Below are 143,993 nucleotides of genomic sequence, written 5' to 3' on the forward strand. Positions count from 1 at the left end.
CAGGCTTTGCACCAGAGCTGATTGTCTTGAGAGGTACAAACAAGGGACACAGAAATGAAACACCTCATTGACCAACATCAGAGAGCAGTTAAGTGGTGAACCTGGAACCAGAACAGAGAGATGCTAGATCACATTGATTCATGCAGTCCCTCAGGTCAGTTTTGCACTGTCAAGGTTGAAGTCAGGAAGAGTTTGAAGAATGTGAAGATCCTCTCCTTGAAGTCCTGCTCTTAACACCACCCCAGTTTGATACCTGGATGCAGGACCCTCAAAAAATTGACAGTGGTATATGTTTAAGTTAAAGTGTTGCTTTAAAATACTAGGAAGAGAGACTTAATACCCTAGAGACTAGCAGAGTTTATGAGATGGGGGAGCAATGACAATTTTTTCAATTAAAAAGATAAAAAAAGGAGAGAGACCAACCTCTGGAATTTCAACATATGAGAAAAGATCATTTGGAAAAGCGTGACACAATCTCTGTGCCTAGCTGAAAGGAATTTGTGGTTTCATTTCAGGCCCTTTTGGACTGTTTTTCATGTCAAAATTACATGTTTGCTATACTTCGTCGTTCTTCCAAGACTTACTGAAACAAAGGAAACATTTGAATGAGATTTGAGGCAACTTCTTTCTCACCTGTCAGGAAGGTAATCCCCAACCTTCAGATAAATGTGGGCATGTGGTTTCCAGTATTCTCACTCCATATGTCTTCACAAACACCAAATAGATCTAAAGTAAAAGGACAGGTTTTTCCCTCCGCAGATCAAAAGGTTAAAGTGATGGACCTCGCCCAGGATGATCCAGACTTTCTTCCAAATAATGCCTTCATTTTCACTCCCTATAGAAACACAGACTCCCTGGCACAGAAATTAGGAGAAAGATTGTAGACACCAACCCATCCCAGCGCTACTGACCTCAGCCGTATCAGCAATTACTGGAACCAAAGCATTATGCCCAATTTAGGAATTGGTCGTTACACTGCAACATTTTGACCACTGCAGCTCTGAAATGAGGTAGACGCTAAATTGTTGTTGTTTTGTCCTGACTCTCATCCCTAAAGAAAAATGATGCCTAATGTTTTGTGTCAGCTCTCTTCCTCCAGCATTTTGGAGTAAGCACTATACACTAAACACTATAGCTCAAATATTTCCTGCTCACATGAAACCTGGTGGATTTGAAATCTGCCTTCATGTGCTCATGTTCCCACTGGACTTGGGGAAATATCCATGAAAGCGGAGGGATGGGCTCCAGCAAAAAAGCGAAAAGAAAAGGTGGACATAGAAAGCCATGCTTGCACCACACCACACCTCCATCCCCAGTTAAAGGAAAGCTTAGTCTTCACTCCTGGAATTTTTGCTTGTAGAGCTGTTACAGTCACAAATCACATCTCTTGGCACTCTGGCCACTGTTTATACAGTAGGTCCAGCCCTTGCCTTACCCCAGAGGCAAAAATTTCCTGTGCTATAAAATATAACACAGGGTTAAAACTTAAAGCAGCAAGCTCAGGCAGCCTGGCAACCAAAGCCTCCTTGTTTCCAGTGTGAGCTGTTGGGTCTGGCCCTGGCATGGGCAGGCCAGGCAGGGAAGCAGCAGCTGGATTGACAGCTGCCCAGCTGGCTCCACCCCTCACTGGCTGGGAGGGCATCTCTCAATACCTTTGCTTTTATTGCTACACGGCTGGACAGGCTTCCAGAACAAGGAAATAGTGAGAGGAAAAATAAAGGGGGGGGAAAAAGTGCTTTACATGGGATTTTTTTCTTTGGAGAAAGATGTGGATATGCAAATAGTTCTTTCTAAGTAGGCAAACACTGAGCTAGGCAAGACTTTATTCGAAACCCCATTAGAACACCAATACAACATTGAGCATGCAGTATAGGAAAGGCTGTATGACACACTGTGGTGTTTCTTTCTGACATGAATGGACAGAAGTTATACATAATGCAAATCCCTAAATGCTGACAGACATTTGCAAGAATGTTTACATTTATTTTTCACAGGCCAAAGAAATCAATCTCTAAGGATATCCCATGAGAGACTGCATTTGGCCCTGAAATACTGTCCTGGGAGAGTGTGTTTCTGTCTTCCATCTGACACATTTTACAGAGGGTTGTGTTTCTGTCTTCCATCTGACACATTTTACAGAGGGTATCAGCCTAGGGATTTGCACCTCAGCTGTGTCATGAGCAAAGAACTGCAATTGTTTCAATATGCTACGCTGGGACATTTAAACATTGATATTGTGAGGCACTACTTTACAATTCCCATTAGATTTGGTGTAAAGCACACATTTATGAAACAAAATATTTCTGTACTCACCCATAAAACTCTATGTTATAACAGTATTGAGCATCTGGTTTGAATCAGAAGTCAGGAAATTCACTGTTCTAGCTGGAACTCCGTCCTTTCTTAAACTCATTGTGTTTAACTTCTGCAATTCAGATGTGAACAGGTTCTTTAAGAGTCTCACTGCCCCTACTGAAACATAAGCACTGCAGGCATAAGGGTTTGGAATTAAATGACATTATCAGGGACAATCCTGCTTTCTGGGTCTTTCTGAAGGAGCAGCTTGAACAGTGCTAGTAAAGCAGAACAAAAAGACCACACAGATCATTGCTAATAGCCTACACAACGTGTTAACGTTGTGAAGCAGGCACATTTGAAGTCAACTTTCAAATCTAAACTCTATCTGAAAATGATTTATTACTTTTAAAGATTCTGCTTAAATTAATTTAATGCTTCCTTTCTCTGAAATCTCATTAGGGAGTTTGCTAATAAAACACAATCAGGATTGAGACCCAAAATAATCTTTTTTAAATGCTAATCTATTCTAAATCATTTTGTTCATGAGTGAATCAAAAATCCATAGATAGAAAGGAAATAAATTGGTCCAATGCCCATAGAAATAATGTTGGACAAAGAGTTTTGACTGCACCATTTAATAGTTTTCAATTGATCAGCTTTTCTAGTGAATAAATGAATTTTCGTTTATGGGGTTTTTGAAAGTGTTGTGCAATATATTTGGTATTCTCTCATTCATTTCAGTCCTTGTTCTTGAGGTTTTCTCTTCTCCTACAGCTAAGTCATGCTGTCAGCTACAAGTTTGATTAAAACTTGGGCCCCAAAACCATTCCCAAGAAAATAAATGGAGCATCTAAGTACAGTGGAACCTTCAAAGGTTCCTTTCAGCTGTGATGCTACACATTCACATAACTCTTCTCTGAAGCTTAGCCAAACTCTTGTGATCTGCAAAGTTCTGCAAAAAAAACTTTTCAGAGAAGCCTGAAGGGGCCAAAAAAAAAAAAAAAACCCTGCAAAACCCCCCTGAACATCTCAGATGCTGCAGGACTGGAGCTGTGACTGGAAATCTAGCAGAAAATTAACCAACCTCTCCACTTTTTTGGTTACAGCTATTTATCAGGAGGGAGATGCTACCTCAAGTTCACTCTCACTTCTCAATCCAGTAGCCAAGAAGGCAAATTGTACACTCACAATTATATTTACTTCTTAGAATTTTAAAGAAATATGTATCATGCCGCTCAGAGCACTGGTAGTTGGATGCTGCTTTCATCTAGCATCTGAAGCACTGAAGCAATTCACTGCTGTGCCCCTTTCACCTGATAGGACAGAAAATAGTAAGGTGCACATTTAAACTAACTCACAGTGTGGTAATGTAAAGATAGGAACACACAAACATACAGAAGAGCCTCAAAACATTGTACTAGAAATGGTAGTTTCACAAATGGAGATAACAGGAAGGACCTGTAAAGAAAAGTTTACACGAATTTATGTCACATGAGATATGATCTAGGTTTGCCTCAGGAAAGGCTGTTCTGATTAACCACTGCCTTTAACTACAATTTCTTCATCCTCTCTGTCTCTTTGAGAGCATTTACAGAATAAAAAAATGCCTATTTAATTTTTATGATGAGGAGAATCAAAACCTGCCAGCCATTGTCATTTGTTTCCAGTCCTTGTGGGCATTTGTTTGGGTTTCATGTTTTTGGAGAAGCAGACCACGGACTCCTGCTATCTGTGCACAGTATGCAGGATAAATGCAAACACTTAGTGTACCAAATATGACCCTTTGATTTTGCAGATGGGAAGCAGAGGAATAGTACCCAAGTTACTAAGCCATCTAAACGTAAGGCTGAATGACCTGTAACAGAACAATAGGCGGCGAAAAAAAAAGTAACAAAAACCAAACCAGAAGAAAAAATACACATTAAACTGGAAAAAGGTGAAATGTGAAATCTATCCCTTTTCTATAAACACATGTGGAAAGAATAACACCTAACCTTTTTTATTCTCGGCTTCCCCCCGCCACCTCCTTTACATTCCAAGGGAAGATCTGCCAACTTTTGGCCGTATCCCTTTCTCTGCTGTTGTTTGCCAGTATTAGTGCACTCTAGCACACATTCTTTCCTAAGACTTCAAACAGGAGCCATTTGTTAGGTCCAACTGTTTGAAGGACCCAGCCGCCCTTCCCTGCCGTGCCTGGAGCGAGCTGGGTGGTTCCCAGGCACGCACATCCCCCCAAGGCTGACATGCCTGGGTTGGCTGGGACCCTGACTGAAAGGGCTCCTGGACCAGACTCCAGAGTGTGCCTTGTGTCACTGGAGAACAGAAGAGCTCTCCCCAATACATCCAAATGCTTCTAATGCTCCCTTTGTCCCAAAGAACACACTGAGGCAAGCATACCTGTGCTCTGCTTATTGAAGCTGCTCGTGCAGGCCTCCAGGACTTCTGCTCTGTAAAGCATTTAGAAAATCTTAGATCTGGGTCTGCTTAGTATTACATACATAAACAGAGGGTGAATTCACCTCTGCACTACGGTTTAGCACGGTTTTAAGATTTGAGTTGGACTCTAAGGCTCTAAACAAAGGGCTGAGTTTTTACCGAGAGATTAATTAACATAATTTAAAAATAAAATATTGAGTAGGTTAGGCTGTACAGTGCTCTCTCTTTGCACATAATAATGAGAGAAGGGGGTAAGATTCAAATCTTATGTAAAACGTGCCAACACAACATTTCCAAAGCTGCATCCACTTCAAACAGGTTTCAGTGCGTCCCTGGAAAAGAAGGAAATATAAATCTCAATCAGCTTGATTCCAAGGACACTGATTTGAATGTTAGCTTTGTTTATAAGAGTAGCCCTTTTGTTAGAATTTCTTCCAAAGATAAAAAAACCAAACAACTATCATACCAAGAGCTATTACAATATAGGCAGGAATTCTTGTGTCTGCTCTCTCTCCCTCCCTCCCCTTATCCTTCCCCTCTCTTTCTCTCCCTCTCCTCCCATTATTGTTTTCTTCTAGTGGAGAGGAAGCTTGCAAGGACCTGCTGATGTTTGCCTGGTGTCATCCCTTGAGCAGTGGAGTGAGGAACAGAGCCAAGAGCTCCCTGGTGCCCACAACCACTCTCTAAGGTAGCAGTATCCTCAGCCACACAGTCCTGGATCTGCATTTTGAGGGAACACTGTACGGGATGCAGAGGAAGAGTAGTGAGCCACTGGCTGGACTAAGACTTTAGGCTTGATTTATTTTTACATTCAGCCACAAGGCCAGATCCAGATCCAGCTGCCTCAGCATTTGGTAGTGTTCATCTCTGGGGTCAAGGCTGCCTCTCTATTATGAGAGGGGGCTCAGAGTGTGTTTTGATGTACTTCCCACAATTCGTAGAGATTATTAGGTATGAGAAAAGAGAAAAGAACTGTTATGATTACAACATACAATAAGCAGTAGGGGGTGTTTTGTTATATATTTCTGTCTGCTGAAGATGGTGTTTAGCACATTTCTGTGTTTAGGCCAACAAAACTCTCTTAGAGGTAAAAAAACATAGTACAGTGTTTAAAGACATTGATAATTCCCAAAAAAATGGACGGTTAATACCATGTTTAGGCTCTCATTTAAGAGATTTTGCAAAGAGTGTTACTTAAAACTAACTGCTGTTGACCATAGGAGAAATGAGGAAAGATACTATAATCTTATGCAATCCCAGTTTTGGTCTGTTCCCTTGACCTGGATTAACCTTTTTCCTTTTATCTGTATTTTAATTCCAAACACCTCACTTAAATGCAACTGTATCCAGGTCTCAGCTAAAAGCTTTAATGAGCAACACTAAGGTCAGCGGAAATGTTTGAACTTTATTATTATTTCATACAAATGCTGTAGGGATCCCTGAATCTCCCACAGTTATTAGTTCTTTTGGTCTCCAGTGAGATGTTCAGCATCTGGCTGTATTAGTTTATTGATTTCTTTTTTTAAATGGTTGTCTTTCAAGAGCCATTTAAAATACATGTTTCTTCTTCTTAACAAACTTACAGGCACTGAACAAAGGCTGCATGGAACTGGGTCCAACTTTCTTTTGCAAAGAAGTAAACAGCAAAATGCTCTTTATAATCTTAGCGTAAATATTTCTATTTCTTTCTTTAGTGGAGAAATTATAAATTTATACATAGCACACTTCTACTGTTTTTACTACATTATGGTTAACTGCTGTTAATAGACTCATGAAATATCAACTGTGCATTCTTTCCATTTGTTACATCACAATCAAATGTATTATTTTGTGCAATTAACATTAACGAAGATCATGTCCATTTAAGTGTGCACACTGTTTTGTAGACTGAATGCAGCACATAAAACTTGTTGTCTTTAATCAATAGAGATCCCAGAGCAGCTAATTGTTCGATAAATTATTAAGAATTCTTTTTATTTTCTGCATCCTACTAATACCTAAGGAACTTACTACTGGACCAGGACTCCAGCTGTTCTGCTTCCAGTATCTGCTCGCATAAAAGTGAGTAATTCCCTGACATGGTGTCTTTTGACTTTCTTTTATAACCAGTCCAAATTGGTTTGGATAAAGACTACATGGGTGAGGTCAATATTGCAACGTGGATTGAAAACTGGCTGTCAGACAGGATCCCAAAACCCACAGTGAGCATACAGGGAGGGTCAGGCTGGTAGGGACTGATTGGGGGTAACACCTACAAGACAATCTGTGAACTGAAGCTCCAGCAATGTGTGTGGTATAAAACTGGGTACTTGGAAAGGTAACAGTGTCATGCAGCAGTGAGTGGGAGCAGAAACAGTTCTAGGACTCAGATGTTCTTTAAATTAATCTTGGAGATGATATCCCAGCTTCTTACCTGGAAAACAGACAGCTGCCAGACGACAGGGTCTTGATTGGTGAAGTCTAGATATTCCTTTTAGGCTTTGGGCTAGCTTCAGCTTGCACCTAAAAGAATTCAAGAGCCCCAACCATCCTCTCCAAAGAGAAAGTGGGCAAGGAGAAAGTATTTTGGTTGTAACACCTACAAGTGTTAACCTTGAGGAGGAAGAGGTGACAGTGGCCAAAGACCAACTATGAAAGGACTTCTGCATTTTTATACATGATTACTGCAGCAGTTGCTTCAAAAGTCAAGTCCCAAAGTCTTGGAGTTACAGGGTATAAGGGATGCCTAGGTCTGTTAGAAGGGACCAAGGCTTTCCACGGGTCTGAACCTAGTCCACCTTGGTACTGAGGAGTGTCTGAAAGTTAATCCCATAATGAATGGTCTTCACAAAGTTAGCTGGTTCTGGTCCACATCAAAACTGGCATTAAACAGCAGTCTCAATAAAAGATCAGAGAAACATAAGCCAAATTAGGCTATCATCCTTGCAGATTGTGTTTGGGGCGCATTCCTGGGCTCTGGGGGAGGCTTCTAATGCCACTAACTTCTTTCCTTTTCACATGCACAGAGATAAAGATGGCCAGTTATCAGAGGGTGAAGCAATAACACCAAGTGTGTCCTGAAGACTAATGGAACTCTGTAGGCATCACCCTGAAGTAACATGAGATAAAATTACTCTCAATATGACAAAAACATGATATGTATTGAGAAGGCATAGGCTTCCCCTAATTAATCCCATTCTGAATAACTTTCCACTTTTTCCATCGTTTTTTTTTTCGGGGGGGGGGGGGGGGGGGGAAGGACACGGACACGTTTTCATTCTGGAAGAGATCAGCAAGATGAAAAATTTTTGCCTGAACAGGTAAACCTCTGCAAAGCTGCAAGTGACTGAAAAAGGGATGCAAAAGTAGAGGAGTCATGCAGTTCTATGACTAGGAACCATTTCATCCCCTGTGTCCCTTATGAATGAGCATGAATCATTCCTCACTTGCTTACAGTGAAAAAATAGCTTTAGAGGATTGAAATGCTAATTTCAATAAAGTCAAGGTTTACTGAACTAAACAGAGTTACTTTACTCTAAAATGGCTTATGGTTTTCTCACTTTGGACTTGTCAAGCTTTCCACCCAATGTGTTTCTAAATTCCTCTTTTACAGCTTAATATAACACCGGATAATTTCATTTGAAAAAGTCAGAGTACACCAGTAGGATTTAAGATCAATACTAAGTTTGTTACATTGACAGAAATTCTAATAATTTAAAAAGCATTTTTGACTAAGAAAATTTAACCAAAAAAACTGAGCAACCTCCAGGATTCAACAATTTTACTTCAACTGACCTGCGTGTAAAGCCTGAACAGAACATCTTTGCAACCAATTTGAAAACATATTCTGAAGCCATGGATAATATTTCCAGATGAATAAGTAGCAGCATTCCTAAGAGTCATTTAGATGTGAACAAAAAGGATTATATGGATTTTATTGGCTTATGGGAAGATATAAATAAAATAGAAATGAAAACTTACCATATTCAAGGTGGGATCAAGGTGTGAGGTGGGATCTGGGCAGAGAACAAGAAACCCACGATACCTGCACGTGCTGCACCAACACATTACAGACAGTGGCTGTATGAAAGCAGTGGAGCTTTCAGCTTACCTGGCAGGAGTCAGCTGAAACCAGAATCGTGCATTCTCATCTCTTAAAACAAGAGGGACACCAGGGATTTTTGTCTGGTATTTTTTTAAATTTTATTTTATAAATCAATAAATTTATAAACATACAAATAAACCAAATATATTATATTTGTATTGAAATATCATTTCAAGTTTTTGCACTAAAGATTATTTTGAGTTTAGAGCTGAGTTTAGGAAACATTTAAAACTCCAAACACTCTAATTACAAAAACATATCAGCTTGGTTTCCCAATCCTATTCTGTAAAGAATACTATTAAATTTGAAGTTAGATCCTTGAAAGGAAAGCAAAGTAAACTAAAAATACCCAGGATAGAATAGCAAACTAATTTTTAAGGAGTCTGAAACATCTTTATTCAGGCAAGATTCAAAGTTACAAATCTTTATTTCTTTTGATTGGGGAAGCTTCCAATGAAATGTTGACTGTCATTCGACACAACACTCGGATTTTAAGCACACCAACATACTTCCCCAGAGAAAGTCAAAGTGCAGGGATCAAAGTCTTTTCACTGGAAAGCTCTCATGAGAGCAAAATGTTTTTTTGGACTGGGGCCTTTAGACCTGGACTCTCTTCACATTAAAATACAGAAGATCAGTAGCTGAAAGACCAGGGAATCCAAACTAGATGTTTTGAACAATGTTAGTGAAATTAAACAATACCAAACTTAAAGTCAAATCTATCAAATCCTAATGATTCAACACAGTTGTTGCCTGCTCCTGAACACGGTTTATTATGCCAACACCTCTCAACTATTTCTCTTTCTGTGGAAGTACCCTTGATACCATTCACACAAGAGAATGGGTCTTCACTGCTAGTAGTTCCAAAAAAGCTTTGGAAATGAGCATTTTACAAGTTTGTTCTGAATCCAGAATTGATGTGGTTAGGAAACAGACTCAACAATTCAAAATCACTTTAGAAGTTAAATAAGTGACAGCCCTCTACAAAACCAGGACTCAGTGTCACTACTGTTTCAACAACATAAAACAAAACTGACTTCACAAAGTTACTCCAGTGTGTAACTATTTTGGATAACAGGTAAGAGCATTTCATTACTCTTTCCCTTATTGGCCTACAGAGCTGGTTAAAAAAAAAATAAATTACAACATTCCATACCTTTCTGACAGGATTCAAAAAGTACCCAGAATAACAGAATAGTAAACACAGAAATTAGTAATATTTGCCACTATTATCCATCTTATGAATTACAAGGAACATTAGTGGTGGGCACCATGACAGAGTTTAAAGGTTACAACAGCAGGCTTCAAAAACGGAGGACTGAGAGATCCCCCACAAATAATAAAATCATTATTAGTAATTCAGCTGATGCTCAGGTATCTTCCATAACGTTCTGAAAACAGCCATAGGAAGTCAAGACAACTTGGTGAAAATCCCTTGATATCACAGAATGCTCTGAGTGGGGAGGGACCCACGAGGATCATCAAGTTCAACTCTGAAGTGAAAGGCCCATACAGGGATTGAAGCCACAACCTTGGTGTTACCAGCACCAGGCTCTCACCTACTGACCTCATCTCTGCATACCACAGAGCTTTGCAGAGAGTAAATAACCTGACAGGTGTTAGAAATCCAGTTAAAAAAAAATGGTTCCATTTTCCAATTGTCCCCTCAGGTTCAACAGCAGCGCAAATCAGTCGAGTGGAAGTCAGTCCAAACTGAGGTGGCTTTTCTGTGGTTTTGTCCCACTCCTCCTGGTCTTTTGGAACAGCAACTGGCTGGACTTCTGTCCTCACACTGCATCCTATATAGTGGATCAGGTTTTGGTGCCGGGCACACCTCTGTAAGACAAGGACAGCTCCAGCACATGCCTCTCCACAGGGCTGAAGGCAGACACAAACCCACTTCCTCAGCCCAGAAATAATCTTGTTATGCTCTGAAGGACCAGTGTAGGCTGGGAAAAAATGGAGGAATCACCTTTCCTCTCAAATGCTGTCCACGATTAATAACATGTGCCTGCAAACCATCCTCCAGGGCACAAAACCTGAGAAATTCAAAATCCTATTTGGTGCTTGCTAGACACAAGAACATCTCAGGTGGAATCCAAGAAGTTGCACTGGTCTTTCAGCAGCACTGAGGAGAGGCATATAGTGCCCATAAAAATCTTTTAATAGTAAGATAATTTTGAACTAATTTTTCTGCATTATCCTCCATTCTTGTTTCTCTGCAGCTGTCCCTGTGTTCCATTTTCTAGGCAGTTTCTAAACTCTCTGTGTGGGCACTACTTGCAACAAGCTCCCTTAGAAAATACTTATCACTGATAAATCACCCACTTGACTCTCTTCCTCCCAGTGACCTTTTAGCAGGCAGTTAATGAAGTTAGCAGCAGTGATACTTATAGAGTACTCACTGTCAACACGTTCCTCACAGTAATTCCTCCAAGCAGAGATGACAGGGAAGGAGTGGCAAAAACTCCGTTTTGTTCTGAATAATGGTGGGTTTTTTCTAAAGCAGATTTTAATTAAAAAAAAAAAAAAAAAAAGAGTGTTTCTTCAGTGTTTGTGAGTTCCCATCCTTTGCTGGCTTCCTCCTTTTCCCATTCAAACACAGACTGCTCCTAGTCTGGCTGCATCAGCAAGCTGGCTGGGGCAAGATTGCAAGTCTCCCTTTCTGGCAGGGGATTGGGATGGATGCTCCAGGGAGCCTGGGGAGAGCCCCTTGCCGCTGCTGGGGACTGGCGCGGTTTCTCACCAGCAGGACCCTCTTCTCGGTGGCCTTGCTCTTTCTCCTCTTCTGCCAAAGTCTCTGCTGCTTTGTCACATGTTACAGGCTGCTCTTCCTCTGGAGAAAACACATATGTATTACTGAAAGCCATTTGAAAAGATTCACTGCAGCTAAGCTGAAGGAAATGTAGTGGCAGCTTTGAGAGAAGAAAGCTGTGAAACAATGCACAGAATAAGGTTCAATACCTGACAGAAGAACAAAAAAACAAACCAAGTCAAGAACCTGCATCACATTTTAAAAAACGACTTGTCTTAGTCTAGATTCATGGTTTTCTCTTATAATACATAACAGAGAAAGGCGTGCCAAGACTACCTGCCTGGCAAAATTAAAATCTCTGGTTTAAAGTCAAAAGATCTTAGAATTATTTACTGGCATGGCATAAGAACTTCCTCTAACATGTTAAAAAAATTACCAGATTATTTACTCATCTTGTTGTCCAAGAGTGTGGAATCACTTCTGCTAAAATTTTAATGAAAAAAACAGACACCTGTCATGGGAAATTTTTGTTCCATACCTGCATCTGATAAAGCTGTAAATGAAAACAGAGTCTCCTAATGGGAAACATCAGTCTTCCTTTGCTGGACAGTAAGGTTCTACACATGTTCCCAATATTAGGGCATCTAAGTAAATGTGAGGCACATGTTCTACTGATGAATAAAGTGACTACTCAGTGTATGTCTAAGGACAAGACTGGCAATTCTGAAAATCATGCAAGATGCCTGGATGTGTTTGTATCCTCAAACATTTGCATTTGCATATTTCTAAGTGACTGAGGCAAACTGGCTTCTCTAGTAACTTCTGCAATTAGGAAGTATATATGGTAAATAAATGAAATGTCTTAGGGTATTAGTCTTTCTCCATTTGTTCTCACCATCTGAGCAATTATCAGATCCAGTTGCCACCTAGAAGGCAGTTGTTCCTAAAATTCAGAGTGGTGCAGCTGGTAATTTGAGGGCCATGGAAGCCCATTCTGTGCTTCTGTGCCACCTGCTGCCTTTGGACCAGTGACGAGAGGTGCATCTCCTCCATTCATCTTGTCATTGTTTAAGCACCAAACACTGCCCCAGCAGTCAAGCACCTTGTTTAACACAAAAAGCAGAGCTGCAGTTGCTGCCACGGGGTGAAACTTGGACTCCTCACACCACTCCAGTTACCCTGCCTGAACAAACAAGGACTGTCAAAGTGGACTGTTCCATGGACATCCATTCCCCAGCAGCAGGATGAGCATAACTTCACCTGCAAAGCTCTGAAGGTCCATGTTAATGCAAACATCTGATATTACTCTATCACAAGAATCCTCTGGCTTGTCCTGTGTGAAAGCACTGATGTAGTTTCTCATGATTAATCTGCAAAATATAGGAGTGAATGGTCTCTTCCCATCAATACAAACATGGGCTCTGCCAGAAATAAAATCTGGATTTCTCTGTCTCCTCTAGCAGCCACTGCTCCTGCTGGCACAAGGTGAGGAGAGATCTAATAAGGAAGGACATCCTACTCACCAGATTCTGAAGGACAGGCAAGATGAGGATCTGCTGTCTCACACTCAATTAGATCAACTGCTTTAGTCTCCAGAGAACTGTTACCCTCCTTAAAAACCGCAAACTGCAAATACATACAATATGCACAAAATATGCAGGGCCCAAATTAATAAAAAACAAATTGGTTTTCTGAAACCCAAGAGGAAAACTAAAGGGCCACACACACCAACCACAGAACAGGGAAAAAGTTCATCCTGGCTTCTGGGATGACCCCTCCCCCTGCAGGTAATTAAACATTTGAGTTGATGACAGCCCCAGTCTTTGGAAAGTACACAGTCTCAGTCTAGCTAAGAACTACTTTCTTGCTTTGCAAATCAACATTTCCAATGGCAAGGACAAAAGTTCATGAAAATCAACCCTCTCCATAGTACTGAGGGCCATTTTTAAAGTATTAAAGATATCTGCAGGAATCTAGACATCAGAAAACTCTGTCAAACACAGGGAAGGAAGCAAGTGTCCCTTCCTGGCTCTCAGCATCTCCTGCAGGGTGTGGTTCCATCACGCCACAGTGACAGTGAAAGGCAGAAGATGAGACCCCCTGGGGGGACATGCTGAAAGGACCAGGGGTAAAACAGAAAAAAATGGGGTAGAGGAAAGCAATGTGAAGCACTATGATGAAATTGTACAGAGGGAAAGATGAAAAACCCTTAAAGGGGGGAGGTTTAAAGAGCAGAGACAGGGAAGAAAACATCTGTAAATAACATGTTCCAAGCAAAGGACTGACAGATTCAGGGGTCCAGGTGGAAATCTGGTGGATTTATGTGGATAGAATACACATCTAGCAGGTGCATCTGTTTAGGCATCAGTTAATTTCTGTAAAATCTGTACTCTTACATCTGCTAACCCATATGTGACCGACCCCTGGCAGAGACACACACAGTTCTGCAAAATATATTTGACTGTGCAAAGCAAAACAGTTGGTGGATGAAAAGTCTCGGAACAGCATCAAAATCCAGGCACATGAAGAAGTCACCAAGGCTTACATTTCAGTAGGATTAACCCAGCCTGGCTTATGGAACTCTAATATGAATGGAAAAAAATATGCAGGCATACCTCAGCTATTTGCACCCTCACCTGGCAGAAAAGATGTAAAGGGAAAAGTGAATGACGCTTGGTCAATTTGTAGATACAGTTTCAGTATCATGATACCTAACTTCTGATGTGTGTGATAGCACAAAATCTTGTTATCCTCTGCATCAAGCCAGACAGGCAAGAACAAGCAAGTCTTTGCACTTTCTCTCAGCAGCCTCACAAATGAGCAGTGGCAGTGAGGACCACCAAAGGAGTGAAATTCATGGGCTCCTTACAATTCTGCTTACACAAGATACAGTCCCAATAGGAAGTCCTTTGTTAAGATCATTAACATTGTGTAGCTCAACAGTACCCAAAAACCTTAAAAGCTGAGCAGCTGTAGTTTTCTGCCCTTGATGTAGTATAACCTTTTTTTTTTCTTTTTTTTTTTTTTTTTTTTACATAAAGCTCTGCAATAACCTCCTTGAAGTGAATAGCACAAATGAACAACTTCCCACAGCTTTTTGGCAGCTCTAGATGTTCTGACCTGAGTGCATGCATGCATGAAGCCCTGGTGAACCCAACGATCAATGGCTACATCAGCACACAGAAAATCACATGCATGAAACCACAGCAATCGTTACTGAGTAAGCACCAGTAATTAGCAAAGGGTCAGTGATTTCCTCTTCCAGTGTGCAACAAGCCATTGCAATAAATTACTTTATTAATGTATTCAATGTCTCCTGGTGCACAGTGAAATGTAACACAGATGTATAGTAGATGTAAAAAGCTTGATTTGTTTTTGTTGATTCAGTCCATTGCTTAGCTGTTTAGTTATTTTATATACAAGCAAAAATGTCACTGGTGACCAGCATTAACTGCAGGGTCAGCAGAAGGTGGGGACAGAGCTGATGGGCTGCAGGCCTCATAGAGCACTGCTCCCAGGCAGTGAACTGTTCTCAGTCCAACAAATGTTTCTGCTTTTCTCAACTTCAGGTATTTTGCAAACTGCGGATTTTACTTCTGCTCGGGACAAATTATGGCATTGTCATTACCCAGCTCATTTGCTGTCCAATACCTGAAGGAAAGGCGCTGATAATAAAATGTGCATAAGAGTATGCAGCAGACCAGCTAAGGAACAATATGCCACAACCAGGGTCAGGTACTACCAACATATGTTTGACAGTGTGCTTCAGTGGCTACCCACTCACAAGTCCTGCCAGACACTCCCACTAAATCATTTGCAAGGCCATTCTAAGAGTCTCAGACTGAGCACAGAAGCAGCCACAGATGCAATTATGTCACTTGACAACTTTAAGTTCCAACTGCATTACACCCAGCAGTGTAATGTTATTCTAATGCCAGTCAGAACTAGATCCTTAAACCAGATTTTATAGGGCTAAAAACAGCCTCAAAAATGGCAACAGCCACAGGCCTGTACAACCAGACCATGTCGGCATTCTTACCTACACCAGTGCCAGATTGGAACTTTATATATCCTACCAAGCTGCCTGATAAAATCCTGGTTGTTTTTCTTTACAAGGCAGCAGCTTCTAATACAAGACATTTAATTTCATCAAACCTCAAAATAGAGTTCAACATCTCATGTAGCACACACAATACTTGGCTTCCAAGGAGGCTTTTTTACAGAGGGCATACTTTCCTGTGAAAATAACTGTGTGATATGCCATGTCATCACATTGCCATTTCCTTAATTTAGAACACAGTTCCCCAACTGTTGTGTTCAAAGCTAACAATAACACTGGCTAATGGTTGCAATACATCCAGGCAGCTGTGAACTTGGAGGGATAACAATGAGGTAAGATGAACTAGGGTTCACAGCAAAGCGCTTGATGACTCGAGCAGTTATTTAATGTATTTAAGATGTGAATCATTTGATGGATAATCTCAAGTGGATCCCTAACACTCTTTGATCCTTCCTGATTCCCTCTCCACTCCACATTAATATGGTTACCAGAGAGTTGTTGCCAGTAGGTGTTACGCTCTCGTTGTCAGCACGGCTGCTGGCAGCTCTTATCGCTTCTGCGCAGAGATTCTTCTTATACAAATTCTGACTTCTGCAACAGAACAAAAGCTGAAGCCAATTATTTTGCTTTGAGAGGAACAGATGCTTTTTTCACACTTTATCCTATCAGTATTCACAGAAGTACATCTATTTTGTTTTCTCTCACTGGTTTGTGTATTGCTATCCATTACGAGACAGTGGTTAAAACAAATAGCTTGTCAGAAAAAGAAGTCAGTAAGAAGTGCACAAATGCTTGTTCCAATGTGCCATCTGTAAAGGGTCATTCATTGGAATGAACAATAGCCCTCATAATTTTAACTAGACCCTTCCATTTTCTTACATCATTCTATTCATAATACATTTATCTTACAAAGATTTGTTTCAGCCAATGCAATGAAGAGTGTTTGTGGGTGAAGCTCAGAAATAAAAAGCTGACTGTATTTTTGTACACTGATGGTAGCTACAATTATGAAAGTCACTTTTGTATTCATCTGCATCATTTATGCAAAGCAACAGTTTCAGAAGTTACTGTGAAATAAACAAACTGAAAGTCTCAAAAAGCTTGGAAATAAGCTCTTCCACCAAAAAATTCATGACCCACAGAATCGGCTTTAGGGAAAAAGCTATGAGTACAATCTGGAGCTAGAAAAGGTATGAATAATCAGCTCTAAGAGGCTTCTTCCATAAATTCAAAGACTGTACTTTTTGCAGTCAAACAGTAATCACTTATAAGGCAGTATTAAAAGCCCATATAGGCCCAAAGAAAAAAAAATGGTTTACTTCTCTTGAGATCCAAATCAGCATATCTTTATTCACTTTACAAACACATTTTTGCCCTTCTAAGCATCACCTAAAAAAATTAATGTTAGAGTCTTCAAATTCTGGAAGTCTGAGTTTATAACATCTTTTCACTTGATCTATTTTAACTAAAATTTAGTAGATATTTACCAACAAAAAAAAGGAATGTTATTTTTAGTTAGGAACTTTCCTTTTATTTCTACATAGCTTTTATATACTAAGTGAGAAAGTTCACATGGCATAATTATCATATATTGCTGCCTTCATGAAAATACAATGTAAATAACTGTTGCTTTGTGTGGCCTTGGCCAGCTGAGGTGGAAGAATTGTCGGTATTGAATCTATGATGCAGGTTTGGCGCTTTTTTTTGTGGAAAAGAGTTGTTTCTTTCCTTTCCAAGAAAGATAAGAAACTTGGCATGCTATACAGTCAGACTTCATCAACCTAACATTAAGAATCACACAGTGCTCTTCAGCAGACAACAGTGATTGAGCAAACCAACACAACTCTGCAGCACACTCGGCCTTCAGTTCCCACATTTTCAAATTGGCAGGTGTAGACTTCCATCTTCATTTCCTTCAATTAAAAGGAGATTGGCATCTCCTTTTTGCAGGGGAAGGAACAGGACTATCAAAGACTTAATCGGTGCATTTTGAAATACAGTAGATTATCTGAAAAAGTGGTATAGCAATTTTAACCCAAATACTGCTTCCCAGATTCCAGTTAAATAGGGATTTTAGATCAGCAGTTTAATTTTGATCTGGTTATACTAGTAATTGCTGCAGTTCAAACTCAGTCAAGTGTGTAATTGAAAACCTGTTGTTGTGGTAAATAGTTATATTGATCAAAAGCATTCGACAAGAAAGAAACATAAATCTGGGAGAAATTACAAAAGAGAGAGGAAGGGAAGAAATTTAATATTTCATACCTTTAAACAAATCATATTCTGTCTATTTTTCATAAGACAAGATATGAAATATATGAGAAATATAAGAATCTCACAATTTTTCTGTTCTTTATATATCCACTGATTGAAATCTGAACCCCAGGTTATGAGAAAAAAACAGGGTGCACTTAGCTTTAATTCTGGACTCCTATCACTAATTAATAGAAAATGAGAAATCTTGCTGCTCCCCTACTCTTGTGGACCAAATATGCCAAGAACCAATAAATAAAAATAAAATATACTAGCTTCCATAGTTAAATTCTTTTGTAGCTTAACTTTTTATGTCTAGGAGACTCTAATTTTAAAATTGACCTAAACCACTAACAAAAATCCTGCATTTGAATCAGCCTCTGAGAACAGCTGTCTGCCAAGGTCATGACCAAAAGACTCTAGCTTAAATGCTTAATACTTTCCAGTCAAAGGGACACCGATGACATTTCATTTCACATCAGACTGGGTTCTTAAATAGTGACCGTTGGAATTCTTTCTGCCACAGGAAGAATCCCAAATCTGTGCAATTCATTGCAGCCATGGAAAATGCCAGGGAGTACTTTTACAGCAGATGTGCTTAGACTCACTCCCCTGATTTTACTCTCTCTACTGCCAGGAAAACTGTTTCCATGTTCCCTGCTGGAAGCATCACTCTGTAAGTTTACCTTGGGAAGGTTAGTAGGCAAAGAAATTTTCAGGTGGAATTCTATGCTGGGGAAACAAAAGCCAACTCATGGAATAGCTGGCAGAGAAGAGCCAGCCCCCACCATGAGAATTTCAGCCATCTAGAGGTGTGAAGGGAAACCCAGGAAGAAGTTTGGCATGTTCCTGAGCTCCAGCAAGGTCTGCTCTCCTTCCCTCCAGACACGTTCGCTCACTAACTCCAACGTGAGTTCTGCGGGCAAGGGACATGCCAGAACTTTCTCTGTCATTCCCAGAGCCGTTACTGAAAAGGAAAAGAGCAGGGGCAGCTCGTGTCCTGAGCCCCCGGCAGCATACCTGCGGCAGTAGGCGGCCAGCGCGGCCAGCAGCAGCAGCAGCAGGGCCAGCGCGGCGGCCCCCGCGCTGATGGCGATGCTCCGCGCCTTGGCCCGGCCGGCGCCCTGCTGCTCCCACCACTCCAGGTCGCTGAACTGGCAGCGCTCGCCCACGTAGCCCGTCACACAGCTGCCAAGGAAAGAGGGACACGCTGAGCGGCGGCAGGGCGCAGCCCCAGACCCCTCCACCCATCACCTCGCGTTGATGCGCCCCTGATTGCCGCTACAAGAAACATCTGGCTCACTTTAGCGTGGGGAAGACAAAATCATTTTAAAGGTATGCGGCTGAAACCTGTAGAATCCAGTATTAAAAGTCTTTTTATTTCTCTTTTTTTTCCTCTTTTTTTTTTTTTCCTGTACTGTTTTTTTTCACTGGTATTGAATTGCCTACAGAATTATACAGAGAGGTTGTCATTACCAGATCCCTATGGGTTAAAAAGTAGGAAAAAAGTTTCTTAGATCCTGTAAATCCTGCTGTGTGATTAGTGTTTCCCTAGGATTTTCCATTAAACTTCTTTCAGCAGCAAGCTTCCCTTTCTTTAAAGTAGGCAGGACAGGAATGACTTATATTTTCAGAGTGACTTGATTAAGAGAATCAAATTTTAATCTGAATCTTTACTGTAAAATTAAAGATGAATGTGTTTAAAAAGCCCATGCATGAGAAATATCTTCATTTAGAAATATCTTCAAAACTTACTTTGAATATAAGCTTCTTCTGAAGATACTTTTTGTTTATTTGATTGGTTTTACCATTGCAAAACTCAACACAGAAATACCCTATCGATGCATGAAACCCTCAAATCAAAATTACCAGAAAGTGAGAAATACATCAAAAAATAATCTCAGCCTGGTTTTACTACACAAGGCAAGACATAAATAATAAATGGAAAAAATGAAAAGTCTATTCAGTTCATAACAATCCCCCAGCAATGTAGGCTCAACTCATCTCAATTCTAATTGGTCTCGTTTTACTCAAGTCCAAGAGCTAGTCCAAAGAAGAAAAAGAAGCAGGATTTGACCTGCAGCAGCTTTTACCCAATGTCATGAAAACGTTATATCAGCATTCATTATTAAGTCAGGCACAAGCACTCTCATTCTGTTAAAATTTAGAATGCATGTGCGCTGGAAGGCAGAAAAAATGCTAATTTTTTAATGTTAAATTACAGCGAATTCCAAACATGCTGTCAGATTTGCTTTCTAGGTATGATCTTTTATTAATTAAAATACAAATCGCATTTGGTATGTGGTTTTTGCTGGATAACATTTTTCCATTCCTTCCCGTCGGGAGTTAATCCATCAGAGCCTACATGAATGAATGCTGCCATCTAGCGAGGGTTCAGCGCGGACAGGCTCCAGCAGCGCCCGCACACAAATCCCAGCACCGTGGGTAAGCAAGGTTGCTCTCACATTTTTTGACTGATTCCGCTTCCAAAACTGAAAAATATGTACATTTCAATTCTCGTTATGCACTAACACCTAACAAATAAAAGAAAAAAAAAAAAGTGATCCAATTTGAAAGTTCTACAGGCCTAGACTCTTCGAGAGAAGAAATTTCTGAGGTGAAAAAAAATAGCTTACTCTGACTCTTAAAGTTCCACTAAAAATTCAAAGCCAGAGATAGGTACTTCAGAAAGTACCAGAGATGACCATGAGTCTGTCTCCTGTAATGTCTTTGCCCAAGGGCTGTGCTGAGCTCAAGAGATCCACAACACAAAGCATTGATTTCATGAGACACTTTCCTTTCATATTCTTACAGGTACAGAGGTCTGTAGGCAGGGGAGACCACTCATGCTTCAAAATAGGAAAGCCTGAGACACAGAGAGAGATTTTCCTGCCCTAGAACAGCATCCAGTCCTCTCTTACCACCTGTGACCCTGCGGGAGGAGGCAGGCTTTGGATTTGTCCCATTGTAAAGATTTTATGCTTGATTTTGAAGAAAGATTTTGAGTACAGCTTCAGCTATAATCAGGTTACAGATTTAAATGCCAGCACTAATTGTTTTGAAGAAATGATTACCCCATGGGACTAGGCTGTCACACTGACCAAGCCAAGGCTGACTTCTGGAGAGATGAGATTCTCCTTGCTTTTATCAGTACCTGCATTTGGGGAACCCAGAATTTGGCTTCACAAAAATATTGACAGGGTTAAAAACATCGACACCGGAAGCAGGTCTCAATTTTGAGGTCACATTGTAACTCTCCCTGGTTTTAAGAGGGCAATTATGTCCTACTCCTTTCTGCCTTCCTGTAATAGAAGATGCTGACACCAGAAGGTTGCTCCCTGGCCCCAGTCAGAGAAGACAGGACAGAGGTGTCCTCTTCCATCCCAGTGAATGCTACACATGAACAGCAAGGCCAACAGGGAGGTGCAAGTCAGCAGGACATGTACAGGAGACAGAGAAGGCACTTCTTTCGAGTAATTTAACAACTTACCTCCCATTTCCAAAGTAAAGAATCAAGTGCTTAGGGAACAAATCCAATCCTTGCAATATTAATTGCAATGGGCATGAATGGAGTGGCCATGCACCAAAAATTACACTGATCACTTACAGGAAAGAGGAGATTTGAATGCTAATGAGGGACACGAGGGATGAACAGATCATTCATGGACAAACCCTTCACTGCCTGCAGTAAACTGAGGGTAGCATTCCAAGGGTGCCATTCTTCAGCAGAGAAAATACACATTTCTGCACTTACTTGCAGGCATAGTCTTGCAGGTCAGAAACATAATTGCACACTCCACCATGGAGGCAGTATGACTCGTAGGAAGGAGGACACCCTACAACATCACCTTGCACAGCCTTTGTAGGGTGCTCACTGCTGACAGCAGCGGGGGCAACAGTAGATTCTGAAACAGAGGGTTTCACAAGGACATCTCAAACCTTTGGCCTCATTGGCAACATAATCTTACTAAAGAGTTCCAGAACTTCAAGGTACTAAACTAAGTAAAAATATCCAATTTCTATTAATTACTTGGTTTTACCTATTTTCTTATGTTGTTATCAAACTTAGGCAAGTAGAAATATGGATAAAATTACTAAATATTATATAGTGATATGGAAATATTATTTATAAATAGATATTATTTATTATACTTCATTATTTATAAATATATAAATATTAATTTATCATATTATTAGTATGATACAATAATATCTTAACATCTTTATATAATAATATAATATACAAATATCTAAATATTTTAGATTTACTGTGACAAACCTACAGTGATTGAGTTCTGTGTGTTTAGATGTATGAGCCCAGCCCTGAAGAAAAACTGCACCAACTGTCTAGGTGCTTACTCTGAAATGATTTTTCCAACTTATGCAGCTTTGACATATGGTAAATCTCTACCATGCATAAATCACCAGAGTGAGAGGCAGAGGTGAAGGGTGACTGTATTTCATGCACTTGGATCTCAGACTCAGAAGCTTTCACAAGAAACTTGTCATTCTTATGCAGATGGTTTCTACTCCGCTGCCATTCAGTTAATTGCACCTATGTGTGATGGCAGCTCACATTTTTTACTCTTTCAGGATAGCTCAGGTACAGATAAGAGCATCACTGGGGAGCAGGGAGCCCTATGGTTCTGCCAAAGTGTTCTGCAGCCTGCTCTGAATCACATTTGCTGCCACCTACACACCTATCCAAACTTGCCAGTTTTAAAGGTAGCACGAATATCTCTGCACAGCATGACCACAGTGCAGACGTGCCCTTACAGAAAAGGAGTGCTTTCAGGCCTACTTTGATGCTACAAAAAACCTGTAGGTCAGAACAAAACAGCTACATGGCAAAGAAATTCTGGCAGTATGGATTAGCAGAGACACACCTAATCATTCTCATACAATTATGGGGTCAGTTCTATGACTCACACCGGTTTTATTGCAACATGACCTTCAATGACATTTGGGTTTTAAAGTTTCATTTGCAGTAGAGCTGCCATGGCAAAGAGCCTGAATGGAAAGGGATGAATGATTATAGTGAACCCCAGGTGTGCATGCATTCAGCAAAGAAAATTTCATCTTGCTAAAAGAGCTTATTAGGCAAAGAGATAAAACAGCGTGTTAACATCTATAAAGACATGGGATCAGACTGACACACGAGGGACCTCGGAAACATTACTTCCAAGTCATGCATCATTTAAAATCATCATTTCCTGAGTGACACCTGAAACTACTGAAAGATTAAGTGACTGAAATGGGAGTGGGAGTCCTGATAGGTATTCTATTTAAGAAAACCATAATTTCCTTGTTTTTCTGAAGAAACAGTTCTTTGACAATGTCCCTCCATAGTCAGAAAGTCACTCAATCTTGGGTAAAATTCGCCCTGACCAAGAAGGTTGACACAGAGTAAAAGAATGAGGCACTCTCATTTTCAGAGAATGCTGCTACCTCATTGAGGCACCAAAATGAAGGTCAGATAGTCACTAGTGCTGAACTTATAGGAGTTCCCTTCAGTAAATTGATAATCAGATTTTCTAAGGAGTTTCAGAGCCCTTTTGAACAATTAGTGACTGGAACTGAAAGAGAAGCTTATACAGAAGAATCAAATGGCACTTAAATCATGTGCATTTCCTCTGCTAGCCTTCTGCAAAGTAACAGAAGGCACGGGGAGCTTGAAAAATGGCACAGACTGAAATTACCCTCAAAAAATGTTACTTCCAAGGAGCATTTACTTCTGCTATTGATTGTAAATGACATTTGGCAGATTTGTTGGTACATTTACATAGCAAAAAATTTACATTGAACCTTAATGTACATATTTCCTTACTAAACTTGGTCTGTTCTCTTTAGTTCACCACAAAACAGCCTCCTAAAGGCAATGCTAAATGGATCCACAGTCTGGTCAGGATGTTACTCTACATGGATGAGTTAGTCTCCAGGTGTAACAATTTATCCAAGGACACAGATCTTAATTTAGGGCCACTTTGCTTTATTTGCTGACTCCGTTTACTCACGGCAACCGTCGCCAGTTCCAGAAGCATGATCAGCACACGAGCAAGTGAAGTTTCCTTCTGTATTTGTGCAGGTCATGTTCTCTCCACAGGTGTGGGACCCCGTCTCGCACTCATCAATATCTGTCACCCAAAGAGTCTGCAGTTAGAAGAATGAAATGCCTCAGAGCATCGGCTAAAAGGACAGCAGCAGCAGCACTGCTCTCCCCAGGCAGTGGGGAAAAGTACCAGAGAGCTCTCCCTCTGCAAGTATGCCTTCATGGAAAGCCCAATGGAAAAGCAACCAGCATACTTCCTATAGCAAGAGCATGCTGTGCTGCTGCAGAAACTCTCCGCAGGGAGAAGGAGGGAAAGGCTCCCCCATGAAATGTAACAAGTGCAGCAGAGTTGAAGAGGAGACTTGCTTGTACCAGATGTATTCTCCTGGCATTGCTAGTCCTAGCTTGCAGCCTGGATCCATATGTTGGCATTCTTGCAGAAGGGTTTGGGAGGGGAGAGCTGCCCACTCCTGTACCACCCACCTAGTTCAGCCTAACAAGAGTTTAGGCAGAAAAAAAGTGTCTAGAAACCTACATGTTTATTCAGTTTGTGTAAACACTTGTGAGGTTTTGAGTGACTGTGAAGAGGCTCCCTGACTACAAGGGTTTCCAGGCTCAGAGACCATGTTAGATTCACACACATCTCTCACCCCTATTCTGCTGCACACCCTCCTCCTGCCCCCACACCTTCTCTCCCAAGCCCATGGCAGCAGCTCCTGCCAGGCTGGCCACCTGCACCTTGCTAAGTGCCAAAGCACCCCCTCAAAGGTGAAACCTTTGGTTCACACCACAGAGTTTGGGAGCTTCTAATTCATTTTATGAACCATCAGCAGAATAAATGTGCCAGGTCTACTTTGGGGAATCCCAGATCTGCTACCCCAGTTTTTGTGAAATGATTGCTTAAACTGCTTAGAATTTTTCAGCAAAATTAACACGATCTAGCTCAAAACAGTATAGAAAATTCAGAGCACTTAAAAAAAAGGGGGGGATGAAAGGGGAACAAAACTGCTGCAGCATATCTCAAGAAATGTGATTTCCCTAACACCACATGAACTCCTCGTGTGCTATCACTGAACATACCATCACATTCCTGGACACTGCGCATGCATGCAGGTGCTTACGACTGAAGCACAAGGTCACTTACCAATTTCTGGCTTTCATAGTACATTTAAAGTCATCAAACACAAAATTAGTTTCATTTATGCTTACATCTTAGTAATACTACATCTTTTATCAGCTGAGAATCTATTTTCTGGACTTAAGGACTTCAGGAAAATAATAGACTGTTTTTCAATGACAGTGGAAGGTACTACATCCTGAACAACTATTCCACAGTATAGTGGTAAATAAGACAGTAAGAGCCCAGGGCTGCTTGAGGACTTGCCTTCTATGTTGTACTGGGTCAACAAGAGGACCTTGTCACCTCTGAGTGCACTTCCATCTGCACTTCCAAACACCCTCAAAGACATGAGCTCTGACTCTGCCGCCTGCAGGCAAAAGGCCTTAATTCTTCTGCCTGTGATACTTTCCACATTCTACCCATAATAATGATATTGTTTTTAATTTTTCAGTCATCCTAATCAGTGTTGAAGAACCCAGTCCAGTAAAGATTATGTAAGAATTAGTTCAAACTTATTTGGCTTTGAATTAGGCTATAAAGGAAAAAAGTAAAAGAAAAGAACAAAAGAGAAGGCAAGACTCTCATAAAGCTCTGCACAAATTGTGTGCTAGTCAAATACTGGAGAGAAAAAGCTTCCTGTTCATATTTACCACTAAAATGGATTAAGAATTTAAGAGACGTAGGGAATGAACTAAAGACCTGGCATTAGAGCTGGATGGGAAAATCAGTGGGTCTGATTATTAACAAGACTCTAAATGTACTCAAGTTGTCAGTGTCACACCTTGAACCTCATGCCTATTAAACAGACCTGGAATTATTTGATGAGTATTATGACACACTCAATACCTGCTTTCGTTTATATTCATGGCAACGATTTCCAATAAAGCTCTACTGCTTCACCTCCACTTCCCCCCTCCTCCTCTCTCTCCCTCTACAGCCACTAAAAAGAGTGCAAACACTGAGAGGAGATATTCACTGACAATTACAAGCTTTGCATATTGATCAATTGCTGATGTTACCTCCCTTCAGACAGGGAGGATGGAACCAGAGGCAGAAATACCTCAGCCTTGCAGACAGGGCAGAGCCCTCACCCGTGCCCCTACCATGGCAGTGGACTCCATCTCCAGTGTAGCCTTCCAGGCACCTACAGACGTAGCCCCCGTCCGTGTTGATGCAGTCGGACACGCTCCGGTTGCAGCGGTCGGCGCGCGCCGCGCACTCGTCCACGTCTGTGGGACACAGCAAGGGACAGCACGGTGGGTCAGGAGCCAGCACATCAGTCAGTACACTGGGACATCTGCACCATGCATCTCCCTCACGCTCTGCTGTCACTTGGCACTTGTGCACGTGAAGCAAATGGGAAGAGAAGGACTTTGTGGTGTTTTTTGGTATGAAGTTTGGTGGGGGGGGGGTTCTAAAATCCAAGAGAGTCAACAAAACGATATCACAAATACCATTTGCTTAAAAAAACCAGGAAATTATCTGATTCAAAAATAGCCTTATGTTATAGAATCATATAATCTAATAAGTTGGAAAAGACTTCTAAGAGCATTTAGCGACTTTGTTTTATAAAAGAACACATAGGCTTAAAAAAAGAAAAAGTACTACAGTGGAAAAAATGTGTGCCCATTTCAGCTTACAATTTTTTCCCTTTCCATACTAACACAGATTCTTCTGAGTCTCTTCATGCTTAGCCACCAAATGGTATTTTTTTTTTCTAACATCTTCCTCTCTTGACCTTTGTGAGAGCAAAACAGTTATTCCATTTATGTTGCAATCAGGACCAGAAACTTAAAACCACCCCAAGCAATGTTTTACGTGGCTGTTGGAGTCTTTCTAGTGCTTGAAAGAAAGTAGAGCAGTACTTTTATATAAATATTACATCAGGAATACTAATTTTGAAGAGATTCCTTATGTCTAAATCATACATTAATTATCATGTCTATGGACTGAGCGTTTATAATTAGTCAATTTCTACAAATAAATACATTATACTTTCTATTATCCATGCTATTGCTTGTTAATATTAATAGGATTAACACTCCTGGCTCAAAGGGAAAAAAAGCCATGTGATAATTAGCCATTTCATCTCACATGCTTTCTGCTCATCATTCCTGTCATACTATTGACCTTTCTCGGCCTCACACAGCGGAGCTGCCAATGTGAAAGGAGATGGATTTTCTTCCTCCCCCCCAGTCTACAATTTTTAAAAAGTTATAATAATGTTTTTTATTACCATAGCATGATTTCCCCTTCCTGGTAAATCCTTTCAAACACTGGCACATAGCACCATCTTCCAGCAAAACACACTCTGCATTGACATAACATTCTAGCGCCGTGCAATCATCTTCATCTAGAGCATCAGCAAAACAAAACAAAAACAAACAAAAACATTAGATGTATTTGGAAATATCAAAGGAGGTAGTGTATATCTCTGTTACAGAAAAACAAACAAAGAAAACCAGAACATACAGTCAAAGTTTGAAAATTAGCTCTCCAGGATTAATAATGACAAGCCAATACAATCACTGCAGCTGTTCTCTTTGTCTAGATGGAGTTGACATGTCAGTATCAGGATTTCTGAATATTTTATTCAAAACCTATTGCAAAAGTTAATGATTTAGTGTCATCAAAGATATGTAGAATTTAATGGGGCTTTTTTACCTTTCTTAGAGGAAAGCAGTATACTTCAAAAACCTAAGGGAGGGACTTTCTCAAGTGTTCCAAATCAGAAATGTTTGTTCTCTAGACCAGGATAATATTATCAAAAATTTTTTTATATAGCCAAGGAATAGAGACACAAACAAAAAAAAGCAGTCCTACCTGGAATAATTGCACAGATCCAAGTTCTTGTTAGAAGCTTAAGAGCGTGAATACCACCAGTCTCAACAACAAACATTTCTTTCTTTAAGGTCTATTACTTCTTTCTGCTCTATAAACCTGTTCAGAGCCTCAGAGTAAGCATAAGGAAGACAACCATCAGACTATACCTGATACCATGATTTCAGCTGTAAAAGAAATTATTTTCTGCTTTTCCCCATTGTCTGCATCCTTAAAAATCCCAGCACCCCGTGTGCTCTGGAGCACAGTCTCTGGTGGTGGCATTGGCATTATCTCCTTGTGCACAGAGACACTTCCTGAAAAAGACAAGAAAAAAATGACATGGACTATTTAAATCTACTGAAATAGCCATCTGATTTTCAAATACTTGTGTATTTTCCAATAATCATGGTGGTTTCCTTTTAAAATAAGCATCAGCATCCTCTCAGGCTAACCTGTTTCTGGCGTCAAATTATTCCTAAAAGCACTGACTGGTGAGTTTTCTCAAATACAAAAGAGAAGAAATGTGACTCATTGCTCACAATAATTGTCTGCATGGCACACACTTTCTTCACTGCTAAAATGCCAGGGAAAAATTAGAGTGTTCAGACAACATGTCTGTTGCCTTGTTGTCCCAAGGACAAAATCCCAGCATTTTCATTCTTCAGAGAAATCATCATTCCTTATGTTAGAGCAGGTGGATTTTTCCAGGATCTTCAAGGGTTTGAGGAGGGGGGACCTTTTTGGGAACTGGAGGACTGTACCTGCTGTTGAGTTGGAAGAATCCAGAGCATGACAGGATTTTCCACCTTGAGTTTTCACAAATCCTGGATAGCACTTGCAGTGGACAATTCCAAAACTGTTTTCACAGATCTGATCACAGCCTCCATTCTCATAAAGGCAAGGATTTGCCCCTAGTGAAGAAAAACAGGAAAATTAACAAGCTGCTTCTTCAGTAAACACCTCTGTTTAGATATGCAAAGTTGAAGCAGTTGGGAAAAGAAAAAGGGCTGACAAAAACTAGAATATAATTTTTTTTAATATAATGACAAATGCATATAGTAAAGCATAGATATTATCACTTAGCCCCTGTCAGGAAAAGAGATTCATGTACTCTGTATCTAATGCATGTACTACATTTTTAATTTCATTTCCTTTATTGTTTCTCCTTTGATATTTAGAGACCTAATATTTCAAGGACATAAGGAACCCATGATTACCTTCTCTCAATACTGGTCTGTTGAATTACTCATTTCTGCTTACAGGGAGACTGTTCCCGACAGAAAATCAAATTATTTGATCAAAAACTAATAAATCTCACAAAATCTTTCCCTGTGTCATTTGTTATTAAGGGGGAGGGGGGGGGCGGGGGGTGTGGTGCTAATAGACTAGGATAGACTAGGATAAATAGGAATTAGAAGACTGTGGTAGCCCCATGGCAATTGATCAGCATCTATTCTTGGGCATGAGCATAAATCTGTCAGCATTCCTGGATTCCTGGGACACATGCCCAGATGATGCTTTCAATAAATGCCAGTCTGACTATGCAAGGCTTTTTAAAGAGCCTATTTCTGAGAAGATAATCCTCTACCCAGGGACATCTATTCTACTGGTATCAAGGAGGCTGGAAGGGAATGACTGCTTGATTTTTGCAGTGTACCTGGTTTCGCCAAAGGATGAGCTACAACCACTGATGAGGGTCTCAGCATGCTGCCTCGCAGACGTACCCTGTTTTGGCCGGTCTTCTTGTCCACCCTCACCAGGGATGGCCTAGCCCAGTCAGAAAACCACAGGTGGTCCTCAAACACTGCTACAGCAAAAGGGTGCCCTACAAAGACATTAGGTTTGTCATTTCCACATCTGCAGAACGCACGCAAAAACTCTGCAAAGGAAAGCATTATCTGCAAATAGATCAACTTCTAACAGGGGCTTGGCCACAGCCAGTGCTCCCGTTCACTTCCCATGGGGAGGGGTAAGATTTCATGAGCTGTCACTGTCATATTTTCTGAAAAATCCCTTCACCAGGATTTCTTCTCCTGGGAAGCTGAGAAGCCTCAGAGAAAAAGAAAAACAATATTATTTCCTTTGCTTGTCCTGTGTTCTGCTGCTTTGGAATGTGGTTGGAGATTGTTTATCCAACATGTGAATTGTTTTTACTTAATGACCAATCCCCATCCAGCTGTGTCAGGACTCTGAGGAGTCAGTCAGGAGTTTTTCATTAGTATCTTGTTAAGCCTTCAGTAACTATCCTTTCTCTATTCTTTAGTATAGTTTTAATATGGCATTCTTTAATAAAATAAAGTACATAAAATAATAAATCAGCCTTCTAAGAGTCAGATTCTCAATTCCTCTTTTGTCCTGGGGACCCAGAAAATACCACAATGAGCAATGGACCACAGGCAGAGGTTGCTTGTGCTCTTAGCAAGGGAGGTTGGGACACTTGCCTGGCTCAGTACACGCTCTATGCTTCTGGTGACTTCCAACCAGATCTACTTCACGAGATGTTTCTACCTCACACATCATCATTTCTTGAGGCAGCCTTGGGACTCTAGTTTCAGAACTGGAGTGCCTCCCTCCTCTGCCCCGACGTGGCCTGGCAGAGAGCTGCTGGAGCACAGCCCCTTTTGCAGTCTGCGCAGTACAAGCAGGAGAGGAGCTCATGGCACGTGTCATCCTGCGAAGCATCCTGGCACGGGGCAGCCACTGACTCCTGCTAGGGCCCCAAAGCCAGTGTGTGGCCTCTGCAAGGGCCAAAAGTACACACAAGTGCAATGCACAGGGGCATACAGCCAGCTAACATAAACCACAGGAGGCCAAAGGTCATCCAGGTAACTTCCTCTCTTTTCACTGATGACAACAGGATCCTAGACACCAGCTTCAACCAGGCTCCTAGCAATAACAGGACTAATTGTAGCTGCAAGAAATTCCACCCCAAGTTCAGACCACAGGAACTTTCCTTGGTAGCACAATATAGGAAAACTCAGATCCCTAGTTACACTTCCAGAGATAAGCTCAGCAATTCAGAATCCAAAGGGCAATTTCGTATAAATAATGGCAGACATAAAGATCTTTACAAAATGATTCTGACTCTTTTGAATCTCTCATGATAGAAAATTGTCATGAGTCCACATGGGACTATGCATTTTTGTATACACTTAGAAATCTCCTGCTTTCAAAGTAGCCTTTGGGCAAGCTTTTTGCAATGGAAGGTAAGAACACATGCTATTCTTCCATGGATGTACACCTGGCTTCAGAGTGGATGCTTCCTGGCTGAAGCAGGTTTGCTTTGTTGTGGTCCCTAGAGCCCCAGTGGCACTGCACTCTACCACTGCAGTCTGAGCCCCTCTGAAAGGTATGTGTTTTAAGCACATGCTTTTTGTGGTCTGTGCTTTTACTTCTTGATGTAGACCTCAACTAGGTAGTGTTTAATTTCAGTAATGAAACTGGGATCCCAACTTGTATTAAATTAAAAAAAAAAATTAAAAATCAAAGGCAAGCAAACAAGAAAACAAAACAACAGCTAACCAGTACAGATAACAATTAATTAAAACCCTGGGGAAGGAGTATGTGTTGGTATTTCTTAAATTAACCTCACAAATAAACTGAAAAAAAATAGTCCTTTAAAAAATTTCTAAGACACTGTGTAAGTGTTCTTTAATGTTATTTGAAGAGTGTATTATTGGCACCTAACTACCTCCACTGACCCATACTTAATTACTGATCTGGGTTCTTACCCTTTCTTCCCATTAAATTTGAACAACTAGACCAAGATCTAGTTACTGTCCCCAAACACCAAATATTTCCTCACAGTTTTAGGATCTGTAGTTTGCCCTATTCACAAACAGCACCACGCTTTGACCAGCACTTTATTAGCCTCTTATTTTGTGAATACATTAAGGTTTAAACTCAGAAGCCTAGTGTCAGTCAGTGGAGAGAGCAGGAACAGCGCAAATGTGGCTCACTGCATAAACAAAAGGGATGGTTGTGTTCTTCATTGCCTTGGGCAGGCTGTTATAGGCTGTTGTACTTACAGCTGAAAATGGGCTTAAGGTGGAAGAGCAGAAATAATTTACCTGTTTTGCAGGCAGCTCTACTGGACGAGCTCTCAGTACAGGGGCACTAGAGGGAGCTGCTGTAATAAAAATTCATGTTACAGCAGAACACCTATGAAGAGGTGCCACCTTCCCGTCCTACAGTGTACAGCTGTTCAACAACAAAAACTGAATTCTAGTCTTTACTAACAGCATTAGCAAATGATCAGGACATGCTTCTGTAAATTCATACAGACCCTCATCTCTTTCACTTCCTTGCATACAGATGTTCATGTCCTTTTCTCTCACCTCCAAACAGCTGTATCACTCACTGCTCCTTTCACATAATCCATGTTTCTATAGTGCTTCTAGCTCTCTTTCTCTTTTTGCTCCCTCTAAGACACTGTCTTACTCCTTGTGGAGAAACAAAATGAAACTTGGATCAGATTTCAAGGTCCTCCTTTGCAGATCCGCCCCATTCCTGGAGGAGGCAGTCGCCCGTGGGAGCAAAGGGAAGAGAGAAGAAGGCTGGAAATTACTAAGAAACTACTCTTTGGGCCTTCCGATGTCTTACAAACTGAAGGACACTAATTCCTCCAGGACCTCACTTTGCTCACCTCCAAAGACTGGAAGGATATCTGGCTTAGGTGATGAACACAAGCCTTCCCAGAGCGCAGACTAGAACAGAGGCTGCTTGACAGAGGAACCATAAGGTTACCCGTGGCAGCCATGGTATTGAGCTACGAGTCCTCACTCTGCCCATGTTTTGTATGCACACCTACAAAATGATCCCCAGAGAGATCCCATGATCAAAAGAAATTGTCCTCTCCAGAAACTAATTTGCCATGTACAAGATTCTTAAACACATGGTGTACTTTAGACGTGGTACAGCATCAGTTCCTTGTTGCTAACACCTCCGTTCTTTTGCTTCAGAACAACACAGTTGTGTGCCAAGCAGTAGAAATCTTAGCCATAAAAACTACCAGCACACTGTAAAATCGTTTTTTGTTTGGTATCTATTGTGTGTTTAGAATCCTTCCAGTGCTCAACACTGCAGATACAGGTTTGCTGCTCAAGGACCTTAACAAAACAAATTAATTCCCTTTCTTCCTATGTCAATATAACTCACTGATGCAATAAACTCAGCAAAACCTGAATTAAACTAAGCAGCCATGTGTGGGAAAAGCAAACCACATTTTAAATTTTTTGATTCTTTGCATTTTTCTGTGAAGGCTGAAAAAAGGCATCGCACAAAGTTCTCTGTGCGATGAAAAGTGACTCGGTAATAAAAGCAGAGGGTGTAAGAAAGACATGCTTTGGCTAAAATTAATAAAAGTCAGTTGGGTAAGAGAATGAAGAACTCAAATGCTGTCATTAACCTCAACATAGCATGGGATATATAGCACAGCAGCTGGCCAGTAGTTTTCATGCACATACGCAGACACACACACACGGACCACCAGCAGTAGGTAATTATCAACCCCAAAGCCTCACCTACATCATTCTGTGCAAGAATTCGACGATCAGAACCATCCAGGTTTGCGCTCTCAACCACAGCCTGTTTAGCATCACACCAGTACACCTTGTCAGCCAAGTAGTCCAGAGCTATTCCACTGGGCCACAGCAGGCCAGTGCTGGCTATGACCCGGCGATCGAAGCCTTCTAATGAAGAGCTGTCAATCCGCGGGCTGACCCCCATGTCAGTCCAGAATAATCTCCTTCAGAAAACAAAATGAATACGGGAAGTCAGTAAGTAAATGTTTGTCCTCCTCTCCATGGAGTTCTTTCAAAGCAGAAAGGTCAGATCAGAGCAATCCAGCCCTGACTCACAGGAGAAAAAGTGCACGCGTCAAGCAAACATATTGGCTGCTGATCTTTCCATGCTTGCCATAAGACTCCAGGTGATTGCACTGGGACTTATGCAGAATCCTCACTCTGCTCACTGGCATGAAGCCTTTGGAAACAGCTCCTATGTTATCTGCCACAGCTCTTCATATCTGCTTTTTGTTTTTCCATGTGACAGCTGATGGTGTTTTAGCAAACCCAGACAACAGAAACATTGCACTAGCCGGACCCTTGTCTAAAGAGGGGTACAACAACAAACGAATGAAACTAAAATTACCCATTATCCCTGGAAAACAAGCAAAAGCAGGCAGGTTGTTTAAAAAAAATATACCAATATCAGGTCCAGAATCCTGCTTCCTTTAATAAAATCATGGTTCTCAGGGTCTCCCTCTAGAGTCCTGTGTGTTATTCACTGAGTGTTTAGCAGTTTTCAATGAACAGGCAATGCTAGAAGGCTACTCAAAATGGGGATAGCTATAATTGCAAATGTCTGAAGTTTGGGCTCATCTTCCCAGGCACCAGTTGCCTCTGTGAGGTTTACTGAAATAACCCAGGGATTCACTTAGTTTTAGTTACACAAGCAGTTTTGCTCTAACTAATGCAGGGATCAATATTTTCAAGAATTCTAATTGAGTTTCACATCCCTCTTTAATATTTACAACTATGAACACTGCCATAATGTCTGTCCATCCTTTCACCATTAACTTTCTAAAAAGTTAGGTTTTAATGATGTTTCCTCCTCCCTTTCCCCTTGCATGCTTTGCCTCTACCAATAATTCTAGTAAACAATCTGTCAGAACCTACATTTTTCCAAAGTTTTCCTGCAAAATGTTTCTATAGCATTCAACCTCTACTGAAAGGTTCTTATTGGTCTTTTATGGGCAGAGGCAAGCTAGCAAAACAGCAAAACACCCTCTCCAAACCTGCTTCTTTCTGATTCATCAGTACTTGGTTATAGTAGGATATGAGCATCAAAACAAAATTTAAAGGACCAGATTTGAAATGCTCCTACTACAAGCATATTGACTAAAAATCCATGGGACTTTGCCATTGGTTGAAACAGCCAGAATTTCATCAGGAGTGTAAACACATGGGATCATTTCAACACTAGTTAAGAAGATACAAGTCATATTTAAAACAACAAATTTCCAGAACAGTAAATTAGGTTTAGTTGCCTCTGAAACTGAAACACAGGCCAAAAAAAAGGCAGTATTGTAAGCACTGCTGGTTTAAAGTGATAACCTTCTTCACACTAGTAGATATGGAGCCATGAAAGTTTGCAGTGTGGCACCTACAGCTGTCAGTGACCTCAGGTGCTCATGCTTATCTTTAGCTGAAACTGCATGTAGTATCATTAATGCTCCAATTACTTTCTTCTGAAATCTATATGAGAAATGAACATGTCCCAACTCATGAAAGAAACCCTGCAAAAAAACATTACAATTCACACAGCTCTGAGAGGCAATGATAATCCAGCACGAGACTAATGCATATTTTGACTGCCAAAGCTTGCACACTCATTTTTAAAAACCATCCACAAGCATTACATGATTTACTGTGTTTATCACTCCTTACTTAGCAAATGGGTGAATGGCAATCCCTCGGGGCTGGGAGAGATCCTCCCAGATGATCATTTTTCTTTGCATTCCATTCAGATTGCTCCTCTCAATGCACACCTTCCTGCAACACACAGAGCACTGTCAGGTCCTCCCTGCTATCTTTTAATTGCCTTCTTGGGCTGAATGCACTAAGATTTTGCATTGCTTTAGTTTAGCTGTAATAAATAATTTCACAGTGACAGGAAGTAATCTTGCTGATGTGGGACGTCTAGTTGTTTTATCAGCAAGTAATTCATGTTACAGCTTCATTATCTGGTCTAGGGCATGATGACAAAATACCTGCTGGTCTGCAGAAGACATGAAGTTCTCCTTCTTTGGGTGAATAATGAATTGCAAGTATGATCACTAATAGATAAATGCTAGCTTTAAAAGGAGCCAGGAGAAAAACCAGCTCCTAACTGAATACCATTACCAAATGTATAAAGAATTTTTTAAAATAGTACTTTTACATAGCATTTTTCATCCAGAAATCAGTGGTCATTTTACATATCACATCTATTTTGCAGGAAAGAATGAGGCTAAGATTACTCATAAAACCTGTGGCCAGGACAAGTATAGAATCTACATTGCCAATCTTTCAATTCACCTTTTTTTCCAGAAAACTGATTTTATTGCTGCACTAATCATCTTGCCAAACAAATATCAGCATCCACCTGCAAGCAAACCTACAGCCTTCCATGCCTCTTTGAACCTTCAAAGAAAGGCCCTACAGAGATGGAAGGAGAAATATATTCCTGCAAATGTGAAATACAAACAGGTAAACGCAGTGGGTGAGAAGGAATTTGCAGATTCAAAAAGTCATATTCCCCCTGAATATGTCCTGTCTTATGGAGAGAAGCACCATAATGTCCCATTTCACAAGAAACACTGGCATATTTCTACAGCAGCTCAATCATGTGACAGTATTGTAGCTAAAAGCAAGGAAGTGGACTAGCAGAATATTTAAAATGGAGAAGGAGGGTGGTCTAAACACTCAAAATTACTTTTTATTGACTAATGAATAATGGATCATGTTGAAAGCTCATGACCTCTCTTCAAGGAGTCTTCATGATCTGTTGTGATCTGAAACTGCCTTTTCTTCAAAGGTCAGTTTTGTTTCCCTCTGCATGTAAGGTTAGGTATCAGCTGAAAGGTGGTTGCATTGTCTGGCAGCAGTCATTCCTCTTTTATCAGAGATAATTGACAAAGACTCTCCAATAACATGATTCTAGCTGCCAACAACACTGACTTCTGCCCAGGATGTACTCAATACCACAATATTCTTTTTTATCTGTATGTATGTCTGTATATACAAAGATATACCTATACACACACACTCACATACAGCCTGTGTATATAAAAAACAGTGTAAGGAAATACATTCACAGGCACATGTGCTCATGCATGTATGCATGTATGCAGTGCATGCTTTAGATTCCTTGCAACTGAGTCCAAATCCTTGCTCCTTGGAAAGACAAAGATAAAAACCCAACACAGACTGCAAGTGAACTTGCAGCATTTTAGTTTTACAGAGCCTTCCAACTGTATATACTTGGGACTTGAACTACCCAATCAGAATGCGAAGCACTACTGAACTAGTGATATCTCAGCTATTTCTGCACCACCAGTCATTTATTCCAAACATTTTACGGCATGCTTCAGCATAAATGCCCTGTGGAGCATGTACCCTCTGTCTGTCCAGTACAATTTACGGTTAATCCAGTCCACAGCAAGGCCTTCGGGTGTGTCCACAGCTCCATGAACAATCTTTTCGCGACCTGAGCCATCCAGATTGGCTCGTTCTATCCATTTCAAGGCAGTGTGAGCAAAGTAAATCTGTGAATAAATAATAGAAAAGGTGTCATTAGTTCTCATCTCACTTTCTACTCTACCTCCTCTGTCTAGTAACTCCCTTCTAAAGCACCTTTTTTTCATCTGGAAAGCTCCCTAAACTGCTTATGCGCAAAAGGCTGCACAGGTAACCCGTGATCCCTGATCAAATAAAAAGACACTTATCCTTCAACCAGGATGACTTCTACAGGCAGCTTGTGCTTAGCTGTAAATCCTGGTTGCCCTATATACAGCCCTCTGAATATCCTGTAGTTTTGTTTCAGCCAGCAGCTACTTCCCATGAAGCACAGCTGAGGAAGCAAAAGTAGGAACAGGCAGAAAGAAGCATGTTGTCATTTCACTGGCTGCTCACGCTGAAAAGGGAGAAGTGTGAAGAAGATAGAAGCACTGTATGTGTATCAAGGAGCTGGGAAGAGGAAAAGGAGTTATAAAATTTACTTGTATTTTTTTCCACTCTTTTATCCTGCAGATATCTTAATTTTTTACTAGATGTCTATTCTATAAGGCTCCAGCATTTTCAGAAGAGGTTTCTTAGTCTGGGGTCAAAAGAAAAGTTCTTTGCTGGTAGGGAAACCAGGTTTGCATTTTTCAAGGATGTGTAAATTTTATCTTGTATCCAAATACCAGAGGGAGGCAAACATTGCATGGCACAACCATATCAAAAGTAGCGCTGAGGCTTTCTTTGGAGATGGTAACAGCAAAACAAATAACTTTGCTTTGATGCTGGCCATGAGGTCAAACAGGAGGGTGCCTCCAGCCTTATCCCAGCTAATTCAACACCCTGGGAGCACAAAGGGGCGCTGCCTTGTCGCTCGGCTGACACAACCAGGCTCCTTCAACCTGGCTGGCCCCCTGCATGTCCCCCCACCTCTGTTCTGCCACCCAACACCGCAGGAGGGGATCCCTGGTGCACACAGGGACACTGGCACAGCTGATCCACGCTTGGCACAGCACAGGGCTGCTGCTGCCTCTCCAGCAGGGCCCTATTTTGGGAGCAAGTGGAGATGTTCCAGAAGTGCCTGAAGTGCTCCTCCTGTAAATGCAGATCTGGTAACATTCACATTTGTTTAGCTGCATCCATCTGGGCCTTGAGGTGCTTCCAACAACTTAACTGAGCTCCTCATCAGCTTTCACTGTACCATCCAGTATTTCTTTGCCACACTTTTACAGTGGAAATAAGTCTCTCCATGGGAAAATATAACTGTCTGCCACAGAAGGCTTAGCAAAGCACAGCTAAATCCTGTTCTTCCCCACTCTGCAGGCTGGGAGTAGGACATTAGGATGTGGCCACACAGACAAACAGGTCTTTATACAGAGAAGATTCCTGTTTCCAACAGCACTATCTGGTATGTGAGGAGTGCATTTTGGAAGAGCAATAGACTCTGTGAGCATTCAGCAGTTTTGCTCAATAATATCAGGACATGGGAAATAATTCTTGTTAAGATTATGCCAACATTTAGTAGGGATCATACAGATTTATCTGGATCGAATAAAAGATACTTTTGCTTGTACCACAACACAGCGAAAAAAGCCCACAATGTATTTCCAGAAAACAACACTGCAGTCTTAATGGAGAAAACTCACACAAAAGTTCTTTAACATTGAAATCATGCCTGAAGTGAATTTAGATATCCAAATTCTCTGTGAACTATCATTTTCAGTATACAAAAAAGAAATAAATAAAGGATGAAACTCTTCAACTAATGTTTGGCAGCCTCTACCAGTTGTGCCTCTAGACAGGCAACAGAACAACGAGCAGCATAATGTGTAATCCAGATCACTGACAGAGGAAAGGTTAAGGCACATGAAAGCTCAATCCTTTTGTCCTTGCAACACTCCAGAATCCTCTCATTTTTAATGCCTTACCTTATTTTCCACCGGGTCAGAGTCCAGTGCTAAGACTACTCCCATCTGCCAGTCAAGTAAACTTGTGTAATCTGTTCCATCAAAACTGATCTGGCGGATATCTTGGCCATTTGCAAATAACAAAAATGGCTTAGGACCTGTTGATTGAAATTTGCCAATATGTTAATTGCACTAAGTTCAAAGTGATCTCTTACTTACATTACTACTTAAGTAGCGTTGTAAATAAGTAACAGTAAAAGACAAAATGAGGAACAGAAGCAAAAAGAAATTACAGCAATTTTCCTACACTCCACTTGCCTAAGAAATTAAAGATAAATGTGCATTTAAGTTTACAGCATCAGCCTCAACACTTCTGACAAAAGGAGTCACTAGTCCTGCTGCATTTCACACTGAGTGCCTTAGCCTCAAGGCAACCATCTCTCTGCATTTCACAGCATCATCATAAATGCCAAAATAACTTGAATTTTGCATATGGAGAAGTATTTTGTAGTAAAAGCAAGAAAGATACCATTCTCCAAAAAAAACCACCCCCCCCCCCCCAAAAAAAAAAAAAAAAAAAAACCCAAAACATAGCTTTCCCCTTATTTTGGGCGCAAATCAAAAGCTTCTTTTTCCTCCCTTCTCTTTGGCAATTGCTTATACCTTGCTGATCACCAGAGTCTGCCCTTTTCTCAGAAAGAGCAGAAGGGTCTGGAATCCAGAAGTGCGCATCAAACACCTCAGCTTCCTGGGGCCAGTGGGGGAGAAATATGGAAATATGGAAAGTCCTTTGCAGGAAAGTCCTTTGCAGGCTATTCCCTGTGCTATTCACAAACAGAGAGACTTCAGCCCCAGTTCTGTAGCACTGGGCAGGAACTATGCCCATATTTATGTGAAGGCACAACACCCTGTGAACTGCAGAACAGACCTCCACAGTATGGGAGCCTGGAGTGAAATGTTGAAGATGGATCACAGACTGAACTTTCTGTGAAAGAGACAGAACCATGTACTGGTGCTTGTTCTGCTTTATTTCCAAAATAGGTTGTCTTTCCTAACAACTAACACTTCCCAAGTTTCACAAAGTAACCTAGAGTCAGTGCAAAAAGGGATCCCTGTTGATCCACCCTAAAGAACTCAAAAAAGTTTGCTTTTATTGGCAGAAGTATGCAGGCATACCAAGACACCAACCTATAGCAGTGCAGTGCTTTCTGTCTCGCTGAAGCTTATATCCAGGAAAACAAGCACACTCCCAGGAGGATGGGCTTAAAGAAGAGCATATCTGACTGCAGCCACCATTATCTGGAGATGTACAACCTTAAACAGAGCATTTGTAAAATTTTACTGTGCCGTTCTAAAAGAAAAATAAAATACAACACAATCAGAGGTATAAGAGAATGGTTCACTCTGCTCAGGATTTCTACAGTGCAAATCATCTCAGTGGCTGGTAGATTTACCAAAAGGCCTCCTGCTGAAAGCAGAAGCCTAGTAAAGTGAAAACAAATTATTAGTAACTTGTTCCAGAGTTTTCCTGAAAACTTACAACACAGGATGTTGTGTTGTAACACAAAGTGGGAGGGTGGGATATGTAAAGAGAGAGGGTCTTTCATGTGTTTCAGAGAACTCTTCTCCCACGCAAATCTCATCCCATCTACAAACAGAGTAACACATTTTATCAGACTTTGCCCTCCTTGCAGAGAAACAGCAAATTAATGCAATTGTCTCCCCAGAAGTTAATTAGGCTAGGATGACAATTGATACTTTCTAAGAAAACAAACCAAGATTTCATGTAAAAAAGAAACCATTCTTCTGTTATTTTTTTCTGTTATATTCTTAATACCTACATGAGCTAGGCAAACACAAAATAATGACTGAATCTATGTATAAAGTACAGCCCACAATGTGAAAGGGGTTAAAAGGGAAAGAGGATTTTTCACAGCATAAGGCTGTCAGTAATGGAGCTATCTTGACCCCTAAGACTGAAAAGATGCAGTTGAGAAGCTACAGTCCCCCGAATTTGGAAAATTGCTGAAGTGTGGAATGACAGATTGAGTGTAGCAACTTCAAGTATTCTGGCTGCAAAAATTCCATTTGTGGGTAATTTAGAGTGTCTCTGAACATGGGGTGCATGACATCAATAAAATTATCACCTGAGTCTTAATTTTGTACATATATGTCCTCTCAAGTACAAATTTTAAATGTCTCCCACAGCAAAAATCTGAGATATGCCTTGATCTGTGCTGACAACAAAAGAACTTGGCCAGCAAATATTGGATGTGGCTGCAACTAAAAATCTATTAAAAAACGAAGATGAATACTGCTCATGTCAGACTCAAATCACCTTACATTCTATTATCTTGTACAATCATTTACAGCTGTTCAAAATGAGTGTAAAACACCTTCATTCTCTTCTGGCTCTTGGTGCCAAGAATAAACAGAGACTGGCAGTCACTTCAGCTAAGAAAAATGTTCCTTACCTGTGCATGTTTTGCCATCCACTTTGAGCACAGATCCTTCTGGGCAAAAGCAAACAGGGCCTTTGGATGTTTGAAGGCAGCCGTGACTACAGCCGGTGTCATTACTTGTACAGGTAATTAGCTCTGCAGTAATTTAAGGAGAAAAAAAATCCTAAATGATAATAAAAATTTTTATTAAGCCCCCAGTAAGAGATGTCAACACCTTCTTAAATAGCAAAAGAAGAAGGAAAAAAAAAAAGTAAGGAAAAGAAATGTATAAAAAAAAGTAAGGAAAAGAAATGTATAAAAAAAAGTGTGATATTGAGTGCACAACACTTCTGAAGTCTTTCTGTGGTTTGTTGTGTTGTGTTTCTATTTTTCTTTTTCAATTTTTTCCACACCTCCTCCTGATTACAGCCCAGGAAAAAGCCAAAATTGCTGAGTCCTGAAGCCATTACACTTATCAGCCTTAAATTTTCCAAAATACTCTGAAGATTTGTTAGCAAAATATAAGTAATTTTGAAAAATTTCTTTCTTGTACTTCATCAAAAATAGATCAGGTTCTAAAAACTACAAGGAATCTATACAGAAAGAATAAGTATAAAAGACCAAGAGAATGAGGAAGAGCTACTTTCCTACTACTCCAAGTATAAAAGAGCTTAGATCAATCGAAACAGGAGATGAACCTTCCAGAAACAAAACTATGTTCCTTAGTGTCAGTTTTAGAAGTTATAAGGGCAAAATCATCTGAGGGCTTGGCAAGAGCTTTCCTTTACTTGCTATTAGAAATATTGCAGTGCCAATTTTATTTTTTTTTAGTATTTCTTTAATGCAGTTTCACAGGATGTGCTCCTTCCACCTTCTGCATTGCAGTACTCCATCTCTTTGTCCCAATTCCAGTGCCATATGACTGGAGCCAATGCAGGATTTCCACAGCTGCTTCTATGAATCAGCTGCACACATTGGCCTAAGTGGTGCATAGCTCTGGCAAATACTGCTTCTGCAAGACAACTGCGTTCTGGAGTGGAGTGTGCCAACCACTTCAGCACAGAGAAGGGAGTCCAGAAAATTCCTTCTGACCAGAGCTTGTGGCTTTAGATGAAGAGCTTCAGAAAGGACTTGGAGGACAAAGCATCAAAATCTCTGGCCAGCATTTGGACTTCTCATCCAGTGTGTGTGTGTCCCTCAAGCTGCATAGCTGGTGAACATCTGCCTTGTGCTGCAGGTCCCTTTGTCCATTCTGCATCCCAAGCCTGTGCTGGAAAAACATTATTTTCCATCTAATTTGAGCCACCCAAAATGCAGGCATAGAGTTCAAGCTGGTTATCCAAAGCAGGACTGAGTTCCACAGTGTCTCAATGTTGTTTTGGATGCAAAATGATATCCCATCTCCCAATAACCTCTGGCTGCAGCCCTCCCATAGCTCTTCTGCTGCAGTTGGCTGCCTTCTGCAGCTGTCACACACACCCTGGACCCCCATGCTGGGGTCACTGAATCCTGCTCCTGGCTCCCTCTTAATACGAGGAAGAAGTGGCTCTTACAGAATCACACAATGTCCTGAGTTGGAAGGGATCCACGGAGATCCTGGCCCTGCCCAGGACTCTTGGAGTCTAAAATAGACTGACTGCTAGAGTCTGTTAGATTCTATGGCTATAAATACTCTCCAGTAGTGATATTTAATATACTCTAGATCCTTATCCTGCCACGATCCACACAGAACTCATTGGTGCGCACTGGCACTCCTGCTTGGGCTTTATGCCAATGTTTTATTTCAAATAAACAAAGTAGAAGGACCTTTTTCTATGCATAAGCTTCACTTCAAAAGTGGCTGACAATATTGCAAGACCTCAAAACTTGGAAGCTTTTCATATTTTATGTTCTAGACTTACTTCAGAAAAGCTTGATTCATTTGTAGGCTGAGCATAAACATTTGATTCAATTAATGTCATACCTATTAGCAATGCTGTCAGCCCTGATCTGAAAAGAAAATACATTATGCTGTGAACTGCCCTTTCAGAGACTGGGCAAATCCTTAGAGAGTGAGCCAAATTCAGAGACCACATTTAAAAATACATAACTGCTTATCCACCTGGAATGTGTCACCAGGCCTAACCTGAGAAGAGATCTCTCTGGAGACATGACTTGTTTCTTTTTTCCTCCTCTGAAGAAGTGCACACAATTTCTCACGTGTAACTTCTGCTTCCTTGAGCACGACACCTGAAATCAGTTCACTCACTTTAAGCCGATCCTGCTTACGTAACACGGGATTGGAAGCAGCAACGCAATTCACAAAACTTTCAGCAGTTCCCAGTGTGAAATGAGGACTGTCTCCAGCAGGGTACTCCAAGTGTTTGTGTATCTCAGCTCCTTACCATGGCATGTTTTCCTGTCAGGCAGCAGAACAAAGCCCCTCGGGCAGGTGCAGTAATAGGAGCCAGGGATGTTCACACAGCCCAAAGTGCAGCCGTGATTCCAGAAGCCACATTCATTAATGTCTGCAAAGAGAAAGAGAACTTGTTGTGTCAGGATAACCTCATCAGTCAATGTTAGGGAATAGATTGGTGAAACAAAATAACAGTCTGAAAAAGTACATCCTTTTTTTGCATTCATTCCACAAAAATGTGGTTTTTCTAATGAGCCATAAGAAAACAAGTTTGCAGACCTCATTCACATCAGTGTTCAAATCATACTCGTGCTCTGTGTCCAGCATAGCTGCCTAGAGGACTTTGAAAAAGATGCCTTTTCATACAGATTCCAGTGCCATTTAAATCCTGTGCACACCCAAAACATGTACATTACATACCTTCTTAAAACATAAGTTCTTTTTAAAAATTTGGGTTCGACATGACTTAAGTAAAAGCCTCAAAACACAAGTCTATTAAAAGTTGAAATTCAGAAATCAAACCTGAGAATTTCCTGAGAACTGGAATGCTGGTGCTCAGGCAAGTTTGTAAATCCTGTAAGCTAGGAATTCTGATGCTATTATGTCTTATAAAATCTGGTCATGTGAAAGAGATGCTTTAAAAAGCATTATGTTATCTATTATTAATAGAAATTTTAGATTTTTAATAAAACAATCCAGTTTAAAATATTTAGAAGCACATTAAGTATTTCTGTCTTTTTTGAAATGATACTTTAAACAGACTTCTTGTTGCCAGATTATTCCATGTTTCACCTTTGGTGGTACATCCAGTTTCATCCTTCTTTTAAAATTAAATTAGCACACATAAGCATTTCTACTTATCTGAAGCTCCTTTACCTACAACCTAAGACCGAAATTTCTCACAAGAATACCATCTGTGATACTCTCACAGGTGTTGTTTTAAACTATTTCAGACTTGGAAGGACACAAAACCGAAATGGCACATTGAAATTTTTAAAAGCTCATAGTAATTTTTCAAACTCAAGATACTAAGTAAAAGAACAGAAGAATTTTTTCATGCGATGGAATAAAGTGGATGAGAAATTCATGTATTACCTTCACAAAACTGTTTATTTCGACTTAAAATAAAGCCACTAGAACATTTACACCGATGACTCCTTAAGTCTGGCCTGCAGATTCTTCTTCTGCACTTTTCTCTGTTCAAATCACAGATTCCTTTTTCTGAAAGAACAATTACAGTGTAAGTAGACTGGAGTTCTTATCATATTGGTAAAATCAGGCAAAAAACAGTCACTGTAAAACTGAAAGTACTTGGAATATTAGGAGTAGGTGTGTCCAAATGATCATTTTGAGCTCAGCACAAACAGATTCAGAGAGAGCATGAACTAGGGGTTTGGTTTGGGCATACCTAGAGTGACTATGAAAGGGAAAATTCAAGTTTCCTATGCCCCCAGTCCTGCACAGTATTATATATTACTACGTAAAACACTCAGAAATAAGAACAAAAGAGAGAGAGCACACATGCAAAAAAGAGAGGGAAGAGAGATTTTTAAGACACAGCATACAAAGACTGTTGTTGTTGTTGTTGTTATATTGGAGCATTATTACCACATTATTACTCATATTATTTAACAAAAAAGATAATGGGAGATTTTAATGACGATGTGTTTTATTTGGGCAGAAGGTCCATTTGGCCCATTCTAGAGTATCTTTGTATTGGTGTGGCTCTATGAGAAATACAAGCATTATAAATGTTGAGCTCAAATTTCAAACTCAGAACCTTTCTTCAAAGGAAGAAGAAAAAATGTGCCCAAGGAGCCTTCCTATTTCTCCTGCTTCGCAGGAAAAGCTACTCCAGTATTATCCTTTCTCATGAGAAGGATTTGCAGAGCCTCATGCCTGTGCTCAGCTATCTTTCAGGGCTGGTGCTTTCACAGATATGCAGCACTCCTGATTTTATTTTTGTCTCCAAAATGGTTATTTCTGTTTGAACTGATGCTACAGAATGTAGGTGTGCAGCCACACAAAATGCTGTCTTTGCCCTGGGCTGTGTGGGTAAGACATCACGGGCTCATACCGGCAAAGAAATGCATATGTGACCAACTTTCTTCTGCTGTTTCCCATTCACAATCTAAACTCCAAGAGACGGAAAACTGCATAATATTTAAGCTCCAAGTTTATTCTTCTGCTAGTCACAGCAGAGAAAACATTGGCCCCTTGGTGGAAAGGCAGATCACATCTATAAATGTAATAATATATAATTTCCCAGACAGACTCTGCAGCTTGGCTACAGGCACACCTTGCACTTATTTGGTTAACTGGTTAAGTCTTCTCTAGCAAAGGTCATACCACTAAATGCAAAATTATGAATGGATGACTAGGTAGATATTATCTCTGTTATTTAGCATGTTATCTTTTAAGAGACTAGAATTTTGTGTGGTTTTAGGCGAGGCTCTTGTTTTGTAGAATTAATTTTGAATTGGACACAATATTTTTCTACTGCAACTGAATTGGGAGCATACAGTAGTGGAGAGTCTAATCTTCAAATAAAGAACTCATTAGAATGGCAAAAGTTCAAGTGCCTGCAACCACAAAGCAAGAGAATCCACAAACAAGACCACATTGAAGGCTGCATCATATGCTTATCATTGTTACTGATTTTTCTCCCCATGGTTGTACCATTATGGATCTAGTGGTCTAAAAAGACCTGAGACACCTTGGAGATACAGAATAAATAACAGAAGCTGTAGTTTTGTCATCTGGACAATCTCTGGAAGATAATTCTTAACTAGGTATTAGAACTCTATGTAGCCATATCAATACGTAAAACCCCAACCACATTTCAAAGCTTAATGGTGATTAAATTGTGAATCTCAAAGTTTATAATGTAATATTTTCTAGAAGAATGCCATTAAAAACCACTCTTATGAACTTATTTGTGTTTTGTGGGGTTTTTTCCCCTCCCATCACCCGTCTTACATGGAAATACATCACTCAGATATTAGCCTGATGCTTGTATCTTACACTGGAAAGAAAATGTAACATAATTTCTCAAAAAAAAAAATTACAAGAGTACTGAATATCATTAATCTGTTAGGAATGATTCTTTCAAAGAATTCCAGCAGCAGTATTTGAGATTTTAGGTATTTCAGATATTTTATGAGCCTTTATTTGAAGTGACACACCAAAGTTGTTCTTTGGGGTTACAGCAAACCCAGAGATGAATTAATGTTCTTCTCTCTACTAATTGGCCCTGACCAATCCAAGGAAGTAGTTTGAAAGAGAAAGGGAAGAGGGAACCTGAGGAATTTAAGTAGCAAAGTAAATAATTCAAACGACAGTAAAAAAATCAAATCATATCAGTTGCACACTTCTCCTAAGTTCCCTTTTCATCTGAAGGAACTCACTAGTTATCTGCTTTAAAGAAGGCCTGATAATTCACAGCTGACACTACATTGCAATGTACATTTTCTTAGCTTGTACAGAGCATCCAATTAGTCTAGGTATGCTTTTATCTCCAGGTTTCTCTCTTGTAAGATCAGCTATAAATCTCATTTGAACTCCAGGCTCATTAGTCCTCCTTTCATCTTGTTCTTGCATTGGATAAGCCAAGCAATGCACATACAAAGTCCAAAAGGTTCATCTGGATTCAGCCTCTTAAGCTTCTTTGTTTCTACTCCACCATTTCCCAGACATTTTACAAGAAGTTATTTGGAATTATTTTTTAAAAGCCTTCTGCTGACACTTCCTATCATACAAAAATTTACTAAATATGTTGGAAATAAACATACATTTAAAAACATTGGTAGGTCATATATGAATAAAAGCAGGGAAAGCCATTTTTCATGGAAAGAGAAACGTCAGAAAGCAGAATGTTCCAGTGGAAGAAGTGGAGTAAATCTTCTGAGAGAAAAATATAGGCTAAGTGCCCACAGTCACTGAAATTAAGCTGCACATTCTTGTCCTAGTTCCTCTCTGTGAGGGCACCAAATGTGTCAGTAGAAAAAAGTGCTTCCATTTGCCAGGACAGCCATTTTCCCCAAAGGAAATGTTGCCTCTGAATAGAGACTCCCTGTGCTTACAAGGGTAAGCTTGATTTCCAGGAACACTATCTTCTGCATCTCAACAGGTCTTGGCACTGCAAACAAAGCATTTGAGGGGGAAAGCTGCTTTGAAGGTTTTGATTTTCCCTCTCAGACCAGTTTTCATAGGGCACAGACTGCATGGTACAGCTGTTGGCTGGCATGAGGAATGACAAAGCCTATTTTATAGTAGCTATTTAGGAATAGTTCAAAGATACATTTACAGTTTGATTTTTGCTTATATGAACTAAAACAAACACTATGTTCTCCCCATGTGTTTGTACCTCTGGGAGTCCATGGCTGTCTTCCCTTGGGAGCTGTGCAACCATTGCTTGGCACACCAATGCCTCCACACTCTTGGCTCCATTGCTCTTATCCAAGCAAAACTGGTGACAAAAGCTATTCCATTAAAGCAAGAATGCTCTGCTCCCCAGAGACTAGAGGACAAGACATTATTTGTTTCCCTGGACATCCCCCACCTCCTGCTCCCTCAGCAAGAATCCCCAAGGAAGGTGAACTATTGATAGTTAATTATCTTTATTTTTGGATCCACAGTGAAAGGCAGCAAGATGACCAACTCACACTGTGGGCTGCAATTGGTATCAATTAAAGAGGCAGGAGTCTCTTATCCTACAAGACTGTCTAAGATCTGCTGGTTTTTAACTGAATCATTTCACAGCAAATCCATTTGTAGAACATACTGTGTGCTCAAAATTCTTCGCTGCCATAATAGTCAGAGTTGTTTAGATGCACCTTAGACTAAAACCTCCAGAATGAAGCAGACATTTGGTGAGGATAATGTAGGTAGAGGGTTAAAAATCTGTATGGTTTGTGCATTTAGCAGGAAAGCATAAAAGTATCTTTGTGTGAAGAAAAGCAAGAGAATAAGGAAGTCACATTTATCTGCATGTGTGTATAGATTAATGAAACAAGCAGTTCATGCTTTCATGCTTCTACCCTGATACTCAGCTGGAACTGCACACACCAAGTGGAACTGTGGACCACTGAAATGAAAAAAAAAACTTCTTCCTTTATTTCACTGAGGCCTGCAATTTTGCCAAAGAAAATTCTTACTGCAGAGGATCAGTGTGACTGTATTAGTCTGACACATAGCAGCATTACATTTACTTACCCAAATCCTGAGAATCAATCCTTGCACCTGGCTGCTTAAATGGGTGTACTATTTTTATTTCCACTGGTGGGAAAAATGATGGCTTCAGGCTAATTGTGACTACAACGTTTCCAGTGTATTTGTTGGCTCTCCATATCATGCCAGACTTCAAGTCTGAGTAATACAGGTGCTCAGCAAAGAGAGACATACCAAGCAATTGATGCCTACAAGAGAAGAGAGCAAAGTGGCACATTACCTGATCCCTATATATTTACTCACTTAAACATTTTCTGAGTGCCTAGTTCAGTCAGGTTCACTAAAAATTAACTTTTTTTAATATTGTATATGTGTATATATATATATACATACAAACTAAAGTATCTTCTATAAATGAGAATCAGAAGAAGTGCAGAGACATTCCCAAAATAATTCAGCACTCAATCCTGCAAATTTGCAAGAAATAGACACAAAATGGATAACCTGCATTTCTCACAGGTTTAATGATCTATTGGTCGTCGGGACTGACTAAACTGGGAGAGAAAGCCTAGGTGTGACCCTGCTTCTGAGGAATCCAGCAACCAAAATGGAAACTTGGCCTGTTGAAGGATGTAGGTCAGATAAATTCCACTGGTCCCCAATATCCAGTGCCTGCTCTGACAATTCTGACTGTCTGAGGAAATCAGGGTTGAGATGGAGTGGTAGGAGTAGGGCACTCTTAAAATCCATATTCTGCTGCTTCTTCTATCTCAGGAACATAGTTTCCATTCACTGGTCAGTTACAGCAGCTAGCAGAATTCATAAAAGGGCCAAGTTTTAAATAAGAGAGAAATCAGAAAAAATACTGATAAAGGTATTTTTGTCTTCTGCTTTCCAGGAAAACATAATCCAGGTGGAAAACAGAATCCAGGAAATCCAGGCTAAAGGATTAATACCCCAGTGAACAACAACCAACTCAAGGGAGAAAGGGAAAAAAGTAAGGAAAAATCCAAACTGACTGCTGGCATTGTAGGGAGAAGCCAACTTTGTGTTCATTATATGAAAACGGTGGACCACATATTTAAATAAGCAGGTCAGCAAAGGTGAGTTTTTCTCAGTCTACTGTCATAAATCCGTTTTCCACACATGGAGACCCAACCACACTGGAAGACACTGCAGTGACAACCTTTTCCTGATCCCCTCACTGACCCCATGGCCACCTGTACCCCTGCACAGCAAGAAGACCAAAAGGACGTGGGTCCAAGAGCCCCCTCAGCCATGCTCAGCACTGGCCCTGGGGGCAGGACAATGCTCTTGCACAGCACAGTTTTCTCCACATCTGCTGATGCTTCTTGGAGAGCCTGAGCACAGGGCCAAGGCTCCCCAGGGAGCAGCAGCTAAGGAGGACAGCAGGCTTAGATGAGGATGGAGTTCAGTCTCCTGAGCACAGCTCAGACACCTGAGCTCACCCACTGTGACCTTGGATAAATCATTTAATCTCTCCTCTTGGCTCCTCTCTCTGCAGAAAAAGGCCACCAATAAACACTCCCAGAGGATTTCTAAGGATTAATTGGTTATCATTTGCTGAAAGCTTGGAAGTTGGAGAGTGCTGAGTGGCAGTATTATCCTTATAACAGGGACATTTTTCCATTTTCCTATCATTAATGTTACATTTACAGTCATAGGCCATATGCAGTAGACTTTATACTATCCATGTTGTGAACTGACCCAATAAAAGGGAGGATGAGGGAGAGAGCATAACTGCATCCCTGAAATGAATGTTTTATTTCTGACAAGCTGAGGAAAACTCACCAGACAGAATTTCTGAGGAAACGAACAGCTCCACCATTATAGTCACACGATCCAATATGGGAAATCTCTTTCCCGTGGTCATGTTGGATCCAGTAGAGCCTTGTGTCAACCAAATCTAGTGAGATGGCCTTTATTTTTTCTGTAGTTTTCAAAATATTTATCATATCACTTCCACTGAGGGACGCTCGGTGTATGCTGGAAACTGTACCATCTGAGGACAAAAACAACAGCCTGCAGGCAAGGGAGGCATGTTTAAAAAACAAAACAAAACAAAACAAAACGCCCCACAACACTACATTTTCAAAACAAACACTTCATTTTCAAAATCACATCACAGCTACACACTCTCTATTCAGTTATTTAGTTGTTCCTGTATTCAGAGTTTCTCCGTATGGTACTAGAACTACAAGTACTGCTGGAGGTACTAGAAACCAGTGTTACTAGAGGTAGTAGCAATTTCCCTCAAGTAGGTCAAGCAGGAATCAGCCCAGCTTAACCACAAAGCACTATTGTCTGTCTCTCTGCTTTGTTCAACCGTGCAGTCAAGGAAACTGGAATTACTTCTCAAATCTATGGGGAGCTCCTGCAAATTTGAGGAAAGGCAGGTCTGATGTCCAGGCCCTAAGTCCCACAGAGATGGCAGGATTCCAAAGAGTGTTAGCAATGCTAATCTATCATCATGTACAAATGTGTTAGGAATGGACACATGAGTCTTAATATTAAAATAGTTGCACACACCACTGAGCAGCTTTAATGCAAATCAAAAGTGGCTACAAAGATATGCTCTTGCTAAACAAAACAGAAGCATTTCCAATTCTTCTCAAGTTGTTTTTTGGTTTTTTGGGGCTTTTTTTGCAACTTTAATGCGAGAGGATTTTGTGTAGGGGAAATTGGCACAGAGACCACTGTATTGGTCTCTCTGTGCCAATATTCAGAAAATATACCAATTTATGTTCAAAGTGTGCTGGGTCTGGAGCACAAGTGACTCCAGCATTTGCAGGCATCATTCCCTTTGCTTCTCCAATACTGCCTTCCTACCCAGAAACTTTGCTGGAGGAGGGTAGACTGAGATTGAATATTAGGAAGCAATTCTTTACTGTGAGGGTGGTGAGGTGCAGGAATGGGTTGCCCAGAGAAGTTGTAGATGCCCCACCTCGGGAACTGTTCAATGCAGGTCAGATGGGACTTTGTGCAACCTCACCTAGCAGAAGGTGTCCCTGTGCCTGGTGAGTGGGTTGGAACTAGATGACCTTTAATGTCTCTTCTAACCCATTTCTATGATTCCATGAACCACAATCATAGTACTTTGCATATTTGGAGTCCATTTCAATGAAATTACTGACCCCTTTAAAATTACCTTTGCTCAGCATCAATGACAATCCTTGTGGGAAGACCAACAGCTCTCAGAAGAACTCGGCGTTTCTTCCCATTCATGTCGGTTGCTTCTATGGTTCCTTTCTGTCTGTTGGCCCAGAGAATGTCTTGATTTATCCAGTCAATAGCAAATCCTGAAATGCCTTTGTCTATGTAACATAGTCTCTGTAAGCAAGAAAAAATGAGTTGACAAGAAGAATCCTAATGACTACTCTAAACTTGGCTTTTGTTACAGGGAATAGAAGACGCAGCTGAAACTTTCCAGTTCATGCCTTTGCCTGCTTCATTTTCTTTCAGACCTGTAGCTATTTCTCTTTCTTTTTCTTTCATCACTTTCATTTGGTCTTTGTGCTTACACATACCCCCTCTGAACTGACTCCCTGCAAAAGAAGAAACTGTTCTGCACAGGAAATATACTGGATTAATATTTGGCTACATTTTTTGCATTTGGCACACTACGAAGCACCCAGGACTGTGCTGCTATGGATGGAAGTCTCCTGACACACTGCTGCTGGACCCTGATCCCTTAAAATCAGTGAAAATACATGAGGGAAAACCCCACAGAGGTAATTGATACTGGCAATCTCTCTCAAAGAAAAGAACACTCTCAAAGCAATAAAGTGCAGCCAGAACAGCCTGTCTGCCTTCCTAATCAGCCAGATGCAATGAACTGCACAGTTTTTTTCTGAACAAAGTGCTGATGGCATTTATGCAACCATAGAAACCAATAAAAGGTTTGAGGAAAAAATGAGCAGGAATTCAAGCACATTCTTTGCATAGCATTTGTGTCAGCTTGTGTTACAATAATCTTGAAGACAACTTTGTAATGCCAGAGAATAATCTATAACTGGTAGAAACATTAAAGTCTACAGAGTCTTAATTTGTTTGAATTTCCTCTCCTGCATTTTTAACTCAATCCTCTCCTGCATTCACCTGATCTTGTATGTACTGAATGTGAATGCCAGTAGAACAGCCTGGGCTCAGGGTCAGAACCATTACAACAGCAGTAGTAAAGGCATAATCAATGAACAGTAAAGGCAGAACCATGCCCAAGGAGCAGGTGGTTTTCACAGAGGGTTTTGCACCATCAACGAGGAGAATTCCAAAGAACTGATTACTTTACCTCTCGTTTTGTGCCATTTAGATTAATTCTTTGGAGCAGTCGCTTTTCAGAGTCTACCCAATACACTTTCTCTTCTATATAATGAAAATCCATAAGTGTTGATGGACCAGTATCAGAAACCAATCTTTCGTGATTTGTCCCTTCAGTGTCAATTCTAAAGATGTCATTTCCATGGCTAAAAAGCAAGAATGGTGCTGGGTCTGGTGTGGAGAAAACAAAATGAGACCAATTAATTGATAATCATTGCATTTTTGCTGCATTAAATTCTCATCAGTTGCATACTAGTCAAAGAGAAAGCTCAAGATTTAGATGTCTCATTCCTTAATAGCAACTTTCTAAGTGTATCACAGAGAACTAGTAACGTATAAATGGAATGGTTCTTTCACATTTGATGCTGAAAATTATGGGAAAAATCTGAGTTAGGAAACTGAAATGACAGTGGATGTTACCACTTATCCCAAATCTTACAGTCAGAGGTCAGAAAAACTGCTGCATGCTTGCCAACTGAGGTTGAACAAAGTTTGCTGTGGATGTACTTCCAAGTTGAAGATCCCTTCAAACTACTGTGCTATAGCAAGAATGTATCACAGAGAGGTAGCCTGGAACCTTTCTTTAACTATCCAAAAAAGGAAACTGAAGATCCCAAGACAGGAAAAAGGAAGAAACTGGAGATTGGGGAGGTTTCTTGTGCTGCAGAAGGCTGAAGGAAAACAAAAGACCTATACTTAAAACTCTGGCAGCTCAAAAGCAACTTCTTCCAAACAAAATCTCTATTTGTAATGAGCAAAGGGTAAGAGTATAAGAGTAACTTAATATAAAATTTGTTAAAACAAAAAGTGCTCCAATTATGCCCCATACTCCAGAAAACCAATTAAGGCTGAAAGTGATGAGCAGCTAGGATGGTCCCAGGAGCCTTGATGCAACCTTAAAACAAGGTGATAAGTGTGGAGGGACAATTAGTATGACATAATGATTGGGGCTGATCCAGGTTTATCAAGTCCTCTTTGTTCTTTTTAGGGTATCACTGTAGAGCACAATTAAGATTGTACAAGGAACCTTAACTGCAATTAAGATTGCTCAAGGAACCCTAACTACCTTTCCAAACCACACCTTTCCAAATGTGTTGGCTATCTTCTGTAGCCAACACCTTTTAACTTTCATTTTGAAAATAAACATGGGTACGTTACTTGTCTTTTAGTTTATATGTATTATATATATATATATATATATATATATATATATATATATATATATATATGCACACACATACACATATCTGTGGGTATCAAGTCTGTTCTTTAATTTACTACAAAAAAAACCATACAAGACATAAATCCCATCATGTTAGTAATGTTGGAATTTTAGAACATGGTTGCCTGAAACAACAGATCCTGGCATACAAGTAGTACTCAAGCCAGCTGACTTTGAAATGCAATTATTGATATAGATCCAACAGAACGACAGCTTTCAACCCTTGGTTATCAATTGCTGAATTATTCCACATTGAAGAAGCAACTCTCCATTTATTGGGAATGGATGCCATCAAAGATGGACTATTACCAGTTTTCCTACACATACACTTTTAAAAATTAAACTGGTGCTATTGACAAGGTTCACATCTTTTTTCAACTAAATATCTTTACTATTAGCATGAAAACCGAGGCTTTAAACTCAACAAAAAGCTCTTCCACAAAATTGAGACAGATGCTTCACCTTCATAGTTGCAAGGTTGTTTAATTCTCTTTTCAAAGCAGAGGAATGAGACAAATTTTGATTTCTCCAAGTGAAGAAAGTTCTGATGAGCACCCAAGATGTAATTTTGGAAAGATGATCAGTACACTGTTTCTATGTTAGCAGAATGTTTTGTATCTCAAATTTTAAAGCTGTCACCTAATTATAGCAGCTGCTTACAGGATTTTAATTGCTCCCTTTTCCTGCTGCTACTTGAACTGAGCAACCCCATATTTGAACAATGAAGACTTGCTTCATATGAGTGTTAAATGAACATTGAAGAGTGGCCAGGCTGATTTCTCTAAGGGATTTGACAGCTACTGCCTGCAGTCTTGCCTATTAGTCGACCAAGAATATTTATACACTTTGATTTTCTCCTTTCCACTCTCTGAATTCCCTACCAGGTACCTGTGAATGAGGGCTCTAAATGGAACAAGAACTGAACAAAGCCAACTTTTGCTACAGAGGCACCAGTCAGATTTAGGACTCAATTTTATCAGGAGTTTAATTACCAGGTAAACCATATCTGCACCAAAGATCTTCCTGTCTTTATAACATGAGGGTATTTCACCTGGTATATTCCCCACAGAAGGGTTTATACCTGACTTGAGGGTTCCTTATCCATCACAATATCTCTATCTGTCACTTTCTGCTGTTACTATAAATGTTAGTAATAACACGTTAAAAAGTTGAAGCACTCCAATATGAAGGAAAGATTGTTCTTTGAAGGACACCTGTGCACAAATATCGCTGGCAAACAACATGTTTGTTTTCACTTCAGTTCAGAAGTGGAGAGCTTGCAAAGGAATTATGAATGTTTAGGCAGGACCACAAAAAATCCAGTTTGGGTCATTGTGAGTTACAGGTTGCTGAAAATTATGATGATTCTAGGGCCTGGACTGAAATAATTGAGTTGATTACAGTCTGAGAGCTCAACAGAATAATTTTGGTTATGTTCATGGTCCCAAAATCTATACACATAGGACTCAAGTACAGTTCCCACTTCTCAGGTCAGAAACGTGCCTTGTCACATCCCTTCTCTGCATTAGCAAGATAATACTTGCCAAAAAATAGAACACTTGAGATCCTGGATCAGAAGGGAGTTATGGTGTATCCCAGGCAGGAACCAAAGAAAAGCATTCAAGAAGTCAAAGGAGAGAGGTAAGAGATGAACTTCAGAGCACTCCCACCTCATACTCTAGATGCAATATAGGATTAAGCTAATCAATAAAATCCAACTCTTTTTTTTCCCTGGGTAGCATCAGTTGAGGACAAAATGAGGGTTAATAAAAGGCTGTAACTGCAAATATTTTCTTCTTAGAAGAGCTAAAAACGTTTAAATTTAAATGCATATCACACATTTAAAAATCAATTTATACGGTCATGTCAGAGGAAGGGAGAGAAATAACTCACAGTAGGACTCAGGTGTTTTAACTGCCAATGGATGAAAGCAAAAAATGAGGGCTTCCTGCTTCTAATCTTACAGCACTGTCCCTAGAACATAAACATACTGGAAAGACACCAAGGCCAGCAGACTGAAAGCAGCCAAGGTAGCAAAATCTCATGTACTGCCATGTCTTCTTGGAAGTAAGGATGGGATGAGAGAGTTTACAGTTTTAACCTGGCAGAAAGGGCAAATAGGAAGTAATTGTTAAGTTTAGTGGTTTGTTTTCATATGTTCATTCATCATTCTCTACTACCATAATTTACATTCTTCACCATCATTCTTCTGTGGTACCCATTTTTGGCCTTGCCTCTTACCACACAGTAGCAGCTTTTTTGTCAGCAAACCAGAGAACCCCAGCCACTGACAAGTAGGGACCAGCAGGCCTGGTTCCCTTTGAAAAGGAATGCTAACTGAATCTCTAAAGACCTTTCTCAGTTATCAAAAAAGAAAATGTCCTTACCGTTCACATAGCAAGACTGCTTGTCAATACCCAAAGAGTAGCCAGGCAAACAGGAGCAGATGTATGACCCTGGAATATTGATACAGGTTTGGCCACAGGTTCCCAAACCACCTTCAAGGCACTCATCAATATCTGGAATAGGTATTTGAAAAAGATCAGGAAAGTTCAGCTAGTAAAAGCAGCAAAGAACAAAGAACCTTTGACAAACTTATCTAATAATAAATTGTCACCAAATTTAATATCCCATCATGAAAAAATTAAATGAGGGTGGTTATGTATTCCTTCATGCATTGGTTTCAGAATTATAGGGGGGTGGGGGGGTAATTTATCATTGTCACATTCACAGTGATTTTGCAGGGTGTTGGGTTTTTATTTTGGGTTTTTTGATTGCCAAGGGAAATTACCCTTTTCCCTAGTGTCTGGGCACTGGTCTCTAATTGCTCAAACGCAGGGAACAGACTTGTCTTGATGTGTGTTATTATTTGCTATGCAAATGCAGCTTGCAGCTGCTTGCTTCTATCTTTATCCCTTTTTCAACAGTAATAATTTTGCCAACAAATTAACAGACTTTGCAAAACAGCAAAGCAGAAAACAGATTGTCACAGCACTGAGGTCAACACTGAGCTCATTTTTGTTTGAGTCAAATCTCAAACAGACATACAAAACACTAAAAGTCCCACTGTCTTCTGACAGTAACGCCCCAAACCAAGGCACTGAGCAAATTAATCAGAAACTAGGCTTTTAGCTGATAGGTTAGGCTAGAAGGTTTAGGAATTGAAAGACATTTGAAGTATTTATGGTGTTTTGTCAGGGCTTGAGGAAGTGACCATTAAGTCCTAAACAAAGGAATCTGGTTTAAAAAAAAAGATTACCACTGAGGACTGTAGTTTATACTAAGGGGAAAGAAATTTGCAGTACCACGGATCACTGTCCCACAAAATTGAGATAAATTTTAGTTCCTGCTGAAAACAAACACACCTGATAGCAATTTCCCAAGGTACTTGACATCTGACAGTACCATATGGTAGTATATTTCCTGTATATTTTCCTTCTTCAACTACTGTGTGATGATTGCTCTAAGGAGTAGCTTTTTTCTTGCCCAAGTTCTAGTTGATGTCAGTGGCTTTTGTTCTGCACTTTACCATGTGACTCAGCACATACAGGAATAAAGGAATTCATACATTTTGTTTTAAAGAGATGTATTTGAATAAGTCACTAAAGGATGTGGATTCACAACCAAAACTAGGTCTGTGTGCATTATGTGAGAATTCCCTTAGTTTAAAAAACAACACCTTGACTACAAGGAACAGCAATTTAACCAACTCACAAAAGACTTTGAAAGAAACTTTCTCAGCAACTCAGCAACTGCTTTAAGAAACTCTGCTAGGAAAGAAGTGTTCCAAGGGGTTTCATCTGTGCCCAAGTACCAAAGGTGTTCAAAAAGAATGTCAATGCTTTTCAGCCATCTAATGTGTCTGTACCAGCTAGGGAAAGCATCCATATTGTTTACAGAGTTTTCCCACAAGTTTACAGAGTTTTCCAAAGAGCAGCTGTAGTAATTTGACAATGCACGAAATGTAATCAGAGCACCTGCAACTGATTCTTGTTTGATTACCAAGATAAAGCAGGAGCATTTTCAGCAATGTAATTCCATAAAGTACTCTAATTCTAACCCCCAATTTTCTCCAAACAATCAGCTTTTAGGAGCATATTTTCCCACGTGTACTAGGATTGTACATTCCATTCTCCACAGCATTAAAAGAGAAACTCTTCCAAATCCCCTCTAGGAAGGTTTGATGGGCTTAGAAGTGTGTTAATGTGCTACAGACACCATGGGCTCCAGGTCACCACTAAAACTAGATACTCCTGGCAAACACTGCCTGGGTGCCACTGACACTGAAAGGCTCTTTGGTATCCCAGGAGGGAGGGCTTTGATGACCTCAGCTCCGTGTCCAGCTGCTCTCAGGGTTAGACATGAGCGCTGTTTGCCACTCCCTCCCTGATGCTCTGGTTATTAAATCAAGTAACTGGCTGACTAAGCTGGACACTAGACATGATCCAGCCACCAGCACCACAGCAGGTGTGAGAATGTGTTGATAATGTAGTTTATGTTTGTCAATATACTTTTATTACAGTAATAGCTAAATGGGGTTATTTCTCCGCGGGAATCACAAGTATGGGTGAAAAAGGCAACATGTAGATACAGGATTGCTAAAGAGAGAGTTTTTTTGATTAAGTAATGTGAAGCACTGATGAGCTATGATTTAATCACAATAAAGAGCACATTAACTAAGAGTAAAAAAATAGGCCTGGCCTATAGATTGGATCTGAAAGACGTCTTCCTCTGAAAATGATTTGTGTTCATAATGGACAGAAAGGTGACAAGAAAATTCAAATCACAACACAAACACAGGAGAAATTAATGACTGTGAGGAAAAAAAATGCTTTTCTATATGGCAGTGGTCAGACTATATTGGCATGCTGTTTGTATTTCTCAGATAAACGTTGTTAAAGGATCATGAAAAATTAGAAACTGTATACAACAAGGATAGAAAGCCAGATTTGAAGGTAAATAAAAGTGCCTTTCTATGGGAAATTCAAGAGCTCAGAATGTTTAAATTATCAGAAAGAAGCTTGGAAGAAGGATTAAGCACCACAAATTAATACCTTCACAAAGAAAATGTAGCAGATTTTTTAAAAGACACTATAATCTTTTTCAGGAACAATTTAACAAGCACTGATAGCTGAGAACTAAACCCAGAGAATTCAAATTCAGACATTAAATTCACATTTTAACAGGAAGATGAATCACTAAGTGAACTAGCTCCCAGGGAAAACCCTGAAGGCAGTGAATATTCTAAAGACAAGGTCAGACTGGGAAGACATGCTTTACCAAGCACAGGTTACTGAGCAACAGACCAAGGTAAAAGGACAATGACCCTTTATTTCCAGAGGGATTTTCCAGATTTATATGAGTATACAAAACTGACTGTCCAAGAATGAGAACAGTCATTGGTCAGGCAACAGGAATTCCCACTCTTTCCTCAGTAAATGTACTTGAAGAGAAGATTTCAGTTTTATCAGCCTGTCCATTTTCACCAAATCACCACCAAAATTCCCACAGTAAAAGCGAATCCCACACGTACTGAAAAGCCAGCTGTGGCTGCAGCTGAAGAATGGCTCTCAAGGAAGGAGAGCTGCCCAAAAACCGAGCAGGGCCACAGGGCTACAGGCAGCTCAGACACTGGACAGTGCCCTTCCAGGGGTAAGCAGGAAGAGCCAAGAGATAGTGCTATTGTGAAACAGGCCACAGCACTGCCAATGTTTAGCTTTTATGGGTTTTACAGTGGAAGAGGATCCTAGACTTAACACCTTTTCTTTCTTGTTCAAAGTACAAAAAAATCTAACCAAAAAACCCAACCCAAATCAACCAATCAAACCACCAACCCCAAAAACAAAATAAATAAAAAAAAAGACTGGTTTTTAAGGTTTAGGAGAACTCAATAACAAAACCATCCATCAGGTGTAACTAGCAGTTCCTTCATCTGCACTTTCAGTGCCAAAGGAAAGCATGGAGTTGCATCCTGTTGAAGCTGTTTTACGTGTCCTGGCAACCACATCCCCCAGTGGGAACTTTACCCTGTGAAAGAAATCGGCTTAGTGAACACAAAAGCTGTCTGCAGTGCTCTGACAGCCAGCCCTGAAAGGAAGAATGAGGTTCTGCTTAGTTCTCAAAGACTTCTTTATGCAAAAAATGCCTTGAGAATCAGCAAAAACGATGAATCATGTCATCACGATGTTGGCAGCTCTCAAAGACTTTGCATACAAATATACTACTTTATTGAGAGTCCTGAGAAAGGCTCTGGTTGCAGAAGGTTGAAGCATTAGTATGCCTGGCAGGGACACAGAGAAACCACAGTGAGCCAGAACTTGAATTTCATTATGGCCCCAAATACATACATTATATACATAAAGTATACGTGCAGATACATACACTCAAATAACCTCATGCAAATCTAGCTCCTGGTGAGTTGGACTCGTGATTAATTTAATCAGCTGTGTCCAACCACTACCATAATCTTTTCAACAAGGCTAAACATGAAAATTCATCTGGGTGACAAAGAAAGCAGCCCATTGCTTTTATCTATTGTGTTTAAAGCATCCAGCTCAAAGAACGGAAGATAGCTAGAAATGGAAGAAGACACTCCAGCTATCAGCAGCTCAAAAAGAAACAGATGATGCACAGTTCAGTATATTTTATCTTCAATTTTAAATGAGGCTTAAAATACAACCTGATCACTCACAATTTTTGAGAGGTAGAGGTTGTGAAATGCTCGTGTACGATAGTAAGAAATACAATATGAGCACAATGAGGGTGTTGCAACTCCTGGTGTCTTCCAGCCCAGAGATGATCGTGTCACAGATATGACACCAAGTGAGAACAAATGATTTATCAAGTATAAAATAGAATTAAATTTAGAATTTACATACAGAAACCAGTTTTTAAACTGTTTTTAACAGTTTAACAGTTTTTAAACAATTTAGAAAACAGTTGCAGACATCTTGTAGAGAAAGGGCAAAAAAAATCCCCAGGAACAACAGCATCTTTTTTTTTCCTTTCTGGACTCTAATCTCAAGTGTTTGCTTACTAGAATGGAAAAAAAATTCTACCTTTGAAATAAATTCTATGTGAATTAAAGTCTATGTGTAAATTAGTAGCTACAGAACAGACCTCTACTTCCTGGATCATGCAACTTCCAACATATTATTGCTGGCTTGCCTTTCAAAGATGGAGGCCATGAGGCATCATCAAGTACTGCCATCCAGCTCCCTTTAAAATCAGATTTCAAATTAGGTACTAAAAAAGCAGTCAGTTTTTTTTTTAGAATAGAATACGAAATTAGTAACTGCTATTTTACAATGAGTTTTTTTAATATTAGTTACTGGCTCAGGAGTCTGCCCCTTGGCCCTCTTTAGTATTAGGCATCATGTGATGGGTGATGCCATTTCTGTCATTTCTTGTAACATATTCGCCTCCTTCCTATTTTGATCCAAGTTTTCACAGCTGAAGATAGTATTCTCCACGTTCAGCTGGATCCAGCTCAATGTGAATCTTATCATTAAGTGGTCTGTGGTTCAGACCCGTGTTCAAGAATTCCTGACCACTATTTGATAAAAATATTTGCAAGTTCCTTTCCCCAGTGAGTATAATAAGAAGCCAGCTAGCTGGAAGACAGCTACTGAAAACAAGGAAAAAACACACCTCCACTGCTGCTCTTCTGAAATACAGAGGGAAGCACAGGCATCTTATCACGTTTATCCCTGTCATGGCAGGAGTAGGGAGCAGTTGCCCATTTCATGGGCTCTTACTGCTCCTTACGAGATGCTTGCAAAGAAAGAAAGGAGAGTTAAAAAGGTTTTGGCATTTCGTATTTCTCAAAATACACACAAGAAGTTTTAACAGCATGTCTTCAGAAGTATGGAGTAAAGTGGAGACAGGATTTAGATAATTAAGGGGAATTTAAAGATGCAAAACAAAGACTAATAACTTTATGTTCCTCATCTCAGTGGAAGGAGAGAGGTGAACAGGAAGAAAGAAAAGAGTAAAGCTTGACACACAGAAGGAAGCACGTGACCAAAAGAGCTGACCTAGACAGCTGCAGTTGTCACCTTCTAATTGCAGGCTGTAGCTCTGTAGAAATGAGCAGCATGCTAGCCCTGTAGAAGTGACAAGGGCTCAGCAGTTAATGCCAGGATTTGGTAGAGATGTGCTGAGTTTAAGAACCTATGATTAGTCAAAACTTCAATAATATGGGTTTTCTCTTTTTCCAAGGCTTTTTTACAATATTATTTGGTATCTTAAAAATTATTATCTTTCTTCATTTTTCAAACTTATGGAGTATTTAAAGTCAGCCCTGAAACCAAAGTACAGTCTTGAAGTATCCAGAAGATAATATATTGACCTAGGGTAGCCCAAGACTAACAGACATTAGTGTCTACTCTAAAATTGATAATGCAAGAGGCAGTTCTAGGGCCTTCTTCAGACAGACACGGAAAACCTTTCCAGCCTTGGGTAGGGAAAGCATCTATGCACCATGAGAAAATAAAAAATACTGTTGTTAACATGGTGTTTCAGGAGAGCACAAGGCAACTGATTCCAGCAGGCAGAGGCCCATCCTCTGTCATGCTTACATTGTCAAATATGTTACAAATCAAAGCTCTCCTTGGACCAACTATGCATGTGTTTTTTTATTTGTAGCAATAATAGATCCTTTGTAGGCCAGACTTTTTTTTTCAGAGGTAGAAGGTTCTATATTTCCACTGGGGTCTACAAAACAGGAGTTATTGAAGGTGACTGATCCACAGTCCTCATAGCATCTCAAAACAAGCTATTAATTCAAGATGGCATGTCAAAAATCACAGAAGTGCTCCCAATTCTATCATAACTTGTCAGTACATAGATGCATTCATTCATCAGACTAGTTTTGCTCTGACCTTGTGATCTCTTCCCCCACATTTTCTTTCCTATAAGCCCTGCTGTTTTGGGACTAACAGCACCTCAGAAAGGTCCCTTCTCTCTTGTCATAAGAAGTCAGGATTCAAATAATCTCTCTTAAAATAACTGTATAAAATTATGTGTGACATTTAGGGTTAGATTTCATTATACTTCCACAGGATGAGGAAGTCTTTGATCTTTGAATATCTCTAGAAATAAAAGGAACTAATTAAGGAGTGAGCTATTTAGCAATGTAAGAAGACCACCTAGACCTTCATCTTAAGCCACAGTGTGGAAACCAGATCTAGAAAAGCCTACACACATTCTGGCAAGTATCACTTGTGACAGCTCACTAACAAAGAGCAGACACCTTCTCAATTCAGGGGAATCCTTATGGCTGGCAGGTTGCCGCCACAGCCTCAGATGATGAAGAACATTTTGCAATTGGTGTATCTATTACAGCTCACCAAGAATGGTGGCCAAGCCGGGATTCAGCTCGCTGTCATTGTTCACAGTGCAGTGGTATGAATCACATCTCCCACTCACCACTTTTATCCCCAGAATTACCTTCAAAGCCTGCCTCCAGCTTCCTGCCACTTGCTTCCACTGCACCCTCTGTCTCACATCATTACTGAACTAGAATATCACGCGTCCGGTCTTCTGCTCAGGGCACCAGTTGTGTACAAAGGAAAGAGAAAGGGAAATCCCTCGCACCAAAGCATCCTGCAGTCTTACATTTCATGTCCAAATTTCACCTTTGCTTAATCCCCTGTAATCCAGTGGCCTGGAATTGAAAAATTACCGTAATGCTTCTCATTTTTCACTTACTCTGCGTCATATGGAATTGCTCAGAGGATGCCACAGTAACATCAACTCTCATGCAGGAGAATTCTTCTGCTGCTATATCTTGGCAAGTTTGCTGAGCTACCGGCCAATCTATTTCAGTGCTTTATCTAGAATTCTTCATTCATACAGCAGCTAATTTTCAACAGGAAAGACTTTATGCAGAGCTGGTTATGTCCTCATTAACAGAAGAGCAGTATGCATCAATTTGCAAAATATGTCCACTGGGAAAGTAAAAGCCTTTGCAGCCTTTTGCACATTAATATTTAGAGTGGGTTTTTGACTCATTGAACAGTAGCCAAGCAATTCTCTTCATCTCAGTAGGATTCTCCCATCATACACAAGCACTTAATTGGGAAACCTACTAATGCAGAAGCCATAACTAATGGACATCCTAAAGAGCTCTTGGAGGCTAAGTACATGCTAACAAATGGTATGGATCTGTAGGAAAGGCTGTGTAAACAGCAACAGCTGCCAAGGATATGGCACACCCCCTGCATGTATTTCAGCCTGAACTCACAGAGAACCATGCCTAGGCTGGTCCCATGGACCAAATGACCACCAACAGCAAAAAGAGGGAAGATGATCCCTACAGGGACAGACTAAAGGGAGTCCACTCTGTGCACTTTGAGAGTGCTTTTCAACATGAAGCGAACATAGTGAACATTAATTTCAGAAGTGTGCTTGTCGTTTGAACTGAACATCAGGGTGGGAGCACTCTAGGTGTGTTTGGCTCTCAGATAAAGCTTCAGTCAGGTTTACAATTTGTACACAAAGAATGCCCAGCTCCTCCCCCCTCAACTTGACAGCATTTAACATGCAGGCTTCTATTTTGTGCTTACAAGATGATATTTCTTGGCAGAAAGCACAGAGGAAGCACCTGTTACTGCATCACTAGGATCATGACAAGAACTGAGTCAGAGCCTCTGCAGCCCAAGGAATCTAAGGCACAAGCATTAACTCCAAGTATCAGGAGCTGCTTGAATCCTTTCAGAGCATTTCCTTATCTCCCAACTGCAAAGCTCACAACTTCATTGGCTCTGGACTTCTTGAAAAGATTGGACCTCATGGTAGCAGGGGAGGAAGAAGGGTTCTGTCATCCTTTGTCTTACACTTTGTAAAGAATTGGAACCTGCATTTTACGTGCTCCAAATCGCTGGAGATGATTACAGGCATGTTAGTGTTGCACATTTCCCCCAGACTTCCCTACCACATTATTAAGCACACCTGCTATTCGTGTATTGTATGACATGCACTATCAGCATGAGCACAAACATCTATATGTAATAATAATCACAGAAAAAATACCTTTTGAAGTTATCTAGCCCACATCTAAATGCATACTTATACATAATTATTAAAAAATTCTTCACATATGTATACAGAAATAAAAATACACCTATACTCAAAATTTTAATATACTGAAGCATGAATACATGCATGCTCATGTACTGGAACTATGGAGACACTAAAGCTAAGGCAAGGATTTTTGGTAACTGGAGAACAGTTCCTATCTCTTAATGATCATATGAAAACCTACTCTGCTTTCTGATAGTTAAAGCAACAGACAAGTGCTGATTTCTGAAAGAAAAAAAAATAAAAAGGAGTTCTGTTCATTTTGAAATGCAACAGATATTGAGAAGCTGATTTATCAGTTCTACCAGTACAACACACAATCAATCTGTAAAAAAAAACTTTTCAAAACTTTTAAAGCCAAATTAAGAGAATATAAATGCAGTTTTCTTAATCTGGGAATGTTCAGCAACTTACCGACACAAGCAGAGTTTTCAGGCTTTAATCTGTATCCATTAGGACAGTTCCAGTGCTGCAGAGCTGAGAGGCTGACAAAACCAATTTTAAAAACCACTGGCAAAAAAGCAACAAGGAAGAGAAACATAATCTTGAGGGATTTTTTGGGCTGTCACTAGAGAAAAACTAGCTTGTGTTCAGTCATATCCAGGACAAGATGAGCATGTGTAATCCCAAAAGTTTTCTGCAATCTGTCACTTTAGACTCAGACATCTTATCACAATTTCAAGTTTTATCTTTGCCTTGCTTTTCTTGTCACTTTAGACCTTACTGTGTCTTACTACAACCTTGAAGAAATTCCTGGGAGATTTCTTCCCCACACACATCAGGGCTTTTTTCTCTCGCTCTTTCGTTTCTTTTTTTTTCTCTTTTGGAAGCCAAGTATGAAATGCCTGACACTCTTGCCACAAATTTAACACAGCTCAAAAGCTGTGCTCACAAGGATCACTTCCTTGCAACAAAGCTGCTGATTAAATCTTTAAAGCAGAGAATTCAGAAAACTCTTCAGCAAGCTTTCAGTGGAGTGCAGGGAGCAAAATCTCCAGGTACCGTCCTTCTCCGACGCACAGTTGTTTTTTACATCCAGACTTGGATGGACTCCTCTTTTCTTTTTAAAGCTCTGCTTGCCCCACCTCTTCTCTTTTTAGTACCACTTGAGTGAACCCTGTGTTTGCACATAGTAATGTGGTCAGTTCCTTACTACAGGGAACTGAGCCAGCACGCAGATATCCAGCCACCCATAATAAATACAGTCTCTTTAGAAAAGCAACGCCTCCTGCTTGAGAAGTACCTGCAGCTTCCCAGCTAAGTTTTTTTCCACAGAGACAGTAGGCAAATTAATTCAATTCCTGTTCATTCTCAATGAGTTTCATTCCTCTTAATATCATCATGTGTTTTACCACCAGAAACAAATTTTTTCATCAAAACATGTCATGCAAAATTCAGGGGAAAACATCCCTCTAGTTTCCCTGATATATTCTTACTGGAAATCCAAATCAGCTTAATGTCATGCTCAGATCCAGGGTAAGTGTTTGTCATTTTGGACTGAAACTCTCTCTCTCGGGTCTGAATTTGGCCCTCATGCTTTTCTAGAAGAATACCTGTTGTCAGAGACTGGGGTAACGTGTTCTGAGCCTGCATCACCCACAGATGTCACAGACATTTATATGTGCACTGATGCTGCACAAGGCTGTTGTTGGGGTGCAAAGCTCTTTTACACCTGTTCCACTGAGGTATAAAAACTAGACAAATTCCAGATGCTCATAATTCTTCAGTATTGAGAAAACCTTCTTTTTCCCAGTCCATCAGCCTAGACCAGCAAAGCTCTAAAGCACAAGCATAAGTTTGTGCTTCTAGGATTTACTGAATTTCGAAAGTGCTGAGATTTAAGCATGTGTTTAAATGGTTGACTGTGCCAGGCTTTGTTGAGGTAACTACTGTGAGGCAATCTGGTTCTGTCACTTTTTTCTTTCCTTTGATTTTATAGGATTTTACTTCTGGAGTGCTGTCCTGAAATGAATACTAACACAACAGCTGGATACAGCAGCAGCATCAGAAGGTACCCACAACTGTAAGAGTTCTGTCTCTCAGAATTCTCCTTCTCATATCCTCTCCCCAAATTTGTCTGAATCAGTAAGAGTCCAGACTTGTACTGTCAGAAAACAGGATAAAAACCTGATAATGAATTGGGCCACTCTCCATTAAAAGTAACTGTTTCTTGATGTTTCTGTCTGTGTGCAGGCACATTCTGGTCTCTCAATCTTCACTGCTACAGCCACTGCAATTAAATCCAGACTGACAAATGGCAGCCACATTTCCATACACTCTGTTCAGACCCCAGTCTTTATCCCACATGCTATGCTATAAAATACAATAACAGCAATGTAAATTATGCAGGGCCAGACTCATGCCAAAGAGCATTTGCTTCTCCAAATAGTCCCTGGGAATACAAAAGGGCAAACAATGTGAAAGCACAGTACAAAGCCATCCCATCTAGGATTACAGAATTCTGCTCAGGAACTGTGGTATGTTCCACATGAACCTCTTTTACTAATTCTGCAGTCATCAGTTCCTCCTCACACAATTTTCTTCGCTGTTCAAGCTGGGAGCAAGCAACCCTGACAGTTTCAAAGGAATGTGTCACTCCTTTGTGAGCAGCCACCAGCAGAATATTTGCCAGACCGTGAGGGTGGCCATCCCAGCACATCCCTGACCTCTTCCAGGGCAGACTCAGACAAACTTGTTGAAGTGAATAAGCTCTCCCTTTCCTTTTAAAACCAAGAAACAATTTCTGTCTCACATTCTTTTCGTCTCTCATTTACACACATTGTATTTTCTGAACATCTCCCTCAATCTTCTCCCACCGCTCCATTTCCACATTTGCCTTTACACAAAACACAGCACATCCCAGAATTTCTTTTTTTCCCCCTCTAAATTAAATATAAATATAGAACTGTCTGGCATGCCAATACCCCAACAACCTTTTTTGAAGGAAGAGAACCCTTCACTTTAGCCAGGTAGAGACCAGTTAATAAAATTGTTAATATTACCATCCCAGAAGTATGGGAATGGCTTAAAACCAGGAAGAAAAAAAAATCTTAATAGTGGAATTAATTTTTTTTAACCCTTTAACCCCAAATTTAACTTGGGCCAGAATTAGTTACCAAACCCACAGCATGATATGATGTGATCTAGGCCAAAGAAGGTAACTATCCCTTTGGAAGTGGATAGAACCAATCACCTCCCCCTACAACAAACCAGTAAGTGCTCAATAAAGTATTAAATGCATCAGGCTGTGCCACACCTACACTTTTAAAACATATTGTTTTTCACCAAGTGGTTCAGCATATTGCTCACAATAATTCCTTCACACCTGAAGTCCTTAAGCACTTCAGAAGTTGTTCAAATAAGTTTCTAAAAAGCAAACTATTGTGCTCACCTTCAGGAATTAAGTGCAGCAATCTACATTAGTCAGGTACTTCTATGATAAATTAGACCAAAATAGCTCTACAGTCTAATTTGCAGGGGTCACTGCAGAATCAGTCCCAATGATCTTAAAATCCTAATTCATCAAATGTGAAGAATTTAGTTGAATTTGACGTGCTGACTCAAGACATTTATGAACTAACAGCAAAAAAAAAAAAAAAAAAAAAAAAAATCCCTTTCTCTTGGAGTTCTTACTATCTTTGTTGGCTTTGGAAGGCATTTTTTACCAAAATTGGGAAAGATCATCTAATAATTCAAATACTGGGGGGCTTTTCAAGGACAGTATATTCTGACTGTTTCAAAACTGTGGAGGAAACAGCCCCCCTCAGCTTCCCATTATCTACATTGTATTAACAAACACATTGTTTAAGTCATATATTGGCTTGTATTCTTGCTCACTACTCATTACACTAGCTTGACAGCAGGTGGACTTCTTTTTCTGTCGACCTCTGAAAGGCTAATTCTGGCCTTAAGCATATTCTAATGTGGTTAAAGTTATATTTTATAGTCAACATAATCCAAATTACCACCAACACAGGTTAATTATTAAATGTGAATACACTGTTGTAGTATAGGAAATGTGTAGCATCTCTGGTTCAAATAGAGCAGTGAGGAACATTCAGATCCAACAAAAAGGATTCCAGAACCTCTGCAATGGCCCCAGAAAATCTGCCAGCCCCTGGGACAAGATGCTCATGTATGTGTCGTTCTGCCAGAAAAGGTATTTTTGCCAGAGAAGCAGCTGATTGACATGAGCAACTTTTGTGATGATACTGGGGATTTCTCACAGTCTTCAGAAAAAGCACCCAACAATTGCCAAAGCCTGCCTTACACCTCCCTGCTGCAGCCTGACCTCAGGGTCAGTGTGGGGCTAGCTGGCTGATCACTGTATTCCTCTGGCATGACAGGGCTTGATTCAGGACTGTTGATGCCATTTCAGCAGGTTCAGCCTGCATGGTCTATAATTCTGACAAAAGGGGCATTATGCAATGCTAGGTTGCTTGTCAGAGCAGAGAGGGGCCCAGCATGAGAGACTGGCATATTCCAGTGCTCTCTAAAAGCAAGAATGCCTGAAATCTCCTCCTGAGGTATGATGGCCATTCTGGCTTTGGCCTCAAGCATATCTCTCGTCACTTCAACAGTTTGAAGATTATATTTGGCTGACAGGATGTTTTAATTTAATTTATTAATAAAATTAATTAAAGAGTGGGGCTTTAAATCATGAAAGCTTTTTGAAAACCAAGTGTTACTGTAAGTAATCTCTTTCCAGCTGTCTGTTGCAGAGCAGCAATTATGACAAATATCCACTGGATTTTTTTGGAAGTTTGAGTACCATATTTTTTTCTGCTATTGTTACAATTTTTCCTACTACAAACTGATCTTAAGCAAAAGAAAAAGTTTAAATAATCTGTGTTTAAAGCATTCTTTAACCATAGCCAATACTATCCTTTTTAAAGCAGTTTTACATTTAACATTTTAACAGGCACCTTTCACCAGCTGCTAAACAGTAAATGCTTATTTCATCAGCTAGACCACACTGGAATCCACAGAAGGATCCAGAAAGATGCTTTCTCTCCTATTCTGACAGCCAGAACAAGAGCAAAACATTCTGGAGAAGCCACATAGCACATTACTGACTTATGACATTTATCAATGCTAGATGGCTGCTGCAGGCCTCTATGTTAACAGACATGCAGGAGTAGTTAAAATAGCATGTTGAAACAGTCAGTTGGCTCTCTGAGGTGGAAACAAAACTGAAGATAAAGCAAGTCATTTTTTACCATGAATAAGATCTACGTAGCTTGCTATGTGAGAACATTTAACAAAGGATCTTAGTAACAGGTATGGCATTAGTTCACTATCAGAGTTAAAAAATGTATCCTCTCTGTGTGTTCTGCTGTTCCCATCCCAAGGATAGCTCTGTTTCCCTCACACCAAAATGATTTCTAGTACACGTTCTAGAACCGCTGCCCTTACAGATCTCTCAGAACAAAGGCACTGGCTGAAATCTAATTTCACTAATATTTAGAATTCCTGAGCACTCACCATTTACACTGATACCAGTAAGAGATTAGGAATTTATCTGTCAGTCCACAGGCTCTTATTTCAAGTCCATCTATCACAGATATTTTTACTTAGACTTTTTTGTCCCATAAGTTCTGGCCTGGGGAGGTGAACAATTAAATTCAGTTTTTTAGTCAACTTTTTCTACCTCATTACAGACATTTTTAGATGGTTTATTCTTCTTGTGACCATAGGGAATAAATACCAAGGAACATTTTGTAGTGTTGTTTCATGACTGCCCTGCTGGCTATGGGGGACAGAACCACTGCACTTACCAATCCAGTTCCCTTTGTCCACTTAACTCCATTTCACCTGGTGCATCAGTAACACCAGTCTGGCACATCTGCACAAACCCACATCTGCACAAACCCACATCTGCACAGCATGCCTCAAAGACAGAACCAAGCAGGATGGACAATAAATAGGAGTAGAAGCAGAAACAGGCATTGTTGTAGTCAGCTTTCCACAGCAAAAGCACCTAAGGTGAATCCAAGACTGGAATTGTCTTGGATTCGAGACAATACCAGCCTTGAATTGGAATTCAAGAGAGAATTGAGAGCTTGCCAGTGCCCAGTACTGAGCTCCTGCAAGCAGGTTGCAGGATGCTCCCAGCTGCTGCTGTATTCAAACACTCTGAAGGAGGCAATGACACCCTGAGCTTGTTGCAAGCCACATCCTCTTTGTGGAGTTCATTATTTTCCTCCAAATGCCCATGCAGCTGGTGTCAGAGGGATTCTCTGGTGAATTGGTAGGCAACCAAGAGCACGTATAGTAAAATACACTTCTGGCTGCTGGGAATGTTCAGTTTTCCTACAACTCACAGAACAGGTTCAAGAGATCTCTGGAAAAAAAACTTTTTCCTGATTAGTAGGTATTTGAGCATTGAGCATCTCCTGAAGTATTTGCTCAGAGCCTGCTGAAAGTAGACTTGCACTTGGAAGTGCAAGTTTTTGATGTAATGGCATTTCTTGTGTGAGACAATTTTATAGGTGCAATGTAAAACACAAGCAAAACAGCAAATAGGGGTCAGACCCTACCCAGAGGGGCCAGAGTGGATTTCTTATACCAAATTGGGAAGCAGCTGGCACAGAGTGATCAGCAAGGGCTCTGCCATGCAGGAGGCAGCTTGACCTGACAGCACCTCAGGGAGCTGCAGGCAGGGCAGTGCCAGAGCCTATCACAGACCCAAATGCCTCTGTGAGCGTGATATCCCAGGACTTGGCATCCAAATCCTGCAGCTACCAAACACACCCTGCTTGAGGCCACAGCTGCCAGCTCTCCATCTAAACAGGGACAAGGAGAGAAGAGCAATAGGGAAAAAGGCTGGGGCATTAAGCACAAGCAATAACCCACATTATATTTAGCTTTTAGATAATGGTTCTGTACTTCAAAGCTTTGAGCAGATTCCATGTTGCTGGTTGGAGCGTGAACATGGAAGCTCCAGGTCAGACTCAACTGACAGTGGTGATTTCAGAAAGGGGAGAAACCATTCCTTGCAGTTGTGATTTTCCCTCTGGAGTCCTGCAAAACACTACTGCATTACAGGAATCCCCTGAGACTGCCTGCAGGAGTCAGAAATTGTATTATTTCTACAGTAGTTTTGAAGAAGTTGAAATGACCTAACAAAGGCTTGGCCTCAGGGACTGGTCAGGCAAGTACTAAGAACTGTGCTAAGCATTAGGGATGGGAGAAAATCCCTTTGCAATAGAGCAGCATAAAATAATTGTGTAAGCAACAAACAAACAGCGAGCCAAGTGCTCACTAGCATTCCCACACATTCTCACAGAACGTCTCCTTCGCTGCACACAACAATGTCTGTCTAGCTGAAGGGTGAATGAACACATTCCTGGAAGCTGCAGCTACCTCCTTTACAATTGCCAGAGTGTGCTGGCTGGCATAGCCTTTACCTTACACCAGGCTAGGAAAAGCAGCAGTGAAATCAATCACAGTTAGGCTTTGCAAAATAAAATACCTGCAGATGCATGGAGATGTGGATACGTGCTATAACTATATGCCAGCATATTAAAAGATTCCTTCATTTCACCTACATCCCTGCCACAGGCTTCCTGAGGGATCCTGGCATACTGTGCAAATGGTCCAACACTTCCTTTTACACGAAGAAAGGTTATTTAATTTAACAGCTGTTATAAAGTACACTGAGACTCTTGCATGTAAGGTAGTACTCAAAATTGCAAAGTAGTTGCCCATGTATCCCTACTAAGATCACATAGAGAGAACAAACTAGGCCATAAAATACAAGGTAAAAGAGAGAATTAATTTGGATTTGTATATGAGTTGTATCAGACAGTGTTGGAAAGCACTGAAAACTTCCAAGCATCACTTGTTATTCTCAGAATGCAATATATGTTTAGTTCTATATGGAAAAGTGCAGTAAAAATACATTTCCTTCAAAGGAGGTATGTTAATATTTGTAGTGCTTTTATACCCAAAAATCATTGCAGTGTATTATAGAAACTTATCTTTTTTCAAAGTTCAAGCTAAGTTAATTATAATAAAATTCCTATTAGTGCTACAAGAGCCTTTTTGAGAGCCAGTGCCCCATACACTTATAAAAAATGCTCCACACTTTCAAGTCACTTCACAAGCTACCAAACTAAAATTGCTATAGTAATGAACACAGTCTCCATCTAACCCAGGATCACCATCTATAAGATGCAACACAACCTATTACGGCACATTTACTAGAAAATAGAATACTTGGGGGCCATTCTGTATAATGTTGCAAGTGGGCATTAGGAAAAGACTCTAAAAAGGAGCCCCCACGCAAATTCTCCTCAGCAACGTGCATGGAGAAGGTTCCTGTGCCTCTTGGGCAGTGCTTTGCAAATTAGCCATAGGTGCCCAGTTTTCCAAAATGAAATAAGACTCCAGTAAGGGGAGAGGGGCACAGGAAATCTATTCTGGGAGTCTGCGTTCCCAATGGTGAAGAGACTTCTCCATTTGTGTGTTTGCATTTGGCTGCCTTATTTAGAGCTGGGCTGGCAGGCAAGGCAGGACGTGTCAGAAGAAACCCAACCACACCAAAATATCTGGAGCAAACACTAAAATCCTTTTGCAGACTATGTATTGAGAGAGAGAGAGACTTATAGAAGTGCCTATCTTATGTGTGTTGGCACAGAAGTCAAAGACACTCATTCCTGCTTACATTCCCGATGCTCACAGCCACTCACAGCTGCAAAACGTACTGACTAAGGGCAGGGGCTCTCCTCAAATGTTGCTGGATCACAAACTTACCTTCACATTCCAGGATGAAATACCCAGAGTGACAGCTCTTTGTTTTCAGACATGAAGGAGAAACTGATCCTGAGCTCACTGATACCAAATTCCCCCCAATTACATAAAAAACACTGGACCAGGCCTACCTTATGGAAATGATAGATTCTTGTCTTAACCATCAGCACAGCTTAAAGAAGTGCCTTTTGTTTTTATCCCTCAAAAATCAAAAGTGTTTAGTTCCTTTGGTAAGAGAATATCACTATCATATGCTTTCCAGGGCCCACCTAAGTTGTTTTTTTTTTAAACATGTATAGTTTAAATTAGGCCTGACACTGAGAAACAAGAAAAAAAATTAAAACGTTTCTAATATTTTAGAAAATATTAGCAAGCATAACAGCAAAAAGAAGACAATCTGATTAAGGCCTTGGGGTATGGTTTTCATGTTGTGCCCTTTTACACCTGTCCCAAACAAGGTGCCACTGCATGAGAATACGGCATGGACACTTCTTTTCCCAATCCAAAGTCTACAGGAGGTTCCACCAGCAAACACTAGCAATTGGCATCAGTATTCCTTTTCCTCTACTGCCAAAAGCAGTCACCTCTTCACTTACATCAATAAAGAAATTACACCCTCAAAAATTATCAGTGATTAAAGATTGTTCAAGGCATGGTGTTCTGTGGATCAAGCATGCAGCTTCTACTAATGCTTTTATAATAAGATGGAAAACAATCTACTAAGTGCAGAACCCTTCAAGAGAGGGAAGTCTTACAAGCATTTAATGCTCAGTGGTTTGCCTGTACTGACACTTGGCTATTGAAAACTCTTGCTACAGCTGCACACAAATTAATAAATGGCAACATTTATCTTTCACATCCCTCTGGTTTTACCAGGACTCATCAGATTAAACATATTGTGCAGGCTAATGTGCAGAGAGGAAAATACTGCCATATCCTAACTTCATGTGTTTAACATAGAGAGATTAACCATGAAAACTTACCTCCAAAATTGCCAGGATTTCTCCTCACTAACCAACTGAATTTTTCATAGAAGTAACCTTGTACCTATTCAGTAGCTGAATAAGTAAAGTCTTTTTGATGCAGCAAAGTTCTTGGCAGTCAGTGCTCAGGCAGAGTTCTTAGGGCTTGAAATAATACTCTGCAGATTGGAGTGCTGGACTCAAAGCAGTTTTCTGTGCCCACTTGGATTGCAGACTTACTGAGAAGCAGCATTTCCACAACTAGAATTCAGCTACACCAAAGAAGGACTTGCTGTGCTACATTGTGAGTGGCAGTCACTTCTCCTCTTTGCAGCATCCTTACTTACACAGTGGATGTCCTAAATTCTGTGAGTGGCAACTTAATGGCAGCTGGAAGCACTGTTTCTCATAAACTGCTGAACTTTGAGGATGGTGGAACTGCTATGAAACACCTGCACATAAACAAAAAAAGCCCTCTTGCAGAAATGTGCTGAGCAGAGCAGAGGTTGCTGATGGCTAGTAAGGCCAATTCAAAAAATTATGGAGAATTTCCATTTGCTTGCAGTCAGCAGTGATTGTTTATCCACACCAGGTTCGTACAGTGACAAAAGGAGACCATTCAGTTGCACCTCCATGGGCTCCTTTACCCTGCTCAAAATCTCAGCCATCTTTGGTCTCCTCAATAAACAATCAGTCAGCCTCAGAGACTTTTTTGGTATAATATTTTTTGGGATAGGTTCAAAATACACTATTAAGGGACATTTTATCTATTACTTTTTTATCAATACTGCAAGAGGCTTTCCCTCTACCTGACACATTGCTGAGGTTATCAAGATGTGGAAGCATATTCTGAACCTCTCACACATCCCAACCTCTCACCAGACACTCCTGCTATTTATGCCTGCTTATTCTTGGTGTCTGAGCACTGCCTGAAACAACGTGGGACAGTATTCATCTCACTGTAACTGGAGCACTGCCTCCCTGAATCTTGCACCACTGGCATTTGCTGAAATGGCTGTGGGCTCAGAAATATTGTCAAATGTCAGTTCCCAGGATGTTGTCAATAAAGCATTTAGAGCATCTTTTCAGAACCTATTTCTATGTTTTCTCCCCAGCCCACACAAGGCTGGCATCATACAGTTCATAAAGAGCACGGCCTTTTGTGGAATTTACTCCAAACATTCATCAGAGGAAGAAATCTCATCATTTCAGCTATATTTTTAGGTGGTGACATTTGATTTCAACTTCCTCCAGGCCTGTCCCCCTGCCCTTTTGATGAATCACAAGCTATTTGTACTGTAATGGGCTTCCTATAGTTAAAGTTTTGTCAATTCATCCTGCCCAGAACTATAACTGGGAAGGATCAGAACGATATGCAAAGTGTGTTTTGAATGTAACATATCCAATAAAAGAACATCACCTACATAGATTATTTCTTCCATTTCTGTATTCTACACAGTGAGACTGAAAATCATTCAGGCAGCACTGTCCAAGTTCACTTCAACTATCTTTCTAGCTGCCAGCTGTTATCAAACACTGGTCTAGCTTTTCCCACTTAATATGTGGCCCATCTAATTTTTACAGTTCAGTTAGATTCCACTGATGACAAATCTTGCAGCTCCTTTCCTATGCAGACTCTTCTGTCCTTCAGCCTAGGTCTTTTTGCAAAGCACCTACTTCAGCTTCTGAATTGATATCAAATATAATGAAAAAATCACATTCAACAATAGAGTCTTTTATCCCCCAGGTCAGATTTCTCTAAACTCTACTGAAGATCTTTCCTGGACCCATTACTGGAACTGGTGAATTGTTACTCTTCTTTCTCCTCCCAGTCCTTGTCCATGTCTTTATGAGGCAAACGACTGGAGGATGAGGTCCTTCCACCCAGGGAAGTGCACATTGTTCAGCAGAGTGTTTTTCTTCTTTACTCAATCTTACTTGTGTGTAGAAATCTCACTTGCTTCTCATGCATCCCCCTCCACCACAGCGTTTTTGTTCGTTTAGAATCTGCGTTTGATCAGGTGCCAATTTAGTACTCAACTTCAAGATAGACTTGTTCATAGATAGTTACAATAAAAACTCTTGTTTCCTGTTCCAAAACTATCATTTCTGTGTTCTGCTTGTACTGAGCACCCTTCTAAATGTCTGTCCACCAATTCTGGGCTTTTCCAGGATTTTATTTTAAAAAGAGCAATTGTTTAACATTATTCCTTTTTTTGGCACAACTTCTGGCTGATCACCCCTTAAAAAATTTTCAGGACCATTCTTTTAGTTTCTTTATGTAGGTCAATGAGCTTTAGAAATCACCCTTTTTTCTCTCATATAATTTGATTCAGATTTCATTTCTAAATCTCTGAATCTTCAGTAGGGAGAAACCAAAAACTTCATCACCTTGTGACCAGCCAAACTCTTGTCTCTGCCAGTCCACATTCAGACATTCTATAGTGATAAATTATTATCAAAGGCACAAGAAAATGTCACTTTTCTGTCAATGAACAAGGGACTTTATTACTTACCTCTCCTCATGAATTCCTGTTACAGTTTGAAAGAAATAGCTCATATAGCTACTGGATACAATGTCCATTCAACCATTTTTCCTGACCAGAACAAAGACCATTCTTTTTCTGGCTTGTGAAAAATGCTTCTTTCCTTGTTTTTGCTGCTGATTACTCTATCCAAAGGGAATGTCTGCTCCTCTGTCAAAGAGTAAAAAATGCTCAAGCAAGGAACAAATAAACAGCACTTTTGTGTATGAAAATATGCCTCCACCATTCTAGACAGTTCCTTTCCTCATGTTGAGAAGTAATTTAGAACAATCTTCTACTGAAAAATGCTATGCTCGGATTTTAGGCTGAACCCAGAATGATTGACACAAAACTCCAGGAACTGAGTGCTCTGCAGATATTGATCCAGACACAACAGCAAACAGTACAATTGCAAGGTGCTGTGCCCAAGTTCATGTGGAAGCTAAATCACAGAGGGAGAAAGAGGACAAGATAAGAGTACAGTAAACGGCCAGCTATAGAGAATGGCAAATTAAATTTAGGATAATATTACTTTATCTAATCCTCAGCTATGAAACATGATGCTCAGAACAAACAGGAGTGTTCCTGTTTTCACATTCATGCTTCAGCAGGAGGAAATCATTCCACCATGTCACTTCTGTGCCAGAGAACAAGAAACACCGAACAGCTTTCTTTTTTGGAGAATCAGTGAGAAACCAGAACAGGTCACTCAAGACCTGAGAGCACACTCTGTATAAACACCCACAGAATGTCATTCATGTGCAATCTGAAACAAGCAATGCACTGCAGGATTAGCTTAACATTGAAGAAGGCTCTATTCAAAGAGAAAAATAACATTCAAAGGCAGTAATGTTATTCTGAATTTAGTTTGCCATGCAATGTAGCTGCCTGTTTACTGTACATTTATATTGCCTTTCTTCTCTCCTTGTGATTTAACTTCCACATGATCTTAAACACAAGGGACCAGGCTACAAAACAAAAAATATAATTGACCCAAGCTATTTTTGGAGTCTCAAACAATTGGCCAATATTATCAGGAAAAAAATTCAAGACACATGACTCAGCAGTCCATCCAATCAGTCCATGGCATTAGATTTCATCATCATTAATTAAATCAGGTTCTTACAAAAACCAGTACTTATGAGTATTGGATTTAATATCCTTTTTCTTCAACAAAGGTGTGACTGTTTTAGGGAAAATAATACAAAGTAGACTATACATAGTGTTTTGTTCCTCTTTTCCAAAATAATACTAAACTAGAAGGAATAAATGAGAGACAAGCAAGAACCTGACCTAGAGATTTGTTCATGAATTTACTTATGGAAGTATTAGAGAAATTTGTTTCAGGATGCTAGAGGTTTTCTTCAACTGTATCTCTAAAGGAATAAAAATACTAAAAAAGATAAAAACAAAAAACGATTCATTTAGTTGACCAGACAAGCAACTTACTGAATTTAAATTTAAACTAGAGTTGCACAAAATATACTAGTAATTGTCATTTTGTTCTTACTTTCCATCTAGTCTAGTAGCATTCTCAAGTGCCAGGAAGCCTATACCAGCGGCCTTAGAAGAAACAACTTGAACTTTTCAAAGATCATAACCAAAAAATCCCAAAAAAACCAAAACAAACAAACAAAAAAGAAACTGCAAATTCCTTTTCCTCCTTAAAAAAAGATATTCCAGTAAAATATTTGATAGCTCATCATGTTTTAGAACAAAGTATTTTCCTGTCAGAGCTTCTTCTGCAAAATGTAGACATTCATACACTGTCAGTAAACTGGTACTCCATTATTATGAGAGGTTAGTTGTAGTTGTTTGCACAGTCAGCTCCTTTCATAATGCTCTTAAGTCAATCAAGGGTCTTTTTGAAATACCAGACCTCGAGTTAGAACAAATATACTTAAAATATATACCTGGCAAGTGCTATTGATCTTGCTGCAGCAATTCTACATTCTTTTTTAAAACACTAGGTTAGGATGTTATTTCATAAAACATAGAAAATGGAGAAAAGTGCAGCTACTTCTATATTGGAAAATATTATATCCTTTTGTTCATAGCTGCTTTCTGCCTTTTTGATTGAAATTATTCCCATCTTGAACACTTATGAAAAATAGAGCTTTGTAAAAAAAAAAAAAAATTTATCTCCTTCCAGGTTGATTTTCCTCTGTTTAGCAAGGGAGTCCTTCAGATATATCAAAATGACACATTGTTTGTGCCTCCATTCTGAAGGGAACTCTGATCTCTTGAAATTCAAAGTAAAAAAAAAAAATCAGTGATTTGTAAATAAAAGAGAAAGGCTCTGTTCTATGGAGAACTTCTCATTTTCAACAAAGAAACATGACAATGCTGAAATGGAGCTTCTGTGGCTTCCTATAACTCCTAGAATAATGCAATGAATTCCATGAGAGAAGGCATCCAGGTCAGCAGGTTTCCAATCTACACACAGGTAGATAATTTTTAAAAGGTTCATTTTGAAATTTCATCTCTGATGATGAAGAAGATTCAAGTTTCTGCTTACCTCCAGCCACAAATCTGACAAACTGGTTGGTTTTAAAACAAAATCATAGATAAAGATGGATGATTGTAACATATTCTATCTTGGTTTCAGAGTCTCTCCAGAACTGTTGCTGATGCATGCCCCTCTTTTTTTTGCAATAGACTCATAAGCTACCTGCTCATCCCTTTTCACTTTAAAGGCAGTGGTCTCCAAAAACCTCTCAGAACTTTCACTGGGGCACAGGCAGACTTTGAGACCAGCTTCAAGTGCATTCTTCAAATTCTCCCAGAGCCATTGTCCCACACTCCAGTTTTATAGCTGCCCTCACCTTGTCAAAACTGGGCATGTGTAGAGCTCCAACCATTGCAATAATCCAGCAGTATCTTCATGCATCATTTTACAGCCACCTGTCTGCAGATGCCCAGCACCCCTGCCACGTAAATGGCAGAATTGCAAGTAAAGGACATTGGGCACACAGTCACAGAATTCTCTAGGACATTACCCTTTTGTTGTTTCTAGCCTTCTTTCTGTATTTTCTCTCATTTCTTTTCAGACTTCCTTTTGTCCCCACAGTTACACTCATCACATGTTGTCTAAAGCTATAAACAAAGACGAAAGGGTCAGGAAAACACACTGCCTTGTATAAAACCAATTTTTTATTTTCATATGAAAACAACTTCTATTTTACTTACTTCTCTGAAAAGGTATTGACTTTGAAATGTCCTTTGTTTAGCCCCCTAGACCTAGTCCAAGTGTTAATGGTTTTGCTATTACAGACATTCTCATGTTACCCATGAAAGTTTTCTCTCTTAATTCCCTCCCAGAGAAAAGTAGGAGAATCTGATGATGGTGCAAGGAATATAAAGCCCACTGTGATCAATAGCAAGGATTAAAACAGATGCACAGATGCCTTAAGTTTGGCTTAGTAAGTGCCCATTGAAGCCAAGATTATGGTTTAATATGATAAAGTACTAAAAAGTATTATGATAAATACTATGCTCATTAAAACGCTAAGTAAAAATGAGGTTTACTTAGAATTCAGCTCACATTACTCAGTTATTTCATTAGTCATCCAGATTTGACACACCCATTGTAGGTAATGTATAAAAAGATGTCTAACTTTTTCTTTTTAGGAAAAGCAGGATGAATTCAGAAAGCAAAGTGCAAAATATATGAAAGGCAACACATGAACTCAGGCTAAAATCTCTCTGAATTTTCCTACACAGATTATAGTCCTCACTGTTCATACCAATGCTTACTCCAGTGTTGCATTTCAGAAGACATTATATAAATGATTATGGGTGACAAAACTATCTACAATGGTTCCATCATTAACAATTGACAATATAAAAAATTACATCTGTTAGCAAAGTATTTCTTCAGCATTTTAATCAAACCAGTTCTGGGTGATACAGTGCAATGTCTTTATTGTGTGATTTGCACTTTGTGTCAAATTCCTGCCAAAATTGCCCAGCACATTTGGTGTTTTGAGATGAGTTGAAGAAGCATGTCTGGATTATGTAACTGCTTTGTCACGAGAACCGTGGAAAAAATAAGGTATAACGTGTTTTCTTGAAAGAACATGCTCTTGATAGTAAATTTCATCTTTGATACACTGATAGCCCATGTGGCCAGAGATTAATTTCTAACTTTAGGACATGTTAATTCCACAAGGATTAGTCAAACACAGAGGTTTAACATCCACAAGTGAGCTCTCTCCAATGAACTGTGCACCACCTCAGTTTGAGATATTGATGCACCACCTACAAGACAGGTGATATCAATTTTGAATTTCAGAATTAGATTTAGAGCTTTGAAATCTGAAATCAAATACTCTCCAGGAAAAAAAGAAAAGTCAAAACAATTGTTCTCATTTATAAAAAACACGGTGTTTTTAATTGGAAACACCTTCAACAACTACTGACTATGCTGTCTATCAGGAAAATAGAAGGCAAATATTATAAAACTTCAGGTCCTGCACAAACCTGGTTCGTCATTAACGTGTCAGATGAACCTTGGTTTTGACACACAGAGAATCTCTTTTCCCTAAAAAATCATAAATTTAAAAAAAAAACAACCTGTCAAAGTAAAATAGTTTAGAAAGATAAAACCACTTTCATTGCAATCAAAATTATTAATGGAAAAAGAAGAAAGACTGATTTTTCACCACACATACTTGTAATGCAGAGAGGAACACCAAGGATGATTCTAAGTAGGCAAGCTAATTTTGCACTTTTGAACATCCCACCTGTTTCTTTATTACAGCTCCCATAGTCTCAAATACTCATTCTACTAATCCTGGTCACTGGACACCATGGTGTAGGTGCTACAGAGATTTTTCAGTGTGTTCATTTCCTGCCATGATTTTGTGTCAGAGGTTTTTTGACACCTCTCACCAAGCTGTGCCTTACAAGATAAGCTCATCAGCATTCCAGCAGGCAAAATTTCATCCTACATTAGTGACAGTAAGAAACGCTACTGTTTTGAAGCTGACAAACTAAGCTTTAGTTTGTAGTTTTCAGTAATATTTCTCCCTCTGGAAAATGTCAATTCCCAATTTCCTATCAAAACAAACAGTTCCTCTAGGCATAGAAAGGTCCAAGAAAACAACACAGCTGTAATATTCAGGAAGAACTGTGGCTCACAATTCATACATACTTCTAAATATAATATCCGTACCTAGAACAACAAAAGTTCTCTTATTTACTACAGGCATTAAAAAAAGCAGCCTCAGAATAGACTATTCATTGTTATCATTAACAGGCAATTCTGAATTCATTGTTGCTATTGATTTCTGCTTTTTAAACACGGGGCACATTCACAATTAACTTTCACTATGCTAATTAACTTCACATCCAACATGCCCTCCTCTTACTGTATATCAAACTCCTCTTACTGTATATAAAAAAACTCTCCTTTTACTGTATATCAAAAGGTATTATATTATTGCAGTGTAGTACATAATACTGTGCAATATCTGTGTCATATATTTACATATTGAAGTATGTGTTGCATTACACAGTACCACAGAATTTTCTGTACAGAGATTTCTGAAATTGAGGTATATAGACAGACACATCCAAGTAAATTCTAAGGCTGAGATTTTGCAATAAGATCATCTGATGTAAGTTAATATAATAATCTAGTGTCTCTCAGTTACTTCAGGACACCAAAGAAGCTTCTTTGCCCTTTGCAATAACATCTGCAAAATGACAATAAGATGTGTATTGTACCCCTCAAGAGCCCATAAACTGTGACTTCTGTCTTGACTGGCCAGAGAATACTTCAACCCAAGATACTGTACAAACAGCTGTATGACACCTCGAAGCGCAAGCTGATGTCAGAAGAAAACTTGTATATTCAAATAAAGTTTTGATCACAATAGAAGTAGTTAAAACTGTTTTCCTATTATGTTGAAAAACATCACTTCCAAGAAGATTGTGATGCATGCCGCTAGCACATCATGTGGTAAAATGAGAGAAGAGAAAACAGAAATGCTTTAATAAAAAAAAAATATCTTTAACCATAGAACCATTTCATGCTGCATTTTTCTTTGGAAGAACATCCCTCCTTCACATCCAAAATCACAAACATAAAAAATAAGAAAATAAACAGGCAACATTTTTCTTCTATTCCCCTTCCTACCCACCACCATCCAGTAAGACTCTATTACACCAGAGTTTATTATAGCATCAACCTGCTCACAGATGCAGCATCACCATTTTGAATTAATTTTACCTATTATTTATTTCATCTCCACCCTCACCCATGTTCAGCACAGATACTCAGACCTGGAGCCCTCACTTTTGAAGGTCATTTGAGAATCCATGCTTGACCTAGAGCAAAGGAGAAGTCTTTCTGACTCATCCGTGTACCTTCGTGCCCAGAGCTGGTCCCCGGCACCCAGGGTTCGAGGCTTCAGAGACAGTGTTTCAAATTGCACGTAAGTCTCTTTTGCAAGTTCAGCTTCCTTTGCAGATTTTGGTTTCAAATGAAGTTTTAAAACTTTGTAGAGTAAGAAAAATATCAGAGGTAAGACAACCACACATGCTGCACTGCTGGCCACTATCAGAATAGAAAACTCAGAGCTGCTTTCATCATTTAACCCATCAGTGGAGAAAACAACACACTGCTCTTTTGTAGGTGGCACACCTTTGGGAGAGACACATGCCATATATTGAGTACTAGGTTGCAAACCATCGATTGTGACTTTGTTTTTGTTAGAATCAGTGCTGAGAGGCAACATATCTTTCTCACCATACTTGGAATACAACACAGTCACAGCAGAATTGCCTGTGGCATTCACAGTTTTCCAAGTTAAGGTCACTCTTTCATCAGATTCACTGATCACTCTTAGGTTCTTCACAGTAACATTTTGCTCAGCCATACCTGCTGTACTCAATGAAGTATCCTCACCTTTCTTGCTTGAATCTCCAACCTGCTTTTTGTTTCCATTTGTCACTGCCTTTGAAACTTTCTTTCCATCTAACGTGAGCCTGGCTTGCTTTTTGTCAGTAAATGTCATGCTGGTTGATCTTTCAGTGCTCACCAGGGCTGTGGTGGTCGACGTGATGGGAAGAGGTGTGGTTGTCCTCTCGGGTTCCTGCCTGGATTCCTCCTGAGTTGTATTCTGCCTCTCAGCCTCTGGCTTCCTCCCAAACTTCTGTGGTGACACAGTTGTAGTAACTACACCAACCACTGTGACAGTCACAGCAGCTTCTGACATTCCTGCCAAGTTCTTAGCTTTACATCTGTATTCTCCTGCGTCCTTGTATGAAATTCCTGTCAAGCTCATTATGGACCACCTGACACCCTCTCCAGGAGTTTCTTGAATTACTATGGGAAAATACAAAGAGTGAAACATTAAGAATGGGTAGTAAAAAGGAAGTAAACATTGTTAGAATACTTCTTACCTTTCTGCCAGAAGGAATTACATGTATAAAAATTTTAAAAATGAAACACAAGCAGCCAAAAATCACAACAACAACAACAACAACAACAACAACACCTCAAATTTCCAAAACAAACTATGGAATTCCCAGACATATTCTATTATTAAATAAAAGTGCTCAGCTTGGGTCAAAATGGAAATAAATGTCTAGAGTAATCAGAATATAGTTTGCAGTTTCACTAAAAAAAAAAACAAAACCTCATAAAGTGAAATCAAATGTCTTAAAGCTACTATTGACTCTTAAATACAAGACCCACTGACTTCCTGTGACACCATGCTACCCATTTAAAATGCTACTGGAAATTTCCTTTGTCCTAAGATATTTCAGTTCTCTTACCTTCATCAGACCTATGATAACTGCCAACTACTTGGCATTAGCAAGTAGCATTTTTTACATTTAAGTTATTACATAAGTATCTGTCATGGCAGCTAGAATGATGTCAGACAATGATGCCTTGCATCATTTGCACATAGAAAACATAAATTTGGAAAATGTTGTGTTTATTATGCTGAGTTTTAAGTTGCCCAGTTATGGCCTCACTGGCTTTTTTAACGTGAACATTTTCAAACAGAGTTTCCAGCAAAAAATTCTCCTTTCTACTTTCTAGCTTCTGAGTTAGGGTCCAACTAACCCAAACTCCATTTCCCTTTATCCTCCCCCCACTTCATCCATTTCTCCGTTCCACACACATTGTTCTTGTAACAGACCACCTCCACAACCAAAACAGTCTGCTGGATCTGTTAAGACCCCAAACTAGACAGAGAATTTCGTAAGAGCCGTTGCACAGATACAATCGCTAGCTTGACACAATACATGATCCTTTGTTGCCCATTACAATGATCTCAAAGCACAAGCAACCCAACAATTTTTGGTTCTCCCATTTCGTAGAAAAGAGCAGTTATACCTGTGTAGTTCACTGGAATATTGTCTGACCTATTCCAAGTGAGCTGTGGTGTTGGGTACCCCGTGGCATCACAGCGTAGCAGGACGTTGCTGCCCAGCGGGGAGGTGATTTTTGTTGCCGAGGTCATCACAGATGGTTTCAGACACTGCTCCAACTCAGCTCTCTGGAACAAGATTCCTGCCAGGCTCTCAGGTCCACTACATGAAACCAATGGATCAAGAAGTACAACGGAGGTGTCCACAATTTTGGAAAATTCAATTAGCTTTGAAATGCGACAGTCACAAAACCACGGGTTGTCCTGAAAACCTGAGGCAAGGAGGGAAGTGAGGAAAGAAAAAAAAAGTTGTCAGTCAATATATGGACATTGTGATTACAGTGTGACACATGATTATCACCAAATACAAACAAGGACAACCCTGGACCTATTCTGAGCTAATCTTTTCTCTTTCAACTTGTGGTTTTTGTTCAGCTGATTGGTGGGGGAATATTTTCAGAGGCTGGGGAGAAGAAGTTTATGGGAGCTTAGTGATATGCTGGCATTACCTGTGCTTAACTTTGCTATTTATCTACCACATTTAAAACCACTTTGAAAAGATGTCTTAAGACTGATGATACATTTTCACCTGCCTGTGCCTCCTGGAAAGACAGCTTCTCTTTGCTTTGTGTCACTCTCCTCTCCTCTTAGTCCTTCTTTAGGCTCTTTCAGCTCGACCTTCCCTGACCCTTTTTTCAATGCTTGAGGAGAATACAATGATTTAAGGGTTTACAGCTTACACCAACATCTCTGCCCCTTGAGAAAAAAGGATAAAGGCTAAGGAGAAAAAGCTTTAGGCCAACAAAATTTTTATCTGGCTCTGAACCACACCAATATTGTTAGAAGTTGGCTTCACTACAGCCTCTGAAATATATTCAAGAAGAATAACAGAAGAGTAGAAAATATTTTTATGATGGCACACAAGAACCCTCTCTCTTCTGTCAGAGCCAATAACATTTGCTTCTTGCTTCCAGTATATTAATTAGAAGCTTTTCCCTCTTTGTCAATTTATGACTTTGGAAGAGAATAACCATTTCTGAGGAATATCAGTCTAAATCCTCAGCTGGTATTGATTACCCCACTATGTTGACTTTCATAGAGCAACATATAGCATATATGCATATTATATCATATATTATATATCATATATTATATATCATATATTATATATCTTTTTTTTTTTTTTTTTTTCATAGAGCCTGGTGAGTGGCTTCACCAGGTAAAACACGACACAGCATATCACTCAGGAGTTCAAGTATTTTCTTATTGGACTCATACTTTTGAATATGCCTTTCTCATTTTCTCCAAATACTACTAATAAACAAAACTTATGGTCTGAAACAAGGGATGGTATGCAAGGACTCCTTTTACTGATCAGTACAATAAACAAGTCATATAAGACAAACCAATGTAGAAAGAAAAAAGTACCCTGAATATCTGCAAATATTTTTCAGAGTTTAATTTTAAAAATCATCAAAACAGCTATTGGGAAAATGATGTGTTGTTCTGGAAAAACCTGCAGATGAAAGAATACATGAATATTTAACTACTTCTTCCTTTTACCACCAGACCAAGATTAGGTTATTTTAAGCACAATGGTAGTGATTGGTTAAAACTATGGTAAACCCCAATTAATCCCCGCTCTTTAAAACAACACTTGACCTGAAGAGATTCCATGTCTTTGACATCACAATCCCATTTCACCCCTTCCAGACAGAAGACATTTTACATCTATTCACTACTTATTGTTTGTGGGGAACAGAGAAGAAGTCAAAGGAAAGTGAGGAAAGCAGCAACTGCTTTTCCTCAAAAAAATCTCCAAAACATAAATATGTTGCCTGTGAACTTCACACACATATTTATAAGGAGAAAAGATACTGTCCAAGTGTTTTCTATATCTATGTACATCCACTTCTTGTGCTCGTAGGAATTCTGCTCAATCAAACACATGTATGTAACTATTTGTGCTCTTCTTTTCAATTAGGGAAGCTCTGTAGTCAGAGACAATACTCCGGTAATTTTCTTTTTCTTCTCACTTTCTTGCAATTTTCCTCACTATGTTAAGAAATTTACTGCAGGAAAGGAAGGGGTTTATTATTGTTTTTAACCAACTTGAAGCACTCAAAGCCTTTGAAATAGAACCAAAGAATGGTTACATTAGAAAAGACCTTTAAGACCATTAAGTCCAACTGCTAACCCAGCACTGCCAAGTCCAGCACTAAACCATGACCCTAAGTGCTACATTTACATGTCTTTTAAATACCTCCAGGAGTGGTGACTCCACCACTTCCCTGAGCTCCCTCTCAGTGAAGGAACTTTTCCTAATATATATACACCTACACAGCTTTCATATTGTCCCAATGTCCTGAAGAAAAGCTCAAGTCATTATAACAGGTATCAGAAATTGCCAAAATGAAAGGAATGATGAAGCAACAATGAACAGTCCTTAGATTGGATGATTGTTTAGTCCAGCCTGGGACACAGATTTGTAGGGCAAAGGAAGAGTTATGTCAGTCAGCCACTTCATCTTCCCCATCCATCCTGCTTCCTGATTAAACTGCCTAAAGAAGCAGGATTTATACAAATAAATATAACAGATACAACTACATCAGTTCCTTCCTTGCCCCCACAGCACAGCCCCTCAGTTTATCTGTGTCTTTCCAATATCTGACAGTATTCACATTATTTCTAGCCATTGTAAACCACCAAGTTATGTCAATTCTCAAAATGAAAAGATGAAAGTACTATTGAATTGGAAGCAAGATAAAACACTGAATTTCATTATACTTCAGTTAGTGTTGAAGAGAACAGAAATGTGAATGTACATCTAGTTTCCAAGCTACGAGGGGCATTTTGAATTTCATTCAACAGTTTGCACTGACAAGATGTTAGAAGTGAAAACAAACACATGAAAGAATAAAGAAAAGTTTTAAAAGGGGGGGGGGGGCAGAATTAGAAAATTGAAGATATTAGGTGGCTTTAATCAAAGAAATAATTTCTTAAGAAGCAAAAATTAAAATAATGATAAATCTCTGATGGCACATGTATCTGAGTAAAGAGAATGTTTTTATAAACCCTGGATTCTTTTGTAGAAATATCAAGGCAGCTTGTTGATCTGAGAATGAAATACTAGCCAAGGTAAAACAAACATCAATAAATATTTATGCACTGTGATATAAATCTAAAATAGCACTGCATATTTTAGATTTAGCATATTTTATATTTACTCTCACACCTTTATATGTATGCTTGCACACACAATGGCAAACTTATGCATATGTGTGTCTGTGCATGTACATTTTTGTAGTCTCCTCAGTAAGCAGGGTTTCCCTGGTTGTGTCAATATGGACTTTAGCTATGAGTAAAATTTCCTTTGTAAATCAGTAACTCAGACCATAACTTGTGTAACACGCTGACTTTTAGTTGCTCCAAAATAGCAAGATGTAAACTATTCAAGTTTTGGGCTGATAAAAATATTCACCACAGCTTGGGCCTGCCTACCCCAGGCTCTTTCCAACTGAACCTACACATTTTGATCCATGGTTCTAAACAGTAAATTCCATATCCAACACTGTGCCACAGCAATTTCACCACATGGCAATTGCTAAGGGAGTAGTTTCAGGAAAAGCAACATCTACACAGTGGCTCAGCTTAACAGGTGGGAGCCTTGTGGACCTGCAGTATTCCACATTTTTGGCACCTCTGCATGTAACAGAGGCAAGATCTCACATAACTGCCACTCTGTCAAATACTGGACTCTTCTGTTCCTCCCAATGACTCTCTAGAGTTCATCATATGGAAAAAGCTACTACCATCATTCCTGCCAGAAATGTAAATCTCTGTACAGCAGCCAGTGCTGGAATTTAGTTGTGATTTGGATCAAAGTATCAGGCTATGGCTCCAGAGGTAACCAAGAGGGCGAGAGGAATTCACACACTGGTCCCCCAGTCACTTGCAGTGTTTAATTTCCAGCTCACTCCAGAGCTTTGCTCTGAGCTGTTCCAAAGGGCACTTTCCAAGACAAAGCCAGACATGGGTCCAGGGACAGTGGGCACTCCAGGGTCGCTCTCTGAAAGGTTTATGGATGAGACCACACCAAAGATGGCTCTCTCCATCCTGTTGTTTCCCCCAAAGCAAGTGCAGCGGGTTTTGTACCTCCCAACTATTCTGCATGTCTGTCAGCCCTTCAAGCATACACACACCCCTGCTATTTCATATTTCAAAAGCACAGATGAATGATTTCCAATGCAATTCTCACATAACTTCAGGCAGGTTAGACTGAAGAAAAAATACCCCCATTCCCAGAATTACATTTGAGAGTCACTGTAGCACCCTGTAGAGCCCACAGAGAACCAAGGGCTAAATCTTACAAAGTATGGAACAGACAGTCAGCTTTAAAGAGAGCTGCCCCTAAACTGTGTGGATAAGAGCCAGAGCGAGCCACTTGGCCAAAGGGCCAAGAATCATTCCCCAAGCCTCTTTCATTTAGCATAGTGCACACACACAGAGGAACATCATACAGTGGGAAGTAGTTAAAAAACCTCTTAGTACAGAGATGATGAACTGGAGTAAGGAGATATCAACATGCCAGTCCTCTGGCAAAAGTAGCCTTTGGGTCCTCCAAGAATCCTTGAAGTAAATGTGGGGAACCTGAACTTTCTCATACAAGCAACTGTCTTGATGCTCAGTCAAGACACCAAAAATAAAATTGCCTCCTGGTGTTAAAAAATACATTTGCACAGACATATGAGTTTAGGGCCTTGCTGGTTTTGATCTTGTTAATTACATGCACATGACAATCTTGTTTTGCCAGAACCAGCAGAGAAGACAGCTCAAGTCATAATTGATTATACTAATTAGAATCTGACTGCTGTGTTTCTGACTAGACAAAACCAGCATTTATTTACTCTGGGTTTCAGCTTCCAGCAGAGTTCTGGCTGCAGTGATCATTCCATATAGGTACACAGGTCAGGCTGAATGCTCCCCCAGAGAGTGGCTGGAGCACATAGGACACTCTTGAGCATCAAAGCGTGCAATTGTGGGCATCTCATTTTAAGATAAACATTTTTTAAATCTAAAGGTGTCCAAAGGGAACCAATAACTATGATAGAAAATGAAAAGAAAATAAAAATACCACACACAGAAAAAAAAAAAAAAAGCCAAACCAAACAAATGAAAAAACCCAACAAAACAAAAACAAAACAAAACAAAACAAAAAACCCAACTCAAACAAAAACCAACCAACCAAAAAACCCACAAAAACCTACACATTATATTAGAAGCTGGTGAAAGAAATTGTGTGGTTAGTTAGGATGGCAAACAGGGAGGGAAAGCCTAAGAAAGCTTACAATAAGAGATGGTGATTAGTTTTTTTGTATGGCCATGCCCTGTAGGACAAGAGGTAATCAGCTTAGTTTGCAGTAAGGGAGATTGAGGTTAGATATTAGGAGAAACTTTCTCACTACCCTGATAGATAAGCACTGGAGCAGGTGACCATGGAAGGCTCTGGGGTGGTCTGGCCACAGCTTTAAGAACAGCAGACTTTACCAGAATGGCTCAGCAACTCTGGGCCTGTATCCCTGTAGGCTAGGTCCTTCCTGACCACATATCTCTGTGATCCCTATCTGTAGCTCAAGGAGGAGGAGGAGAATATCTATGGGATGCACTTCTTTCTCAGGTTCCAGCAAGCGCAGTAGAGAAAGGAGGGCCATCAGAAAGGAAGCACTAATACCCAATGGAGTCTAAATAAACCTGTCAAAATAACCCACAACATAAAGAGCATTGTACTTTCTAATCTCCAGAGAAAGGGGATGTTTTCTTATTCACTATAAAGTTTCTTATGTAGCAAGCACTGTCTGTCTGCATTGGGATAAACTCATAGGAAAACGATGATGTCCATGAAAAAAAAAAAAAAAAGAATTCAGCTAATTGATTCACAGCTTACCCAAGGTAAATTTACTCAATATAACACAAGGAAAGTACCACCTGGCATTTTGTATTCTCAGATGCAAATCTAAAATGGCTACACAGAGCCTCCCTTAACACCTAACAATATAAAAAAAAAGAGAAGCAAGGTTATGTTTAAACCCAGTGTGTGTTCCTCTCTGGAGGCCTGTGTTAAAACCCAGCTGTATTTCATAATAGAAAATGGTCCAAAGGTCACATCCCAAGCCTTCAAAGAACTCAATGCTGGCAACAGAGGGTTTGCCAGGACTACAGGAGGCTGGAAAAGTGCCTGCACCAAGGAAGCCTGCAGATGACTCCCAGAGTTAAGGGGAGAGAAGAGTGTGTGAGGGTTTAAGATTTTTTTGGCAGTTTTTTGTGTTGGGGGTTATTTTATTTTTTTAGTTCCTTTTGTTTTGCCTGAAGTGGTGAGGGCTATGTAAGACAAGGAAACCAATTAATCTCCAGGACTCCCACATGAGATCATGAAGATTAGGTCTAGCACAATTAGCTCCCACTTTACAGCCTCCTGTAGTCTTCAGTGTGGGGACAGGGAAAGGAGCTCTGAGATCTGAGATGAACTTACTTTTACAGGTTTTACTCTTTTTTTTTAATCCTGAATAAATTAAAACCCTTTGTCATGCAAGCCTACAGTTACCAAATTCATGAAGCCATGCAGCCTACTTGCATGTATTAAGTTAGTTATATAAAATATTATCTGAATGACAGTTTCAAGCTGCAATTTCTGCTGTGAAACAAAGCAGCTGAACAAATGGACACTGAATATTGAGAGTTTAGATCAAGAAATTGGAAATATTGGGCAGTACAATGCAAGACAGACCTTTACCAGTGCTTATAGAATTACTGCAGTACAGACAGCCAGCTGGTTTTCCTCCCTTCCACCTGCTGCACTACAAACACATCAAAATATGCACTTCTATGATAGAGAATAACAGTATTGATAGAACTGTTCCAGCCTGAGGCTGAAGAAGAGAAAGGGGTTACCCTGGCAAGACTAGAAAGTGGAGATAAAGTGTCAGATAAAGCACAATGCCACAAACAGAACTGATGCAACTCCATATTAGAGAAGGGGATCAAATTATGAAAAAAATCAGTCTGACCAAATTATTCTTAAATACTTACCTTAAACACCATAAAAAGTTCCATGAATCTATAGGGATTAGACTCCTATTTACACTCATATTCAATATGTAAATGTGAAAAAACTTCAGGATAATCAGTCAGCTTTAGAGTAATGCAAGGTCAGCAGAGGTCCCAGAAAGACCAGAGCTGCCCTCTTCTAAGCCACCAACACTATCTGCAGCATTGTGTCACAGGACAGGCTTTATAAGAGAATCAGCTCTAGCTGCCTGCTTGGCCTGGGAGCCTCTGGAAAAGAGCAGCTGCAAATGAACAGCTTACAGTTGCAAACACAAACAAAGATGAGGGAAATGTCACCCTGTAAGTCCTGTATTTATATAGCTACTGAATGGCCTGTATTCCTGCAATCTGGATTCTCATAGCTTTTACTTCAGTTTTATAGCTTTGAGGTAACAACACACAGGGAGGTCACTGTCTTCATTTTATGGTTTTCTACTACCAGCAGAAAATAAATAAATGACCACAGAGCAAACCACAAGAGTGACCTGGATAAAACCCCCTTTCCTGAATCCTAGGCTGGTCCCCTGACTGTTCTCACTTGCAATTTAATGTTCAGGTATATTTCAGCAAGGAATGAAACCGGCTGCTCAACATACCCAAGATTACTCTCTGTGTCACCAGAATGTCTGTGCTCTTGGACACTATAGCTCCTGAGAAGGGGGGCCAAATGTCCATGAGGTCTGATGGCAAGGTGGTCAGCTTGTTGCTGGATAGGTCCAGGTAGATGAGGTTTCTCAGGTAGCGGCCAGCATCAGCAGGAATGCTGGTCAACTTGTTGTTGTGGAGATCAAGAGTCCGTAAGTTGGGCATCTCGGCCAGGGATTCCCAAGGGAAAGTTGAGAGCAGATTACCATCCAGCCTCAGCTCATGCAGCTTTTTCAAGTTATAGAAGCTGCTGATATCAATGTTGGCTACACAGTTGTAAGTGACCCACAGGTATTTGAGATCCACCAGGTAGTAAAAGGCTTCGGTCGGAATCCTTCGTATGACAGTTTTCTCTATACGAAGCTTTACAGTATCCACAGGAACATTCACGGGGATCTCATACATGTCAGGGTCATTACAGAGTACAGACCTAGCAACAGGGAAGGGAAAAAAAAAAAAAAAAAAAGGAGAGAGGCATATTTGCATTTATTTACCAGAAGTCTGAATTTCAGATTTAAATGCAAATGCTGTAACTTTCTGCAACACTACTACCAGAACAAAGAACAGGGAAACCAAGAACAGTCCTCTGCATTTGAAAGTTGAACGAACTCCACAAACATGGAGTCTCTAAGGACAAAAAGAATACAAACCAGAAGTGATCCTTTCATATGAAACCTAGATTTGCTTCATTCTAAAGTATATAAGCACCACGCTCTATCCAACCCTCACTCTACTGACAACTGAAAGACAGAAGCCATTGTACAAGGAATAGTACATGCATACATCTCAAGTGGGAAATGCATGCCCCCTAATTAAAAATATTAAAATTCAAAATTAAGATTACTAATCCTTAATTTTTCTGTATGATGAAGATTCAAAGTATTTTCCATACCTACCTTTTGGAATAGACTGAAAATTGAAAATATACCAAAGAAAATTCAATAAAGAAGTGCTTTTTGTCCCTCTTGTTGATGCCTATGTACAAATTACTTGTTTATAGAGATGAAAAGAACTTTCTGCTCACAATGATTTCAGTGAAATGGGATTTCTCCGCATTTTTAATTATTTGATTTCAAGAAAATTTCTTTGGGGTATACTGTTTGTATATACTAGCCTGAAGAATCTCCTGCCTTCAATAAGTCTATCCTTCATTTTCTCCCCCTTTTCTCTTGATTATTCCTCTTTTTTATTTTTTTCCTCATGCAGCTTTATTCCAGATAGCCTGTGACAAATAGCAATGACAAAGAGTATCTCCTAAAATTGACGTGACAATACCAGGTCACCACATTTCAAATTAACCTCCTTACTATCAAAAATTACATAATTTACTGTGGATTAAAAAAATTAAAAACTACTGTATTTATTTAACCAGAATCATCTTACACTACTTAACTAGTTTGTAGAAATAGAAAGAACCTTGCAATAGTAGGAACATCATGGAGCAGAAAGAAATTGCCACCTGCAAAAAAATGAAGATTTAGAGTAGCTATTTGCTAAGCACAAAGCCATAATCACCATCTGCTCCTGTTCAGGAATGCTGCTAGCCATAGACCGCTAATGTAAATATGCCTTCATTGCAACTATGCTAGAAATAATTTGCAATGTCTGAGAATGTTATCTCTAATTTCTTCAACCCTTTTCCTTATAAATGGCCCTACATAACAGATAATAAAATATATACCTTGTTCCAGTGCCATCACTTCTGCCATGGTAAACGCAAGTGCATTGTGAAGGACAAAAGCCATGAACTTCTTCAAAAAAACTCATTAGGAGGTAGAAGAAAATAAACAGATACATGGCTTCCTCCCAGAAGAACTGACATGAAGAAATGTAAAGGCTTTATTCCTAGGCATTCATGTGCAGTGTGCTACAAATGTGAATGTAGCCATCCATTTAGTAACAGCAGATTACAACAGATTAGCCCAGATCTGTGGTTGCTTAACCTTCAAATGTATCCTGAATGCCATCAGTTAAACCAGCTCACTCTTTACTCTGTCAGAACACACTCTGCTTCAAATCACATCCAACCATGTTCCAAGGTTGTTTTAATATGTAGATTGCAAAGTTAGTGTGCAATAAAATATATCTTTTCTTCTCCTAAGAGGCAGTGCATATATTATACTGTCTATAAAGTGTTCCAAGGTTCCTGAAGGAAATCTAGTACACCATGAGGATATTGCATGGCATTTTCTTTAATACTGAAAATGGCAAATTAATAGGAAGCCTAGATTCCAGAGCTTTTAAAAAATCCTGTAAAAACAGGTTTTGCCAAAAATACATATATGGTTTAAGTTTTACACTGCAAAGCCAAACTGCATACACACACACACATAATAGTTGAAGCTAAATCTATACAGTCATCTTTTTCACCCTGAATAAATCTATTGCTCATACTGACAAAGGTTTTCCTTGAAAATTAAACATCAGACCTACGTAAGCATAAGATTGACTTAGAAGGATGAGAAATTACCATAAATATTTACTGAGTTTTATGCACCTCCCAAGTGTGAAGCTTTAGGGTACATTTTGTCACATTTTCAGAATTTGCTGTGCAGTCACAAGAACTAGAAACCTGCTACTTACAAAACAAAAGCTGTCTTTACTACAAATTATTTTGGTTCTACCAGTCAAATTTTTAAAAATATTTTAAATACGCTGAAATTCCTTCAAAACCCTAAAACCTAATAAAAGACTCTATGGGGTCAGTGTAGATATTTTGACAACCCAACATATACACAGAAACAGCACTTTGCAAGGCATATCAACATGAGCACTTGGTATGGACATATACAGCCATAGGGAGTATCCAGAATATTTGAAGTCTGAAAACTTTCAAGGGGAGCAGGTGGAAAATACCTCATTAAAGGAATTAATACGTAAGAAAAATCTGGGGTTACTTAACCTAAGAACTTCGCACTTCTGTCTTTCCTGTTCCCTCTGTCACCGTGTCTAGCTCTGTAAGAGATACCCTTTGCTCTTACAGCTACTTTGCTACCCTTTTTTGTTTGGGACAGACATATTGGACCAATAAACCTCACTTCCAAAAGCTAAAATCTTGGCAGGTTTTGTGTCCTTAGCTTCTCTAAAAAGATTAATGAGACTAACATAAACCAGCTAGCTGGGAAAGATTATTATTCAAAAAGAAATTGTCCAAAAGATTAATTAACTTGAACCCAGATTTCACTTCTTTCCATGCAATTCATGCAGGCAAATGACTGGAGTTCTGCGTGGTCAATGCACTTTGAGACACACTCATGGGCAAAGCATTGTTTATGGTTATCTCTTGCCTTGTCTGACATCGCACCATTGCCAGGATCGCCCTCCGAAACCTGCCAGGGCAAGAAAGGGAAAACAGAAAGATCATTAGCTGGAGAACAAAAGAGAAAGGAAAAATTTGGTAAGATGGTCTTAACTATTACAATAGTTTTCAATTTTAGTAGAATGTATTTTATAAAAAAACATGTATTTGGAATTCAAAAGGACCTGGGTCTTTTACACTTCCAGGTACAGGAGTGTCACAGACACATTCTATGAAAAATCCTTTCTTTAAGATTTTTTTCTCCTGAGAAGCTGAGAGGCCTCAGGAACAAAATGTAAACAATAATTATCTGCTGCTGTAGAATGCAACAAGTGCATCTTTGATTAGTCCATGTTAGTTGTTTCTAATTAATGGCCAGTCACAGTCCAGCTATCTCGGACTGTCTGAGAATTACGAGCTTTTGTTATTCATTCCTTTCTATTCCTTTCCTTGCAAGCCTTCTGATGAAATCCCTTCTTCCATTCTTTTAGTATAGTTTTAATATAATATATATCATAAAGTAATAAACCAGCCTTCTGAAACATAGAGTCAACATTCTCGTCTCTTCCCTCATCCTAAGACCCCTGTGAACACCACCACAGCAGTGTAAAGCTAATTTCATTTAATAAATAGGGTTCACAGCAGCTTTTGTATATCCCAGGAGAGCATACAGTCATAATAAAGATGAACTCACAGAATGGAAAAAAGCACAGATATTTTTCCATTGACTCAGCAGGTATGTTCACCCAGGCAGAGATCACAGGCTCTGCCTGAAGGTTGGTAGCAGAGACAGGAAGAATGCCTCTTTGCAAAACACAGTCCTCAGTCAGAGGCACTGGCTTGATTAGAGCATTTGTTATGCTTGCTCAAATCAGAATAGGCTTAACCTATTTACTTTAATGAAAAGGGTCAATCCATCCTAATCCATTAGAATATGATACATCCCAAATCAAACATGAAAATCTACACCAGTTACATGTCACTAAGACCACACACTTAGGCCACAGTCATTAAAACCAGTCCACTACTGATGCAACCTAAATTCGGTACTGAATCCCCTTGAGAAAATACAAGTGGGACTTTCAAAAGCTCTTTTAGTATGTTCTCAAAAATATGTATCAATTCAGGATGTTGTGATGATGATCATAACAATTTACTTTAGGCTTTCCTGTCCAAAAGGTCATCTTCAGTAAATTAAAAGTGGCATACCCTTTGCTCTTCACTAATCAGCTTGCCATGTTTTACAGGTGATCCTTCTATACTTAGATGATATGCTAAAATCACGAAATAGACAAATTTCAGAACACTTACTTTTTGTTTGCAATGACATAAATGCAGGGATTATAGAATGTGGAAGATTTTGCGAAGAGAGGAGCTATGATGGCCATTGCAGGAGAAATTTTCTTTGGGTCTCCAAAGGAAGACCACAAACACACAATAGAATATGGAGACCATGCCACCAAGAACATTATAATCATCACAACAGACATCTGCAAAATGAGAACAGATACATAACCAGTATTACCTCAAGATGGAGACCTCACAGCAAAACCTCATAACAAAAGCACATACACCTAGTGAAAACAGAGCTATCCTGAATTAAATAATATAAAAAACAAGCACACCTGACACATTCTTACAGTTTACACTGAAATCTTGCTTTGGGGATTTATTAGCACACCTCACTGTATGGTGGAATTTCATTACATACAACATTCCTTCAAAATCAGCACTATTCATTATGTTAAATCTCCCCATCAGGAGTTTACCAGAGAGGACTTCATACATGAATTATGACCCCCATAACAAGTCACTCTGGGATGCTATTACAAACAATAAATATGAACAGAGACAAAAAATTAGGCCAAATATTTAATTCAGCTGTTAATAAAAATGTTTCATAAGGCTTAATTATGGTACCATTAAATAAAAGAAAGCAATTGTTCTAGGACATATAGTTAAGGAGCCCAGAAGTACCTGCTTGGTTCAATGAAGCATTATAGACTTGTTCAAGAATGATACAAAGGAGGTATCTGAGCTGTCATGTCTTCTCTGCCTGCCTACAGAGGGGACAACCTGGGCAGCCTGGGGCTCACACCCCAGGACATGTCATGCCACAGCCAGACCTGGACAGTGACAAACTGGGGGTAGCAGAGGGTAGGAGAGGTCATCAACTGAGACAGACTTTTCTGGATTTTGGCAGGGACACGAATCAGTAGTGGAAACTGGAATGGAAATCTCAAATGAATCAAAAGGACAAAACAAACCACTAGAAAACCAACCAAATCTGCAGGGCTGCATACACTGGATTCTTTAGTGCTGCTCCTAGTTAGTCTTTCAGAGATGAACAAAATGAGGAACAAGAAATAAACTGCTACTTTATATGAGCTGCTCTAGAGCACAATCAATACACAAGCAGTGACTCTCACAGAAGATCCCTATTTAAATGCAAACACAGTACCAAACACAACACCAAAATATATGAAAGAACCCTTTCATTTAGAAGTTTGGTGCATAGAAAGCTTAGAGGATGCTAATTTGCAAAAAGCAGATAGTAGTCCAGTTCCAAAGATGGATATTGCTTAACTCCAAAGCATTATGTTTTTTCTCTTTTTTTTTTATTATAACTTAGGGTCTTCAACTGTAAAATAGGAAAAATGCATTTTCTTCACAAACATGAGTCTAAATTTTTAACTCAGTCCTTAGTTTCAAGTATTCTGAAAGTTCTTCACAAAAGTAAAACACTCAAATTACTCTTTTTAGGTAAAAATACTATTCTTCAGAACTTAGCAATGAGAAAGTTTTCCAAGGAATGTTGTTTGTACTGATAAGCAATTCAAAAACATAGGTACATACTCTTCTGTCCAATTCTCTCTCACTTTTTCATTATGCCCAACCACAAATCACATCTTTACACAAAATCAAAGGAGCTGGTGAACTTCAAGATTTCTCAAGGACTTTTATACATTAAAAGAATGTCAACCTTCCAGGCAGGATATATCATTTAATGCCATAACTCACATTTGCTACTGCTTACATAAGAGATAAGCTCAACAGACTGAAAAGAACAAGGGATTGGAATTACACAGTTTGGGAGCTAGAAATGCACTCTCATTCCTAGGCCACGAGTTCAAGTGAGAGTTGACCAATCCATTTCAGACCAGACACATCTGTGAACCAAGCAGGAAGCCTAAGGACTCTGCAGACACAGAGTAAAAGTTCTCCTAGGGCACCTTGGAGGTACATTTCTAGGTAATGACAGAGAAGAGAGGCAAGGAAAATTCACAATGTTCCCAGTCTTCAAAGCAGCTAGTCATCTGGAGAGGGTATTAGACCAAAAATAAAGAATTTAGTGTGGTAAGTCAAGCTAAGAGTTTTCACCAAGGCATAGTATCAGCCAATATTTAGTATAAAAGAAAAAGGGGAATGTAGGAAACCAAAATACTTAAAAGACTGCACCATCCCTTTGCAAATAGGACTTTAACACAAAGAACATGCTTAAAACAAAACATGTACTCATTTACCTTTGTCACATCTACTTGGTCAGACCAATCTATGTTAATGCTCTCCAGGCAGTTACTGCTGGCATATTGTTTCATTGTCCGGGAAACATTGTAATAACAGTAAAACATGACTGTTAAGGGCACAACAAAATTAACAGCAATTACACTCATTGTGTAGGAAATAAAGGACCTGATAAGACAGAAAAACAAAACAGAGTAACTTACAAATAGCCATCCAGGAAAAGTTACCAAAGAATTTGGTATTTTGGTTTGATTATGACATTTTGTAACAAGCTCTAAAATAATAGGGAAAATTTTCTTTAGCAATTTTTTTTAATTAGAAAGTACAAGTGTTGAAGTTTCAAAGCATACCTCAACTCCTACGGGGTTTTTTGCTAGACTCGCTTTATGCTATTTCTATTGTTTTAAATTATTGTTAAAAATTTCACTTCATACTTCAGAAAGAAGTTATGCTCCTACAGCAGTGAATTAAACAATCTTAGACTTCAGTGAGCCAGCAAAGTTAAAAGAAAGAGTGAGGGGGAATCTTACGCATCATTTTTCCTCCAATTTACTGTGCACGTTGCTCCGGTGGGATCCGGAGCATAGCTGGCCCAGCCGGCAGTGGGCATGGAAGACCAGAAGACTGCATTTATCCAAGCAGCAAGGATGAGAGCGGCATAGCTACGCGTGGTCATTCTTCTTCCTGCAGCCAAGCACACACACAATTCTCATCTGCTGCTTCTTTCCAGTGTCAAACTAGAGTGACGAGTGGCTTCCAGCAAGCACATAATGAGTTAATAAAGACCTTTTCCAGTCCCAAACATTGTAGCATCCCAAACATTGTTTCGTTCTGCTGCCTCACATCTCAGTCCTTGAAGCCTTTAAAGCCACTTGAATGCCATCACCCATTCCAACTCAGCACACAGGCAATACCTGATCCCAACCCCACACCAAAAGCTTATTACGCAACCCTGTGTTCAAGTACATCCTTGGAAGATTGCAGGGGAGGAATTAACTGTTACAACACAGCTGCAACAGAGGAGAGAAAAACACCCAGGGGGTGTTAACAGAGGCACATACCTGCTTGACTGAGGTCAAAACCTCACACAGCCAGAGGCTTTTTGTGTGCTTCTCTGTATGCATGTGGTCCTCTAAAGACTGAAAATGGCCATAAAAGCACAATTTACAAACAGAGTAACAGCCTAATGATTAATTTTTCACTTTATCAAGCAGTATGCCAACTAGGTAACTTACTTAACCAGGTACTGTAGGATCAAGTTCTGCCCAGCGCTGTAACTATGGAGTCATTAATGAGAAAACAATACAATCAAATCAGAATTTTATTCCCCCCAACAGTGACTGAGTTTTGATCCTAAATCAGTACCTATATCAGGCCTGCAGATGGTCAGGTAACGATCAACAGCAACAACAGTCAGCAAACCAATGCTCGCCATCCCGAAAAAGATATTTAAGGCAGCATAGATCTGAAATTAAAACAAAAGCAAGAAAACAATTTCTGAAAAATCTTTCAAAGGTGCAAGCACAAATCTATGTACTCAATCAACACAATTCAGCCAGAGTTCTCTTCCATAAGCAAGGTCTTAAAGGCCTTAATTCAATGCAGGCAATTTGAAGGTGGCTCATTAGAAAGTAAACATTTCAAAAGCACCCACTTGTGTGTACATTAGAAATCCTAAAGACAGCAGTCTCAAAATCAAAGAAACACTGTCCTTCAATAAGTAAATTTTGAGATTCACAGTTTGGAGGGGTTTATTTCGTGTTATCAATATAAGTTAAGGAGACCTGAGGAGCATTTGGTCCATCAGAAAGTTACAGCTTTAGCAAATGTGAGGTTCTGAATTATCACTTCCATCTGTTGTGATGATTTCACAGATATGGCCCACTGATTTACCCGCTCAGGCTCCATTTTTAAGTGTGTCAGGTCTTTTGCACAGAGCAACACATGCTGCAACCCCAACATGCTCCAAATGCCTAGTCATCCCACGGGAAGCATGACCAGGAAGGATGACTGGGATGGCTGTGTTACCACTGGCACCCCAGTAATACAGAGCCCTGAGCCAGAGCACATGGCACTAGCAGTTATAACAGAACCACATGGCATTCAGCCATCTCAGATCACACGATTCATTTGGTTTAGGTTGATGTGAGCTGTGCTTCAAGTGGTCTTAACTCTCACGTCAGTGAGATCTCTCATCAACCTGAATACACCACAAGTCAATCCAGACCCAAAGATGTTAAAAGTGAGGCTTCCTGCCAAACAATGACTGAATTTTGACTGTGAAGGTACTGTCTACTGAGGCAAGTGATGTCAGGTTGTGATGAGCATCTGTTAGACAAATGTCCAAAATTTTTGCCTTATGACACATTTTCAGTATATGCCTTCACATTACTACTCATATTCGTGGGCACTTAAGCCCAACAGTCTATCAATTATGTAAATTAAAATCACAATACACAGTGAGCAAAGGCAGCCATCTCTCTGCTATGGAAGTATATGTTTTTAAGTGAGACAATTCTTAAAAATAGGCATCTCTTAAAAGTAGGCTATATCTTTAATGGAGACCAAAAGCCTTAGAGGCCTTCACTTTGGATATCCTATTAGTCCCATCCAAAAAGAACATGCTTTTACCAAGCAGAACCCACCAAGATCTGTCAAGCTCACCATCAAAACAGTAGCCACTATCAAAGATTTTTAGCTCTCAGCAAAATCATCAAATGTGCCTGCGCTACTATAACCATCTTCATTTCAGGATTTGATTTTGTAAGCCTTCTTAAAGCTATTTTCAAATGTCTAGTTCATAGATATAAGGTTACACTTTGTTTTAAGATTGTAAATATAGGCTTAAAGTGAAATTCACATGAAACACCATCTCCAGAAATTGCTGACATCACAGAACATCAGCTTCAGGTCCAGAGTCACATTCTGCATCTCCACCTCATCTCTTAAATAATATGAGGTAGAGCCATTACTTCTCAGTTTGCTTTTAAGTGCTGAAACTTTCTCTCTAACTGAATTGCAATACCTGGCATCCAGTATATCCAAATTTCCAGCTTCCATGCAGGTCTGAAGCCGCAGACATGGGGTAACCAATGCCACTAACACCAATATCAGTAAAAGCCAAGTTGATAATAATTGCATTGGTTGCTGTCCGAAGCTCTTTGTACTTAACAAAGATGCCTAACACAACAATGTTACTGCAAATGCTTATCACTCCTGTAAAAACAGAAAAAGGAAAACTTTACAAAAGGTACACACCAGCCAGCAATACACATGGAAAAGAAAATGCAGCCTATTGTAATATGTAAGTCCCAAAAGAGATTTATTTTCAGTCAATTACAAGTTTGCAAAGAGGATAGACACCTGAAAAGGAGAAAAAAGCTTTTCTGATTAGCCAACCTTCACATGGATTCAGCCAATGAGACTTTTGATGCAATGACAACAAGCAGAGCAGAAATTCAAATGCATCTAGGATTACAACACCACTCTGGCCACCAAGTACACTGCTGACCTCCAAGGTAAAGAAGAATCCAGGTTGGTGACTGGTAAAGAAAAAGGGCTATAAGAAAAATTTATGCACCTGATTTAGAAGAAAGCCCCTGCCAACCCCTGAGATTCAGTAATTTTAAAATCAAATGAGGTAAACTCATAACTACCCCTCAGCTCTGTCTCTTTTAACACCACCAAGGATGTCTGTTTTCAGGTGCAGGTCTCCTGTTGGAGGTCCAACATCTTTTGGCTCCACAGGCGCCATCATCTATCATATTCATATACTCACGCATTTCAGGAATGACACTGATCCTATGTGCTCCTAAAATTTAAATAAACAAGGAGCTAAGGACCTGATTTGAAATGAACACCACAATAAAAAAATCCCAGTGCCAGTTCTGTCAGCTCTCCTGTTGACAGATAGCATGTCATCTCTTGGGAGAGAGGGAGCAAAGGAGAATTCCAAGTTTAATAATGCAGACTTCTTACAAGGCAAGTTTTAACAGATATTACAGCTACCAATAATGAAATCAGACATAGAGCAGGAATGTAAACTCATATCCTCAGGGTGAATAAAAGATCTTTCTAGACACACTTAAATTTAATAATTCAGAGTCCAGCCTTAAAAGTAAGGTGGGGAAAGGGGAGACAGTGAAAAACAGGGAAGAAAAAGTGGAACCTACATTAATTAAAAATGTTAGTATCACTAAAATCAACTAATAACAGAGCAAAAAAAGAATGTTTTGAAGAACAAAATATAAGACGAAAGATGGACTCCATCTTGAACAAAGTGAGAAAAAACATGTAGATACAAGAAATGATCTCTTCCCCGTTTCTGAGGAATAGGTCAAGCAGATGAATGAAGTTTCACCAGGTAGGAGTTAAGCAGTGCCCATTAAAAGAGCATTGAAGCTGGTCAAAGTGCTGGAGCACAAATCTTATGAGGAGCAGCTGAGGGAGCTGGGGATGTTCAGCCTAGAGAAAAGGAGGGTCAAGGCTAACCACCCGAAAGGAAGCGAAGTCAGGTGGTGGTCAGTCTCTCCTCCTAGGAAACAAACGACAGGGTGAGAGGAAATGGCCTCAAGTTGCCCCAGGGAAGAGTTCTTTTGGATATTAGGAAAAATTTCTTCACTGAAAGGATTATCAAGCACTGGAACAGGCTGCCCATGTAAGTGGTTGAGTTGCCATCCCTTGGAATGTGTAGATATGGTGCTTAGGGACATAGTTTAGGATGGGACATGGCAATGTCAGGTAGTAGCATCAAAGTAAAAAAAATCAGGTACATGTATAACATGGAATTTACCTTTCCACTTACCATTTTAAAATTATACCAGAGCATTCACCACTACAAGCAGAAAGACATCCATGAGGCAGCAGAGCTTGCTGCAGCCTGAGTATCCCTGCTGTCATTACAAAAATGAATACAATGTCCAGTGTAATGCTTAACAATTACTTCCTTCCCAGAAAACAAGAAACACTTAAATCTTTTAAAGAGCAGCATAATGATGAACACTGCACTCAGACTTAATTCTTATTCTTACACTTCTGCTTATTAACAAGGCTTAAATCTTCCAGATGTGAAATTTGCTGCAGTAAGGCTGATGCAAAGCAATCAATCATACTTTCAAATATTTTATGGACTTCATGGTCAAAAACTTTCTCATTAAGAAAGTAAAGATTTATTAGACTCCCCCAACTATAATTAGAAATAAAAAATTGAAAAAAAACTAAAAATGCAAAGTAATCCAACTTTTTTTTTTCCCATGACATTTAATTTCCATGCAAGATTAAGAAAGAAGAGCTGGCTTGATTCTGGCTAATTCCATTGATACCCTATGATCACCAATGATAACTTTGATCCCTAACTGTTTGACCAGCTGGTCAAAACTATCTGAAAATATCACCTTGTTACATACTACATAATCAATTTTAATAAAAATATAAGAGGTATATCTAAGCTTTCAACACTTGGCAATTATTTATCTCTACAGCTTCTTAAGAAACCTACTGCTCTGTGTAGCTGTTCTATTAATTTCTCCAAAGACCTTAAATAAATTATTGTCTTTGCATCCAAAAATTTCCATTCTCCAGCACAGCAATTTGATACTCACCACTTCAGACATATATGCTAAATAAACTGAAACCATTAGCAATATTATTTCATATAAATGTAAAATACATTAACATCTTACAGTATTTTAAAATCTAACTACAACTTGGAAAAATTTGTGGTACAGTCAATGAATAAAGACTAAACTGATTTGATTTCCCATAATAAAGGTATAGAAGGCCTGTTTTTAAACACAGTAGGTTTCTGTTTTGGTTAGCTGGATATTTCATTACTATGGCACTCACTGCTTCAGATAAGCACTACTGAAGAAGCTGTGGTTATATAATGAATAAGTTTTTAAGGGGAGAATAAGAATAATTTTATAATCATTCAAGTTTAGCCAAAGACCACTGCAGTCACAGGGAAAAAACACGATGTAAAACCTCACAGCATGCTTTTCTAACACGTGTCATTGGTGAAAAATACAGCTGCAACTGGAATCTACCCTTCTCTGATTAATGACCAGCTCTCTCCCTCTAAGTCACATTCCAACCCTTCCCCTTACATCCCCCTAACAGACACCCGCTCACATGCTCAGACTACACATATATTACTACAAACATGTGGCCCAGGAGAAATCTCAAGATAGCTTCAAGCACATCACAGAAAAATGCAAGATGTGGCAGCTATGCCCTATTTTTATCTATTCTGCAAGCTGGCAGAAACTAATTCTCACTCTCTTCTATAATTACATATCAACAAAATGTATTCTTTGGGACACAATGCTGCCTTCAAATATAGAGCAGAAAACTTAGATTCTGCACACTTCAAATGTTTCTGCATAATTCAGTCAGGCAGCTGATTGCTAACTTGTCAGTAAACATAGAGAAAAGGCATCAGTCAGCTGTCTAATACAAAATGAAATACCATCACTATTGCTGTACAAAATGAGCCTTCATATCTACAAGTTCTATTTTTAAAAGTTACGCAACAATTTGCCAATGCCCATACCTGCTGTTATTAAGTAAGCTGCAACTATGTTGTGTTCAGTCTGTGTGAAGGCTGAATGAGCTTCATTGTCACTTTCTGAGGAATTGGATGAATTCCAATGCATTGTCGTCTATCCTCTGAAACAGTTCATCAAGAAGACGAAACACTACAAAACCCTGTCAGGCAAATTCTTTCATTATTCAACAGACTCACTGAACAATTAAAAGAAGGTGGATAGGGAGGAGTTCCCTCTACCATTGACAGCTTCCAAGCATGATTTAATTGGACTAAAGTGGAAAGAAGTTTACGCTCCAAATCTATGCAAGAGATTGTTAATTAAAACAAAGAGCAGCACAGAACTGAGTAAATTTTGAACAGTGTGCTTAAACTTCATTCTTACTGCTAATGAGATTAACTGTCACATGCCCCCAAACTTTTTCCCCTCAAACCTCTTGTGCAATGCTTTGGAAACCTCAACAAAAGTTGACTCAGTTCAATCAATCATCAGCCTGGCTTGGAACTAATTCCCATTATCACGCAAAGCACAAAAACCTGCAGTACAGCATGAAGAGACAAATGTCTGTTTCCTTAAAAACAGGATACATTTACTCTAAAGCCCATCCCTTCAAATCTTTAAAGACTTATTTCTTCAAGGTTCTGTTTGATTTAAACTCTCTGACAAAGACACAAGAAAAATACCAGTATTTTCCTAAGCGAAGCATGACTTCCAGAAAACTCAGCTGCTACATCTCTAAAATAGCCTGGTCTATAGAAAATGGTTGTTGAATATGCCTCCCTTTCTTAAACACAATATATGCAAGCTTACTTCGAGCAAATTTTTCAAAGCATCTAACTGGGCATTTTTCAAAGATCTGAGCAACAAAAGCTCATGTTTTCTTCCCTTCAACAATGAGGTACCAGCACACCAAAGCAAAGACTGTTTAAAAAACCCTGCATAAATAATTGCTGCAAAAAGTCCTTGCCCAAAGGGCTTTGTATACAGAGCATCAGAAAGCAACTGTTCCGCCAGTCCTGCTTCATTCAGTTTTTGCCTTCAGTCAGTATTAATACTTTAAAAGTGACAAAGATGAGCACCAGTGGCTCTTCAGTTGTATGTGGTAGGTGAAGCAGGTCCCAGGCTAGGGCTGTGCCTTCTGAGCAGCAATAAGGGTGCAGTGACACAGGAATACAGTCATCCCATGGAAAGTATACCTGAAGAGCTCTCTCTTCTCTAACCTGTGAAATATTCATAGAGCGCTCCCTCCCACTCCTCGGTTCTCCAAAACAAACATCCTGCATCTTTCTTTTGAATATAAAGGTAAGAAAATTTTTACATAAACTTGTGCAATCACAGCATTTAGTCAACATTACTACACATGATCTCCTGTCACAATCCTGCAAGCAAACGTTTCCTTTAATGCCCCACATCTACACTCACAGCTCTCAGGGTATTTGTATTATTACAGTCTTTTTCCTGTCAGAGAGGATTAGGCAGGAACAGGGTGGGAGGGTTCAAAAAGGAAAGATGATCCATTTGGCAATGAAGCCACTTTCCTCGTGCAACACTGTCGTGCACTGAAAGATTTGGCAGGGCAATAATTTGATTTCTTTGCTTTCTTCCTCTGACACTTTGGCAAGACTTTCAAAAGCACCTCAGATCTTGCAGCTTCCACAGAAGTCAGAGCTTGCAATGTTGAATGCCTCAAAAAAGCAAACCATTACTATTTTTACTCTGACATGATTCCAGATGTACAGTAGCAATTAACAAAAGAAATTTTATACTTGTTGATTTAAATACAACTTTCTAATACATGCAGTCCCTCCTATTTACCAATTGTTTCTGTCTCTTCTCAAATTTGACTAATTTTACAGCAACTAGAATTGACAGAGAAAAGCCAAAACTAAAGGCAGACATCATCAAAAGTATTGTTTTTCTTCAACACTGTAATTCATAAAATAAAGTCAAAAAGATAAAACAGGAAATTAAATGTTGAAGTATAAAAATAATCCACAGCTTCTAAGCCAGACAAAATATGTCTTACCACATTGCTTATTAATACTGGTATAAGAAGATGAAATCCAAAACCTCAGGCTGTTTTTATCCTTCAATAACATAGCACTACAGGTGTCAGAGGGGCACCTTATAAAGTGATGCTTTTCCTTCCCACCTGTCCCAGATCAGTAGCAAAATGTAACTTCTATTAAAATCCATTCTTCAATTTGCATGTATCTCTCCATATATGTGGGGCAATGCAATGTGAGGTTTAGCAAGCTGCTTTCAGTTATGTGTAAAATATATTTCAATGCATGAACGATGTGAGTAGAGAAACGTACCTTTTGCATTAAAAATAAATAAACTGGAAACCAAAATCAACCCCAAACCTCTTCCTGTTTCCAGTAACCCTGCTACAAATCCATCCCAAACCCTCCCACCTTTACTATGCCCTCCACCGCTGGAGGGCCCTCTAAGCCAAAACGTCCCTTTAACCTTTTCCCAAAGGCATGCAAATGCTTCACACCCCAAGGAAAACAAATGAATAACTTACTTCTTTCTCCTCATTCGCAAGGCCTTTTACAAGATTTAAACTGTTGGTTAGAAAAGTTTCGTTCTATAGAGAGCTTCAGCTGACAGTCCTGAAAGATGCACGACCCCACTAAGATTTTTACTTGCCATACATCACACAATAGCAAGGCTTTTTTTTTAAATAAACAATGCTCTTCCTTGCCAAGACAATGATTTCACACAACTGCAAATTACTTTGCACCAGTATATGTGCAACAGTCCAGCATTTCTTCAGGCAAACATCCACATGTACAAGTCAGTGCCAGAGAAAATCCTTCCTGTTCTACAACTGCCAGTGTTACAGACTTACATTAAAATATCCCAACTATTTTCTGCACTTCATCAAATTTCTATAAATAACACAGCAAATCTATGAACTACATTGAGCCATCCTATCCCAGAAAACACAAGGAAAATCAACAACTCCACAAGGAATGCAGGGCCACTAAAGCCATTCTCATTAGGTAACAATTTAAGCCTTATAATACACTGCCATGTATTACCATCTGTTTAAGGAGGATTTACATCCCAAACAGAAAAAAAAATAACTCCAAAATTTTGCTGTGTCATGAACAAAAGGCTCCAGGTCTTCTAAATACTTGTAAGCAATCCTGGTGACACACCTGGAGTCAGTTTCAAAATCAGCTCAAAGTCAGAGCCTACACCTGGGTCAAACATTGCCATGGGAGTGGAGGACGACACAGGTAGGTGACACCACTACTGCTGCATAGAGCTGCTCTGAAGCCCACCTGAGCTTCAAAGGAATTTCCAGGACAGCAACCCCCCCTTGTGCTGCTGGAGCAGATGGCAGATTAGAAGCTATTTAGACAGTCCAGCTATGTGCTCCAAGGGCTATCAGAAAGGCGAATATAAATACAACGAACACCAAACTGCCATCCAGAGCCTACAGCAGCACCCTACCCCCATTCCCCCCACTTCAGATAGCACTCTGACTTTTCTTCCCCAGACACTACAACTACCTGAAATTTGCCATTTCTGCCAACACACCTATTTCTGTCACAGTACCTGTGAGCCTCTGGCGTATTCTCTGCAGCAGCGGCACAGAGTATCTGTAATGATGCACATAAATAAATCCAGAACGTTTCACTTACTAAGGGTGGGAGCACTGTGACAGACTCACAGCCGGAATTTGAATTAGAAGTTCAAGACTGAGAGAAAGGTGTCATACAAAATTAGAGAACTTAATATTTCATTACAGCATTACACTGCAGACAAGACATCTTCATTTTTTTGAGACTGAATTTTAATCTGTTACTGTTAGCACCTTACTTATTAGAAGGGCAGGGTCACACCATGGCACAGAGAAGACAACACAGAACAGGGACTTAATGTGCCTTGCAAACACCCCCCTTCCCCAGAATGGAGAATGAAAAAAAGGCATCATCATATGGCAAACACATCCAGACAGATTCCTCCTATGTTCTTCCATCCTAAGAACATCCTACAATCTCCGCGGAGATCTAAGATTTCTCCGGATATTTGCATCAAATCCAAACAGCATTGTTTGTGTGCATAGACCATGCCATAATGCTCCCTTCCCTATATCCAAGAGGCCAATCTCTCCTCCAGAGCTGCAATGGATATTGGTGTTCAGCCCCTCTGCACACAGAGGTCAGAGCCTTCACTTTGCCCTTGCAGCGCCTGAGGCTGACTCACTGCTCCATCTCTGAGAGACTCAGCACACTCTGCTGCTCCTGGGCTGCCAGGCCACACTGCCTGCAGCCAAACACTGCCAGCCACACCCTGCACTCCACAGGCAATGGCAGGAGCCTTCTGACACCCTGGCAAAAAGCATGTCCCTAAAGAATAGCAAAGAGCAGCATGGATTTGGGTGTACGAGTGAGGACTGTGTTATGTTAGTCTTTCAAAGTCAGAACAGTAAGGAAAGAGTATCCAAGCCAGCTGCCCACTATTGAAGCATCAGTGAAGAAACCCAGCACAGCAGAGGACCCAGCTGCAAACACGACAGAAGTACTGACACTGCAGATGCACTTGGTTTGTGTTGTTCAGCTGCAATATGGAATGTCCAAAATGCAATTACTTGCAAAGAATTTAGATAAAAGGCAATTTTACAAAACCTCAGGTCAAAGCCCTGAGGCACTTAGGCCTAGCAATGCACAGCAACAAAAGCTTAATGATTCTCAGTTCTGGATTTAACTGACCTGGCTAAAGCTAGGCTTGTAGCAATACCAGGAAAAAAATATGGAATTCCTCATTTCCTGAATTTCCTGGGGTTAAAAGTAGAGTCAGCTTCTTCTCACAAAAGCAGACCTAGCAGAACTTCAATGTTCTGTGGTTTATTTAAGAACATTTTTATCTATTATCCTTTGCAGCAACTATTCACATTTAAATGAATTCTTTACTGTTTGTTTTTCCACTCTTTCAAGTTTTGTTCGACATTGTTAATAGTAATGGTCACATTTGTTAAAACATGCAGTAACTGTCCAATCCTAGCACTGAAATATTACCTCCTGCCTTTGTTAAGCTGAAGGCTAAGACAATTAAACTGCCTGTTACTGCATTCATCAATTAAAAAGCATAAGAGTGCAATCAATTCTGAAAGGAACTTTTTTCACACTGAACAAGATGTTCAAAATACTTGCACATACATTATTCTACAGACCCCTTTTCAAAACTGCTTGGTAGGAGAGTCTGTGAACAGACTCCTGGTGCCAGCTGAAAGAGATGCAGGAAGTTCTATTTTTACCTATTTTATTTCCAAAGTTCCAGAGCAGTGGCACCCTTGTCCCCTCCATCCTTAGGAAGACACAGTCACTATCTTTCCCACAATCCTCATTTTGCATCCATTTAAAGAGACCAAAGACTCACACAGACTTTGTCATGCCTTTCTAACCAATACATAACTGAAAGCATTGTGTGCAGAGGAGCCCTATGATGAGCTATTTAACCTCAGCTCTACACAAACCCAGAGCACCACAGAGGTGCAGTACCAGGACATCAAAACCTCAAGAGAAACAGGCTAATGGGGAGATGCAGGGTCAATAAAAAACCCTTAGCCTTTTAATATCAGTGTAATTAGATACCATTAGATGACTGAAGTATAGTATTAATCTTGTCTTGTTCTTTAGACAGCATCTTCTAAGAGGACTATGTCTTAATGCCTTTGGCTTTCATTAATATTTATACAGAAAAATTCACCAAATATACTCTGCTGTCTTCTCTATTATACATTATTATGCATTTAAAAGTTATCAACACAAAAGTTTGAAATTTAATTTATAAAAAAAGGTTCACAAAGGTTGTTTAAATGGCATGTCCATTTCAGAGCAGCCCAGAAGATTCAATATAAAAGGAGGATGAGAACCAAGGATCAGTCACGCACAGGTTCACACTGAAGTATGTGCATCCAGTGAACCTGTAGGGTCTTTTGAAAACCCATTTCAACGGACTCTTTACTCCCAACTCCAACATGGAGTTAAGCATTGACTGCACTGCTTGTCAGAAACAAACAGTTTAAGAATAACATCGAATTGTGGCTCAGTGAGAAAAGTTGACACATATTCTGAGCAATCTTCAGCTCTTCACCTGGGGCTACAATCTCCTCATACGCCCATCAACAGTCATGAAGTGTAAAAATAATCATCATTTGTAGCTTCAAGTTCTTTATAAAAAGATTTTCAAGGTCCTTTACAAAAATTTTTCATGGTTCTTTGCTTCTGCAGATGACATGATAAGACAATGAGGAGATACTTATGGATCCATTTTTAATGTCCTCTTCCTATTTTAAGAGAAAAGAAAAATACATCAAATAATTCTTATCTTAGTTGTGTTTAAAGCAAATTATATCCATAACATTGAATGAATTGATAGAGTAAAATGCAAAAAACTAACATGGTTTTTACACATGCATCAACAAATGCAGTACTGTGCTTCAGGTTTAAACTACCAGGGTGCCCAGAAATGTCTTGCATAGAACTATAAACATCTCTAAGACATTAAATACTATAAGACATTAAAAACCACAACATTCTGTTAACATTTACAAGTTTTAAATTATTTATATCTACAAGCTTTTTTTATAGGAGCTATTCTTATTACTGAAAGGTAAAAGGCACACACTCACCCCGAAAGCCTCCTCCACCACCTCTTCCTCCTCTGAATCCTCCTCCTCCGCCTCTACCTCCTCTGAATCCTCCTCCTCTTCCTCCACCTCTGCCTCCTCCAAATCCTCCTAAACAAAAGAAATAAATTATCCTTTGAGGAGCATGTAAATTCTTGGTTTTGTGCAACAATTTATTTCATAGACAGCTTCTGAAACTAAACGAACAACAACAAAAAAACAGAAACTGTCAATTGCTGGACAGTTACCAGGTCAATTACTACTAGCCCGCTTCTTCTAGGGACCATCTGGAGTATTTTAGGTATTGCTTAATATCTGATAGAATATGTCCAAAATACTAAAGAGACTGCAAAAAATTACATACATGAACCAGTAATTCATTACAACTATTAGTAATTATTATCTATTAATTACAACTCATCATTAAACCAAACAAACCAAACTACTTTGAAACACTTGTGCCTTGCTGCAAAGGGGCAGGGTATAGAAAAGAGAGAAGAAACTGTGATGTAAGAAGAGATAAACTTCAGCTTTAACTGAAGAGCTCATCACAGGTGTTCAAAGTTTTCTGTCTTCGTTATAAATCAGCATTTTCTCCTCCCTATGCTTTGGAGCTGTTATTTAGCCAGTCTTGCTACCTGAAAGGTATCACTGCCTTATCTATAAAGTCATGAAGAAACATTTTTATTTGCAATACAGCTGTTGATATTCAAGTACTCACCAGCAGCTTTAGAAAACAAAACACAAATACTCCACAGAACAAATGACCAAAGCAACCCACGGCATCTCAAATAACTCCAACATCCTGCAGCTTTCATTCTTGTGATCTTACCTCTACCACCGCCTCTTCCTCCCCCACGTCCACCACCACGTCCTCCTCTACCACCTCCTCTGGGAGCACCTTTTTCTCCAGGGGGCCTTGGCAAAAATCTCTGAAGAGGCAGCAGCTTTGCTGGATCAATGTAAAACTGCAGGAAGAGAATTCTATTAGGCTTTCAAAATACCAAGACTAAAAAGCACGTTAGTATCTCCCTTTAAAAATATCCACAATTTGGTATTATCCCATTATGTCAAACGGTCCTCTGCAAAAAGCCAAACAGAGAAAGCACGCAGGAAGAAAATCTCAGAATTAAAGAACTACTAAAATATATTGATATTTGTGATTTATGGTGATATATGTGTGGTTTTGTTGCATCTTTTCTCATGGGGCAGGGAGAGGGAACAATGTGGCAAACACAAAACTGGAAAGGATGAGGAACATAATTCCTATGTTTACATAGGACAATCTGCTTTTTAAGCTATTAAAAACTTAACAAAGCTTTTATTATCTGCTGACAAATTAGATGTAGCAAACTGATGACATTCATTAAAATTCTTGTTATTGAGATTGACTTACCTTTTGCATTTTTTTAAATGAAGAGGCTTTCATGTTCTCAGACAGTTTCACTGAAAAATACTGTTGGTTTCCTTAAGGAGCATTGCAGTAACAAAACATGCAAAACTGCCATTTTGATCAGTACATGGAAGGAACATTCAGACATTTTCTAAGTTATTATTTTATAAATTCAGCAAAGCAAATTTTATCACAATTGCAATTAAACCTGAACATTTTACTTCACATGTAATGTGGGAGAGTAAAATGCACGTAGCTAGTGACAGGTGCTCAGCCAACCAACACAGGCTGAGTCTTAGCTGGGTAATTCCCCCAGCTATCCTGCTTTTGTCATGGATTCTGTCCACCTGGCAGTGACAACAAAATGTACCCAGTGTGTTCGTGTCAGGCTGGCTCTGCCAGAGATGTTCTGGCACATCCCACTTTTATGGGCAGGTTAAGTAATAAACTGGACAATGAGCCACAGGACATCTCAGTATAAACTCACTTTATAATTAGATAATGTGCTGGAGCATGAGCAAGGTCCCCTAACGCACAAAAAACCCCAAGACCCTTGATCCAACTCTGTTATAGCTTAGTAACCCATAGGAGAAAATTTGGTCAGTTAGCCAGAAAAAGCAACAAGCTGAACCACCATGGATGCAAAACACATCATCAGTACTGGTAAAGAGTGAAAATCTCTGATTTACTTCATGTACTCTGTCATATCAATAAAGCTCTAAGGCACTTAATGTAAATGAAGCACATACAGTTGCAGCAAGACTCACATATAACTGGCAGCCAAACCCTGAACTATTTTAAAATCCTAGAGAAATCCCACTTTATATCCAAACAACTAAAAAAACCAAATATTGTAAGTCACACATTTTTTTGAAGGATACAAAATCTCTCAGCTGTCCAAATATTTCATCCACTTTGCCAATCTGCTCCTTATTATCCAGGTACACTGGGGCATTGAAATAAGGCACCTTGTTTTCTTCTGTTTTACATTTACAAACTAAGTCATCTTCACAGGGATGCATGAACTCTCCCAACACTGAAATAAAGGACAAACAAGCTAAAGGCCTGGAGCAGACAATCTAAACAAAGTAATAAATGACGTTTCTCCATGTAACTTACAAACTACCCTTTCTGGAGGGCCCTGGTCATATCCTCCTCTGTTGAAGCCTCCTCTTCCACCTCCCCGTCCAAAGCCACCTCGCCCGCCGCGGTTGAAGCCACCTCTGTCGCCACCACCTCCTCCACGGTTGAAGCCACCTCCTCTTCCTCCTCCACCTCCTCTTCCACGAAAAGACATTCTCTACTGTTTCCTGCATTGTGAACAAAAAAAAATCAGTTGTCTGAGATGTAAAAGATGCGTCCCATTTGATTTGCTGTCTAAATTGTGGTCTCCTGTCAGCCTGGTTTGCTAATGTAATGGTTCATTGTTTTCAATCCTCACTAAAAACATGCCGGCCTATGAAAAGTTTGCACCTAAGATGCAATCCACTGCAACATCCAACTGCAAAAAGTGACTAGCAGTGATCAGCTAGTCATCTTTCACTCATATGTATAAAGATGCCACATCTGATGGCAGTCCCCAGGCCCACAAGTAGCACAAAGCGAGAACATCATAGAATGGTTTGTGTTGGAATGGATCCTAAAGGTCAACTTCTTCCAACCCCTCTGCTATGTGCAGGGACACCCTCCACAGACTGCTCAGGGCCCCAGCCCACGGGGCCTTGAACACTCCCTCAGATGGGGCATCCACAGATTCCCTGGGTAACCTGTCCCAGCACCTCACCCCTTTCACAGAAAAGAACTTCGTCCTCATATCCTATCTCAACCCACCCTCTTTCAGTTTAAAACCATCTTCTCTTATTCTACCTCTATGTGCCCTTGGGAAAAGTCCCTCTGGAGCTCTGCTGTAGCCTCCTTCAGGCACTGGAAGGCTGCAGTAAAATCTTCCCAGAGCCTTCTCTTCTTCACACTGAACAACCCCCAATTCTCAGTCTGACTGCAGAGAAGTGCTCCAGCCCTAAGACCAGCCCTAATGCCTTCGTGATCTCCTTAGGGTCTGCTCCAAAAACTCCACGTTTCTTCTGGGCATCCCAGAGCTGGATGCAGCCCTGCAGGTGGGGTCTCATCAGAGCAGAGGAGAGCAGTGCAGAGCAGAGCAGAGGGGCAGAATCCCCTCCCTCCCCTGCTGCCCACGCTGCTCTGGATGCAGCCCAGGACAGGTTTGGCTCTTGGGCTGTGAGTGCCCGTGGCTGGGTCATGTCCATCCCGTCACCCACCAGCACCCCAAGTCCTTCTCGGCAGGGCTGCTCTCCCTCTGACCATCCTCCCCCAGCCTGTGCTGGCACCAGGGGTCGTCCCGACCCTCCCTCTCGGCCCCGTTAAACCTCGGGAGGTTCCCTCAGGAGCTTTCCTCAGAGGCCGCACGGCTCGGGCTCGGCCGCACTGGGCGCGCACCCGCAGCGCCTCACAGGGCCCTGAGGACGCGGCCAGCAGCCAGGGCGGCGGGACCCCAGCCTCCGCGCCCATTCCCTGAGGGATGACGGACGGACAGACGGACGGACGGACACGGCAGCGGCTCCGTCCCCTCCCGCGCGGGACGTACCTGCACGTGCGCGCCGCGCCCGCCCGGAAACACCGGCGCTGCCGCCAACGGGGCTGCCTGCCGTAAGTGAAAGGGCGCCTGCCGGCCGACAGTGTCGCAAAGGGCTGTACCTTCCCGGTAATTGCTGCGCGCCGGGAGCGAGCGTGCCGCGCTCCCCGGGGATGGGCGGGATAGCGGCGGAGCGCTCGCCGTAGGTACACCCCGGGTGTAACAACAGTGAGCGTAACAACGCGGTAACCCCGCACTCCTGAGCGCCTACGCTCAGGGCAGCCGGTGCCGCGATCGATCGGACTCCTGTGCGCAAAGAAAAGAAAAGTGCTACCCCAACAAGCGCTTCCTTTTAATCATTTACTTCAAGGGCTTTGCGCTTGTTATCTCGTCATCCGCTTCGATAAAACCAGTTAAGGCAGGCTCTTTTGAAGAGATCACATTTATCGGTTAATAGTTGAGGATCCTGTACTTTATTTCTAAATACACTTGAAAATATTTTTCTAATGGTTAAAAATTAAACCCAAATCTAACAGCTGGCATTCAAAAGAATCCCAGCCAGAGGAATTTGTCTAGGAAGGGAGATAAAATTTCATCATGCGAATACTCCCAATTTGCTTGGTTTTCTTCTGTCTCTTTTGTCTTTGTGGATCAGAGGTAAGATATGTTTTATTGTGTTAGCAGTAATTTTTTAAAAGGTTTAATAAACAGTTTATTGTTATAAAAGCAAAGCCAACTGATTTTTTAAAAGAAGTTCCTTTCGTAGTATTTGTGCTTCATACATTTCTTTTAGCCCAGCCTGAATGTTTGAAGTTTGCTATTTCTCTTAAATGTTTTCATTCTACCTGGGGCTTATGCTAACAGGTCGGTGGAAAAGATTTAAATCATGATCCTATCTTAGACCAAATTTGCAAGCATGGCTGACCACAGAGAGGTGCTGAAATTTTTCCCACCTCCTTTTTTTTGAGAAATGGGATTGCAGTCTTCTAATATGGCAGTGTGGTATTCTCCTGCTGCCAGAAGGCTTCCTGCAGATTTTCTCCAGGCAGAAGTGTCCAGGAAGGCCAATCTGGGCTGTGCATTCAGAACAATCCAAGCTTTTCAGAGAAGTTCTGAGATAAAGTTCAGCACCTGTTGTTCCCCTTGAGGAGGAACACCTAGCACATGGGAGTTGTGCCAAGGCGGATCTGGCTGACAGTTTGGATTCTACTGACCCAAGAACAGCAGGAAGAATTTAATAAGATTATACAGCCGTGAAAATGAGAGGTATTGGATTGAATTCTGCCCCAGCTACATCCTCCCTGACTTTACTGTGGGCAGGATTTCTTCATGAGAACTTTAAACTTCAGCTCTATTGATCCAGTTGACACAGTCAAAGCTGATAAATCACATCTGAGGACTAATGTTTTTTCTTCCATTTTTACACAGAGGCCATCCATATATAATTGCCACGTTCAAAGATTCATCCTACCCACAGGTCTTAGTAAGCAAAAGCACTCAGCCGGCACTGAAGTCAGCAGAGAGCTGCACAAACACAGGTGCCACTCCCCCAGAGGCCATCAGAGGGAGGGTCACAGTCTGTACCTGCAGTCCAGTGATGGCCAGCAGCCACCCTGCAAACTCCCTCTGTGCAAGACACAGGAAAAACGCTCATGAGGATGAGCACTTAATTTTCAAATTGTTTTTGGATACTTGTTAAGGTACTTGAGGTACTTGTTACTTGAGCAGTCACATGGACTCTGGAAAAAAATCATTAATTATAGATTCATTTGTTAGTAAGTAATTAATAAATATTTACACATGATATTTAAATCCAAAGTCATCCAGGCCAATAAAACAACTCTTAGAAAAAAAGCCCAAAATTGCTATTTTTTAAACTTTTCTGGTGCTTAAATTCCTTTATGTTTTAATCTGCTTACAGTCCCATTTCTGGGATGTGTTATAAACTAGTGCCCTTAGAAATATTTATAGTCTGCTGTGCACTTCAGCTGATGTTTGAAAAGTAAAGGGTATAAAGTTTGTGGGAGATCAGTAAGACTGAAGATCACACCAGGTAAATAATCCAAAAAGAGAAAAGGAGTTCAGAAAAGCTGAGAAAGACAAGGGAATAAACTCTATAAATAGTATTTAGAAACTTTTGATTAGATAGGAAAAAGCTTTTTAATGGACACTTTCCTGAGGTCAGTGAAGGGATCTGCAAAACTCTTGGTGCGGTCCCTAATCTTGCTTTCATTTCAATTATTTTTTGTAGCAACATTTGTTATTTTTTCAGCAGCCTCTAATGCTGAAGAAAACCATTTTCAACAGGTTAATCCTGCCCATCCAGCTGAGCAAGACAGCTACCTCATAGAAGAATGCTTGGGCAACCAATACACCCACAAGTCCTGTAAGAAAGTTTTTTGTCACCCATGGGAACGATGTGTGGAGGGGAAATGCCTGTGCAAGCTTCCCTACCAGTGCCCAAAGAATGGCTCTGCAGTTTGTTCTACCGGTGGAAAGAACTTCCGTACTTACTGTCAGCTGAAGAGCTATGAGTGCCAGCAACCCAAAGCAAAGTTTCTGCACAGGGGAACATGCAAGCCTGAAGGTATTCACACCTCCTTTTCCAAAATCTATCCATCAGGGGTGGCTGAGGAGATGCTTACACTATTTAAAGAAAGTCTGTTCGTTTTCTAGCACTAGAAACAACATGAAACAGAAAATGAAATGTCACTGAAAATGGGCAGTATCTGCTGATTTTCATAAAAAATAAAGTGATTGACAGGCCCAGGTCACCCCGCTGCTGGTTTTGCTACACAGAGTGCTGCAGGCATTTCGCAACACAGGTAATAGAAGTAGGATGTGGCCTTCTCACTTCAAGTATTACTGGTTGGTTATCAAAAATCCCCTAAAGAAGGTCATTATATTAAAATGCAACCCTTTCTTGGTAGATCTTCAAGTATTCTTATGGACCCATTACCCTCATTTGTCCTTAAACTGTCAAATTCAGGCTCAAAGACACAAAGTCAATCCTCAGAACTAATTCAGGAATAATGCCTGAAGCTTCTGTTTCCCAATCTACTGTTCTTTCCATATGAACTTTGGCTGTAAATACAAAATTAGTCCTGATTTGTTTTTGTGCTCTCTTTCCACCAAATGCATCTATATAATATGATTTTTGTTTGGGGATTTTTTTTTCATTTCTCTCTTTTTTATTTTTTAAGAAACATTTTCAGTCTCTCTGGATCATGAAGATTCAAGTTTGCTTCGAGTAAAACCTGTGAATCATAAGGAGGACAGTTTTGTGTGTGCTAGTGAATGGACTATGAATGAAGCAAACGTGGCTTGCAAGCACCTTGGCTTTGAATTGTAAGTTTGGGCACTTTATCTCTGGATAACTACAGGGGATATGAAAAAGTAGGGATGCTTATAGAAGTGTCAGTCACAGCCAATAGTTAAGACAGAAGACTCATGACTTGTGTATTTGCTACAATATTCTGATAAACTTCCTAAATTGACACCTGAAAGCCAAAACACAGATTTCTGTGTTCTGTTACAGGCTACAACTATACAAACCATAACTGCTTTGCTTTAAAATAAAGATGAAGACCAATGTGGAGGTGTTCTCTCAGGCCTGTGTTAGGGAAAATGCATGGTTGGGCCACTCCCAAGTAGCTCTGAGCAACGATCTGTGTGCAGAGAAAGGTTTCTCAGGACAGCTGACAACAGGGTACAGCTCTGTTTTGCCACTTGCATTAGCCAGACCAACAAGGAGCAGAACATGGGATTTTTTCCTTCACCCCTGCTGCCACTGCTTGCTCTGGCTCCAGGGATGGCTGAAGTCATACACAGTTTGTTCTTTTTCCTATGACCACAATGGTAACCCAAGGTGCATGTTCAGCTCCTCTGTATCCTGTACATAATAATTTTACACCTGTGCATGTAACATAACTTAGGTAGCATTACCTTCCCAACCTTACCAGAAAAAAAAAAAAAAAAAAAGTCCTCAGAAAACTAAAGCTGCTATTGCAGTGCCTCTCTAGGTGAGAAGCAAGTGTTTCCTAGTCCTGATCAGTGTATCTTCAGATAGCAGAGAGGGGTTTGCCCTGGACAGAGCGTTCAGCTGTGGAGTCTCACTGAAAGTCTCTCTAGTTACTTATTTAGTCAATTCATATTTCTTTAAGTACGGGATACCTACACTATTTGGAGAATACTGCTCAGGTAAAACCAAGATAAAATTTATCAATCCCAGCCTTGCAGTGGCCTGAGCTTCCTCAACATTCAGTGGTTTGGATGGGACCAAAGATAGCTGACCCCATGCAGGAAGCTTCCCAAATTATGCGTCACCCATGTCCACACAGAGACAGAGGACTGAGCTTACAAGTTTTGCTACGTGAGGAGACATCGTGATACACAGTGACTTTCATGGACCTGCATGTGCATTTGGGGACAGATCTATGTAGCACCTGCAAAAATTAGCACTTCTTCCAAAGTAAACACCTCCTGTTTACCTCTAGGCAACTCCAGTTGCTAGTCTGCTCTTTTTCTTAGCCATGACCAAAATTCTTTGACACTGAAGAAAATTGTATAAATTCTAAACAATGAAAGCAGTGGACAATCCATTGTGAAATTATATAATTTGTTGTTATTATCTTCACAGAGGTGCTGAATATTACCAAGCTACTTCCAGCATCACAGAATCTGCCTTAAATTCATTAAACTGTCTGCAAATAAGTTGCAGGGGCCTAGAGACAAGTCTTGCTGAATGTCACATAGAGATGAAATCAAGAGATAGTAATGAGGGACTGGTTAGCCTGCAGTGCCATGAAAATAACAGAGGTTAGTAGATTTTTTTAGTTTAGTTTTAATATCTATTTGGTGTTTTTACATTTCAAGTATATTTTAAATAATGAGGACCCAGTTTGCTGAACTCTCAGCCACAGAAAACCTTCACTGAAACTTTTTGATCACTTTAAATCATCATTTTGCAGACTTTAAGACAATTGAGGCAATCTGGAGTCAAGATAGTATCGAGTTTTCAAGTTTGAAAAATCACTGCTGCTCCTGAAGTATTTTTACAGATATTTCCCCAAAGGAAATTTATTTCATCCATGGTTCTGTTTGTTCCACCATCCCTTCCAAGGGTACCAAAGTGTATTGTATCCCATGAATCTTACCTCTCCTGGCTTAACTGGTGAGGAAACAGGTGACACTGTGGTGCTCACTGTTTGAGGGACATCAATTAGCACACCACTAGCACCACAGCCAGACAAGCATGACTACGGTGGGAAACTGCTGGTGTCTCCTGCTGGCTTTCAGGACTCCTCAGTTTCTCACTGTAAAGGGGGAATCAAAGCCTTGTTTAGAATCTAACAGCTTTTCATTCTCTGTAGGGAGCTTTCTTTGGCACTGGTGAGTGTCAGCCTGAGATGCTGCTGACTGGAAGTGCTATGAATCATCTCATTTTTTTCTTACAAAAGCAGTTATTCACAGACTCTTGATGAGTTCTTTCTAGAGGAGGAACCTCCATCATCCTAATCCCTTGAATCATTTATAGTGGGTTTGAATTGATCATTTCTGGTTTAGTCCTTACCAGTCCATTCATTAGAAGAAATTAAATTCCCTTTTGCCAGGCTACTGGCAAATTTGGATGAAGAAAATGAGTGGACATGCTGAAACCCTGGTGAAAAGCAACCAAAGCAATACAAAATTATTCCTATTTACATGACTAGGCCCCAGCATACCTGCTGCTGATAGGCCAAACTGCTGACAGAATCCAACATGCAGGCAGAGTATTTCCCTGGGCAATTATGAACAGTCAATTCCACACTAACTTCATTTTCATCTTGCTGCACAGTTTGTTTAGATGGGGAGTTTCACTGTGTCAACAAGAAGTGCATTTCTCTGAATAAAACCTGTGATGGGATCAATGACTGTGGAGACCTGAGTGATGAACTGTGCTGTAGAGGTAACAATTTCCTTCGTCAGGTGTTTCAAAATGATTTCAGCAGAAATCCACCCGCAAAGAATTTTTACAGTGATGTAACAGCTAAATTCTCTTTTCCATTAAGTCACTACATTAAACAAATCAGACCATAATTTATACTTAGGCAAGTGCAAAAAAGCAGGCATGAAATACCATTTTGAAGAAGACAAGTGATCTCTTGAGACTCTGGATTTTTCAGAGATTGAGAAAATACAATGAGATCGTTTAGGAGGGTGTTAAATATTGGTACAAAAAATTTGTCCTGATAGCATGAAAATGTACTTTTACTTGGAAAAAATCAATAGTACTTAAACAAAGACACTTTTTTTCCAATGAACTATCTTTAAACCAAAGTAAGATTTCCCTTAAATTTATTACTAATGCAAGATCATCTATGGAATGTCTGTGATGATTTATTTCGTGGCACGCTGCTCGCTCATAAGCAGTCATTCCTTTAGCATCTGCAATTCCAGCTGTAAAAATTCTGATTAGAAATGAGGAATGGATCTAGCATGAACTGAATGCAGAATACTTTCAAAATTTGGGTTTCAGGTGCCAAATGCTAATGTGGATTACAAATACCATCATTATCCCTCCATAACCTTAATTTTGTAGTGTTACAATTTTAAGTCATTTTAATGAGATAAATGTGGAAACACAGTCACAGTAATTTTAGAAAAAATGTAATAAATACCTGTGATTTCATATATTTAGTGGGCATGTATTTGGACTCCCCATGACAAAAATAGTGCTGTTTCAGCTGAATGGGCTGAAAACAATGCTTCCTGAAATCAAAATAAGTATTTCAACTGAGTTCTTTGGATCATCTTGGGATATCTGGATACTTTTAGAGAACTACCTTATTTTCTGTTAAAGACAAATATCTTAAATAGGAGATTGACACAAGATTTTAAATTAGCTCAAAAGACCCTGCCATGAATTCATGCACTGCTTTGCTTCTGATAACATTCAAAGGGATCACAAAATTTAAAGGGAAAGGGGTTCTCAGGTTCATAATACCTTTTCATATAACCAAGAATTTTAGATGTAAGTTATTTCATCCAGTGTTTTCCTGTCAGGACTCTTGATTCCTAGCCCTGCATTTAGACATTTAGCTCATTCAACCAAAAATCAGCTTGGTCTCTTATTTGGGGGGTGGGATTTGGCACAAGCATCATCAGTTCATTTGAGGTGATCAGTGATGCTGGCAAAATTGGAGGTCTTTTGGCTGTGGTTGAGTGTGGCTGTGTTATGGATGAAACTGGTATGGAGTGACACCAAGTCTAGCAGTACTGCAGTGGTAACAGAGATCCACAATTATCAAATCTTATAGTTTCAAGATTTTAAAGTGAGGAAAGCCAAGTATTCATTTTGTTTAGCTGCACAGAGCCTGTTGCTGTAATCTCTTTATGAACAGGCGGGTCCCTTGTAACATTTGGTTTACCTTGTAAAAAGCTCTCTGGCAGTTTGAGGTTGCTGAACCAAATCATGCTGTGATTTACATTTGTAATTCTCCTGTGTTGCAGAGTGCAGAGAAAACAGTTTCCACTGCCGGTCAAACATCTGTATTCCAAATAAGAGTGTCTGCAACAAAGAGATTGACTGCCTCACAGGAGAGGATGAAGCTGGAGCTACCTGTGCAGGTCTTCTTCTGAAAGATGTTTTTGTTTCTTTCATTCAGCTCAATTTTAACTAAAGGCTACACAATGCATATTACTATATGCAAGAATCAGTCTTCCCAATGTTATGTTACGTATAGTCGGAAGAAAAGGTCATGGAATTTTCTCTCCTTTCTTTCTGGAAAGGCCTGACAAGAAAACTAAAGGAAGGAAAAAACAGATGATGTTTTGGGAAGCTTAAGGCAATTATGTCTTTTGTTTATGTGGCCAGCAATCAAACTGGTATCCCCTAAGAAAGTGTAAGAAAGCAGGAATACTTTCCTCACAAATGAGGAATTCAACTATTTTGTCAATGTAATAATTCTTCTGTGTTTTTCCCCTCTCTGTTGAAGATTATGTTTTGTTTGAAAATTAGAATGCTTTTCTTGCTATCAAGAGAGACAAAGTCTAAGGCCAAAAATGTAAAAACTATTGGCAAATGGCAATTAGTACAGGTAAACTGAACTCTAAATGTAAACATTACTGTCAGTGACATGAGAACAGACACAATGCTCAGTCCCCAGATAGGGACTGAATTCAATGGGCACTTTGTTTGAATAAAAGCTGACAAACCAGATTCAGCAAGCATTTAATATACTTCTCATGCTGAATATCCTCCCTTACCCTATTAAAGGACACACACAGTACCCATCAGCATAATCTAAACTGGGGGGAAAAGACCAAATAAAAACATGTTACTTAATGCTCCTTTGAGTTTTAGAAAGCTTCAAAAGGTCAAAGGGGCAGGAGGAGAAATTTTGGTTGTTTCTGGTGGAGGAGAATGGGACATCTTCCCAGAGATCACAAACAAAAAAAGGGCAGTTTCTCAGGGTTTCCTGGCAGAAGGGCCCCCTAGGCTTGGAGAGCAAGTAGATATTGTGTAGTTATCTACCAGTGTCTGCTGGCTGCTGGGCATTTGTACACTGAGGCAGCCAAGCAGTGCCTGGCAGGAAAGGAAAGGAAAGAGCAGGCACCAGGTTGGAGAGTATTGCTCTCCATGAGAACAGTATGCCCTTATGCATTTAAAATGTGTTCCATGATCTCAGCACACAAACATATATTCAAGTAAATGTTTGCTGATAATTTAAATATTTTGTTAATACTACAGGCAAAGAAGAAGGTGCTGAAAATGACAGTATGGATAAAGGTAAGTGTAATTAGCCCTCCAAAATCAACAGCATACCCTCTTATTAGTGACTTTCTAGCTACCAGCCAGCTGCTCAGATCTAGCACACTCAGATATTCTGACTTTGTGATTTACTAATGCACACTCTGGGACTTACTGTTTGTCTCACTTTTCACTGATTTCCAGAATGCCATAATAATTCATCCTAGCTGAGGACCTACATCTGCATGTTTTGGCAACTGGTAAACTCTCAGCTGAGGTAAACTCTCAGCAAATCTAGGGGAACATCCTTAAAATTATTTGCCTGAATGCAAAGAGCATTGGAAAATGGAGAGAAGTAATATGATGCTCAGACACAAGCAATTTTGAAAGCAAAAACAGATGCCAAAATTTTTGGTCATTGTTTTCCTGCTATTTCAGCTACTGGCCTATTCACAGCACTCAAATTTTAGCAAGAATGTATACCTGAATTCTGAAATACATTTTTCCTTTTTGTTAAAGAAAGAAAAATGATAAAGACACTTCTTCCCCAAGTGCACTGTGGTGTTAGGAATCACACACTAACTCGACGGAAAAGAATTGTAGGTGGAGAGATTGCTGGAAAGGTAAAAAACCAACTTTACCAGATATGACTTCATTCAGCATTGATTTAAATGGGCATTATTTTCTTTTGTTAAAGTTATGGAAATAACAAAATCAGCTACAATGCTTATGTCATGTTTTGCAGCAGTAGTGGCATTGCACTGAATGAAAGTAAAGAGAAGCAGAGTTTATAAAGTAAAATATAGACTTACAAAATTAAGCACTGAAGTACAAGTAGACACTGAAATTTACTCAGATAAATGATTAATACTACAGTTAAAAATAACAATTCTGGCAAAATGGAATTAAATTTTGCATCTTTGAAACAGAATATAAAAAAATACATTCAAACCAGGTGAGATCATCCATCTGTTTTTCTGGCTACAAGGGGTTTCATGACTGAAAGCTGGAGGGAAGGACACATTGCACAGTCAGAAGATTTAATAAAATTACTGAATTTTTGTATATATATCCTTTATATCTGATGGAGCCCAATTTACAACTTCTGGATAGCACATCTTTTATTAAAATCAGATGTTTTTCCCTTTATGCACTAAAAGTTGTACAATTGTAATGATTTCTCATTATTTGTGTTTGTTGATTGAATAGGGTGAATTTCCTTGGCAAGTGGCAATTAAAGACACCAGCAATGAAGGTTCCACAGTGTACTGTGGAGGGGTTTATATTGGTGGCTGTTGGGTTCTGACTGCTGCTCACTGTGTCAGGTAAAAACAATTAATTCTGAAATTATTTTCTTTCTGCAAGGCAGAAAAATTGATTTGGATACTACTGCCCCTCTCAGCTACGTGTTTGTTAATTTCTATTTGTCTGTTGACTAGAACAGTTTAAAACACTGATTCACCCACATTAACTATGAGGAAGATTGAGAGAAAACAGGGTTTTGGCAGTGAATAGAAAGACAAAAAGTAACTATGAGTTTGAAGAGACGTGGCATACTTCAGTCAGATAGCAGCAGGCAGGAAAGGTTCATTGTAACCACTCTGCTTGAAGTTAAATACAACGGATCTCTTCTCCATCTCTGCCTTGTGGAAGTCCAGGATCTGTTCCCAGAGAATGTCCCTTGGGATATATATTCCCCAGAAAAACCCAAGAGCAGACATGTAAGATTTGCCAGTCCCATCCACATCTGCTCACTCTTTTATCAGAGCAGCATAAACATGTGTTTTCAGCTTGTCACAACACTAAACAGAGGCTGGCTTTAACATAATTTTCTGTATTAGTCACAACACTCAGCCTGTGTCATCTGCCTTGAATTTGCTACACTTCAGAAAAACCTGAGCATTAAGTCCAGAAATAAAATATATACATCTAATATAGATTTTTATTCTACAAAAATTTTGATAAAATGCAACAGTTTACAGCTCTAAACCAGTTGAAATGTAAGGCTTGTGTTTATTTCACTGTTTTTTTCCAGGGCAAATCGGGTCCATCTCTACCTTGTCTGGGTTGGAATGTTGAACACAATAGCGTATGACAAAGAGACAAATACTTTCAAACTAAACCAAGTGATAATTCATGAAAATTACAATGCATCAACGTATGAAAATGACATTGCTCTGCTGGAGCTGAAAGGTTCTGGGCTCGGAGAATGCTCCCTGGAAGACAACAGCATACCTGCCTGTGTCCCCTGGTCAGAGTATATGTTTAAGACTGGTGACAGATGCAAGATTTCTGGATGGGGACTAGAGAAAGGTATTTGCTTTAGTGCTCACTTCAGGAATGTATTATTTGTATAACTCATTTCCTAATTGGGGTGAGCTTTCATTTTGAAAAGGCTGAAGAACAGTTGTGCAAAAGTACTCAGAAGAGGCTAAGTACAGAAAATGTAGGCTGTGGTCTGGCACTCAGGTATCACTGTTGGCTTCTCTTTTCTGTACTGCTTCCTCTGCTGTTTCAGCTACTTTGTAGATTGATATAGAGGACACACCTGGATGAAAACTACCCTGAAAGTAAGAAATTTTCCTTTTGTCCATCTAAAAGTTCTGTCAGCTGTGAAGACCTTTTAAGGACATGTAACAGATGTTGTTTGGTAGCTCACAGGGGCCCATAGTCATGGCCTGTCCTCTGTCCCCTTCCCAACAGGATCTGAGCTGCAGCATGAAACTCAGCACATCGTCTCTCTGCCATGCTTGGGTTCAGCCCAGAGAAGCTTGCACAGAGACAGATAAGCCGAGTATAATCATGCTCTCAAAGATTTGGGAAGCATTTGTTTTGTATCACAGTGTTGCAGCACGGCATTGGAGCTACCACATACTGGTTGGGAGGTTTCTCCTCTCCATACTCAGTAGTATCCACCCAGCAAATGCAAAGCTGGGAATTGCTAGCAAACAGACAGAGAACAAAACAGAGCATCTCTTTAGACTTGTGAATACATAGCTCACCCATATCTTCAGTAACTGCTCCATAAAGATAGAGCAGATTTGGAAAAAAGGTAATAAGGATGAATCTCAGCCACATCTCCAGTTCACAAAAAACAATGTACCCATTTCCACGTTCCTGGAAACCTTCATGTGGAAAACACAGGAAAAAAGCCCTGAGGAGCACAAGGAAATGGAAAGGGTGAAAATGTCACAAAATGAAAGCACTGTAGTTTACACTGCAATTAACCACTCTGCTTTTATTTTGAAATATATGGCCAATACACTGTAATTCATATGGGGTAAATATTAGTGGCAGTTTAAGGTTTCTGGTTTATAATACTGAAGATTATATTCTGTAAATAAGTAAATAATTAACTTTCAAATTGTTATATTAAATGTGTCTAATGTATACTTGTCATTTTAAATTTAGATTTTTTTTTTCTAGGTTACACAAAACAATTTATTCTCAAGTGGGGAAATGTTAATTTATTTCACAATTGCTCTGAATTGTATCCAGGACGATTTTTTAAAAAAATGGCATGTGCAGGTAAACATCAATTTTCTTACTATAATTTCTCTACCATCAAGCTCTCAGTTTAGGCCAGACCTACTGGCTGGGAATCTTCTAGACTTAAGAAAGACAAAAAATGAACTACCACAATATCACTGTTGGCTACATGCCAGCCACTGAGCCTGTGGCATCCACCAATTATACACTTATTTGTAAACAGAGTTCAGATGACAGCATGACAAGATTCTGTGATTATTTGGGCAAATTTTTGCATGTAATTTGAGTTATGTTTTCTAAATACAAAAGCTCTTTACAACCTACTGAACCTCCTGCCTTTACCGTATCTGATTCTGATTCAGCAACAGAAAATGCCTGTCCTAGAACACACACCCCTGTTGAGCAGAATTCATCTGCTTAGACATTTGCCTCTACCACACTGCATGCCAGGAAAATACAATTAACTTTTCAAACTTAGATTAGTCTGTCCAAGAAACTGGTTGTCTCTCCTAGAATTAAAATGAGGATTTTTGAATACACATTTTTTGCTTCTCAAGTGACAAAAAGTGTTGCCAAATACATGACTGAAGTTGAAAAGTATTCAACTCATAGGGCAGATGGTTTCAACTGTTTGTTAAATCAAGAAGTGAAGGCAATCTTTAAACAAACTACTCAACAAGAAAATTGAAACCAGATATAAAAGCAAAATAATTGGTGATAAATTCAGGATGTTATCTATAAGACACTGGGTTTATTTAGTGCACCAGTTCTTATCTCCCTTTTCTTCAATATATTTCAAGTCATCATACTTTACCATGAGGGCACAATGACAGTACCACATGAGACATATTCTGAAAGGGGATATCTGGGGATAACATCCCCTCCCTGATGCAAACAAAAACTTTAAAATTAAGGACTGGTATTCACAGGAGTTAGTAATACAAGCAAGTATTAATTAAACTGATTAAAGGCAATAAATTCTTGTTTCATAGGATTAGCAATCCTAACTCTGAACAATTTGCATAACTCTTTCTCAGTAATGTACAGATTCACAAAAGAGCTTTTTAAAAGCTTGGGGACTCGTGCTTTTTATGGGTTCCTTCATACTAGGACAGTCAGCCAAGCAGGAAAGTGTAGTAAGGGTGTTAGAAATTAATAAACTTTTACTGAGTAAAAAGCCATATAGGAAAAAGCCATTAATCATATTCTAGCTCTGTAGCAGCATTTCTGTTTATATCACATCCATCTTGATTCTTTTTTTTTCATGAACTCTGGGTTTGCTGACCTGCAAATGAGTAGGTTTGTGCACACTGAAGCATAAAGGGCACTGGATCCTGCACACCTGGGCTCAGAGCTGCTACCTGGTGCTGCTAAAGGTCCTCACTGAGACCAACCATGCAGTGGGGACACTTAGAGACAGCTGTTTTTCCCCCCATCCCAGGATTCATCTGCTCTCCTTCTTGTACCTGCCCACCTGTTTTCATAGAGCTGGTAAAGAGAATAATTGAACAGATGAAACTGGACAATGGATTACTGGGTAGAGAGGACACCAAAGGCAGACACAGAGGGGTACACACATTATGGTATCTTCACTTCCAAAGGAATCAGTGCACAAATCTTCATACCTCATTGTATATTTATGGGCTACTTTTTACAGTAGGCAATGTGGCTGAATTCTTCTCTATTGCGCTGCATAAAACAAGAGTGATGAAAAAGCAAATGAGAATTTGGGGCAGCCACAAGTATAAAGAGAGGCCCTGCACTTGAAATGAGAAGTAACAGACTTGAAGAGGTTCAGAATCTTTTTTACTGGTGACCATAAGGCAAACACCTGTCAGGAAGTGACACAGACCTGAAAAATCTGAGCTCTGTCTCGTGTGCCAGCTAGTACCTTAACTTACTTTTGCTTTTTATTTCCTCTTCAGGTACTTACGATGGCTCCACAGACAGCTGTAAAGGGGATTCAGGAGGCCCCCTGGTCTGCTTTGATGCAGAAGACGTGGCCTATGTGTGGGGCATTGTGAGCTGGGGTGAGAACTGTGGGGAGGCTGGTCACCCTGGTGTGTACACACAAGTTGCCAGCTATTATGACTGGATTAGCCACCATGTATCAAGGGGTCTCATTTCACGGTACAATATCTGAAGCTCAGAAAATTAAATGCTTCCTTCATATCACCTATGCAAAAATAGTCCTTTTCCACAATCAGCTGTCACATAACATAGCAACAATCAGTACAAATCTTCAAGAAATGTATTTTGAAAATTCTTAACACTCTCTGAATATCACATTTTAGCAGAGCCTGTGGGAAGAGAATTTTACAGGCGCAAGTCCACTGCAAAGGTCTCCAATAAAAGCAGATATTAAAATATTTTTTTCTTGTAATATTGTTTTTTCCACTTTTCATAATGCATTTCAGTTGCTGTTGTTTATTTAGCTAAAAGGGACAATGATACTGGAAGTAGTGGTTGGGAAATGATTGCATTGGCAATATGTGAACTTCACAGAAAGGACAGCAGGCCAGCCTGCTTTAAAGAACATACATCATCTTGAGATCTAAGTCACCAGAAACCCTCAGCAGGCTGCCTGGCTTGGCACTTGATTCCTTAGGCTTATTGCAGAAGTAGACTTCAGCCCATCTATTAATCAACAGATTGGCTATGACCATGAGATTTGTTGTAATGCAACAATTACTCAAATAATAAATCTCCTCGGTAATTTTGGCAGCTACAAACTCAGACAATTAATATCTAGTTAATATACATCATATGAACATCTACCCTGGGGCAATTTTTGTAGCTCTTAAGTTTTATAAATTTAACAGCAGCTGGTAAGAAACAACAAAGGGATTTTAAAACTTAAATCTTCAACTTAAATCAAAAGCATCTTTAGATCTTAAGATCTCTGTGTATGTATTTATATTTCAGGTATCCAACAAACTCTCAACACCAAGTAGAGTTTTAATGTACACACTATTACACACACTATGTGCATCTGTATTCTTACACACATGCATTTTATATAGCAATATAAATATATAAAAAGACAATACCTTATACAATACCTCATACCTTATAGATTTAATTTTACAAAACCATGTAGGAGATACAAACTTAGACTTCTTGCTGTCATGAAGAAAACATCAGGCTATACATAATACCTTCCCATTCAGCAAGAGCTGTTCACAAAAAATGTGCACAAATTGTTTTTGAAGCAGTAGAATTTGATTTGTGGATTGGTACCCTCAACACAAAGCTCACATAGCTCCAGCCATTTGTATGAAAATGATCAATAGCTTTAGAACATTTTTCACTGTATTCTAATGACAAATACTTTCAATATCTATTTCACTTTATTTCTCTAAATTATCCTGCTGAATAAATTGCATATGTTCACATAATACAGTTGCTGTGGTGCTGTTTCTTCTATAATTCACCCCAGTCAGACAACAACAATTTTTACATTTTCATTGACTTTTCTTCATCTTCCAGACCTGTAAAAACCCCACATCAGTATGACTCTGTCACATTAGGACACCATCAGTCACCAAAATAATTAAAGTAAGGGTATGAATTCCTTCTCTTAAACACATACCCTCAACAAAGTTTGCTATTTAGGAAAGCATTTAAGGACATTCCTACACAGAAATTATTTTGCTGAATCAGGGTCTTGGTAAAGAAACCCTAAAAAGAAAAATGCTGGACAGATGTACAAAGAGCTCCCTCTTTTGTTTGACTTAATTTTTCTGTGACGAACTTTTCCCACCAATTTCGTTAGTTAAGTACACATTATATTAAATGCTGAGGCTGCAAATAAAAAAACCTCAAAAAACCCCAGTAGAATATGCATCTTTATGCTCTGTTCTGAAAGTCTCCTGGTTCTCTTTCCATTTCTGGTTCTTCTTGACATTTAACTTTGGACCTGAAGCCAATATTACTGTTTTCTGAGGGTTCCACACAACATCAATCCGAGTTTTCATTACAAAAATTAAAAAAATTTTCACGTGGTTCCAAGTCAGTTCATCTGGGAAGCTTCTAGCATTTAGATTTACTTTTTAAATTCTGAAAACCAAACACGGTGCTTAGTAAGCAAGTTCATTTTGGTCTGATTTTTCTTTTGAACAAATCAAGACTGGACTTTTACCGTTTAACAGATACACTTGTATTTTGCTCCGCTTCACAACCTCGCCTTGCACTTCTGACGATGTCATGAGAACCACTCTCATGTGCAAGCACGGCCGGGTCAGTTTCCTTCCCACCAACATCGTCACAACACTCGGGACCTGCGGGGGCAGCGCCGAGCTGCGAGGCACCAGGGCAGGGCCGCTTGTGGCTGCCCAGGTTCGGAAGGCCGCGCACGGCTGAGGGGATAGGGCTGAGGGGACATGGCACAGGGCACAGGGCTGAGGGGACATGGCTGAGGGGACAGGGCTGAGGGGACATAGCACAGGGCACGGGGACAGGGCTGAGGGGACATGGCACAGGGCACAGGGGACAGGGCTGAGGGGACAGGGCTGAGGGGACACGGCACAGGGCCCAGGGGTCAGGGCAGAGGGGACACGGAGCGCTCCGCGGCGCTGCCATGGGGCGGCAGGCAGGGGAGGCCCCTCCCCGCGGGCGGGCGTTCGGGCGGGGCCGCGGGCACCATGGCGGCCCTGGCGGTGGTGGCGGTGGCAGTGGCAGCGGGGCGGGTGGCGGAGGAGAAGGCGGCGGCTTAGCGGGCTCGGCATGGCCCCGGCCCGGCTGTCGCTGCTGCCCCCGCTGCTGCTGCTGCTGCTGGTGGCGGCCTGCGTCTGGCGGCCGGCGCGGGGCCAGGAGGCGCCGCAGACCCCGGACTGGCGGATGACGCTGAAGACGATCCGCAATGGCGTGCACAAGATCGATATGTACCTGAACGCGGCCCTGGACCTGCTGGGCGGCGAGGACGGGCTCTGCCAGTACAAGTGCAGCGACGGTGAGCGGGGCTGGCGGCGCGACCCTTGTCCCGGGCAGGGCGGCCCGGCGCCGCTCCGGGCGAGCCTCGCTGACGAGTTCTTCCGGCGTGCGTTCCTATAAATAAATACGCGTATGAACCGCGGCGAGCAAGCTCCTGCACGTGTGTGTGTGTTTAAATTCGTGTGTAACGTGTACGGAGCATATGTACACGTAAGCAGTTCTCTTAAGGCGACTTCTAAGTAGCTCCTTTTAAACGTCTCCAAGACGTTTCCCTCGGGGAAAGGCTTATTACTGTCATATATGCAGCTGATGTGTCCAGGGAAAAACCCTGGAGTGGGAAGATTTACTCTCTCCCGGCTGGTTGTTTACGAGCACTCCTGAGCATTTCGGTTTGGGACAGAAAAGCTTATTATGGGACATGTTGTTTCGAAGTCACGCTTTTAATGGCAGCCGCGTTTGCCGGTGGAAGGAATGCATCCTGCTGTTCGTAAGCGTCCTGCTGCTGCCAGCAGAGGACATCTGTGACCTGCGCTTCTTCCCTGAGCGCCAGCTGCCTCATTTACCTGAACTATAATTGAGGCAGCTCAAGTTGGCATCACCTGATAGATGATGATAGTTACTATTATTATCATAATCATCATTATTATTATTATATTAGACTGTTATTATTAGGATGACCCTGCTTGAGCAGGGCGTTTGGACCAATGATTCACTGTGGTGCCTTCCAGCCTGACCCATTCTGTGATCGCCTCCCATACTGTGCCCATCCCTGGTGCCAGGCAGGCAATGCTCTAGAAATGGGATTTCTCCCCAGGCTTTTCACTGGTGCCTGAAGAGCACCCCAGAATGGGAGGCTGGCATAGCCTGTCGTGGTGGAATCACATCACCCCAGTTTACTGTGTCAGATTGTTTGTTAAGTCAGGAAAAGAGTCTGGTGGTGACTCTGTACTAAAATAAGCATCTTTCAAATGTGGGGTTTTTTTCCCCTATTACATTTAACTGTGACTTCAGATTGTTTCCAATACTGAAATGAATGGGAGGGTCATTTTTCAAATTAATTCCACAGTCTTTCTTAACTTGGGATGCAGAATTCCTTGGTTTGCTGCACTAGTGAGTGTTCAGGGAGATGTGAGTTTAGCAGTCTCTATTAATTCAAATTCTATTAACGTTACAGCTGTAGAAATAAAAATGATGTTTCATCCCACTTAAAAAAATCAGAGAACTACTGTTGGTTGCATATAAAGCATAGAGCAATGAACTTACACTAAAGTACTCTGTTATACTGCATACAGTACTCTGTTATATATTGCATACTTAACCAACTCATGTTTTTTTTTTAAATAGGAAGCAAACATTGACACTTGCTCAGGTGCCTTGTCTCCCTTTCTAAAAAAAAAATTGCTTAGTACCCCTACGTTGTAATTTGGAAAGAATTGTTGATATGCAGGTACCTGAATATATGTTTAAGTTAAAAATACAACTGACACTGTCTTGAGCCAAACAAATGTCTGTGGTGAGTTTTAAAACAGCTAAAATCCTGTGAAAAAAAATTTATTTGAGACATGACAAATTAACTTTTTCAGGATCAAGGCCTGTTCCTCGCCATGGATATAAACCATCACCACCAAATGGCTGTGGATCCCCTGTGTTTGGAGTTCAGGTAAGTATTTCCATTTTGGGGCTCCTTTGTGTGTATTTCATACATCAGCTTTCCTCAAGGCACATGATTTTTACCATCCCCTCTTCTGAGACAACATCCATATACAAGGTCCCTGTTCTTATCAGCTCCTCACACGTGCTCTGGTAACAACATATGGGAAGTGTTAGTATTGTAAATGAACCTAGCATAAACATTTTCAAAGATTACAAGCATAAGATATAATGATGATAAACTTCTTGGGTTTTGAGTGTTTGGTTTAGTGTTTTGTTTGCACAGTCTTGAAAGCATTGCATAACTGCAGCTGTAGCCCTGTGAGACTGGAGGGTTTGGCTATGACTCGCAGTCCTTACTGACACTAACCCCTTTTCCTTAATGCTAGAAATAAAATAGGAGTCAGCTTCTTTTCCTCCAGCTTTGGGACTTTCTTTTTTCCCCAGCTCTGCCCATCCACCACCCCAGAGTGTAGGCTGGGCTGGGCAAGAGGCTGGGTGGGGCACAGCTGGGCAGCAGACCTACACTGACAGAGGGATGTTCCATAGTGTAGCGTGGTGCCCAGCAATAAAAACTGGAGCAGTGGGAGAAGGTGGGGAGGGGTCTTTGCAGAGCTGTGTCTGACTTCCAGCTGGCTGTTGCTCAGAGACAGGCTTGGTATCCCCTCTGCTTTGAAATGTGCTGCATGCTTTTTGCACTGCTTATTTTGGGTTATTTTTTGTATTCATCTATTGTGTACACTAGTACACAAGTGCACATAATATTAAATGCTGAGGGTGCAAATAAAAAACCTCAAAAAAACCAGAGGAATATGCTTTGTCTGTTCTGAAAGTCTCCTGGTTCTCTTTCCATTTCTGGTTCCTCTTTACACTTAACTTTGGCCCTAAGGCCAAATATTACTATTTTCTGAGGGATTCCACACAACATCAATCAGACTTTTCATTACAAAAATTAAAATAATTTTCACATGGTTCCAATTCAGTTCATCTGTGAAGCATCTAGCATTTAGATAATTTTTTTTTTTAATTTTAAATTTAAAACTGTTTAACTAAAGTTAATTTAAACTAATTTTAATTTAAAAACTACATTTAGACTAATTTAAAACTAATTTAAACTAATTTTAATTCTATAACTGTGTACTGTGTGCTACTTCTTTGATTCATCTACTAAACTGTCTTTATCTCAACCCATCCCATTAATTTTAATTTTTAACTGCTACAGTCTGTCCACAGGCTGTATTTTTCTTATGCTGGAATACCAATGGAGGTGTGTGCTTGTTTTCTTCACAGTTTGACATTGGTATCCCTTCAATGACAAGGTGCTGCAATCACCACGACAGATGCTATGATACTTGTGGCAATAAAAAAAATGATTGTGATGAGCAGTTTCAGACTTGCCTCTCAAAAATTTGCAGAGATGTGCAGAAAACACTTGGAATCTCAGAGAGTGTCCAGGGTAAGTGTGAAAAAGCCTTTTTTTTTTTTCAAATTTAACCTGAGCTTAACTTGGCAAAGAATCTTTGTGCAGTGCAGCAAGGCCACATTTTCATAAGCTGACGGAAGATGCTTTGTTCTGTCCTTCTGCTGTGCAGCCCACATGCTTGTACAACAGAGCAGTGACACAGCATAGGAAAATGAACCTTAACTTTGAGTTAAGGTTAGTTTTAACTTTAGGGGGAAAAATGCTGCCCATTTGGGAATATGAATATTGGGAATACAACTTGATCAAAATGTATCTATAATTCTTGCATTTACTGTAACATAGCTGTAACATGACTGTTCTGCTGGGTGACTTCTAAACTTCTATGTGCAATTGCTAGGAAACTCTAGGAAAATACAGAATCATTCCCTGTATAAAATTAGGTATTAAAATAATAAAAAGTCATAGTGGAAATAGTTCATGCTGTCCCCTAGTGAATATGCTATTTCTTCTGGTTATTGGCCTTCATCTGATGGATATGTGACATAACCACTTTTTAACTTGGACAGTGTCACTTTCACAGTAAATTGAGAGCAGTAAATTTTTAGAACAATCTTATGTTTGAACTTCTCAAATTTATTTAACTGTAAATAAATCGTGTTAGTCTTCAGTGTCAGAACTGGTGAATATTTGTTCAATTCTGTTGAGCTGATGTTAAAGATAGCAACCTCTGCATAAACTGGGATGCAAAGAGTGAGAAGGTAAACCAGCTCTTTCATCTTCCAAGACTCAGTTTGTTTTATGCACAGAACATTCCATATGCAATGAATTTTCGTTTTGTTTGGCATATGAAAAATCTTTACTCAAAACTTAAATGACTCTGTGCTAGTTCAGTCTTTCATTTGACATTCAGTCTTTCATTTGACAATCCATTTGCTTTGCTCAGAGAAGATTGCTTCTTTCTTAGAGTCATTCTCAGTTTGCCGGGGTTTTCTCCAGTTAGTTTCATACTCCACTCAAAGAGTACTTTTAACTGAACTCTTCTTTGCTTGCAGCTTGTGAATCAACTGTTCAGCTGCTGTTTGATGCAGTTATACATTTAGGATGCAAACCATACCTGGACAGCCAGAGAGCTGCTTGTATGTGTCATTACGAGAGCAAGACAGATCTCTGAGAGAAGACACCAAGATCTCGTGGTGTAGGACAAAGCTGAAGATCCAGCCAAAAGAAAGCAAGGCTTTGGTTACAAACCTTGAGGCTTTTCAGACAGTGATACATTAAACACTGACATGAATTTACTGATTTGAAGATCACTAAGATATTCTCAGTCATGTAAAAAAGAAACAAGTCGTCCTTCTCTCCATCTTATGCCAGAAGCTTGGGAATTGAAATTGCTTTCCTTTGGTGTATGTCCACCTAGGGTGTGCCATTGTAAAACTCTGGTGCCATTTTAATGTTCTCAAGAAGTGGGGACATCACAGGCACCAAAGAGTTATATTGAATTCTCAGGTGATTTTTAATACAGGTCAAATTTTAGGTTTACTAGCAGTTGAAGCATCTGATGGGTTCACAGGAGAGTGTGTTGTGTGTACCAGTATGAGACATCTTACATAGCCTGTACCTATGTGTTTCTGCTGCAATTGCCTTCAGTTCTCTCTCATGGATGTGGTCCTGCAGGTTTGTTGTTAAAAAACCAGGAAAACGCCCCAAGCCAATGTACATGCACTACATATTTCTACCTGATTCTATATCAATGCCTTACTTCTGCAGCACTTTTCAGATCAAATATGATCCTTTTAAGGGCTGTCCAGTAAAATGAATGGTCTGCAGCCTAAGGATATACTTTTGATTTGACAGAATGGTGAAATGTAGTTTCTATGTTATTTTTTTAAAATTCATCAAATGTCTGTTTTTGAATAAAACATTTTGTGTTGTGTATTATATGCACGGAAAGGATATATGTACAAATATGTTGATTTATATTTCTGTTGTGGCACAGCTTGGCTACTGTATTCATCTTTGCTTTCATTTAGTCTGTTCTGATGAAAACTAAAAGCAAGTTCCACAGTTAAGATCAGCGTGCCCAAAAAACTTATTTAAGATTCCCTCTGTGAGGCTGATGGATATATGAGCCTGTACTTCCATCACGTGTTCCCTCTCTGACTTCTCTAGCTAAAATCACTGGATGTCTGAATTATCTGGGGTTTGCTCTCTGTACTTGTTGCTTATCTACAGGTGTCAGTCCTTAGACTAAAAAGCAATTTGCTTTAAATATTCACAGGAGAGGAATGAAAATTAAAATATTGCATCTGTGAATAGGCAAGAGAAATTAAATGCATAAAATTCACTGGACTATAGACTATAATGTGATAGAATTTTGTGTGTTTTTTCTTTACCAGTTCTGTTTTTTGTTTGTTTGTCACTAGCTTAGTGTGCATGACAGTGAATGTAAGGGTTTCATAAACAAAAAGTTTCTGTTAAAGTTCTTTGGTCATGCCACAAGGTTTCTTTTCTTATTTGTGGCTATGAAATATCACTAAAAGAGAAGTATTACTGTAAAGCTCTGCAAAACTTTGCTAGATGAACTTGTACTTCTCCTAACTTTGGTGAGAGAGAAGAGCTGTATGAAACTTTGAGCTTTATGAAACTGTAGAGCTTTATGAATGTTTGCTAGATGAACTTGTACTTCTCCTAACTTTGGTGAGAGAGAAGTATTACTGTAGAGCTTTGCACGACCGACTTTGCTAGATGAACTTGTACTTCCCCTAACTTTGGTGACATTCATTTTCTACCACAGAATTGAAACAATTCTGCATTACCCTGGAATTCCTTGGTTGTAACCCTAAAAATCTTTTTAACATTAAAGCAGGGAATGTTAATGGCATTGTTTGTTTCAAATGACAGAAGTACCACAATGAGTTCAAACTGCTAATTCAACTAGATTACTTAGTTCTGAACAAATGGGCTTAAACTAGGTGCTTAAATTAATGCATATCCTGGGTTTGGATGGGATAGAGTTAATTTTCTTCCTAGTAGCTGATGCAGTGCTGTGTTTTGGATACAGTGCTGAGAATAATGGTGGTAACACTCTAATGTTTTAGTTGTTGCTGTGCAGTGCTTACCTTAAATCCAGGACTTCTCAGTTTACCATACTCCACCAACTAGGACCTGCTCAAGAAGCTGGAACGAAGCATGGCCACAACAGCTGACCCAAACTGCCCAAAGGTATATTTCACACCATAGAGCATCATGCCCAGTATATAAAAAGGGGGGAGTTTATATCCTGATCAACCAGAAGGCATCAACTGCTGCTTGGGGACTGGACAGGGGGTGGTGAACAACTGAATAGTGTGTCACTTGTCTGTCTTGGGGTCTATACATCTTTATCCTTTTTATTTTTATTATTATTTTTACTTTATTTCAGTTCATTATTACTTTATTATTATTTATTTCAGTTCATTATTACTTTATTATTATTATTATTATTTATTTCAGTTCATTATTACTTTATTATCATTTATTATTACTTTATTTCAGTTACTGAAGTGTTCTTACCTAAACCCCTGAGTTTTACTTTTTCTAATTCTCCTCTCCATCCCATGTGTGTGTGTGTGTGCCTGTGTGTGTACAAATATATACTTAGTCACTGGCTGGGGTTAAACCACGACAACACAGAAAATTTTCACTGTTGGAAAGAGCTGGGTTTTGTTCCCTCCTGTACTGACCTGTAATTATACCATGAAAGCCTCCTGGAGTTTCTTTCAAACCACATAAAACACTAAAAGAGCTTTAATACTCCTGGATAGCACTTTGATAGTTCTGCTTGCAAACCACAGGAGGTATTTCACTTCTTCCAGGTAGTCTTTACTTTGCACAAGCTTTTCCTGTAGGAGAAATCATTGGTTAGAGTTGCCTGCAAGTTATACAAAATGCATTTTGCAGACCATAGCCCTAAGATGAAGGCTAGGTATCACCCCTAGGATCAATCATACCCTTTAAGAACTTACATATTTATAAATATATGCAAAAATGTAATGCTTGTCCTGGTTGTGGCATTTATAGTTAATGTTTTACTTAGCAGCTGATACAGTGCTGTGTGTTGGTTTGAGGATGAGAATAAAACACAGCTTCTCCTGCTGCCCTGCCAGCAAGGAGGCTGATGTGCACAAGGGCCTGGGAGCAGACACAAGCCAGGTCAGCAGGCCCCAGCTGACCCAAGGGATATCCCACACCATATGGAGCAATAAAACTGGGGGAGGGTGGCCAGGGAAGGGCACTGATCACTCCTTGGGGACTGGCTGGGCATCAATCAGTGGGTGGTCAGCAACTGTACTGCATGTCATTGGTCTTGTAAATCCTTTTCTTATTATTTTCCCCTCCTTTTCTGTCCTGTTAAACTGTCTTTACCTTTTTTCCGTTTTTCTCCCTCATCCCATGGGGGGAGTGAGTGAACAGCTCCATGCTAGATTAAGGCATAACAATACTATAGATAGCGGCTCATTTAACTCAATACTGCATGTTTTTGTGTAGTCAGTAATGCTGTACAGCAGTGTGTCCTTAATCAGGCTGCAGTTCTGATCTATCCAGAATGCTCTTTTCCAAAAAATACCCACCTACAATCTGGAAGTGTTTCCAAACCTAAAGGCTTGTCTCACAATAAAACTTCCATGTATTCCAATGAGCTGGAAATGCACACCAGCCCAACGCTACCTCGGGCTGCACACACTGCGATCGAGTCACCGGCGACTCAACACAGTGGCTGAGCCTGCTCTTAGCCTCCAGCAAGACAGAGCAGAAGAAAACTCTATCTTACAAGGATCTAAGCAAACTGTTGGACTGAGGAACATGGCTGACAGAGTCCTGGATTTTGGTTCTGCAGCTGCAGAACTTCACACGGGAGTCTGGCTGCCAGTGGGTTCAGGGGCAGCTCTAGCATGAGCTGTGAGAGCTGGGATCTGCACTTGCCAAAAAATGAATCTGTTTGGTAGGAGTCTAAATGTCACCCAATATAAGATGCAAACTTTGTGATAGTATCATGTTCTAACTAAAGTTTGCACAAAGATGATTGAAACAAAGTTCTATCTTGATCCAGCTGCCTACTGGCAGTCTGAGGGTAACAAGTCTGAACAAGACAAAAACAAGCAAAGGGAATTAAAAATGCCCCATGGCTCCTTTAATCAGAGGAAGAGATCTTGTTTGTAATCTTTAACCATGCAAGAAGCCAGAGTAAAACCAGACTGGGTAAAAATGCCTACAATTCCACTCTAAGTCTGCTTCTTTTTGTGGTTGTAGAAGCACTCTCTTAAGTGCACATTCATATCTGAGTTTATCTCCCTAAATGTAGGCTGGATAAAAAATGCAGATCCCTCTAGGGTACAATCTGTAAAGCTCTTATACAGAAGAATGGGTTTTGTCATTTGCTTTGGTTTAGAAACTTGTTTGTTATGCAATTGATCAGTGAGCGGTAAGTGCCACATAATTCCCGGCTGGGGAATACTCGTTAAGACACCTGGGCACTCCGGTCCATACCTTGTCGCTCGCCCCGCAGTTCCGAAATCATCAAAGAGAACTGAAGCGAGAACAGAGCAAAGCTGCAGAATGATCCATACATCCAAACCCCCCAAGGGTTGTGTGCGGGTGCCCGAATGGAAACGCACTTTGAGGAACAGGAGCCGTACAGGAAAAAAAACAAAACACTATGG

The 143,993-nt window shown here is 39.9% G+C and overlaps 6 protein-coding genes across 6 annotated transcripts; 2 read left to right on the forward strand and 4 right to left on the reverse strand.

The window, feature by feature from the left end:
* Positions 1–11,107: 11,107 nt before the first annotated feature.
* EGF (epidermal growth factor) lies at positions 11,108–66,233 on the reverse strand (the record flags this gene model as incomplete). The annotated part of the gene is made up of 25 exons (XM_084203857.1): positions 11,108–11,654; positions 13,097–13,199; positions 16,122–16,224; positions 18,907–19,074; positions 21,641–21,791; positions 23,901–24,020; positions 26,159–26,284; positions 27,292–27,408; positions 28,046–28,192; positions 28,640–28,789; positions 29,536–29,703; positions 33,401–33,624; positions 35,327–35,431; positions 37,037–37,185; positions 39,067–39,203; positions 40,234–40,359; positions 41,520–41,642; positions 43,871–43,993; positions 44,977–45,102; positions 49,096–49,298; positions 50,863–51,093; positions 52,220–52,401; positions 53,360–53,559; positions 56,998–57,129; positions 66,107–66,233. The coding sequence occupies 25 exons, from the start codon at positions 66,231–66,233 to the stop codon at positions 11,431–11,433; spliced, it is 3,765 nt and encodes a 1,254-aa protein (XP_084059983.1). The 3' UTR covers positions 11,108–11,430.
* Positions 66,234–83,852: 17,619 nt separating this feature from the next.
* On the reverse strand, positions 83,853–95,866 carry LRIT3 (leucine rich repeat, Ig-like and transmembrane domains 3; the record flags this gene model as incomplete). Its single annotated transcript, XM_084204359.1, has 4 exons — positions 83,853–85,266; positions 86,287–86,592; positions 94,021–94,499; positions 95,751–95,866. 4 exons carry the CDS (start codon positions 95,864–95,866, stop codon positions 84,203–84,205), a joined length of 1,965 nt encoding a protein of 654 aa, XP_084060485.1. The 3' UTR covers positions 83,853–84,202.
* A 1,402-nt stretch (positions 95,867–97,268) lies between these two features.
* Positions 97,269–107,582, reverse strand: RRH (retinal pigment epithelium-derived rhodopsin homolog; the record flags this gene model as incomplete). The annotated part of the gene is made up of 7 exons (XM_084204791.1): positions 107,443–107,582; positions 103,918–104,108; positions 102,258–102,357; positions 101,423–101,576; positions 100,892–101,060; positions 98,679–98,857; positions 97,269–97,398 (listed from the first exon to the last, which is right to left on the reverse strand). Exons 1-7 carry the CDS (start codon positions 107,543–107,545, stop codon positions 97,269–97,271), a joined length of 1,026 nt encoding a protein of 341 aa, XP_084060917.1. The 5' UTR covers positions 107,546–107,582.
* Positions 107,583–111,267: 3,685 nt separating this feature from the next.
* Positions 111,268–116,776, reverse strand: GAR1 (GAR1 ribonucleoprotein; the record flags this gene model as incomplete). The annotated part of the gene is made up of 6 exons (XM_084204274.1): positions 111,268–113,744; positions 114,090–114,197; positions 114,919–115,054; positions 115,483–115,542; positions 116,361–116,515; positions 116,599–116,776. The coding sequence occupies 6 exons, from the start codon at positions 116,774–116,776 to the stop codon at positions 113,731–113,733; spliced, it is 651 nt and encodes a 216-aa protein (XP_084060400.1). The 3' UTR covers positions 111,268–113,730.
* Positions 116,777–118,201: 1,425 nt separating this feature from the next.
* On the forward strand, positions 118,202–134,048 carry CFI (complement factor I). Its single transcript, XM_084203953.1, has 12 exons — positions 118,202–118,726; positions 120,377–120,656; positions 121,273–121,417; positions 122,709–122,887; positions 123,906–124,016; positions 125,561–125,677; positions 126,801–126,839; positions 127,320–127,423; positions 128,010–128,125; positions 128,836–129,113; positions 130,227–130,328; positions 132,215–134,048. Exons 1-12 carry the CDS (start codon positions 118,667–118,669, stop codon positions 132,430–132,432), a joined length of 1,749 nt encoding a protein of 582 aa, XP_084060079.1. The 5' UTR covers positions 118,202–118,666; the 3' UTR covers positions 132,433–134,048.
* An 880-nt stretch (positions 134,049–134,928) lies between these two features.
* PLA2G12A (phospholipase A2 group XIIA) lies at positions 134,929–141,156 on the forward strand. The gene is made up of 4 exons (XM_084204722.1): positions 134,929–135,240; positions 136,805–136,881; positions 138,162–138,327; positions 139,347–141,156. The coding sequence occupies exons 1-4, from the start codon at positions 135,015–135,017 to the stop codon at positions 139,463–139,465; spliced, it is 588 nt and encodes a 195-aa protein (XP_084060848.1). The 5' UTR covers positions 134,929–135,014; the 3' UTR covers positions 139,466–141,156.
* The last annotated feature ends 2,837 nt before the right edge of the window (positions 141,157–143,993 follow it).

The sequence above is a fragment of the Fringilla coelebs genome (genome assembly GCF_963513975.1).
Source record: "Fringilla coelebs genome assembly, chromosome: 4".
Classification (NCBI taxonomy): Eukaryota; Metazoa; Chordata; class Aves; order Passeriformes; family Fringillidae; genus Fringilla; species Fringilla coelebs.

Excerpts from the sequence above, each read along its gene's own strand:
- CFI (XM_084203953.1), top strand. The coding sequence starts at position 118,667 with ATGCGAATACTCCCAATTTGCTTGGTTTTCTTCTGTCTCTTTTGTCTT. Across the intron at positions 124,017-125,560 it reads TGATGAACTGTGCTGTAGAG|AGTGCAGAGAAAACAGTTTC; the intron begins GTAACAATTTCC and ends CCTGTGTTGCAG. Across the intron at positions 129,114-130,226 it reads TGGATGGGGACTAGAGAAAG|GTTACACAAAACAATTTATT; the intron begins GTATTTGCTTTA and ends TTTTTTTTCTAG.
- PLA2G12A (XM_084204722.1), top strand. The coding sequence starts at position 135,015 with ATGGCCCCGGCCCGGCTGTCGCTGCTGCCCCCGCTGCTGCTGCTGCTG. Across the intron at positions 135,241-136,804 it reads CCAGTACAAGTGCAGCGACG|GATCAAGGCCTGTTCCTCGC; the intron begins GTGAGCGGGGCT and ends TAACTTTTTCAG. Across the intron at positions 136,882-138,161 it reads CCCCTGTGTTTGGAGTTCAG|TTTGACATTGGTATCCCTTC; the intron begins GTAAGTATTTCC and ends TTTTCTTCACAG.